Consider the following 144179-nt stretch of genomic DNA (forward strand, 5'->3'; position numbering starts at 1 on the left):
GAACTGGTTTCAGTTTTCCACCATTGAGAAAGATGTTTGCAGTGGGTTTGTCATATATGGCTTTTATTATGTTGAGGTAGGTTACCTGCCCACTTTCTGGAGACTTTTTATCATAACTGGGTGTTGAATGTTGTCAAAAGGTTTTTCTGCATCTATTGAGATGACCATGTGTTTTTTTTTCTTCAGTTTGTTAATATGGTATATCACATTGATTGATTTAAGTATATTGAAGAATCCTTGCATCCCTGAGATAAATCCCACGTTATCACAGTGTATGATCCTTTCAGTGTGTTGTTGGATTTTGTTTGCCAGTATATTGTTGAGGAATTTTGCATCTATATTCATCAGTGATACTGGTCTGTAATTTTCTTTTATTATTGTATCTTTGTCTGGTTTTGGTATCAGGGTGATGGTGGCCTCATAGAATGAGTTTGGGAGTGTTCCTTCCTCTGCAATTTTTTGGAAGAGTTTGAGAAGAATGGGTGTTAGCTCTTCTCTAAATGTTTGATAGAATTCAACTGTGAAGCCCTCTGGTCCTGGACTTTTGTTTGTTGGAAGATTTGTAATCACAGTTTCATTACTTGTGATTGGCCTGTTCATACTTTCTATTTCTTCCTGGTTCAGTCTTGGTAGGTTATACCTTTCTCAGAATTTGTCTATTTCTTCCAGCTTGTCCATTTTAATGGCATAGAGTTGCTTGTAGTAGTCTCTTAAGATGCTTTGTATTTCTGTGGTATCTGATGTAACTTCCCCTTTTTCATTTCTAATTTTATTGTTTTGAGTCCTCTCCCTCTTTTTCTTTCTTTCTTTCTTTATATATTTATTTATTTATTTTATTTTGCAGTATGCGGGCCTCTCACTGTTGTGGTCTCAACTGTTTCAGAGCACAGGCTCCGTATGCACAGGCTCAGTGGCCATGGCTCACGGGCCTAGCGGCTCCACGGCATGTGGGATCTTCCCGGACAGGGACAAAAACCCATGTCCCCTGCATCGGCAGTCAGACTCTCAACCACTGCACCACCAGGGAAACCCTCCCTCGTTTTCATGATGAGTCTTGTTAATGGTTTATCAATTTTCTTTATCTTCTCAAAGAACCAGCTTTTGGTTTTATTGATCTTTGCTATTGTTTTCTTTGTTTCTATTTCATTTATTTCTGCTCTGATCTTTATGATATCTTTCCTTCTACTGACTTTGGGTTTTGTTTGTTCTTCTTTCTCTAGTTGCTTTAGATGTAAGGTTAGATTGTTTATTTGAGATTTTTCTTGTTTCTTGAGGTAGGCTTGTATAGCTATAAACTTCCCTCTTAGAACTGCTTTTGCTGCATCCCATACGATTTGCATTGTCGTGTTTTCATTGCCATTTTTCTCTAGGTATTTTTGATTTCCTTTCTGATTTCTTCAGTGATCTCTTGGTTATTTAGTAACATATTGTTTAGCCTCTATGTGTTTGTATTTTTTTTTTCCTGTGATTCATTTCTAATCTCATAGCATTATGGTCAGAAAAGGTGCTTGATATGATTTCATTTTTTTAAATTTACTGAGGGTTGATTTGTGACCCAAGATGTGATTTATGCTGGAGAATGTTCCATGCGTACTTGAGAACAAAGTGTAATCTGTTGTTTTTGGATGGAATGTCCTATAAATATCGATTAAATCTATCTGGTCTATTGTGTCATTTAAAGCTTCTGTTTCCTTTTTTATTTTCATTTTGGATGATCTGTCCATTGGTGAAAGTGAGGTGTTAAAGTGCTCCATTATTATTGTGTTACTGTCGATTTCCTCTTTTATAGCTGTTAGCAGTTGCCTTACGTATTGAGGTGTTCCTATGTTGGGTGCATATATATTTATAATTGTTATATCTTCTTCTTGGATTGATCCCTTGATCATTATGTAGTGTCCTTCCTTATCTTGTAACAGTCTTTATTTTAAAGTCTATTTTATCTGATATGAGTATTGCTACTCCAGCTTTATTTTGATTTCCGTTCGCATGGAATATCTTTTTCAGTCTCACTTTCAGTCTGTATTCTGTATGTGTCCCTAGGTCTGAAGTGGGTCTCCTGTAGACAGCATATATATGGGTCTTGTTTTTGTATCCATTCTGCAAGCCTGTGTGTTTTGGTTGGAGCGCTTAATCCATTCACATTTAAGATAATTATCAATATGTATGTTCCTGTGACCATTTTCTTAATTGTTTTGGGTTTGTTTTTGTAGATCCTTTCCTTCTCTTGCGTTTCTCACTTAGAGAATTTCCTTTAGCATTTCTTGTAGAGCTGTTTTGGTGGTACTGAATTCTCTTAACTTTTGCTTGTCTGTAAAGCTTTTGATTTCTCCATCAAATCTGAATTAGATCAAATGGAGAAATCAAAAGATTTCATGCCAGGCAGAGTAATCTTGGTTGTAGGTTAGATCCATGCTGGGTAGAGTAATCTTGGTTGTAGGTTCTTCCCTTTCATCACTTTAAGTATATCATGCCACTCCATTCTGGTTTGTAGAGTTTCTGCTGAGAAATCAGCTGTTAACTTTATGGGAGTTCCCTTGTATGTTATTTGTTGTTTTTCCCTTGCTGCTTTCAATAATTTTTCTTTGTCTTTAATTTTTGCCAGTTTGATTATTATGTGTCTCAGCATCTTTCTCCTTGGGTTTATCCTGTATGGGACTCTCTGCACTTCCTGGACTTGGGTGCCTATTTCCTTTCCCATGTTACAGAAATTTTCAACTATAATCTCTTCAAATATTTTCTCTGGTCCTTTCTCTCTCTCTTCTCCTTCTTGGACCCCTATAATGTGAATGTTGTTGCGTTTAATGCTGTCCCAGAGGTCTCTTAGGCTGTCTTCATTTCTTTTCATTCTTTATTTTCTTTATTCTGTTCTGCAGCAGTGAATTCCACCATTCTGTCTTCCAGGTCACTTATCCGTTCTTCTGCCTCAGTTATTCTGCTATTGATTCTTTCTAGTGTTGTTTTCATTTCAGTTATTTTATTATTCATCTCTGTTTGTTTGTTCTTTAATTCTTCTAGGTCTTTGTTAAACATTTCTTGCATCTTCTGGATCTTTGCCTCCATTTATTTTCTGAGGACATGGATCATCCTCACTATCATTATTCTGAATTCTTTTTGTGGAAGGTTGTGTATCTCCACTTCATTTAGTTGTTTTTCTGGGGTTTTACCTTGTTCCTTCATCTGGTACATAGCCCTCTGCCTTTTCATCTTGTTCACATTTCTGTGAATGTAGTTTCTTTTCCACAGGCTGCAGGATTGTAGCTCTTCTTGCTTCTTCTGTGTGCCCTCTGGTGGATGAGGCTATCAAAAAGGCTTGTGCAAGTGTCTTGATGAGAGGGATTGGTGGTGGGAAAAGCTGACTGGTGCTCTGGTGGGCAGAGATCAGTAAAACTTTAATCTGCTTGACTGCTGATGGGTGGAGCTGGGTTCCCTCCCTGTTTGTAGTTTGGCCTGAGGCAACCCAACACTGGAGCCTATCTGGGCTCTTTGGTGAGGCTAATGGAGGACTCTGGGAGGGGTCATGCCAAGAAATACTTCCCAGAACTTCTGCTGCCAGTGTCCTTGTACCCACAGTGAGCCATAGCCACCCTCCACCTCGCAGGAGACCCTCCAACACTAGCAGGTAGGTCTGGTTCAATCTCCCCTGGGTCACTGCTCCTTCCCCTGGGTCCCAATGCACATATCACTTTGTTTGTGCCCTCCAAGAGTGGAGTCTTTGTTTCCCTGAAGTCCTGTTGAAGTCCTGCAGTCAAATCTCACTAGCCCTCAGAGTCTGATTCTCTAGGAGTTCCTCCTCCCATTGCCAGACCCTCAGGTTGGAAACTTGACGTGGGACTCAGAATCTTCACTCCAGTGGGTGGACTTCGGCGGTATAAGTGTTCTCCAGTCTGTGAGTCATGCACCCAGCAGTTATGGGATTTTATTTTACTGTCATTGTGCCCCTCCTACCATCTCATTTTGGCTTCTCCTTTGTCTTTGGCTGTGGGGTACAGTTTTTAGTGAGTTCCAGTGTCTTCCTGTCAATGATTGTCCAGCCACTAGTTGTGATTCTGGTGTTCTCACAAGAGGGAGTCCAAAGGACTGTTTTATATGGGCATGATAAAGTAAAATTACTTATAAAAATATTTAATAGTATAAAGAGTTCTAAATATAGACAAAAATTGTTTTTGTTTTGCTTTAAGAGATAATTTTTGGACAAGGAAAGATACTTAGTGTAGTGGTGGCCAATATTTTCTGTGTGAAAACAAAAGCAGTTTTCCAAAAATATTTTGATATAGGCAGCTTCAAAGATTTAAAGTAACTTCTTAGAGTTTGCAAAGAATTAGGGTAAAAAGACACAGATCAAAAGTAAGATATACTTTATTAGAATCTACTTTATTTTCCTTTCTATACTAATTAAGAAGAGAAAGGAGGATATATATTTGGCATTTTAAAATTCAAACTAAATTTAAAAATGAAGAATTTTATTTTTGAACAAGATTTTCATAGTTTTATTAACATTTCTATTTGTTTCAAGTTCTATGTAAAAAATATTTTTTTGGTTTTACAAGAACTTTCATATATATATATGTAGTAAAATACATAAACACTCACCTTTAAATTATATTTTGAATATTTTCTCTTTTCTGCTTTATATAATTATTTATGTTGCTTAAATAAAAATTAAAAAATATGAATTAAAGGATCCATTTTTTGACAATGTTATTTATGTACATACATTAATTTCTTAAAATATTGATAATAATATGTGTAACTAGAAAAACTTATGTAGGGTAAGATATTCAATGTTAGATGCCCAGCTTAGGTAATAATGACTATGAGTATTCATAAGGAACCTACTATGGGTTAGGAACTTCTCTAAAGCTCTTAAATTCTTTACAGGTACATACAATATATTTTCTCATTTTACAGATGGATAAATTTAGTAACAGATGGATAAAGTCAATTACCCAGCATCACACAGTTAAGAAATGCAGGAACCTTGATCTCTATATGTTCCTGGTACAACCATTCATTATTCAGCTGACTTTCATCAAATTGCAAATCGTCATTCTTTATTAGTCATCAGACAGACTTCAAATTCTTCTCAGAGTGTAAAGAGCTGGAAAGAGGGCTTCACTAGTGGCTCAGCTGTTGCGAGTCTGCCTGCTGATGCAGGGAACACGGGTTCGTGTCCCGGTCCAGGAAGATCCCGTGGAACGGCTGGACCCATGAGCCATGGCCGCTGGGCCTGTACGTCCGGAAGCTGTGCTCCACAATAGGGGAGGCCACAGTGGTGAGAGGCCCGCGTATTGAAAAAAAAAAAAAAAAATGAGCTGGAAAGAATGTTGCTCCTATCCACACAAAGAGAGAGTCTGAATGGACAGACTGCAAATTCACGACTTTTCTTGACCGTTTTCTTGACCATGACATTTCTTGACAAAAGGAAGTTACTGGGGAAAAAAGAGACTTAATATATAGGGGAAGATAAGTACTTACAAAGACGCTGTTGGCTTATGTGGGGAACACACAATAGTACATAGTTAATATAATTTAGTGAGGAGTTTTGTGGGGAGGATGAATTGATAGGAAATAAATGTATACTGACAAAAAAAGCATATAAGTCCTATGGAATACTGATATTGGAGAAGTCTATATAACTTATAGCATTTTTTTCTTAATGAATTCTACCATGTCCTAACAAAAAAGATTGACAAGTGCCCTAAGAAATCATCACTTGTGGTTCAAACATAGGGGAGGGGAGGAACAGCAACTGTGTGAGAGGTATGTTAGCTACAATTAGATTCTTTCTTTCACTACTCTGTGGATTAAAAGGCTTAATCTGTAGAGAAAGAACAGCAAATACTGTTGAAATTATGATGCTGGTGAAAAGCCATTTAAATTGAGGAAAGGGAATCAGGGAAACTCATACATACACACACACACACACACGCACACACACACACACACACACACACACAAACACACCATACCCCAGAGAAGGGGCAGGACTATATTCTGGGCTCAACACTATAGCCAGTGGAGGTGCAGAAACACTGAGAAAGCCATACCTACAAGACCCAAGAGCATGGTGCCTGCCCAACATGGAAGTTTAATCACAGCAACAACAAAAAAATCACTTTTATACTACTCCCCTTACTGGCAGAGTAATTGGCATCAAATAACAATTTTTAATAGCAAAATATTTCTGGGAAATGGATATGTATGAGAAAGAGGTCCACTCATAGACACAGCATAAGAGAAACAATCTAAAACTTAGGTTGGTGCAGACATTGAAAAATACCTGGAAAAACCAGCTTCCACCTAAACACAAGATTACAGCAAGAGAAATTTTCTCAACGGAAGGTCATTTTACCCTACTCCAGGGCATGTTTAGCAATATCTGCAGACAATTTTTTAATGACTTTCATCTAACATCTAGAAGCCAGCACTGCTTCTAAACATCCTACAATGTTCAGGAAATCTCCCCATAAAACAATATATCTAATAAAAAATGTAAATGGTGCCAAAGTTGAGAAACTTTGAAATAGAATAATTTTAAGTCTGGTGCAGTGAGGGGAACCATAGCAACAACAAACTTTAAACCCAGTGCAACTTCAAATAGTTTAACCCAAACTCCCACAGTAAAATTTTAGCATTTACATCCACTATCCATCTGCACTGATAGTTTTACTCTTTTACACAGCATGTCTGACTTTCAACAGAAACAGATTACAACACACAAAAAGGCAAGAAAAAAATATTGCCAAGAGCAAAAACAATCAGCAGAAACCGACTCAGATATTCATTCAGAATTTTGTATAACTCCAATCCATTTGTGACTCTCCTTACCATCCTCTCTTTCATATATATTGAAAGCAATAGACACTTACATTTTCTACACAGTATTATGCATTACACTTTGTATTATAATTCCAAATTAATCTATTTGGTTATTTTTTGAATAATTATCTTTGGGCCATGATAAGGATTGTATCAACTCATCACTGGTACTTTCTCATAGAAAATAACAAAATAGAACGGAGCAGATGAAAACTCCTCTTTCTTCTTTTTCCAGAACAGTACAATTCTCTTGGATAGAAGGAAAATATAAGTTAATGACCATGAAAAATTTTAAATGAAGTCCAATAAGTATTACATCCATTTAAGATGGCAATTACAAACCAATGAATTAGTATGCTATGCCATTTTCCATTCATCTGCTTACATACAAAGTATTAGTGACTAAATTTTATTTAGACTTTCGGCTGTCTCTTAGTCCATTTGGGCTGTTGTAAGAAAATATCACAGACTGAGTAGGTTATAAACAACAGAAATTTCTTCCTTATAGTTCTGAAAGCTGGGCAGTCCAGGATTATGTCACCAGCAGATTCAATGTTTGGAAAAGGGCCACTTTCTGATTTCAGACAGTACCTTCTTACTGTGTCCTCACTTGGTAGAAGGGGTTGAGTGATCCCTGTGGGGTTTCTTTTATAAGGCACTAATCCCATTCCTGAGGGCTCCACGTCCATGACCTAAGCACCTCTCAAAGGCTCCACCTCCTAATAAGTCTTTGGGATTTGTATTTCAGCATATGAATTTTGGGGAGACACAAATATTTAGACTATTATCAGTGTGAATGCTGAATTTATTTTTTCTATGAAAATAATGGATCTGGAAATAAGTATAAAGACAATTCCATGTTTATTTGGCTTTGATTTAGTACGTTTGAAAAGCTAATACTTACAAAATAATGACAATAGTTAGAATGCTTGTCATGTTTAAGAAAGGAATTGTAAATGGCTCCCACCGAGATCATCTCATGGACTTGTACACACATTGTCCTTCATACCATCAGGTTTATTACTGGCCTTGCTCTGAAAGTTATGGTGGCATATTTTTAAAGACAAATCTTCCATGAGTTAGAATGACAAAACAATTTTAAAAATGTAGAGATAAAAAGGCTTCATAAAAAGATATGGAGTTTTTGCACAGAAAACCATTTTTTAAAATAAGCATAACTATTAGATATATTTAAACATTTGTTTACTTATGTATAGACAAAATTATTTTAAATGAGTAAATTTCCTGTTCAAAGAAGTCAGAGAAATCCATAGTGAAAACTAAGATTAATTAAACAAGCAAACAAACAAACAGTCAAAAATGATTGACATTAAGGGAAAAACTCAAATTCCACAAACATTTGTTTACTATTTGCAAGAAGTTTTGTTTATCATCCAACTTATATTTAATTCTTTCTGTGTTCTGATTTTACTCTGTAGAAGTCGATCCCCCCACCAGAAAAATAAACTGTATTTGACCAAAAGAGGGCAGTGTGACTTTATGCTTGTACGGGAAAGAGTAAAAACAAGTCCACATACATTTTGAAGTTGTGAACTTCAAAGGATGTAAATATAGTATTGATAAAAGCAATAAAATTATGCTGCTTGATTCAAGTATTTGTTTACACTGGACATTATTTTTACTTAATGTGTTAACATCAAGTAAGGTTTTTAAATATGCAACTTAGAGAACTCGTTTGACACAATGCTCAAAGACTAATTACTAAGCTAATCAGATGGATTTTCAAAGTAAAATCTAGTAAATAGTAAAATATAATTAAGGAATTTTTTTTTCATATTAGAGGGTGCTTGTAACATAATTTCTTTAAGTGAACATGTGAGAACTGGAACAATTTAAGAATTCCTTAATTTGAACTCTATATACCAGCATTTAGAAGTAACTTATAGTTTCATAATTATACTTAATACTTTCAGATGATAGAAGATAGGAAGCTATTTTATTTATGAAAATAATATCATCCTTTCTTGAAAGGTGTCATCGTTTCATATGGAGGTAACTAAAGCCCTTCTTCATGGTGATTCTAATACTTCTTAAAGTTAACTAACTAACTAACTAAATAAATAAATAAATCAATAATAAATAACAGTTCAAATCTAATATTGAAACTAAGTATTCAGGTGCACAGTAAGAATCAGTGAAGATATCTGTTTATATGTAATGAGCTCAGAAACAAACTCTTTTTCTTTGAATGGTATGCTATAGTGAGTTACAAAATGACTGGAATTACATGTTTATTAATGAGTCATGTAATACCAGGAAAGGATGGCTTTAAGTGACATTAAGTGCATATATCCTTTTATTTGGCCCAATATGTGAAACATGTTTTACTATAAAGTTTACCAAAAAAAGTATATATAATGTTTATGTGCAATTTAAAGAACAACAAATAAATATCACTGCAGTGATTTCATGTTACTGAAATAAATCTAATTTGGTAATGATGTATTATTATTTCTGGCATCACTTGATATAGTTTAATATTGTTTAGCTATTTAATTTGCAAGAGACATTGCCTGTAAAAAAAAAAAAGTACACATAACACACTTATGTTACCAAAAGAAGCACCAGAAAATGTAATCAGAAAAGAGTGAGGTTGTTTACCAACAGGGTAAAAAAATGGAATGGAAAGTATACAGGAAGATTGACACTTCTCTGAGCAAACCTTTTTTAACTACTGAAAATGTGATAATGTTACACACATCACCAGAAATATAAAATTAAATCAATAAAAGTCGGAAGAAAAAAACAATAAAAAAGTCAAAAGCCAACTAAGAAAAAAACATAATTTTATTTCAAATGAATATTATAACTGCACTAAAATCTAGAGGAAGGGATTTGACCATATACTGTTAAAAAATGATTAAAGAAGACAGTTTAGGTGATACAAACAAACTTTATTTAACACTTCATGAAGAATCCAGTCTCCTTTTGGAGAACAGCAAAATGGGGTGGAAGGCAGAAGGATTTTACAGAGTGAAGAATAAAGAACAAGGAATAGAAAAACTGAAAGTATCTGAGTGACTGGGGCCACACAATCAACCTTGTTTAGGAATGAGAAAGCCCAGAATTGGCTTGGTGTTTGGAGATTGACTGACTGTGTTTCTGACCAAGCGGAGCATCCACAGGGACACAAAATTTATCTAAGTCTTAGTTTGCTGATATGGCACCCCAGACAAGAGTGGCTCCATCTTGGGTCTAAAAGTTATTTCAACAATAACTTTGGTCTTGAACAGGTTTTTAGGAGGTGGGTGAAAATAATGGTCAAAGCTGTTTTGTTTTGTTTCCTTTTTTTAATAAATTTTATTATTGTAATGGCATGAGTAAAACAATTCTGGAATTGTTTTATATGTATATTAGAGTTGTTAAAGAAATAAGTAAATGTGTTTATGTTATTGGGCACCATGGTCTCACTATGGAAGAAAAAGCATAAAAATACAGAATGGGGGAAGGAAAAGAGAATCCAATTGAGATAAAATAAAATTGAGGGTATCAATGTGAACACATACTTTCTACCAAATGTGTATATATATATATATATATATATATATATATATATTTGTATGAGTGTATGTTTTTATGTGATGAGGAAATATGAAGTAATTCTTATCTTTATCTGTAAAACATGTTACAATTTTCTCTGTGTACTTTCAACATTTTTTTAACAGTGAATGAGAGGAATTATTATTTATGCTTTAGTGTTTTTTAAATTCCTTTTCCTCCTGTTTGGGATTTTCTGAGATTATTGCCTATTTGGTTGAAAGTCTTTTATTCCTTTTGAAAAATTCTCAGCCATTATCTCTTCAAATTTTTCTCATGCTGTTTTCTTTTTCTCCTCTCCCACTTGAATGCCAACTTCAACTATGTGGGGTCATTTGATATTCTCTCAAAATTCTCAGTTGTCCTGATTAGGTTGTAGTCCTAGGTAGTATTGAGAAAGATAATTCAATTGATAATGAAGTAATACACCCATATAAGTGATGTTTTAAAAAATGAAGGGATGAAAGTCCAATTACTGTAGAGTATATGACAAAGGTTTACTACCTGGCATTTGGTGGAAATGCCAAGTTTATTGCCTTTGGAAAATCAATTTAGCAATTTCTTCTAAAACTCAAGATACACAAAGCCTTTGATCTAGCATTCACACTTTTAAGAATTTATTATTAAAAAATAAAAATCCAATACATAAAGTGTGTGTCCAAAGATATTTACTGCAGAAAAGCTTGCAATGTCATAAAAGTGGTCAACATATTGCATACTAATCACTAGAGGGAATGAATGAATAAATTATGCTCTAACCACACAGTGGGATATCATGTAGTCATTTTGAAAGGGAGCAGGATCCTATGGTTCTTCTCCCCCATGTATTCAACCAGCCTTTTGTCTGTAGAAAAGCTTTAACCAAAGAATAAGTTTAATCAAAGAAGTGAGAAAATGTAGAAACAAGGGAAAACAGTCAAACAAGACAAATAACAATACTTTAGTCATTAAACAAAGTCAAGGACCTTTTGTTTCTTTCAAGGGCTATAGATAATATTCTGAGGCATATCCTTTGAGCTGTCCTTAGATACTTAAACCCCCAGCAGGTGGAAGTTAACTCCCTGATGACCAGATTGTAGATATTGACATAAGCTGCCACAATTCTGAGCATTTACCTCAAAGAAATGAGAACAAACCAACTCTGGAACTGAAGATTAACTGTACTTAAAACAAGCAAGATGTTGCTGATCAGACCACCGCATGACCAATTTCAAGATGACTGTCAGAGCTGCCTGTGCTGTTTCTGAATGTAGCCCTCTCCCTCTGCCTATAAAAGCTCTTGCCTACAGATTGGCAGAAGGGGTAGGAGGCAGTCAGCCTTTGGACAGGAGTTCAACACCCTCACCCCTTCCCTTTGATGGCCTTGGAAATAAAGACAACTCTCTTTCCCACCAGCCTTGCCTCTTTACTGGCTTTTGAGCAGTGAGCAGCCTGACCCCCACTTTCGATAACAGTTTTTTGGCGCCCAACATGGGACTGCACTCTTGTGGCATCTGGCTCTCCTGGGTTTTCCACAGTAGAGCCGCGGCCACAGCAAGGCACCGGGATGGCTGCGATGAGCCAGCTGCTCATAGCTAGCTTGCCCTGAGAAGGAGATTCTGGGGAACTTTCCTAGCATCTGTCAAAACCATTTGTTTCAGATATCCTTCCTGATTCCCACCTCCTTGGTACTGGCTGCCAACTTATGTTTTCCCTTGGTGGAACAAGCTCCAAGACTAAGTACACCTAAATCCACCAGTGTGCAGCCGGGCAAACTTCTCTTTTGGGCATAAAGTGATTTGGGGTCATTTCGCTAATTGGTCCTGAGGTCTGTCTGCCATTGAGGACCTTTTGTGAGTACGAAGTGCTATCTGGGCATTTTTGCCAACTGGTTCTGATGTGCGGCTGCCATTGAGGACTGTTTGTGTTGGGGAAGTGTTTGCTTGGTTCCATATCGGTAATCCTCTGAGAAGATTTGTGAGAGTTCTGTCATCTAATGTGTGAGTGTGCATCCTATTTGTGTGACTGGTATTCTTGTTGCCTTTTGTAAAATGGGAAATTCAGGTTTAATTCATCAGAAAAATTTAAGCTATGAAACTATGACTAAAGAATAGTTTAGTCATTAAAACAAACTGAAGGACCTTTAGTTCCCCTTCAAGGACTATAGATAATATTCTGAGCCATATCCCTTGAGCTCTCTTGTAGATAATGAAACCGCCACCAGGTGGAAGAAGTTAACTACATGATGACCAGAGTGTAGGCAAGGCTGAAATCTCAGGTGTCAACGTTCTTGGAAATATAGCTGGTAGTTTCCATCACTCATGAGCTGATTGGCCTAGGAACAGATAAACAATAGAGAAAAAATAATAATGATACAGAAGGATGACTACCTGCTACTATTTGAAATTCTATCCATGATGTCATGGAAAAATCCAACATTATATGCAAAAGCTTCATGTGACCTATGTAGTCAAGCAAACCTACATTAAATGGCAATTAACATTAAGTCCTTCACTGGAATGTAAGCTAGGGCTGTGACTCTAATTCACCTCTGTATTTCAAGATATTTACAGCTAGCCTGGGTTACATTAATATTATTGAATGAATATCAAAATAAAAGCAAGAATATGGCAGTAAAAAAAATAAAATAATGAGATTGAAAGGTAGACTGAAGGACTCCAGTATGAGTGGTGTCCTTATAAGAGGAAGAGACACCAGGAATGCACATGCACAGAGAAAAGGTCATGTGAGAATACAATGAGAAGGCAGCCATCTGTAAAATGAGAGAGGCCCCAGGAAAAATCAAACCTGCAGACACCTTGATCTTAGACTTCCAGTCTCCAGAACCATAAGGAACAAATTCCTGTTATTTAAGCCATGCAGTCTGTGGTATTTTGTTATGGCAGCTCTAGCAGACTAATAGATAAATGTATGCATACCTATATGGAAAAGTATATATTAATAAAAATATAAATGTATAAGTACTACTTTATTAATCTGAGGTGACTCACAGTATTTTAGGGATGGGCCTCATACAGATAAGGCAAAGGGAGAAGAGTAGACATATTTAAAATATATTAACTCTGCAATAAAATGTGCATGTCAGTAATCATATTTACATAAAATGATGTGTAAATTATGTGTATTTCTGACAAATCAAATATATGTACACATGTATAGTTATTTATATATGTATGCATTCATACACACATTATATTTTCTTTATATATTGAAATATAAATAATTCTATGTATTGCACAAATCTGTATGAATCATAGAGTAGCATACCCAAAAGTGTTACTATCATATTAAACTTTAACTTTAGCCTGACTTTAAAAATCTTTCTGCAAACTCTTTACAGCAGCCACTCCAATTTATACCAGGATGTTTATGTGTAGCATAGTGTCTGGCATATAATAAGCATTCTGTACACAGTTTTTTAAACTTAGTACACAACTGAGTAAACAAATGTATACATGAATGTTAGTGATATATTAGTGATCTTTAGCACAGTCACTATATATCCATTTACTTATATACTTAACACTTATTTATTTATGAAAATATCTCTACTATTGATTAAGATTCTAATTCGAATTTCTTATCTTACAATACATGGCTCTTTAAATCTGACCTCAACATGTTGTTCTAGCTCTTTCTCACCTCATGAATGTTAATAACTAAAAATATGCTTTTAACTTATATATTACCATTATGATATCTTTTTACCCCCTATTACTGTGTCTAAGAAATATAGCAGTGTGGTTTAGAAAGCAGGTTCAGATGTTAGCCTGAGTTTGAATTCTGGATCTACACTTAATAGCTCTATGACTTAAGGCAGCCATTTAATCCCAAGCCTCCAATCCTCATTTTTAAAATGAAACAATAATAACGCATACCTTTCAAAATGTTGGAAATATTGAGGATGATAAGAAATACAAACTGCTTACAATAGCACCCGCCATATTGTACACACCTAATATATTTATTTACCTAATTTTTAGTTGCCTGTCTGTACCTTTCCTTTTCATTGTAATTTGAATTCTTATTCAAAGCCTGTTTCAGAGTAAACAGTTTCATGATGTATTTTCTTTATATATTTTAAAGTTTTCTTTGATTTTCTAAAACCTGTTCTTCTTGCTTATTCTAAAATTATTTATACATATTATAAAAATTTATCTTTTGTCTCTTTAAAATGAGTAAGTTTCTCATCTTGGTTAAGTAGTCAGGAAGTTCCCAGAGGTCAAGGACAGAAAGTGAGTCCTATCATTCACAGCATAGAACTCAGTTTCTTCTAATAAGCGTTCTACATGTAAAACTAGATGTTTTCATAAATTTGTCAATCTCCAGTGCCTTGAAGAATTTCCATTAATTGTTGTCTCAAGACATATATTTTCTTATTTTAAAAATTTTAGTTTATTTTTTATTTGATTTCAATCTTGAATTCTAAATTTATTATTATTATTATTTTTGCCTATAGCAAATCTCTTGAGATTTACTGTCAATCACTGAGAAAAATAAATGAATGCTAATGCCTGCATCTGTGTCTGCTTACCTCAGTCATAATTAACTTTAATATAGTAAAGAATCTGCAAGAGAGTCGGAGTGTTTAGTTGAACTGTTTCTAAGTCATTAATGCTGTATCTCAGAACATATCTACTTAGATAGTCATAGAGATTTTCAAATTATATTTTAAAGATACATAAAGAATTGGTACATATTTTCCTGGCCAGATCAGAGGTAATGAGAAATTATATTTATGAGTTAAGGAGTCATGTAATATTTTTTTATTTATTGTCAATTTCAATACTTTGGTAAGACCTGAGTGTTTCTGTACATTCATTTCAAAATTTTGCATTACAGTAGAAGAGGAACTACTAAAAAAGAAGTCAACATTTTTTTAATCATAAAATATTCCAAACATTTCAAGTAGAATACAGCCATACTTCTAAGATGCAACATGGCTTGTTTTCAAACATAGAGATCATCAGATTTGTCACAGTAAAAGCCATTGTGATCAATTCTATTGCATTTCATGTCTATTTGCTTCTGAAAAAAAAGAAGTAAATAGTTCCATACCAGCTAAATATAGTTTTAAATGACTTTTCTGATTTCCTCTGGAGGGGGAAGAAAAATAATCTTTCATCCAAAACAATGTCCTAGCAAGTAGAAATATTGTTTATTTGGTAAAACTTTATGAAATATTGCAACTCTCCTACTGTGAACATCAATATTTAATTTTTCTCATATGTTTTTGCTATGAGTAAGTGTCCAAGAAACACAATACATCAAGAGCCACTGTAGTAAAAAATAGAGAATTTAATGACTTAAATAGCAAAAGATGCAGAGCTTTGCTTTCATTTCCAACCACATTGATTTCAGTTATTACTTTGTAATTTGTCTGCCCCATCAATTGCAAATTCAGATGATTAAAGACATAAATTTTTAATCCACATATAATCAGAAACAGAGTATATTAAATAGCTCAATATTTGCCACAAATATTCAGTGTTTTATACCTTATATACTTTTGAAACTGAACAAAAATGGACTTGTCATACACATCAGTGGATCATTTCTGGCAATATGATACCTATTTTAAATGTTTATTCATCTACAATAAATTGTTTATTCCAGTAGTTTACCAATAGTACCACTTTTAAAAATAAACAAATGAAATAGAGAATTCATAGTTTTGTAAAATATGAGCAGGTGTATCTTTATGATATACACAGACTTAGCAATGCCTCTGTCACATAAAGATGTACAGAATATATCATGTTGATTTCTCTGTTTTAAATAGATAATCATTTGAAACTACAGACTGGTCAACAAGGACCATTCTGCATAAAGTATTTCAATCATGATGGCTTTTGTCATTGTTTGATTATGTTTATCATATTATTAGTGTATCCCCTTTGATTTTTCTCATTATTTATTCTTGGTTATTAAAACACATATTTATTTATAAAGTGATTAATCTTTATTACAGCATTACTTCAGAAAAAATTTAGAGATTAAATGAGATGTGAAGGAGATAAAGAAAAGAGAAAAAATGCCTTTTTCCTTTCTTCCTTTTAGATCACTTGAGAATTTTTTATTCCTTATTTTTTTATATTAGCTTTTTGTTTATACTATTCATTTTAATATTTCCATGCTAGTCTGAAAAATATATAGCCTTGACTCATAGCAATCAACAATAAATCGTTTGCCACTTAAGAAACAATGTGAGAACCTTATAACGATTCAACAGATTAAAATGCTTTCATCCTTTGTGCAATAAGTATTAAGACAATATTATTGTTCGCTACTTAAAATAGTATATATTGTTTTGCATTAGGCACACGTTTACTATTTTCACTCATTTTTATAAATTCCAGATTTCACATGAGATCATTTCCTTCCGATTGAAGAACACTACATGGTACTTTTTATAATGCAAAATGTTAGAAATCAATGATCTCATACTCTTTACTTCAAAAAAATATTTTTTGCTTACATTTTGGAAGAGTACTTTAACTGGTTTTAAAATTCTGGATTGGCTTTTTTTCTTTTGTTTTAGCACTTTAAATACCATTATATTGTCTCTGGTTTCTAAAATTTCTCTTTGAGAATCTTTGGTATTGCCCTTATTCTTTTTAAGGCATGTGTCTTTCTACCTGGCTATCTTTAAGGTTTTGGTTTTTGTTTCTTTGTAATTTGTTTCCTTTGCTTTCTTATGTTTGTCTGTAATGCACCTGGAGGTGATTTTCTCCTGCATGGTATTTGATGAGCTTTTTAAGTGTTTAGGTTGATTGTTTTAATCAGTTTTGGAAAATTCTTAGACATTACCCTTTCAAATATTGTTTCTGCCCCACTCTTTATACTATTCATGAGAGGCTAAAATTGTCATTTATTGTGAACTTTTACCAGTATGTGCCATTTGGATCTTACACTCTAATTTATTTGATATGGATATAGATATAGCCATAGATATAGATAAACATAACTTCTTATTTCAGATTACTTATTTTCTATTGACGTTTTCTCCATAGTAATTCTATTTTCTCTCATGTTCAGTCTACTATTAACTCATTTAATGACTTTTTGTTTTTATTGCAGTATAAACTCACCCTTTTTGTGTATAATTGCATGAATTGGGAAAAATAAACTCATGTAATCTCTAACACATCAGGATTTAGAACGTTTCTATCACCCCTAAAAGTCCTTTTATGTTCTTTAGTAGCACATACCTCCTTCTGTCCCAGTCCTTAGAAACCACCAATCTACTTTCTTTCCCTATAGCTTTGCTTTCACAGATTGTTGTTAGAGTGGAACCATACTGTGTGTATCCTCTTGAGTCTGGCTTTTCTCATTTAGCATTATGCCTTAGAGCTTTACCCACATTCTTGCCTTTGTCCATTGTCTTGCCTTTGTTTGTTCCTTTTTCTTGCCAAGTAGTATTTCATTGCATGAATGTACCACAGTTTGCTTTTACGTTCACCAAAGGCAATTTAAGTTACAGTCATTACAAATAAACACTTATACACATTTATGTACAAGTTTTGTGTGAACATAAGTTTTCATTTCTCTTTGGTAAATGGCTAGAATTCATTGTTGACTCAAATTATTATATGTGTATATTAAACTTTAGTATATGTGTATATGTGTATATTAAACTTTACTGTTAGATCAAAATAATTAAATGAACCTCAACAACCTCCATAAAAATGAAATTATTCATGGAGATATTTAATATGCTATAATGGATAATAATTCTATTTTGAAGCCATAAATATACCAATTATAATTTTTATGAGCTATATTCCAGAATATAACCTCACAAAGGCAGATATTTCTGTCTTGAATCCTAGTATTTCCTCACTACCTAGTGCTTTGCCTAGGAAACAGTAGATTTTCAGTAACTACCCACTGAATGAGTGAGTAAATTAATTTTATATAAGTATAAAATAATATATCATAAAACATATGTTAGACATGCAGTAATGAATATTTAAGGAATGAATGTAATAATATGAAATTATTAAACATTATTAATATGGGGTCATGGATAACATATACTGATAGAGAAGCAAAGGGAAAATACTCCATCTGAATAGAAGAGCATAATCAATAGAATAGAAATAGGAAAATACGACACACAAATGACTACACTTAGAGGATTTTTGTTGGGATGAGAACATAGTATTTGTAGGAAAAAAGGACCTGAAATCAGGCTTATAATCAGAGTTCTGACACTTGGTAACCCTTTGGGTTTAATTAGGTCACATGACTTAGTGCTTCAGTTTCTTTATAAGCAAATTAAGACCATGATAGTGCCAAACTCAATCAGTTCCCAAGGGTATTAAATTACTTACTTTATATAAAAAGTTTTTATGATATTGATTATCAGACAGAAAGTTTAATATAAATGTGAACAATTGTTAATATAAACCTAGTCTGACGATTTTAAGTTTAAAATGGCAAAAATTTGTATAGTGAAATTTTTGAGAACAGTTTAAAGATTAAATTATCACTGATAAAATGCTGAAGTTCATATATTGACTAAAGAGCTATAACAGTAGTAGACATTAAATAAGTGATTGAAGAAAAAATAGCACTGGAATATTTTAACTTTATCATGTTTGGTAGAATATAGGAAGAAAAATTGGCCCAACTATTTCCCATTAACAAATATTGAATCTGAAGGCTATTGCCACATTTTTGCAGTAATGAGAGAAATGGACTATAGAGAGTTAGCAATTCAGCTTTAGAGATGATACTCCTCAGACATTATGGAGAATATAAACATGTTCTTCCCCACACGTGATCATGGAATTGGATGACATCTCAAAAGTATCACTATGGTATATTTTATCACTTTTACATAACTTTAGGAATTATTCTATTTGAAATTTCTTTTAAGTGTTCAGAACAAAATTTAAGATCATTTAGATACAATATAATAATGCCTTCTAGTATCATTTTTCCACTTTCCTCCAAAGACAGAAGGAGTTACAATACTTTCTAGGTTTAACAGAATGTGTTGTCCAGATACTGCCTTTCAAATAAACAATTTCTTCCAACAAAGAAAAAGCACAGGACCAGATGGATTCACAGATGAATTCTATCAAACATTTAGAGAAGGGCTAACACCCATCCTTCTCAAACTCTTCCAAAATATAGCAGTGGGCAGAACACTCCAAAATCCATTCTACAAGCCACCATCACCCTGATACCAAAACCAGAAAAACATGTCACAAAGAAAGAAAACTACAGGCCAATATCACAGATGAACACAGAAGCAAACATCCTCAATAAAATACTAGTAAATAGAATCCAACAAAACATTAAAAGGATCATACACCATGATCAAGTGGGGTTTATCCTAGAAATGCAAGGATTCTTCAATATACATAAATCAATCAATGTGAAAAAACATATTAACACATTGAAGGAGAAAAAACATATGATTCTCTCAACAAATGCAGAGAAAAGCTTTCAAAAAAATTCAGCACCGATCTATGATAAAAACCCTCCAGAAAGTAGGCATAGAGGGAACTTACCTCAACCTAATAAAGGCCATATATGACAAACCCACAGCCAATATCATTCTCAATGGTGAAAAACTGAGACCATTTCCTCTAAGATCAGGAACAAGACAAGGTTGCCCACTCTCACCACTATTATTCAACATAGTTTTGGAAGTTTTAGCCACAGCAATCACATAAGAAAAATAAATAAAATGAATCCAAATAGAAAAAGAAGTATTTGTGGATGACGTGATACTATATAGAGAGAATCCTAAAGATGCTACCAGAAAACTACTAAAGCTAATCAATGAATTTGGTAAGGTAGCAGGATATAAAATTAATGCACAGAAATCTCTTGCATTCCTATACACTAATGAAGAAAAATCTGAAAGAGAAATTAAGGAAACACTCCCGTTTACCACTGCAACAAAAATAATAAAATACCTAGCAATAAAACTACCAGGAGACAAAAGACCTGTATGCAGAAAACTATAAGACACTGATGAAAAAAATTAAGGATGATACAAACAGATGGAGAGATATACTATGTTCTTGGATTGGAAGAATCAACATTGTGAGAATTACTATACTACCCAAAGCAATCTACAGATTCAATGCAATCCCTATCAAACCACCATCAGCATTTTTCACAGAAGTGGAACAAAAAAATTCACAATTTGTATGGAAACACAAAAGACCCTGAATAGACAAAGCAATCTTGAGAAAGAAAAACAGAGCTGGAGGAATCAGGCTCCCAGACTTGAGACTATACTACAAAACTACAGTAATCAAGACAGTATGGTACTTGAACAAAAAGAGAAATATAGATCAAAGGAATAGGATAGAAAGCCCAGGTATAAACCCACACACATATGGTCACCTTATCTTTAATAAAGGAGGCAAGAGTATACAGTGGAGAGAAGACAGCCTCTTCAATAAGTGGTGCTGGGAAAACTGGATAACTACATGTAAAATAATGAGATTAGAACACTCCCTAACACCATACACAAAAATAAACTCAAAATGGGTTAAAGACCTAAATGTAAGGCCAGGCACTATCAAACTCTTAGAGGAAAACATAGGCAGAACACTATATGACATAAATCACAGCAAGATCCTTTTTGATCCACCTCCTAGAGAAATGGAAATAAAAACAAAAATAAACAAATGGAAACTAATGAAACTTAAAAGCTTTTGCACAGCAAAGGGAACCATAAACAAGATGAAAAGACAACCCTCATAATGGGAGAAAATATTTGCAAATGAAGCAACTGACAAAGGATTTATCTCCAAAACATAGAAGCACTTCATGCAGTCAATATCAAAAAAACAAACAACCCAATCCAAAAATGGGCAGAATGGACTTGAGGATATGGGGAGTGGGAAGGGTAAGCTGTGACAAAGCAAGAGAGAGGCATGGACATATATACACTACCAAACGTAAGGTAGATAACTAATGTGAAGGAGCCGCATAGCACAGGGAGGTCAGCTCGGTGCTTTGTGACTGCCTGGAGGGGTGGGATAAGGACGGTGGGAGGGAGGGAGACGCAAGAGGGAAGAGATATGGGAACATATGTATACGTATAACTGATTCACTTTCTTGTAAAGCAGAAACTAACGCACCATTATAAAGCAATTATACTCTGATAAAGATGTTAAAAAAAAAAAAAAAAAGACGAAAAGGCAACCCTCAGAATTGGAGAAAATATTTGCAAATGAAGCAACTGACAAAGGATTAACCTCCAAAATTTACAAGCAGCTCAATATCAACAAAACAAACAACCCAATCCAAAAAATGGGTGGAAGACATAAATAGACATTTCTCCAAAGAAGATATACAGATTGCCAAGAAACACATGAAAGGATGCTCAACATCACTAATCACTAGAGAAATGCACATGAAAACTGCAATAAGGTATCACCTCACACCAGTCAGAATGGCCATCATCAAAAATCTACAAACAATAAATGCTGGAGAGGGTGTGGAGAAAACGGAACCCTCTTGCACTGTTGGTGGGAAAGTAAATTAATGCAGCCACTATGGAGAACGTATGGAGGTTCTTTAAAAAAAATGAAAAATAGAACTACCAAACAACCCAGCAATCCCATAACTGAGCATATACCCTGAGAAAACCATAATTCAACAACAGTCATGTACCACAATGTTCATTGCAGCTCTAAGGACATGGAAGCAACCTAAGTGTCCATCAGCAGATGACTGGATAAAGAAGATGTGGCACATATACACAATGGAATATTACTCAGCCATAAAATGAAATGAAATTGAGTTATTTTTAGGAAGGTGGATGGACCTAGAGACTGTCATACAGAGTGAAGTAAGTCAGAAAGATAAAAATAAATAACGTATGCTAACGTGTATATATATGGGATTAAAAAAAAAAAAAAAGGTTCTTAAGAACCTTTGGCAGGAGAACAATAAAGACACAGATGTCGAGAATGATCTTGAAGACAGAGGGAGGGGGAAGGGAGAGCTGGGACAAAGTGAGAGAGTGGCATGGACTTATATATACTACCAAATGTAAAATAGATAGGTAGTGGGGAGCAGCTGCATAGCACAGTGACATCTTCTCAGTACTTTGTATCACTTAGAAGGGTGGGATAGGGAGGGTGAGAGGGAGATAAGAGGGAGGAGATATGGAGATTTATGTATATGTATAGCTGATTCACTTTGTTATAAAGCAGAAACTAACAGAACATTGTAAAGAAAATATACCCCAGTAAAGATGTTAAAAAAAAAAAAGAAAACTATGAGTATGAGTGGACAGCCAAATTAAATAATGTGAGTGGACAGACAAGATTAAAAAATAACATAAACAATGAAAATAAATAAAATTGGAAGTGAGGGTATACAAAGCCATAATTATTAAAAGAGGAGTGAAAAATCAAAGTAATAATATCTTAAATTCCACTTTGAAATCATAAAAAAAAATACCATATTGTTGAAAAATCTAACTTGATAGAAAAATGTTAAGAGCTGTCACTAAAAGCAGAGTAATGGCAATAACACATGATCTTATGTTAACAAAGAGATCATGGTCGATGGGAAGAAAGAAAAAGAGAAAGGAGAAACAGTATAATCTATATACTGATGATAGATGATAGATAGATAGATAGATAGAGTAGATATAAAGATGTCATTATAGAAGCAGATAGAGATATACATATTATCCAGATATGCATATATAACTAGCACATTTGGGGTGAAAATCTATATCATAGCACATACCTTGTATTTCAGCAGAATTAAATATTTCTACATTATTTTTATGTAAAGAACAAATTGGCAGTGGAGTAGTGTGTGTGTGTGTGTGTGTGTGCGCACGTGTGTGCACGTGTGTATGCGTGTGTGGTGGGTGCATGTGGTTGTGTGTATGTGTATATTTTTATTTATTTATTTTTGGATTGCTACCAAAGAAAGGCATCGCAAATCAAACTCCACTTTATGACATAAATATGAATAACCTCTGCCAATTAGAAAGCAACAGAACTAAAAAATAAACAATACATTTGGAAAATGTATTTACATCATACATTAAAAAAGGTCATTATACTTGTGTATAAATAATTACAATAAGCACTTAGAAAAAGATAAGAGCATCATTATAAAACAGAATGAATATCATTACGCTAGGAGACTTCTGTTTAACTCTGAGGATCCCCACTCAGCCAACTCTACTCCATTTTTTGGGTTCTTGTCACTGTCTTCTGACTGAGAGTAGGCAATATGAACAGTGAAAGGAGATGTCAGAAAGAATGATTGACAGTCATTATTCTTCTGTCTCCTTCCTTCAGGATGATCCAGGGCCATCTTGGAATAGGACCACAGATTCCATTGGTGTGGTCCTCTCCACACAGTTCTATGTCTCTGGGTTCTGATGACAACTATCTCCTTGCCATTTCTTGCCTGGGTTGGCAAGGCTGTTCCTAGTCCCCAGGCTCTGCACTATCCCTTGTGGTTTTCCTACAAAGTACCCATACTTTTGTAAATTTCTCCTTTATTAAATTCTCTTCAAATTTCTCTTTAGGGCACATTCTACATTTTTGTTTAGAACACCAGCAAGAATTAATTGACAAATGAAGAAGAACACAAAAAAATAAAAGTTCAATCTAATTAGTAATAAAATAGTTAAATATAACAAATTAGAGTAATTTATTGTGAATTATTTCAACTTTAAGGATTATATGCATTTAAAATTTCCTATCTTGATATGTGTGATATCAAGCAGTTAAAAATATAATTGAAATAAATCTCTATTGGAATGTGAATGTATAATAAATTGTTGCAATGTGAAAAGTTAGGTTACAACATGGCACATAAACACACATATGGTATGGCAAAATTTGTCTAATAAGCATGCAAGTAGCATGGGAAAGAAGACTAAAAGACGTAGAGCTAAAAAGTATGCTTGGAAAGTGAGACTGGGTAAGTTTCCCTTTCATTGAGCTTTTCTGTGCCATTTTACTTTTGTTTTCAGCGTTGAGTATATGCTAAGTTGTTTTAAAATATTTTTAAATATTCATATATTTTAATACAGAATCCTAATATTAATAACAATGAAATTATGAAGATGAAAAACTTCATTGCATCATTTTTTTTATATAATTAACATTCAGAAATAAACTAGGTGCTCGCAAGTAGGGTTTTTAAAATACTGTATAAATAATTATAAAACGAAATACAATATAACATTTTATATTTAAATTAAGTTACATGAATTTTATATATGCAAGTTACAATATTGTATTGATCATTTAGGGGTGAGGTAGGTTTATGTATGAAGAGAACAAGAGGCACAGAAACAGATACCAACATGTATAGCAATGCTTGAATCCATGTTACAAAGACAATGGAAAATTTTGTTTTGGGCTTATCTATATATGCTAAGCTCTTTATAACTAACACATATTGATTTTTTAATAAGAAAATGCTAATTAAAATTTTACTGGTACATGAAGCGCTCAGTCTTTAGTATATCAAGAAAATAAGTAATAGAGGACTTAGTATATAAATTAGAGCTGGCAATCTAAATGTGGCATGAGACTGAGCTTCAGGCTACTGGAAAAATGGTTAAAAGAGGAGCAAAGAATTAGAAAAACTGGGCAGATGTAAGCACACACAAAAGTAGATTATACAAGGATTGAGTTTTATTTGATAGCAAGGAATTCAGGTGTGAATCAGTAGATTGGAAAGGCAAGTAGCCCCCTATTTACATCAATGGAGAGATCATCCAGGCAGAAAATCAATAAGGCAACAGTGGTCTTAAATGACATGATAGACCTGTTGGATTTAATAGATTTCTACAGAACATCTCATCCAAAAACAGCAGATTGCATATTCCTTTGAAGTGCATATGGAATGTTCTCCAGGATAGATCACAAAACCAGTCTCAATAAATTTAACAGGATATAAATCATATTTAGCATTTTTTTCAAACCACAAAGGTTTGAAACTAAATACCAATTATAGGAAGAAAAGTGGAAAAAACAAAAACAAATGGAGACTAAACAAGATGCTATAATAAAATGAATGGATCAATGAAGAAATCAAAGAAGAAATCAGAAAATACCTTGAGACAAATGAAAAGGGAAACACATCTTTCCAAAATCAATGGAATAGAGCAAAAGCAATTATAAGAGGGAAGTTTATACTGATACAGGCCATCCTTAAGAAACAAGATAACTCTCAAACAACTTAAACTTCCATCTACAAGAATTAGAAAAAGAAGAAAAAATGAAGCCTAAAGTCAGAAAAATGAAGTATATCATAAATATCTGGGATGAAATTAATAAAATAGAAAAGATCAATGAAACCAAGAGCTGTTTTTTTGAAATGACAAACAAAATTGATAAACCTTTCCTAAGGCTCATCAAGAAAAAAGAAAAAAAAAAAAAAGAGTGAGAGAGAGTATCCAAATAAGCAAACTGAGAAATTAAAGAGGAGATAACAAACAATACCACAGAGATACAGAAAATCATAAGAGAATACTACAAACAGATATATGTCAATAAATTGGACAGCTTAGAAGAAATGGACAAATTTCTAGAAACATACAAACTTCCAAAACTAAATTAGGAAAAATAAACAATCTCTACAGACCCCATTACCCTGGTAACAAAACCAGAAAAAGATACTACAAAAAGAGAAAATTACATGCCAGTATCTTTCATAAATATAGATGCAAAACTCTTCAACAAAATATTAGCAAATCAAATTTGACAATATATGAAAAAGATTATACACTAGGATCAAGTGGGATTTTTCTGAGGGATGCAAGGATAGTTCAGTAATCACAAATCAGTCAATGAGATACTCCACATTAACAAAATGAATGATAAGAATCACATGATCATCTCAACTGATGCAGAAAAAGCATTTGAGAAAATTCAACATTCATTCATGAGAAAAATTCCCATCAAAGTTGTTATAGAAGGTATGTATCTCAACATAATAAGGGCCATTTATGACAAACTCACAGCTAACATCATTCTCAACAGTGAAAACCTGAAGGTTTTTCTTCTAAAATCAGGAACAAGATAAGGATGTCCACACCCACCACTTCTATTTAACATAGTATTGGAAGACCTAGCCACAGCAATCAGACAAGAAAAAGAAATAAAAAGAAACCAAATTGTAAGGGAAAAAGTAAAACTGTCACTACTTGCAGATGAAATGATTCTATATATAGGAAATCCTAAAATCTCCACCAAAACTTTTATTAGAATCAATATATGAATTCAGTAATGTTTCAGGATACAAGATTAATATACAGAAACCTGTAGTATTTCTGTACACTAATTAAGAACTATCAGCAAAGAAATTAAGGAATCAACCCCATTTACAATCACATCAATAAGAATAAAATACCTAGAAATAAAGGTAACCAAGGTAGTGAAAGACCTATACTCCAAAAACTGTAAGATAAAGGCATTTGAAAATGATACAAATAAATGGAAATATATCCCTGTTGATGGATTAGAAGAAATTAATACAGTTAAAATACCTACACTATCCAAAGCAATCTACAGATTCAATGCAATCTCTGTCATAATAGCCATCACATTTTTCACAGAATTAGAACAAATAATCCTAAAATTTATATGGAACCACAAAAGACACTGAATTGCCAAAGCACTCTTGAGAATAAAGAACAAAGCTGAAGATATCATGCTCCATGACTTTATACTACAATCTACAGTTACCAGCACAGCATGGTACTGGCATAAAAACAGACACATAGATGAAAGGAACAGAATAGCAAGCTGAGAAATAAATCCAGACTTATATGGTTGATTAATCTATGACAAAGGAGACAAGAATATACACTGAAGAAAAGACAATCTCTTCAATAAGTGGTGCTGGGAAAACTGGAGAGCTACATGTAAAAGAATGATATTAGAACATTTCCTCACACTATATATAAAAACAAAGTCAAAACAGATTAAAACTAAAATATAAGACCTGAAACCATAAAATTCCTAAAAGAAAATATAGGTAGAACACTCTGTGACATAAATCATAGAAATATTTTCCTTGGCTCTGTCTCCTAAGGCAAAGAAAACAGAAGCAAATATAAACAAAAGGGAAATAATTAAACTTACAAGCTTTTGCATAGCAAAGGAAACAGACAAAACAAAAAGACCTTCTTACTGGGAGAAAATATTTGTAAATAGTATGACCTATAAGGGGTTAATACTCAAAATATATAAACAGCTCATACAATTCAATATCAAGAAAAACAAACTGATTTAAAAACTGGGCAGAAGACCCAAATGGACATTTTTCAGATGAAGACATACAGAGAGCCAACAGGCATATGAAAAGATGCTCAACATCTCTAATCATCAGAAAAAAAGCAAGGCAAAACCACAATGAGATATCACCTCACACCTGTCAGAATGGTTTTGTCAAAAAGTCTACAAATAACAAATGTGTCCAAGGATGTGGAGAAAAAGGAACCCTAATACTCTGTTGGTGGGGATGTAAATTGGTGTAGCCACTATGGAAAACAGTATGGAGGTTCCTCAAAAAACTAAAAATAGAACTACCATATAATCCGGCAAATCCACTCCTGGGTATGTATGTAAAGAAAATGAAAACAATAATTCAAAACAATACATGCATCCAAATGGTCATAGCAGCATTATTTACAGGAGCCAAGATATAGAAACAATCTATGTGCCAATAGACAGATTAATGGATAAAGATGTGGTATATATACAATGGAATATTACTCAACCATAAAAAAGAGTGAAATTCTGTCCTTTGCAACAACATGGATGGACCTAGAGGGTATTATGCTTAGTGAAGTAAGTCATACAGAGAAAGACAAACACTATACATTATCACTTATATGTGAAACCTAAAAATAAAACAAATGAGTGTATATAACAAAACAGAAACAGACTAATTGTTATATAGAACAAATTAGTGGTTACCAGTTGGGAAAGAGAAGTGGGGAGGGGCAAGATAGGGCAAGAGAATTAAGAGGTACAAAATACTATGTATAAAATAAATAAGCCACAAGGATATATTGTACAGCACAGGGAAATATTACCTTTATTTTATAATAACTTTAAATGGAGTAGATCTCTAAAAATATTGTAATACTATGCTATACACCAGAAACCAATACAATATTGTAAATCAAATATACTTCAATAAAAAAAGAAAAATATAATTTTTACCTCTTAAGAATCCACATGGAATGTTCTAATATTTCATCATATCCTTATTTGTTAGCCTTTGAAGTTTAGGATAAACAAAAAAAGAAAACAAAAAATTCCTTGTCATGTCTATGAATGCTTTATCACGTTATCCAAAATATAATGTCTTTTATTTGAAATTTAAAAAAAAATGTCATTTATTATTTTATGGCTTTAGTTGTTGACTTTGAAATAGAATCAAGATGTATTGTATGTATAGCAGCTGCGGGAAAATTAACATTTAGTGGATCCAAATATCAGCTAAGTGACTGGTGATAATTTATCTTCCTCCACAAATGAAAAATTTTTTAGGTCATAAACTATTTGAACACATCTGCTCAATGAGAACTTTTTTTCAAATTCATAATAATACCATCTTTAAAGGATGACATTCAGAGATTATAACCTGTGGGACTCAATTTACATAAAAATTTAGGACTGAGGTCTTTACAAAATGAGAATAAACAGAGGAAAAGACCCAGCTTCAATAGCTTAGCAAAACAACTTTTTCACTAAAGGGTTTTTCATCTATCATGCAACTAAGGGAATCAGCCTCCCTCAATCTTGCATTATTTTTTTCTCATATGTGAATTTCAAGGTCTCCATGAGAAAGAAAAAGAAATACGAAACACACTACATCTTACCAAGCTTTACCCAGAGCGATATACTTTCAGTTTGCTCAAAATCCACTGGACAGAACTGGTCTCCTGACCCTAAGCTAATTGCAAAAACATCCAAACAAAATTTATGGAATGATTAGTGAAAATGAACTGTGTCTGCAGTGAAGACTAAGAAAAATAACAATGGCAAGTCATATCTAGGGAAAATCCCAAAGCAAGTTCTTAGCACATGTACTTTTCCAAAGTAGTATGGCTTTGAATGATATGATTAGCATTTTTTGTGAGGGGAAGGAAAACACTATTATATATTTTTTCATTAATTGAAAGACTTACATTTTGCCACATTTCAACATCTCTGAAATCATAATTCATTTTATAATCACAGTTGGGTTTTGATAGACATAATGTAGATGTTATGAACTGCTTGTATATGTATAAAAACTTGTAAAATTGGTGTGAATCTTGATAAGAAACCTCGGAGACAATAAGTAAGCACTCCTTTAAGAATTTTGCAACAGCACTTTTGAAGGCACAGAGGATGATAATATGTGAAAAATGCAAATACTAATAAATCTGAGTCAAAAAAGTGCTTCAAAAGAGTTTTACTCAACATGTAGAATTTCAGGAATACCTTAACTAATTAACTTCACTCATCATTTTCTTATTTGTAGTCTATGCTAAAATATATATGCTAAAAATTTCACTAATTAAGACTGAGATAGATATGTCAACAAGTATACAATTTTTAAAATGTTATAAATATATCTATCTTGGATCATTCAGAAGCTTTTATTTTTCCTTCATTCCTGATGCGTAAAATAATGGTGAGTCTTAGAATGGCTGAAATAATAGATTTGAATAAATATGATATAAAATAATTAAATGATTTTGAATGATTAGTATTCATGCATAGAGGTTAAAAAATACTATGAAATTGATTAAACAGCTTCCTTTAAGACAGCACTTTAAATGTAGTTTTCCACAAGAAAAGCATTCACGAAGTTGAGTTAGAAGTGACCAAGATATTCTAAAGTCACTTGGATATAAAATCACTAATATTATACAATGTATGTTATCAGTAAAACTTTTTATGCTGCCATGCTTTTATAATCCCCCACCCTTTTAAACAATTTAAAAGCAAATTTCAAACTGCAGTGAAAGTGCAGTTATTTAAAGTTTTGTTACTTAAAGCATGAGCTAGTACACTGTGGCTCTACTAAATTTTGAAATATAACTTAAACTGCAAATATCCCTTGCAATATCACAGATGATACTTTTTTTTTTTTTTGCGGTACACGGGCCTCTCACTGTTGTGGCCTCTCCCGTTGTGGAACACAGGCTCTGGACGCGCAGGCCCAGCGGCCATGGTTCAGGGGCCCAGCCGCTCCGCAGCACGTGGGATCCTCCCAGACTGGGGCACGGACCCGTGTCCCCTGCATCGGCAGGCAGACTCTCAACACTGCGCCACCACAGAAGCCCCAACACAGATGATACATTTTTAAACCAATACATTTGGCTCACATCACAAGGGATTTAGTAATATTAATGCTACAAGACCTTCCAGATAAAGAATTTCAAATTCATATATATATATATTTTTGATTGATAACCATGAATTCATTCAAAGCCAAGAGAAAAGCTGAGTGATGTCAAACAGTTGGCAACCATGCAGATCAATCAAAGTAATACCTCATTGATCCTGAGACAATGACAGGACTTGATGTTGAATCTGGCAAGTCCACTGACATTAGCTCTAATGAGACCACATTCAGGGCAGTTGCATTAGGCTACAAACTGAACTGCTCCCTGCTCATAGACCTTGAGGAGGAGATGTGAGTCATGCCATCAGATACAGAACAGACAGGCAATGAGTGGTTACAGCTTAAATGTGATAGAGTATACATGGTTTATTCCCTCCATAATCTTCTTTAAATTGCATTTGTCCAAAATATACCACTATTTCAAAGGAACTAAAACAGAGCCCAAAATATGTTTTTTGCACTAAGATGGATTCTATGAAGGGAATAAGGTATGTGTACATAGTTACACTGCCCTCATGGAACTTGGGGAAATATATGTGCCTCAGTCCTCCCTCTTACTGACTCCACAGTATTGGCATTTGTACCCTCAATCTAACTTGTGAAGCAAGATACACACACAATAAATCATACATTTGAATAAATCTTGTGCGCTCAAATGAGTGATACTGACAGGAGTCACTGTAAGGAAGCTTGAGTTTGAGTTCAGCGGTAACTGATAGGATGATTAGAAGGGGATGGCGTCAAGCAGCAGGAAATGAAATTAAATTGCGAAAACATGGAAAGTCATTGTATGCTATGGTTCCAGGAGGTAACTTCTCTAAAAGTAGTTGTTTGTAACTTAGGACCACATGTCAAAAAATTAAAGAGTGATAGCGTTTGGTAAATATGTTAATAAAAACCATCACAAACCTTGAAATGCCAGTAGAAAATGCAGACCTCAGCAATGTCTCATTAAAGTCAATGAATGTTTTAAATTATAGTGTTGGCATGATAGGAAATCCTAAATCTGAGGACAGATTAATCATTTAGTGTGACAGTAAAAACCTAATTATACAGGTGTTCATTGAAAAGCCAGTGTATCAATTTACCTCTGAATAAGTGTATCAATAAGATTCTCTAATACAGTATCAATAAGATTAGACAGGAAGGAATAGATATCAAAGAATTTTCAGAGGATAAGTATGTTGTGATTATTTGTTTTCATAATGAATAGAGACAGACATGCAAAGATTAAAAATCTGCCTTCTTGTGTAATAAAGAAGAGCAGAGCTCGTGAAGTATCTTAGAGTAGAAAATATCCTGTATAGAATATAATTTTCATGAATCATAATTTTTGCCCATATTAAATAGAAATTACCAAACTAACAATAATAATAGTAATGGCCCTCATGTCAAGTACTGGAAAATATTTTTAAATGTTTACCTTTTTCTGATTTTATCTCACTGCATTATGTTCAAGATGTCAAGAATTTTATATTACAATGGTTATGGCTGGTTGATAGATGCAAAGATAGTGATTCCTCACTTGTGCTAAAAAAAATTCCAAGGAGGTAAAAGCTATTTTCAGTATTTTACAAGAACCTGCAGTGCTGTGCCACATATATTTACTAAATACCAGGTCATGTTATTTACTTGCTCCTCACTACTAGTTTTATGGATCAAACTTCCTGAAAATTACAAAAATGGAACTTTATTTTCTTGAACTTACCTACTACAGCAAACTTATCTCACTAGAAGTGGGTATGTTGTTTATGTAATTTTTGCAATCCCAATTGCTTTATAATAGTAAAACAAGAAGCACATTTTGGCTTTGGCTGGTGCTCAGGAGTACAAAATTACTTTTGTTATTCAAAAACTTCTTTTCATTCCTCCAGTCTCCGAATGTAAAATTTTTATTAAAAATTAACTTCTTCATTCATCTTTCAACATATTACTATCTTTTTTACTATCCTTTACTATCTGACTTGTTTTTAATTTTTACTGATCTATTAGATATTTGAGAATAAGAATTTTGTTAAATTAAGTTTTGGCAAGAAGAAATTATTTTTTTAATACTAGGTATTGATAAATTTTGTGTACTGTAAAGGGAAACAAATGTCATTAAAAGTAATTCATGGTCATAGTGGAAAATGCACATTCCACAGTCTTCATATGAATGGCCCCTGGCTCTTTAAGTCAGCCTACTCTGCTCATGGAAATTATGTCCCATAAAGACGTTACACACATTACTCTAACTTTAGAGTGATCAAAGATGACTTTCTTCCTTTCTTGTAAGATTACTACGGGCTACAGGCTGGCCTATGATATTCATGCATTTTCTATTTTGAATCTGATCATTGACTGGTAATCCCAACCCATCTCTCCAGCATTTGGCTGGTCGCTTTGGCTTCATATTTTTTTCCAGTGGGTGAGGATAGATACAGAAGAATGTAACTAGGGAGAAATTAAGCATCTAGAATGACATGGTATTTTTCAAGGTAGTAATTTGATGCAAAAGAGTGTATCCTTTAAAACAAAGAGCTTTGTACTAACTCCTAAAAAAGAAGAAAAGGGAAAACAATACAAGGTATTTGTTATGAATTGATTACATAAAGAAAGTTTAAAACATAATATATTTTAGAACTATGTGCTGAGACTCATTATATGAGTATAGAGGTTGAAAAATAAAAAATCATGAACACTCAAATCATGAGATAATATGATATAACTTTAGAAATCATTCTAAGTGTAAGAACAGTCTTTCAGCTTGCTATTCAAATGAAGTCATATTGAATGGTTTGTTTATTCATTCAACTCTAACACATTAAGTGGAAATCCTCTTAGTTACTCAAGCTTCTATTAGTTTGTGTTAAAGATATTAAATTATTTTTGAAAAATTTCAGTAATGATCTTGTTTTCAGAGTGTGGAATAATTGTTAATAACCTTTTCCTCTTTATATAATAATGCTGACTTCATGTGTTTCTTCTGACATTTCCAAATGGCCAGATACAGAGATTTTAGGAATCCACTACAAGTTTCTGCTTTTCACACACATTTAAAAATATGTTGAACAGCATGCATATTACATCACCAGAAAAGATTTTCACATTGAATTCCTTGTTAACAAGGACTATTTGCATCCTTTTAGTCACCTTCTAATTCTGAAATACATATCAATAGATTTTTGAGTACTTACTAGATGCAAGACACCTGTTAGGCAACATTTGCTTTTTATTAAACATTGTTAGGCAATTATGTTTGCTAAGGATCTTTTGGCTGTAACAAGAACACAACTTGAAGAGCTTAAAACATAAGAAATGTATTACGTGTCATAATAAGTATTCCCATGTATTTAGAGACTCAAGATGCTATAAAAATTCTTAGGTTGCTTTTATCTTTTACTCTAGTTTCTTCAGCTACCTCACTGCCTCATCAAAGCTTAACTATAGTAGCTCTGGGCAATCCATTCTTACACTTAACATACAGAGGTTTTAAAGTTTTTCCTAGAAATCAGTGTTCCTCATTCACAAGCAGATTTCCACTGGAATCTTAATTGACAGAAGGGAGGAAAATATTTCTTTCTAAGTCAGCCTCTGGCAAAGGAAATGTAATTCATATCATTGGAATAGCCCAAATAAGATTAACCCCTTCTGAGTCTGAATAAAGATCTTACTTCCCTGAGTATTTGGAATCATGGAAGAGAGTAAACATCCAACAGTGTATGCTACAGAGAGTTTAATTATCACAGTCTACAAAAAAGGAAACACAAATTTAAAACAACAAATATTTTCCCCAAGTTTTAACAATTTATAAGTATTGTAGCTAGAATTAAGATTATTGAACAAACAAGTCATTTTTAACTAAATACTTCCCTTTATCTTCATTCCAAAGATGTTATCATTCCAAAGATAACATCTATTCATTAAATCAACATATATTTAACAGTCACTAGATCTATAGATAGATGACAAACTTTCAAAAATTAATAAGAAACAAATATCCCATAGTCTGACACTCAGACATAAATAAGATAATTTATTAATAAGTATGTAGTAGATAAAATGAGTGAAAAGTGACCATGGTATTATGAGTTCAGAGAAGTGGAACAACTAGCAAGAGGGATTTTGTCCTTAGAAAAGAGGTAGTTGAGCTGAATAAGGGAAAATCTTCCTACAGTAATAAGTGTAAATGTCTACATTTGCAAAAATAAAATACCTAAAAATTCATCATATTTATGTATATTTGATATTACTCAAAAAAGGTAATTTGGCTTTAATTAAAATGGAAAAATCCAATTTACTCATGTAATTTCTCAGAAGCAAACAATGTAAATATCAAAATAAAATGACAAGGAAACTGAAAAAAAAAATTCTCCCAAGTATACGCTTAATTAACAACATTTCCTAGAAGTATGCGTTCATTTTAGAAGTATGTTTTTGTTTCTGGTGGTCTTTTTTTCTCTTTCTGTGAAGAGTAGCTGTTGCTTACATCAATACATAACCCCTTCTTTGAGCATACCTGAATGGAGTGAACTAGTTATTGCTGCTTTCCAGGTTTACTGGAATATCTCTAGATGTTAGGATAGGATGAGTGGTCAGTAAGGTTCAGAAAAGTAGCCAGATTATGAGACTAGAATCTTTAGAAAACATTCTAGCATTTGTAGCTTTCATTCACAACTTTTAGTCATATAATGTAGAAATGATGGGAATTATTGAAATTCTAAAGAAATAAAATATCCTTCAGCAGTGAAAACTCATAATTTTATAAACACTAAGTTTATTCTTCTGATAGCTGGGGAAAAATATATTCAGTATTATACTAGAAGTTGTAGGGAATTTAAGAAAATGAACATGCACAAAATGGAAATTCATAGATTAAAGCTATTTGGCTCTTTATTCTGCTCCCTTGATCTATTTGTTTATTCTTTTGCCATTATCATCCTGTCTTGGCGGCTGTAGCATTACAATACATCTTGAAGTCAGGTAACATTAGTTCTCCAAATTTGTTCTTCTCCTTCAATATTGTGTTGATTATTTTGAGTCTTTTGCCTCTCCATGTGAACTCTAAAATCAACTTGTTGATATCCATAAATAACTTGCTGGGATTTTGATTGGAATTGCATTGTATATATAGTTTGAGATGGGAAGAACTGATATCTTGACTATATTGAGTTTTCCTATCCATGAATAATGTAGTGTGTCTCCATTTACTTAGTTCTGCTTTGATTTCATTTATTAAAGTTTTGTACTTTTCCACGTATAGATATCGTACATAGTTTGTTAGATTTATATTAAGTATCTTGGGTTTTGTGGGTGCTAATGTAAATGGTATTGTGTTTTTAATTTCAAATTATACTTCATCATTGTTGGTATGTAAGACAACAGTTGACATTTATGTATTAACCTTGAATCTTTCATCCTTCTTATAATTGTTTACTAGTTCCAAAAATATATTTGTCTATTCTTTCAGATTTTCTACATAGACTATCATGTCATCTTCAAAGAAAGACAGTTTTGTGTCTTCCTTTCTATACATCTTTTGTTTCCTTTCCTTGACTTTTGACACTAGCAAGGACTTCTAGTATGATTTTGAAAAGTAGTAGTGAGAGGGGACATTCTTATCTTTCACCTGATCTTAGTGGGAATGATTTGAGTTTCTCACCATTAAGTGTGATGTTAGCTGTAGGTTTTTTGTAGATGTTTTTTATCAAGTTGAAGAAGTTTCCCTCTATTCCTAATTTAATGGAGTTTTTATCATAAAAGGGGGTGGGATTTTCTCAAATTCCTTTTCTAGATGTATTTATATGACCATGTGATTTCATTGATTTTTCTCTATTGATTTTCTGTTTTTCCTACAAATTATTAAATTTCTGGGAATACTGACAGAAAACTTTATATTTTTATGTTTCAGAGTGAGAGAAAGCTCAAAAATTGTTTTCAATTTGTGTAAAGAAGACTTTGAATAGAATCTAACTATGTAATAGTAGAAATTTACCTATACAGTTAACATAGTTGATAATATGTCAAATTATTCTCTCTCTTCTCAGGTGCTCTCATATTTACAACGTTTTGGAAATTCTGTGTCAGAATGTCACTTTAAAAATTAAGTGTATGGGATTATCCTGGTGGTGCAGTGGTTAAGAATCTGCCTGTCAATGCAGGGCACATGGGGTACATGGATTCGATCCCTGGTCTGGGAAGATCTCACATGCCATGGAGCAACTAAGCCCGTGCACCACAACTACTGAACCTGCACTCTAGAGCTCGTGAGCCACAACTACTGAGCCCTAGTGCCACAACTACTGAAGCTCGTACACCTAGAACCCATTTTCCACAACAAGAGAAGGCACCTCTATAAGAAGCCAATTCACCACAACAAAGAGTAGCCCCCCCTTGCTGCAACTAGAGAAAGCCTGCACACAGCAACAAAGGCCCAACACAGCCAAAAATAAATAAATAAATAAATTTATTTTTAAAAAAAGATTAAGTGCATGAGATATGAAGTTATACATCATTCAAAGTCATGTGTAGAAAATTATTTTGGAGAAAAGCTCAGCTGCATTAAGCATTCTTTTCACTGACTTACAGCTTTAGAATTGAAATACGACATCATTCCTTAGAAGCTTATGTTTTCCTTCTATAATTATTGAAGAATATGTATTTGAAATCCCACCTTCTCCCTTAACAGATTCCCTTTGAAATCAATAAAGCATTTTAACAAAAGGGAAAATTCCTATACCTGTTTAAATACCAGGGAAGATTGAAATTTAGGAAGATAAACATGAAATTTGTTACTACTGTAGATCAGATTGAATTTGAGTAAAGGAGGAGTCCACTCAAATAGAATGCTCTGCTTGAGAAAGAACAACTAGAATAAAACAAAAATAAATATACAAACAAACAAACAAATCAATAAATAAAATAGCCCTACAGGGCTAGGAAAACAAAAGAAAAATATTCTGTATTTCTGAATTATTAGGGCTGTAGTGAGGTTATATAATAGAGATACATTATAATAAGTGAGGACTGCAACTGTGACTGAGATAAAGCACTATTTTTAGGGATTCCCACTGAGCTATATACATTTGGCATGAAAGATTACACTAGGCTATAATCCTCAACAGGCGATCATTCCTAAGGAAGGTAGCCCTTTCACAACAAAATCCAAGATAAAATTCTACATTTCATTGCAAATAATAAAATAAAATTTAAATAAGTCATTTGGTCCAGGAACAATTTATCTCTGAGGGCTGTCCGAAACTGTCTTCATTCTTAGTCATTTCCTCTTTTTCCTTTTCTCCACCAATTACAATATGACTTTAAACACACACACACATATACATAAAATTAGAAATATTTTGTTATTATAAGGTACTCATACTACTCATGAAGTGATAAAATGTTATTTTAAAGTATAATTGGATTAGTTGTAAATGTATATTGCAAACTCTAAACAATCACTAGAGAAAGCAGAAAAATAAGTATAACTAGTATGCAAAGAATAAAGAGAAAATAGGGCTTCCCTGGTGGCACAGTGGTTGAGAGTCTGCCTGCCGATGCAAGGGAGGCGGGTTCATGCCCCGGTCCGGGAAGATCCCACATGCCGCGGAGCAGCTAGGCCCGTGAGCCATGGCCACTGAGCCTGCGCGTCCGGAGCCTGTGTTCCTCAACGGGAGAGGCCACAACAGTGAGAGGCCCGCATACCGCAAAAAAAGAAAAAAAAAGAAAAAAGAGAAAAATAAAATCTTATAAAAAGCTTAATTAAGACCATGAAATGCAGGAGAAAGTGGAAAACAAAAATAGGAACAAAGAACAAAAGCAATAAATACAAAAAAAGTATTGAATATGGTAGATATTAATCCAAGTATCAATAATCACTTTGAATGTCAATGGTCTAAATACACCAATTAAAAGACAGATTGTCAAAGTAGATCAAAAACAGGATCCAAATATATGTTGTCTACAATAAATATTCATTTTACATATAAAGACACAGAGAAGTTAAAAGTAAATGGATGGAGAAAAATATACTGCCCTAACACTAATCTAAAGAAAGCAAGAGTGCTATATCAATTTCAAACAGAGCTGACTTTAAAGTCAGAAAATTTATCAGGGATAAAGAAGGGCATTACAAAATTATAAAAGGCTATTCTTCAAGAAGATCTAACCATTCTTAATATGTATGTGCCTAGCAAGAGAACCTCAAACTATGTGAGGCAAAAACTGACAAAACTGAAAGGAGAAATGGGCCAATATACTATCATAGTGGAGACTTCAACACCCCTCTGTCAGAAATGATCAGACCTAGCAGGCAGAAAATCTGGAAGGACACAGTTGAACTAAGCAACACTATCAATCAATGGAATATAACTGATATCTATAGACTACTTCAACCAACTACAGCAGAATACTTTTTCTTCTCAAACTCACATGGAACATTCACCAAAATAGATCACATTCTGGACCATAAAACATATCTTAACAAATTTAAAGGAATATGAATTATACAATGTCTGCTCTCAGACCACAATGGAATTAAACTAGAAATCAATAACAGAAAGATAATTTAAAAAGCTCAAAACACGTGGAGATTAAACAACATACGTCTAAATAACATGAGTCAAAGAATACATTTCAAGAGAAAATTAAAAAAAAAAATTTGTAACTGAGTGAATATAAAAACACAATTTGTCAAAATGTGTGATATGCATTGAAAGCAGTACTTAGAGGGAAGTTTATAGCATTGAATGCATATATTAGAAGAGAAGAATGACATAAATCAATAATATAATTATTATTTGAAGGTACATACAGTTTTTTAAAGAAAGTTTTCAAGACTCACTGAATGCACTTTAGTTTCAGTGGGGTAGAGGGGGGAACAGGACTCACTGAGTGAGAGCAAAAATAAAGGAACATTCTATATATTCTGTTTTGGCTCATACAGTCTTAGTTGCTAGTGGCTAGTTGCTTTTCTCCTAATTTGTGTAAACAACTCATTATGTGAAAAAATATATGATTCCTAAGTTGTAGGTAATTTTAAGTGGATTTGTAGTACAGCCTGGGTTAATTTCATATTTTCACTTGCTTTCTACTCCATCCTGCCATTCATGGAGATTGTCTGCTGAGAGATCGTAGAGCTCAGATGCTTACGAAAGAAAAATGTACTGAAACCTTAATTAAAATACTTATCACTGATCATTGACAATCAAAGGAGAACAATATCAGGTAAGTCTTAGGAGCTTCCTCAAACTTACTTCACATAAAAATAGTTATACAATTTTACTTCTTCACAGAATAACATTATGATAGATAGTGGCTGTAACTTGCAGACATTACTTCATCCTAATCGAGATCTTTTCGTACAAACTACTTTTTGTTTTATTCCCTAGAAATGAGTACATTTCCAGCATTAGATTTTTTTTCTTTTTTGGACTCAAAGTTCTTCTTTTAACTTGCTTTATCTCTCCTAGACATAAACTGCAGAGTTGTTTTCTCTCTCTCTCTCTCTCTCTTTTTTTTTTTTCCTGTTCTGCCCTCAACGTTACTTCCTTTCCTTCATCCAATTTTTTTAATATCCCTTTTTCAAGTACCAGCATTTTACAATCAACTTCATCAACACTGGCTGGTTTAAAATCCTAGCTCTTAAATGTCAGGGCTTGTAAAACTTGCTTGGAGAAGACCTAGCTCAATAAAACTCTATCAGTGTTTAATAAATCCTACATGACAATGATAAAAATTCAAAGGGCAATTTTCCCCCTCAGTAATTTCACTGTGCTAGCAGGAGACCAGAACATACTGCACTTTATCATGAATGCTCACTTATATGTGGCTCTGGTTTGTCATGTCATAATATCATTACCGGTTAAGATACCATCCTTTCAATTTACGTAAGAACAGCAGAACAGACTTACCAATGTTTAATTAATTATTCAGCTTTGCAACAGAGAATTTGTTTTGCTTCTAGCCTGCAGGAGGCTTGCTGGCTAGATTCTCAGCATCAGAAGAGCTGTTTGCTAAGACTGATCTCTGCCTGTCAGCAGATGTTAGCAAGGGGAAGGACAGAGAGGAATATACAGAGAGATAATAAGTGTGGTTGTCAAAACATCTGTCATGTATGAAGTAACTTCAGTGAGAAAAGTGTTTTACAGTGATCTCAATGCATATCACAACCTAATTTTGTTCATGTATTATTTTTGGAAAATTTTTTGGAGAGCAGAAAATGAATTCTTCCAATTACTTAGCAAATTGGGAGAGCACAATGCATTCTTAAAATCAGATAAAAAAAACTCATTCCATTATTTTTACATGAAAAATCATGTTATGTTAATTAGTAGTAACATAGTTTAGAAATAATATTAGCCCAGGAGCATTTTGTAATATAAATGGGAATAACAACATTAGAATCCCTGGAATTTTCCTTTTCTGACCACTGCCTTCAATTTTTCCTGTTTTCCCACCCTCAGTTCTCTCGACTGTGCTCTTTGGCAACATTCAATCTCTAGAAATATGTGCTTTGTGATATTAATTATCATTATAGTAAATAACTGTATTGACTATTCCTCATTCTTGATTATGTTTTCTTTTGTCATCTTTGCTTACTTTCTAATGCTTTCTTCTGCCACTGCTATTGACTGTTCCTCCACTTTCCCACTCCAAAGCTTAGATGTGTCCTAAAGTCCTGTCTTTGTGGCTTTAATCTTCTTTTCATCCTCCCTCCATTAGTGATTCAAGCAGCTTCCCAATTCGACTATCCTAAAGTGATGGCATCAATATCTTCCTGCTTCATTTCCCACTCCAGGAGGATATAAAATCAGATGTTTCTAATAAGCTGAGACTGACTTTGTGAGGTCTCTGAACAGGACCTGAGGGTGTCTTCTGAAGGGAATGGAAATTTGGCTTTAAGTTTTCCTTCTCAGTGATATGCAGGTAGTCAAAAACCATTTCGAGGTTGATAGACAGAGTACATATCAGTAACAGAAGACATAATTTTTAATGGCTACAGCCCTATGTATACATGATGATAGTTCTTTAAAGCAGAAAGAGATTTAAGAAATTACCTAATGTGAATAGCGCAGCTGATTTCCCTGCACTATGCGGCTGCTTTGAACTAGATATCTATTTTACATTTGGTAGTGTATATATGTTCAGGCCACTCTCTCTTCATTCCAGCTTATGCTTCCTCCTACCTGTGTCCTCAAGTACATTTTCTATGTCTGTGTCTTTATTCCTGTCCTGCCCCTAGGTTCTTCATAACCAATTTCTTTTTTTTTTTTTTTTTTTTAGATTCCATATATATGTGTTAGCATACGGTATTAGTTTTTCTCTTTCTGACTTCACTCTGTATGAGAGATTCTAGGTCCATCCACCTCACTACAAATAACTCAAATTCATTTCTTTTTATGGCTGAGTAATATTCCATTGTATATATGTGCCACATCTTCTTTATCCATTCATCTGTTGATGGACCTTTAGTTTGCTTCCATGTCTTGGTTATTGTAAATAGTGCGGCAATGAACATTGTGGTACATGACTCTTTTTGAATTATAGTTTTCTCATTGTATATGCCCAGTAGTGTGATTGCTGGGTCGTATGGTAGTTCTATTTGTAGTTTTTTAAGGAACCTCCATACTGTTCTCCATAGTGGCTGTATCAATTTATATTCCCACCAACAGTGCAAGAAGGTTCCCTTTTCTCCACACCCTCTCCACCATTTATTGTTTGTAGATATTTTGATGATAGTAACTCTGACTGGTGTGAGGTGTTACCTCATTGTAGTTTTGATTTGCATTTCTCTAATGATTAGTGACGTTGAGCATCCTTTCATGTGTTTGTTGGCAATCTGTATATTTTCTTTGGAGAAATGTCTATTTAGGTATTCCACCCACTTTTGGGTTTTTTTTTTTGTTTTTTTGATATTGAGCTGTATGAGCTGCTTGTAAATTTTGGAGATTAATCCTTTGTCAGTTGCTTCATTTGCAAATACTTTCTCCCATAATGAGGGTTGTCTTTTCATCTTGTTTATGGTTTCCTTTGCTGTACAAAAGCTTTTAAGTTTCATTAGGTTCCATTTGTTTATTTTTATTTCATTTCTCTAGGAGGTGGGTCAAAAAGGATATTCCTGTGTTTTATGTCATAGAGTGTTCTCCCTAAGTTTTCCTCTAAGAGTTTTATACTGTCTGAACTTACATTTAGGTCTTTAACCAATTTGGGGTTTCTTTTTGTGTATGGTGTTAAGGAGTGTTCTAATTTCATTCTTTTATGTGTAGCTGTCCAGTTTTCCCAGCACCACTTATTGAACAGTCTTTCCTTTCTCCATTGTATATTCTTGTCTCCTTTATCAAAGATAAGGTGACCATATGTGAGTGGGTTTATCTCTGGTATTTCTATCCTGTTCCTTTGATCCATATTTCTGTTTTTGTGCCAGTATCATACTGTCTTCATTATTGCAGCTTTGTAGTATAGTCTGAAGTCAGGGAGTCTGATTCCTCCAGTTCTGTTTTTCTTTCTTAAGATTGCTTTGGCTATTCGGGTCTTTTGTATTTCCATACAAATTGTGATATTTTTTGTTCTAGTTCTGTGAAAAATGCCCTTGGTCATTTGATAGCGAGTGCCCTGAATATGTAGATTGCTTTGGGTAGTATATTCTTTCTCACAATGTTGATTCTTCCAATACATGAACATGGTATATCTCTCCATCTGTTTGTATCATCTTTAATTTCTTTCATCAGTGTCTTATATTTTTTGGCATACAGGTCTTTTGTCTCCTCAGGTAGATTTATTCCCAGGTATTTTATTCTTTTTATTGCAAGGGTAAATGAGAATGTTTCCCTAATTTTTCCTTCAGATTTTTCATCATTAGTACATAGGAATGCAAAAGATTTCTGTGCATTAATTTTGTATCTTGCTACTCTACCAAATTCATTGATTGCTCTAGTAGTTTTCTGTTAGCATCTTTAGGATTCTCTATGGATAGTATCATGTCATCTACAAACAGTGACATTTTTACTTCTTCTTTTCCAATTTGGATTCCTTTTATTTCTTTTTCTTCTTTGATTGTTGTGGCTAAAACTTCCAAAACCATGTTGAATAATAGTGGTGAGAGTGGGCAACCTTGTCTTGTTCCTGATCTTAGAGGAAATGGTTTCAGTTTTTCACCATTGAGAATGATGTTGGCTGTGGATTTGTCATATATGGCCTTTATCATGTTGAGGTAAGTCACTTCTGTGCCTACTTTCAGGAGGGTTTTTATCATAAATGGGTGTTGAATTTTGTCAAAAATCTTTTTCTGCATCTAATGAGATCACCATATGATTTTTCTCCTTCAGTTTGTTAATATGGTGTATCACATTGATTGATTTGTGTATATTGAAGAATCATTGCATTCTTGGGATAAATTCTACTTGATCTTGGTATATGATCCTTTTAAAGTTCTGCTGGATTCTGTTTGGTAGTATTTTGTTAAGGATTTTTGCATCTATGTTCATCAGTGATATTTGCCCATAGTTTTCTTGTTTTGTGACATCTTTGTCCGGTTTTGGTATCAGGGTGATGGTGGCCTCATAGAATCAGTTTTGGAGTGTTCCTCCCTCTGCTATATTTTGGAATATCTTGAGAGGATAGGTGTTAACTCTAATTTTTTGTTAGAATTACCCTGTGAAGCCATCTGGTCCTGGGCTTTTTTTTGTTGGAAGTTTTTTAATCACAGCTTTAATTTCAGTGCTTGTGATTTGTCTTCATATTTTCTATATCCTCCTGGTTCAGTTTTGGAAGGTTGTGCTTTTTAAAGAATTTTTTTTTTTCCATTTCTGCTGGTTTGTCCATTTTATTGACATATAGTTCCTTTTAGTAATCTCTCATGGTCCTTTGTATTTCTGCAGTGTCAGTTGTTACTTCTCCTTTTTCATTCCTAATTCTATTGATTTGAGTCTTCTCCCTTTGGAGAATTGCTGCTTCAGCTTTCTTTTGATTTCCATTTGCATGGAATATCTTTTTCCATCCCCTCACTTTCAGTCTGTATGTGTCCCTAGGTCTGAAGTGGGTCTCCTGTAGACAGCATATAGATGAGTCTTGTTTTTGTATCCATTTAACAAGTCTCTCTCTTTTGGTTGGAGCATTTAATCCATTTACATTTAAGGTAATTATCAATATGTATGTTCCTATTACCATTTTCATAATTGTTTTGGGTTTGTTATTGTAGGTGTTTTCCTTCTCTTGTGTTTCTTGCCTAGAGAATTTCCTTTAGCATTTGTTGTAAAGTTGGTTTGGTGGTGCTGAATTCTCTTACCTTTTGCTTGTCTTTAAAGGTTTTAATTTCTCCATTGAATCTGAAGAGATCCTTGCTGGATAGAGTAATCTTGGTTGTAGGTTTTTCCCTTTCATCCCCTTAAATATGCCCTACCCGACCCTTCTGCCTTGCAGAGTTTCTGCTGAGAAATCAGCTGTTAACCTTATGGGGATTTACTTGTATGTTATTTGTTGCTTTTCCCTTGTTGCTCTTAATATTTTTTCTTTGTATTTAATTTTTGATACTTTGATTAATATGTGTCTTGTCATGTTTCTCCTTAGATATATCCTGTATGGGACTCTCTGCACTTCCTGGACTTGATTGATTATTTCCTTTCCCATGTTAGAGAAGTGTTCAACTATAATCTCTTCAAATATTTTCTCAGTCCCTTTCTTTTTCTCTTCTTCATCTGGGACCCCTATAATTCGAATTTTGGTGCATTTAATGTTGTCCCAGAGGTCTCTGAGTCTGTCCTCAATTCTTTTCTTTTTATTCTTTTTTTCTTTATTCTTCTCTGTGGTAGTTATTTCCACTATCTTATCTTCCAGGTCATTTATCCTTTCTTCTGCCTCTGTTATTCTGCTCTTGATTCCTTCTAGATATTTTTTTTATTTCATTTAGTGTGTTGTTCATCATTGTTTGTTTGCTCTTTAGTTCTTAGAGGTCCTTGTTAAACATTTCTTGAATTTTCTCCATTCAATTTTCAAGATTTTGAATCATCTTTACTATCATTACTCTGAATTCCTTTTTAGGTAGACTATTTCTTCTTCATTTGTTTGGTCTGTTGGATTTTTACCTTTCTCCTTCATCTGCTGTGTATTTATCTGTCTTCTCATTTTGCTTAACGTACTGCATTTGGGGTCTCCTTTTTGCAGGCTGCAGGTTCATAGTTCCCATTGTATTTGGCATCTGGCCCCAGTGGGTAAGTTTGGTGCAGTGGGTTGTGTAGGCTTCCTGGTAGAGGGGACTGGTGCCTGTGTTCTGGTGGATGAAGCTAGATCTTTTCTTTCTGGTGGGCAGGACAGTGCCTGCTAGTGTGTTTTGGGGTGTCTGTGACATTATGATTCTTGGCAGCATCTCTGTTAATGGGTGGGGTTTTGTTCTTGTCTTACTAGTTGTTTGGTAGGGGGTGTCCAGCAATGTAGCTTGCTGGTCATTGAGTGGAGCTGGGTCTTAACATTGGGATGGAGATCTCTTGGAGAGCTTTTGCCGTTTGATATTATGTGGGACCTGGAGGTTTCTGGTGGTCCAATGTCCTGAACTCGGCTCTCCCACCTAAGAGGCTCAGGCACGACACCCAGCTGGAGCACCAAGACCCTGTCAGCCACACATATTTTCAGAAGTCTGAGGTCTTCTGCCAGAATTCAGTAGATGTTTTGTAGGAGTTGTTCCACATGTAGATGTATTTTTGATTTATTTGTGGGGAGGAAGGTGATCTCCACGTCTTCTCCTCTGCCATCTTGAAGGTCCCCTCCTTAGCCATTTTGATCGTTGTACCAATCTTCATTTTTTTAAAAAGTAGAAATGTAATTGATTTACAATGTTATGTTACTTTTAGGTGTACAACACAGAGATTCAGTTTTACATACATATATACATTCTTTTTCAGGTTCTTTTCCCTTATAGGTTATTATAAAATGTCAAATATAGTTCCTGTACTATACAGTAGGTCCTTGTTGGTTATCAGTTTTATACATTATAGTGTGTATATGTTAATCTCATCCTATCCCTCTCCCTTTCCCCTTAATAACCATATTTATTATATTTGTTTTCTTTTTCTCACTTTTTCTTATTTCTCATTTCAGAACACTTAAAATATATTTCTTAATTATTTATTCTCTACCACTTCTTGTTTTTTGTTTTTTTTTTCCTTCTGGAATGTGTATTCTGGATCTATTTTTATGTCTTCTATTATTAATATTTTGTTTTTAATCCTGTGTCTGTCATAATAAGCTAGACTATAATACAGATATAAATCTGAAATTTTCAGTAGTTTAAAGCTTCTATTTTTCTATTAAGTTCTAGAATCCCTTACTTAGTTTCTCTAATGGCCTGCTATAACTTTCCTGAATCCTTGAATTTCTGATTTGAATTAATTAATATATTCAATGGCAATTTCCTGATGAGTATTGCTTTGTAATTTTTTTAATAATATCTACTAAGAAGATTCTTTATTCCAAAAAATAGCTGGACTTTGATAAGAATAGGTTTTCTAGCATTGCAACTTAAACTACTCCCATTCCCAGGCTCTGTGATAGCCTTGAAAACAGCTGCCTTAAAACAGTAACTGTAAACGTCAGAAGACTTACACCACTAGAGGAAAACAGACCTGGTGTGGAGCTTTTAAAAATGCCCCATTCCAATATTATTGTCAATATTTTACTTTGTTGGGAGCTCCCCAGAAAAGCCACATTTTGCAGGGCATTGTCTCATTCTCATCTGACTCAGAACTTACTCCTTTAGAAAAGCTTGATCCACAGGGTGTTTGTTGAAAATACTTAGAAGCAATTGTTCAACACCAGATGCTGTTTAAGGATGCAATATGAATATGGACAAACAAGACATAAACAAAAAATTAAAAGGAATATTTGAGAAAGGAGATATTGTTAGAGGACTTTGAAAAGCTCTGACATATTCCTGGTGATGTAGAAGGCTGTGTGTATGCCCAGGTGGGGAAAAGGCAAACAAAAATCCTTGAGAAGGCATCAGGTAGTCAACTTTTACTAACGTTGAAGCCCTATATAAGCAGGAAGTAAGACTCTGATATATGTTTAAACTGCTTGAGTTTTTAAAGCCTACTCTATTAAGGGATTTTATATATATAATCCCTTTGATAAATTATTGAATATTTACTGGCTGAAGCCACTTAAGAAAATTATCTGAGCCATTGAACAATCATTGACTGACTATTAAAGTAGGCTGACCCAAGGGTAACCTTAAGAATCCAGGTTTAAAAGAAAGAAAGAGAAACAGAGAGACAGAGAGAGAGCATGTGCAGAGACTTCAGCAGCAAAGCATAGCAACATTAAAAATTTACAAAAAGGGATGTAAGATCTGACTACAGAGTTGCTATATTATATTATCCAAAATAATACAGTTTTCTCTGATACTCAGTATGAAGCATGTTTTCTTCACAAACACTCAATCACATTTAAAATGTGGAATTTTATTCTTTTGGCTATGTGCTTAGAAAATTTCAACACTAATTGAAATTTTAGTATTTGAATGAAGGGAGGCATGAAAGTTATATTTTCCATTAGGAAATCAGTAAATCATGGGTTCATAATGCAACATATAAGAAATCCTGCTTTCTGCATAGACATAAAAGCTGTAAAATGTGCATCTGTCTATGATCTAACATACAGGAAGAAAAAGATGCTGAGAAACAATAAACTTTAGAGCTGTGTGTAAATAAGGGTTTCAGAGTACCATATGTTTACACTGATTACATTTTATATTAAAATCAAATATCTTCCATAACTGTTAGTGTCATAAGACATTTGTCTGACTACTGAATTTAATGGCTATAATAGTTTTTTAAAGCTATGAATAAACAAAAAAATGAATAAATTTATTTGAGCTTTAAACATGTTTGAAGTCTTAAATCCTGTTCTCTACCCAATTGCTTTGTTATTACTTTTATTTTCTCCTTGAGTGAACAATTCTAGAAAGTATGCTATTTCATTGGTTATGGCATGAGGATATGAACCAATTTATGAAGTGCAGAGGCATAGACCCATTTATGGAGCATGAAAAAGTGCTATTATTTATTCTATTGTATAAATATATCATAGTGCATAAAATTTAGAAGTGGTGATAGCCCAGAAATACTTTATTCATCAATTTACTGGTCTAGAGTTCCTTTACAATAATTTCAAACTATCACCCTTTCCCCATGATCCTATTTTCAACACAACCTAAAGACATATATAATAAGGGAATAAACAAAATATTAATCTTTACTTAAATAATATATTCAACTACCTCTGTTTTTAAAAGTTATGATCATTGCACTCTTTTGTCTAAAAAATGCTTCAGTAACTCTATATTTTAAGAAAATAATACATTAAGAATAAAACAGTCTCTTGCTATATAAGGCATTGCATGTTATGCAACTTTGTTCTAATTTTAGCTCTTTATTCCCGGATATTTTATTTAGACTGAATTATTCATTCTTAATTCATCCTTTATCTCAAACACCATATTCTTGTCTACATGGATGGGTGTCTTTAGAGTTATCCTGATCTGGTTTTCAGAATGCTATGTATTCTTCATATTACAATTCAAATACAAGTTTCTACAAGAGGTTATCCTCAGCATCCTCAAACAGATACAACCTCTTTAGGATCCCATGTAATACTTTGCTTCTCTCTTACGTTGTATACTATAAAAATTATAGAAGAAACTAGATGCCTTGAAAGCAAAGCTAGATATTTTCTACTTTAAAAAAACAATTTGCAGCCTAGAGAGGTGAGATAGGGAGGGTGGGAGGGAGACACAACAGGGAGAGGATATGGAGATATATGTACACGTATAGCTGATTCACTTTGTTATACAGCAGAAACTAACACAACATTGTAAAGCAATTATACTCCTTTAAAGACGTTTAAAAATTTTTGAAAACATTAAAAAATAGATATTCAATAAATATGTCTTGATTAAATTGAATTGCATCCAACTGCGAACAAGAGAAACTATTAATGTTAACAACTATTGAACTCATTCCGTGTGTCAGTATTACACAGTATTCAGGGAATATGCTGTGACTGTTGTAATTTTTCCCTACTGTTTAGTAAATCTCCTTATATTACATTTTCCCCCAGGGTTTAACACATTTATATGTTTTACAGTTGTAAAATCCCACTATTTAAATGTCAGTAACCTTCTCTTTCTAGAGTGATCATATCACAGGCCTAAACTGAGCCTGTTTTACTTGAGCCTAAATTGTTTGTCACTGTTAATCGAAACTCTGATAATTACTGGACAATTAGTGGAATGTAGTTTGCTGAAACCCTAATCTAAGAAAGAAAAATCTTCTGAGAATTAACAAATCTTAAAAGAAAAGTGAATTAGGTAACCAACTTGGTACAATAATACTGACTCATAAAACAAAGGAGAGATGCATATTTGAACTTGCCAGTGTACCTGTCATTGGACTTATCTTCAAGATCAGCTCTGGTGGACTTGTATCTGACTGCTAGGGTGAGAAGTAGGAGTCAGTAAAATAAAACCTGAAATACCTATGAAATATTCAGCATGAAACACAAAATTGCTTTAAGAACAATGGAATATTCTAATACACATAAAGAAAATTAGGATTCTTCTTATGTAACATCGAAATCAGGGCAAATCAAAATCTACACGTGGGTGCCTTTCTGAGCCAGTTTGGGCTTCTATAACAAAAATATCAAAGACTGCGTAGATTATAAACAGAAATTTATTTCTCACAATTATGGAAACTGAGAATTTCAAGGTCAAGTCACCAGAATATTCTATTTCTGGTGAGATTTCACTGCTTTGTTCATTGCCGTCTTTTGCAGTGTCCTTACATAGTTAAAGGGGCTAGAGAGTTCTTTGGGGTCTTTTTCATAAGATAACTAATCCCATTCATGAGGGTTCCACTCTCATGAACAAATCACCTCCCAAACACCCCGCCTCCAAATACCATTACATTGGGGATAAGGTTTCAACATATGAATTTTTTGAGGAGGACACAAATATCAGTCTATAACAGAGGCTCAGTGAAATTATTCCAGTTGGTTAAAATATATTTATGGGTAGCAGTGATATCTGAGGTTACAGTATCCAAGTCTGCAGAATACAGTGTATGTAGGGAGTTCCCTGGCGGTTCAGTGGTTACAACTCCACACTTCCAATGCAGGGGGTGTGTGTTCAAACTCTCTTTGGGGAAATAAAATCCCACAAGCCACAGTGAACAGCCAAAAAATAAACAAAAACAATGTGATTAAACCAGCCAAGATGACTAAATACAGTACCACAAAAATTAAAAAATTATAATAATAATAAATAAATAAATAAATAAATACTGTGTATGTATTTACAAAGGTGCAACAATTATCAGACACAGCACTAAGAACATTATATCCAGTGACAAAAGTTTCAGCATGAGGGTGAAGCAAAGCCAGTTATGACAAGCAGGAAATGCCAGCTATTTTGATTAGAATGAGAAAAGTGAGAAGGCACATTTACAGACATTTTAACAAGTATTGGTGCTATTCACAGAGTTATCTGAAAATAGAAACAAATTATTAGTAGACTATAACCCTAAGAGACCAGATGGAACTTATCTTTCTGTTTTAACCCTAGGCTAGTTTTGCCTGGTAGATGTGCTATATGAAATAAATATATTCTATATTGATATGACATAAATATTCATCATAAAACTTGTATAAATATCCTTTGAAATGGGAACATAATTCCCCACATTTTATCAATACATTGTTCATTCTTGAAATACAACTACTTGAGTCATAATACAATTATTACAATACATTAAAATCTACAAACTTAAAAAGCTTTCTCTATAACTAAAATTTTAGTATGTTGTTTAAAATACTTTGGAATTCTATTAAAATATTATTTTATACTGGGGTCAAGATTTTTTATAAAGGTCCATTTAGAAAATATTGTAGGCTTTGCAGGCCAGCTGGTTTTGGCAGGACCACTCAACTCTGCTGTGATAGTGTGAGAGCAGCCATAACAATATATAAATTAATAGGCATAGCTCTGTTCCAATCAGAACTTATTTGAAAACAAGGACAGAACAAAACAAAAAGGGCACCAGGTTGGATTTTGCCCATAAACTGCAGTTTATTGACTCCTGCTTCAATACGTAAGGTATTAATATCTTACCTTCTCTTGATTTTTTTAGGACTATTAGATATCCTAAAACATACTAATATATGAATCATCCCAGATAATAGAAAAAATATTACAGAATGTAGAACTGGAAGCTAATGCAGATGAATTGAACCAATGATTTTTGATCTAATAATATGATGGAAGTAAACTCAGTAATTTTATCTAAATCAGATATTTTTAATTCCTTTGTTGAATCTCTTTTTGTCTAGCTGCTCTTCGTCATCCTCTGAACATATCTTTAGAATGTTTTACCCATTCTCCCCCTGTCATGGTGCTATTCCTTTGTCCCACTGGACCACTGAATCATATATTCCTCCTACATAAAGTGGGTTTCAGTGTCTTTGAAACATTAAGTTTGAATTTATAAAGGAGGAATTAGAAGTTGGGTTAAGTCAATGAAATTAAAAAGCAGAACGATGATGATTAAATAGAGTAGAAGAGAAGAGAGAAAACCAAAAAGAATTACATCATGATGATGGTCAAGAAAAGGATATGAGGTATATTATATCTTAGGTCAACACTTTAATAGTTTCAGGAGACTTTTAACTTCTAGATAGAAGGTGGCAGTCAGGGGACTGTAGATTTATCTGTAATCATTGCTTTATTTTACTCTGACTATGTATTAATTATATTTCTTGTGTAATTAAAATTTATAAAAATTAAAAAAAAATAAATTAAACACTTGTAGAGAGAAACATCCATGCCATAGGTAATTGTCCATCTGAGAAAGTTCTAGTCCAGGTGAACAGTTTGGTCTACCTCTCTGAAGACTTTGCATGGGAAAGTATCTCTTCCTAGGGGAAAAGGGTACTGTATGCTGTTCACACTGGTTTTAGAGACTTTGAAAGCATGGGCCAGAGATGTATCTCAGATAGCTGTACTTGGAAAAACTAGGTAATTTGTAGGGACAGGGATTTTTGTCCCTCCATTCATATATCCTCTTCCTGAAGAATAAGGGGCTCACATGGAATTTGATTAGTAGGCCTTTCTTTCTTTGAAAATTAGTCTAACTAGTGGAGGAATGATTATATCATTTTGGTTACTAACTCAGCTACTGCGAATTATAGTTGACTACCCAGAGATTTGTGTTTCTTAGAGACTTTTGGCTTAACAGCAGGATGAGGGGCTCCTTATTTTATTTTTATTTTTGTAATGGAACAATATCTATAGTAACCTAAATGTCTTGAAAGAAAGAATCAACTAATATGCTTGGTGGTTTCTTTCCCTCTATAAGTCAGTCTTGGAATTATTTGTCTAGTACTTCCATATTTCAATCCCAGTATTGAGCCAATAGTAGAAAGAACTCAATTATGATATGGATTATGTAATGCTCTTGTCGCAGCACATGGTATGAAATAAGAGCATTTCTTTGGCTAGATCACTGAAAATTATCTGACATCTGTATGTTAAAGCTTTGCAGCCATTCAGAAAGGATCTATGAAACTGTGTTCTTATGCATAGGGACATCCAACATTATTTCTTCCTCAAAAGAATATTTCAGAATATATCCCTGAATAATACTGATGAAGATAAAAATTTAGACTCCCTTTACTCTCATTTTCAAGATAAATTGAAGTAAGAAATGGGTATTTTTGTGCATTCTCTCTCAAAGTCTCTGAAGAGTTTCATGAGACATTAGGGATGATAGTGTTTTGTTTTGTTTTGTTTTGTTTTTTCCCTTACAGACTGGTAACTTGAAAGCTCCATATCATATGTCATGGTGCTCCACTGGTAACAAAAGTGTATAGTGTTTAACTTGGGGACCAAGGTGACAGGAATTATTCTGTTTGAAACTCATGGGCATCAATGATGCAGGAGTGTCATTACATTCAATGTTATCATTTTATAAAAAAAAGTAGAAACTCACATTGATATAAAAGCATGGAGCCATATTAAACTGTCATTGGAATAATAAAACTAGATATATGCAAAGGCTTAACTTAAGACAACATATCAAATCCTAATAAAGTTAAAATAAAACAGAATTGACACTTATATGTACATGTATATATGTGCAATAAAAATATAAATATATATATTATAGATATCAATTATTGAACCTGTCTAAATCCATTTGTGTATTTAAAAATATAAAATAAAATAAATTAGAATAAAATAAAATAAATATTGATGAGACCTATTTGACCTTGTAGAATCTGACCTTTACCAACTCCATCAAAATTGCTACATACCACTCCTTTGAAAATTATGTTCCAACCAAACTGGTCTAATTTTGTTTCATAACGTTGTTAAAGTCCAGTTCCAAAAGGCTACCTGGAAGAAAATAGTGACAAAAACAAACAAACAAACAAAAAACATTAGATTTATTTACTTGCTGTAGTGAAGTAGACAATATTAAAGGAATTGTAAATACTTCACTAAGAGGTAATTAGGAATGTCTTTCTATAGGGTTTGAGCTGTGTTAAGTGATTTTTGAGATGGCTCATGGAAGCAACAGTTTATTCTAGATTGTATGCTGCCAAGAAATAGGGAGGATTCAAGAACTGGTATTCTAAATAATTCTTATTACAAGATGAGAGAAATGAAGCAGGGCTAGAGGTGTAATTGGTAAAGAAGCAGCTGGAAAAAAAGTTTCTGGTTATATTTGCAGTGGCATAGTTCCTTGCCTTCTTCCTACCTGCAGACATGATTCAAGAGTAGTCTTGTTTTTATTTCCACAGTGAGTGAGCATAGAGTGTTTTTTGTTTGTTTGTTTGTTTCTGATGTTAAGGTTATATGGAATTGTTTACGTCAATAGGAAACACTACAGACTGGGTCTTAGCTGCCCAATTCCAAGGTCATATTTCACTTTTTTCTTCTTGCCCTCCTTATCTGATCTATAATAACTACTTGATGAATTATTGTATACAAATCTGGTCTACCATATGCCATATTTAGTAGTAAATATTTCTTGGATTATTAGCTACAATCAAATCTTTAGTTCCCAAATTTTCCCCTTCATAAACTATTTTGTATGTACTTGGAATTTTAAAATGCCAAAACCACTAGTGCTACATGAGAGTAAAAAGAAAACTGTATTTTTTTTGTCACTCAATGAGAAATATTAAAATAAAATTGAAAATATTTTTTACAATGATGTCTTTTCTCAGATATAGGTTGACATTTTCAACTATGACACATAGTACTGATGATAAATCTGTGCAATAAAATATTTCTAATCAAGATCAGGAAAAAATGATTGAGAAATCAAGACAATTTAGGAAATATTTAGATTGCCTTTTAGATCAGGCAGAATCACCATTTCCATAACAATCCAAAGACACCCACCACGCAGGTCATATTTCATTTTTTTTTTAAGTTGCAATAGATTAATATGGAAGGGAACTCTGATTCTGAGACAGTATCATGATTAATCATATGACTGTCCTATTAAATTATCTAGATTTAACTTGCCTTCACTCCATATGGGTTGCATGACATTGAGCTAGTTATTCAATACATAACCTCTCCAAACCTCATTCTTCATATCAATGAAATCTGATAACACTTGTGTATACCATATGGTATTGTTGTGCATGGTTTGTGAATGTTAATCAATGTTGTTATTGTTGTCATTTTGATAAAATTATGCTCTAGGTATAAATCTCTGCAAGTTTTGGTGTAAACATTTCACCTTGCTGACTTGACCTCTCATTCCTTGTGGTAGTAATTTTTGAGCCAAGAGCTGATGGATGAAAAGACATTACCTAGTTGAAACAGAGGTAGCATTGCTATACAGAGAGATGTAAAATGTTAAAAGACCTGAAAACTCAAAGGCCACTGAGCTAGAATTCAAAAAGTGAAGAAGAAAATAGAAAAAGATGAGTCTGAAAGATTAACCAGCACTTCAGAAGCCATGTTGGGGAAGTATGGGGATGAACTGTTTTGAAGAAGAGGTAACATGTAATCTAGTTTTTATTTAATAAAAGTACTCTGTCAGTAATGGAGATAAAGGATCAGAAGAGGATCAGAGTAAATGGAAGGAGATTATTTTGAAGAACCTTCCAGAAGTACTGTTAAGAAGTGGCAATAGTGAAGATTAAGGGCAAATCTTTAAAAAGTAGATAAATTCAAATTTAGGAAATGAAATTGAAAATATGTTAGATTGAAAGAAACCAGGGGAGAAGGGTTTTCAAGCAGAGTTAGTTTCTTGCATGAAGATGGATAGCCCTGACTAATATTGGCATCACCAAATGGGAACAGTTAGGGGAAAAGAACAATAGCTAGGCTGTATTTCATAAATGTTGAGTCTAAGGTACTGTTGAGACTTCTAAGTAGAGGGAAAATATCAAAGTAGTGATTGGATGTATGGATAAGGATAAGCACAAGTCTAAGAGGAGTACAAATTAGAGAATCATTGGCATATATTAACTGAAGTCAGAGATGTGGATGAGATTGCCTATGACAAGACTCTAAAGAGTACAGAGAAAGAGAAAGTGGGTTGTCCACCATTTAACAGCAAAATAAACGAGATCAACTCGGTGAAACAGGATAGAAACAGAAAATCTAGGAGGAATGAAAATACACATATATAAAAGACAGAATCACTTAAGACCAATATTCACCTAGTAAAGAAACTGAGAATGTAATGGAGAAAAGGGAGAGCAACTGATAGACCTGGGAAATGCTAAAACCCAGGTCTCTTACATCTTGCTCCTCTCTCAGATTTTCCATCATTATGTGTTCAATGTAATTGAGTATCTTCTAAGTAAATATTGATTCATATTATAATTCATCATTTCCCCAGCCCACTACAACAAAAGTAACCATATAATCTATTCTCTTGACATTTATGACTAGATGGTATTAAAGGCTAATTACAGTGTATGTATTTTGAACTCATAATATTACTTGGCATTGTTTTAAACAACACTGACTCAGAAAAATCTCCTTATTCTTTGCAAAAATACATCTTAGATGCCAATTTTGGTATTATAGATATTTGTCAAGTAGAAACTAAATGTTCATAAATAAGTTATGAAAAGTAAAGAGAAAATAATGAATAATAGAATACCATAAGGTAAGACAGAGAAATTAATTATCCCTATAGAAAAATGAAATAAATACATTTAATTAGATCTAGAGAAAAAAATGATTGGATCTAGAAGGACAATAACAAAAAAGGAAGATTTCAAATTGCTATGGATAAAGATTCCTCTAATAACTTATAATAAGTTTTCATTATTATCATGACAAAAGACAAATAAAGGAAGAGATTACATCACTGCAAAATGAAGTGAGATACAAGATAGCTAAAGATAGTAAAACACCAAAATATTTAAGTGAATATTTCTTTAATATATTTACAAAAAACATTAGACTGAATTGCTTCCTCTCTTACTAACTCTCCCATGGTCTGTTAAATAGATGATCCAATTTGACTTCAGTAGATTTGATGATAATAAAATTTAGAATCAATATAATTATTTTTCAATCACATTTTACTACATATTTCACCTCTTAAAAATGTAAAAGTTAAAATGCAAAGACAGACTTTGTCAAAGTTGTAGGCTCAGTCACTAAGGCTGTCAATGCAGGTAATGTGGTTTGAATAACTAATCTGTGATCTGTGGTAAGAAGACTCATGGCACCCCAAAAAGATATCTATAACTTAATCACATACTCTATTACTAGGTCACCTTACATGGTAAAAAGGGAGTTTGCAGATATGAAAATAGTTAAGGATCTTGAATTGTAAAGAAAGCCCAGATTTTCCAGGTGGGCCTAATCTCATCACATAAATCCTGAAAAGCTGAAAACTATTCCTTGCTGTAATCATAGAGAGATGTGGCAATGTAAGAAAGATACACTGTGAAAGGTCTTGCCCTGCTGTTGCTGGTTGTGAAGATGAAGGAAGGTAGCCATGAACTACAGAATGTGGCAATCTCCAGAAGCTGGAAGTAGTCCTCAGTCTACAGTCAGTGAGAAAATGAGGATCTCAGTCCTATAATTTTTGGAACTGAATTCTCCCCAAAACCCAAATGAGCAGGAAAACAGATCATCTCCTATAGTGTACAGAAAACAAAGGAAGCTAATGGCACTGGGTTTTATAATAGTGAGATGCACTTCAGAATTCTGACCTACAGAACAGTTCAATAATAAATTTGTGTTTTTTAAGTCACTAAATTTTGGTAATTTGTTACAGCAGCAATATAAAACTAATACATGACCTTAAGAAAAAGGGAACATCAAACCTTTTTGGGTTTTTCTTTCTAAAGCTTTTAATAATTTTTTTCAATAAAATGAGATATATGTGTATGATGGAAAATAAGGAACATACAGAAATGTTTAGAAAAGGATAAAAAAAAAAAATCCCTTACTCCACTACTCAGAGATAATCAGAGGTAAAAGTGTAGCCTGAAAGTGTCTCTGTCTCTGTCTCTCTCACACACACACATCCACATAGAAACAGACACAACACAAATATAAATTGTTCTTTTAACATTGTGTATATTGAGAACGAGGCAGTGGGTTTGTAACAGCTTAAGAAAGGAAAACATTTGAAAAGTAGTTATAAGTATGATAGGACATGTAGAGGAAATCATCTCCAACAATTTATTGTTTGGGAAAGATTTCAAGGGAAATTGGCCTGGTATATGTGAAGAATGTGTAAGTAAGTAGAGGAATCAGAATATGCAAAGCCTGGAGTGAGGAAGACTATAACTCAAGAAAATGGAAATAGGACATTATGGCAGTTCCAGCAAAGGAGTTGCAGGATTGTCAAAGGTGAGGCTCTGAAAAGAATGTTGAGCTTTATCCTAAGGACCATGGAGAGTCATTGACTAGTACATTGGGTTATTTCAGTGTATTTTAAATGTATAATCTATTTATAATATGTAGAATGCTGTACAGGAGCGTGAAAAGACCTGAGAAGTTTTGCAGCTCTCCAGATGAGAAGTTTGGTCACTTGTAGAAGATCATGGCAGTGGTAGGGACATTTAGTGTTTAGACTCTAGGTAAGTTGTATAGCGAAAAAAATAATAAAAAGAAGAAAGGAGTAGACAGAAAATGGAGTGATCAATGGAGGTGTAATAACTACAAAGAACAGCTCTAAGAAATCCATAACATATATTTCTTGAAAGATTTTTTGTCTTTGAAATGCCAGAATTTTATTTGCACATTAAGTAGCTTTATGTTTATGTCTATTAATTTAACCTGGTTTGCAATCACCCTTTTGATATACTGATTTAGACCTTCTGATGTCTCCTCCACAGCTCATGAGTTATTATCTTTTTGGTCTTTGTTTTCTGCTTTTGTCATTTCATTCTATGCTCTTTCTTAGGAAGAACACTCATCTGTATATTATCTGTCCTCTGTGTCTATCATCTTCCCTATCTTCATTTCAATTTTTAACTCTTACTGATGCATTCTGAAAGTTTGTACACACTTAACTGATTCAATTTTCCACAATATTAACACCATAATGTATTGCTCCTCATTAATTTATAATCTTATCATCTCAATTTCTATGCCTTTATTACCTTTTTTCTCTTTTTTTTATTTACTAGAAATAATGACTTTTGAATTATTATTGAAGTCATAAACCCCTGAATTCTGCCAAAGGTGAATATTTTCCAAAGTATTCTCTTTTTCTATCTTCACGACATTTTCTTCTTATTGAAAATATTATCAAAAGTTCCTGATTGATTTTTTTCAGAGTAAGGGCAATTAATCCATCATCTATTAATGAGGACATGTCCATCTAGTACACATTTTTTTTTTTTTTTTGACTGCATTTGGTCTTTGTTGCCGCACGCGGGCTATCTCTAGATGTGGCAAGTGGAGGCTACTCTTCATTGCAGTGTGAGGCCTTCTCATTGCAGTGGCTTCTCTTGTTATGGAGCATGGGCTCTAGGCATGCGGGCTTCAGTAGTTGTGGCACGCAGGATTAGTTGCTCCGTGGCATGTGGGATCTTCCCAGACCAGTGCTCGAACTCGTGTCCGCTGCACTGGCAGGTGGATTCTTAACCACTGTGCCACCAGGGAAGCCCTAGTACAAGTTTTTGATGAGGAGTAAAGTTTGTGGATTTCCTTTGGACCCCACAATATATGCATCCTGTGGGAATCTTCCAATCAGATCTTAATCTGGCCAGATGATAAATGTAAATTTCCATTAGCATACAGGATCAAAACAGCAGTGGAGGTGGGAAGGAAACCAGAACTATGGGCTTTCTCACCCACTTTACCACTTTTTCTCCTATTTCCATATATCTCCTTGTTATATCTGGGCAGGTTTTTTTTTTTTTTTTCCTTTCTACTTGGTTCTGCCTTTATGCATGTACAATCTGTACCTGTGGCTACTGCTGAGAGAGCTTGAGTAATACAATCATGTATTTTCAATGTTAAAGACATGCACTAGGGTCAATAAAATAATTACACGTTCAGCAGTTCTTAATATTGAGAAAGACACATACACATACTTTCTGTTGAAAATCCAAAGCAAATCTCTTGTTGCCTTCTACCACACTTGTTCTATAAATATTTATTTTTTTGACTTTTTATTTAATTTTATGTGATTTTATTCAATTATAACTATATATTTTCATGTATTATAAATTCCGTCTGATATTTATTTTACAGTATAACACATCAATTATCCCAACACTATTTATTAAATATTTCAAGTATCACTACAGTTTTAATACCATCTTTATTAAAATAGGAAAAGTCTGCCACTATGTTATTCACAATTTTTTTCTACATAATCCTTTTTGAACTATACATAAATAATACATTTCCAATCAATTTGGGGAAAAGTATAGGAGTTGTATTGGTGGGATTTCATGAATAATAGATGTCCCAAGTATAACATAATGAATTAGAAATGAATATATATTCTGGAATTTTGGTTCGTATTTTTATCTATCTATCTGTCATGGAACAAGTGCTCACATTTTAAAATTATTTCAGTATTATAAAGAAGTTCAATGTCTGGAAATGCAAAGCTTTCCCCCACCTCTGGCCAATCTCTTCTTACTGTGTGTCAGCTACTAACTTTTAAAATAATATTCATAATAATTTTCTTAATTTTGCCAAAAATAATTATGTAGTTTGATTGTGAGCTTACTATATTTATATATCAATTTTCAGAGAACCAACATATTTTAAATATTTACTACTTCCCTCAAGGGACATTCTATATCTCCCATTTATTTAGAATTTATCTTTTACATATAATTAAAGTTTTATTATTTTTAAAGGCCCTGCATTATTTGAAATTATATTTAGTAGCAAGTGTAAACTTCTACCTATACTCTATATAAAATAATATATAACAAAAGTCACATTTGAATGAAATGATTTTTAAAAGTATATTTTTCTATCATTTTACTTCTCTTACACCAATAATGAAAAAATATGCACTGTATTCCATTATGATAGGCAACTTATATATAGATATTAAAAGGAAAGCAGTTGACTTGGAAATCATATTTACTTGTTAACAACAAGTAACAATGAAAAATAATATAACTTTGAAACTCTTTTCCCCCATTAAAATAGGACAAGCTTCCATCGTGTTATAAATAAGTGTTTTCAATAGAGTCTTATTTTTTAAATAACCATAAATATTTTATTCAACAAGGGAAAAATGATTGGAGTGATTATTCATATGAATTCATAAATAAAATATTTTTCAACTATAAGAGAGTGTACCACTAATTAAAATCAAGTTGTCTTCATTAAGGACCAACTAACTAAGATAATTATTTTTCTCACACAATATGATATCAAAAGAGTATTGGCTTCAATAAGGATACAAGCTATACTTCTGAATTTTTCTCTCAGTAATTATATGAATGGATTAAGGAAAAATGTCTTGTTCCATCTAGCTTTGTATTTACAAAGTAGTACAATACTAGGCACAAATCTGCTCAATAATGGTTGAGAGAATTGATAATGTGTTCCTCATGTTTTGCTTCTCTTCTATTATAAAATATCTGAACAAGATAATTCGTCTTTAAGATCCCATTGAGTTATAAGACCAGGTATCTATTTGGCAAAATTAATATGCATTATGGTGATATTATTTTAGAATTTGTTAGAATTTCAAGAGTTTTCTTAATGGTTATTTTTAAGGAATTTTATAGCAGTTTATTTCCTATCTTCTATCCTAATAGGTAATTTTCTATCCTAGTCTCTAGCAACTGAAAATTAATGACAAGCTTATATTTAAAGGTATACAACAATATAATAATAATGGTCATAATTTGTTTAACAAATATTTTGTAGAAAAGACAGTGACAGACCCTCAAATATATTATTTAATTTCATTATGTTCATTTTACAAATGAGAAACATGAGATACAACAAAATCAAAAATCTTACCAATGGCCTCTCACCTAGTGAGCGACAGAGCCTGAATTCAAACCCTATTTCTGTTCTTCATGATGCAGTCTGTCTGTAGGGTTATATTTTTAATTACCTCTTACAGAGATATAATAAGACTACCCCTCCCAGCCAGAAGCCTTTTAAAATTTGTCAAAACAACACTTCTTAAATTTTATGTGACCTTGCTTTATAGTTTCTGATATCTATCTACATATATAAGCCTCTTTGTTATTTACCGATTTTCTGTAATAGTCCATAGCAAGAAGGGAGAGGCATGTAAAGTAAGCTTCAAAGAAGACACCCTTGTTGCAATCATTAAACCTGATATAAGTGGGGTGTTAAGGTTATTTTATAGCTCCATTTGAATTTTTTTTTGTACTTTGGAAAGTTAGAGGAACTGCAGGTGAATAGAATTCATCTTCTGCTTTCCTACTGTTAGTGTATATTTGCATAAACAGATTCTCCTCTTGCAGAGCAGAAGTGTGAAAGATCATTATTTGGGGTCTTCTCAACTTCTTTATCTTAACATAAGATGTCAGAAGAATATGTAAAGGGTGATCATCTGCAACGAATGTTTTGCATGCACATTACTGTATGTGTATATATATTGAGAGAAGCTTTGTTTTTTCCAGCAAAGGCAACAGGAAAGTTCTAAAAGCCTTGATATTATGGAATGATTTATTCTAACTCTACAAAACCCAGGTTATTACAAGAAGTCTGTTTACTAGAAGATCATTTAGGACATGCTCCTATCTTTTAATTCACACATCTCTACAGAAAAGCAGACTTTCTTTATGTGTGAATTGAGCACTGCAGAAGTAATTGCAAAGTGCACAGAAGTCAAGCCCCAGCATTAGCTTTCCTAATCAAATACATTTTTCAATAGCTGAACCTCCTAGTGATTCTGCCCTTCTTTCTCAGCCCCATCAGAGTGCTGCTCACAACCACAAATATCTCCTTTTAGTTCAGGTTCACTTGCTAGCTCTGGTCAGGGACACATGCACATAAGTTTTATTCTGCTGTTAATATACGTGGCTTAGGGAACCTTCAAGATGGTGGAAGAGTAAGACGTGGAGATCATCTTCCTCCCCACAAATACATCAGAAATACATCTACATGGGGAACAACTCCTACAGAACACCTACTGAACTCTGGCAGAAGACTTCAGACCTCCCAAAAGGCAAGAAACTCCCCATGTACCTGGGTAGGCCAAAAGAAAAAAGAAAAAACAGAGACAAAAGAATAGGGACAGGACCTGCACCTCTGGGAGGGAGCTGTGAAGGAGGATAGGTTTCCACAAACTAGGAAGGCCCTTCGCGGGCGGAGACTGTGGGTTGCAGAGGGGGGAAGCTTTGGAGTCACGGAGGAGAGCGCAGCAACAGGGGTGCGGAGGACAAAGCAAAGAGATTCCCGCACAGAGGATCGGTGCCGACCAGCACTCACCAGCCCGAGAGGCTTGTCTGCTCACCCGCCAAGGTGGGCGGGGCTGGGAGCTGAGTCTCGGGCTTCAGACGGAGCGCAGGGAGAGGACTGGGGTTGGATGCGTGACACAGCCTGAAGGGGGCTAGTGCACCACACCTAGCCGGGAGGGAGTCTGGGAAAATGTCTGGAGCTGCCTAAAAGTCAAGAGACCATTGTTTCCAGGTGCTCGAGCAGAGGGGATTCAGAACACCGCCTAAACGAGCTCCAGAGACGGGCACAGCACAGACCCCAGAGACGGGCATGAAACACTAAGGCTGCTACTGCAGCCACCAAGAAGCCTGTGTGAAAGCATGGGTCACTATCCACACCTCCTCTCCCGGGAACCTGTGCAGCCTGCCACTGTCAGGGTCACGTGATCCAGGGACAACTTCCCCAGGAGAACTCATAGCGTGCCTCAGGCTGGTGCAACGTCAAGCTGGCCTCTGCCACCGCAGGCTTGCCGGGCACTCTGTACCTCTCCCTCCCCCTGGCCTGAGTGAGCCAGAGTGCCCTAATCAGCTGCTACTTTAACCCCTTCCTGTCTGAGCAAAGAACAGATTCCCTCAGGCAACCTACATGCAGAGGCAGCGGCAAATCCAAAGCTGAACCCCAGGAGCTGTGTGAAGAAAGAAGAGAAAGGGAAATCTCTCCCAGCAGCCTCAAGAGCAGCGGATTAAATCTCCACAATCAACTTGATATGCCCTGCATCTCTGGAATACTTAACCTTAATAGACAACAATCATCCCAAATTGAGGCAGTAGATTTTTGGAGCAACTATATATATATATATATATATATATATATATAGTTGTATATATATATATATATATATATTTTTTTTCCCCTTATCTCTTTTTGTGAGTGTGTATGTGTATGCTTCTTTGTGTGACTTTTTTCAGTATAGCTTTGCTTTTACCATTTGTCCTAGCGTTCTGTCTGTCCATTTTCTTTCTTTTTTCTTTTTTTATTATAGTTTTTAGCCCTAGTTATCATTGGTGGATTTGCTTTTTGGTTTGGTTGCTCTTTTCTTTCTTTCTTTTATTTATTTATTTTTCTATTTTTGATTACTTTTTATTTTTTTTATTTTTAATAATATTTTATTTAAATAACTTTATTTTATTTCATCTTTCTTTTCTTCTTTTTTCCTCCCTTTTCTTCTGAGCCATGTGCCTGAGAGGGTATTGGTGCTCCAGCCAGGTGTCATGCTTGTGCTTCTGAGGTGGGAGAGCCGAGTTCAGGACATTGGTCCAGAGACTTCCCAGCTCCGTGTAATATCAAACAGAGAAACACTTCCAGAGATATCCATCTCAATGTTAAGACCCAGCTAAACTCAAGGACCAGCAAGCTACAGTGCTGGACACCCTATGCCAAACAACTAGCAAGACAGGAACACAATACTACCCATAAGCAGAGAGGTTGCCTAAAATCATAACGAGGTCACAAACAACCCAAAACACACCACTGGACACGGTCCTACCCACCAGAAAGACAAGATCCAGCCTCATCCACCAGAACACAGGCACTAGTCCCCTCTACCAGGAAGCCTACACAACCAACTGAACAAACCTTAGACACTGGGAGCAGACACAGAAATGAACAGGAACTACAAACCTGCAACTTGCAAAAAGGAGACCACAAACACAGTAAGTTAAGCAAAATGAGAAGACAGAGAAACACACAGCAGATGAAGGAGCAAGGTAAAAACCCACCAGACCAAACAAATGAAGAGGAAATAGGCAGTCTACCTGAAAAATAATTCAGAGTAATGATAGTAAAGATGATCCAAAATCTTGGAAATAGAATGGAGGAAATACAAGAAATGTTTAACAAGGACATAGAAGAACTAAAGAGCAAACAAACAATGATGAACAGTACAGTAAATGAAATTAAAAATTCTCTAGAAGGAATCAAGAGCAGAATAACTGAGGCAGAAGAATGGATAAGTGACCTGGAAGATAAAATGTGGAAATAAGTACTACAGAGCAGAATAAAGAAAAAACGAATGAAAAGAATTGAGGGCAGTCTCAGAGAGCACTGAGACAATATTAAACACACCAACATTTGAATTATAGGGGTCCCAGAAGAAGAAGGGAAAAAAAAGGGACTGGGAAAATATTTGAAGAGATTATAATTGAAAACTTCCCTAACATGGGAAAGGAAATAATGAATCAAGTCCAGGAAACACAGAGAGTCTCATACAGGAAAATCCAAGGAGAAACACGCCAAGACACATATTAACCAAATTATCAAAAGTTAAATAAAAAGAAAAAAAAATATTAAAAGCAGCAAGGGAAAAACAAATAACATACAAGAGAATCCCCATAAAGTTAACAGCTGATCTTTCAGCAGAAACTCTGCTAGCCAGAAGGGAGTGGCAAGAAATATTTAAAGTGAAGAAAGGGATAAAGCTACAACCTGGATTACTCTACCCAGCAAGATTCTGATTCAGATTTGAAGGAGAAATTAAATACAGACAAGCAAAAGCTAAGAGAATTCAGCACCACCAAACCAGCTTTACAACAAATGTTAAGGAACTTCTCTAGGCAGGAAACACAGGAGAAGGAAAAGACCGACAATAACAAACACAAAACAATTAAGAATATGGTAATAAGAATATAATCTCAATAATTAGCTTAAATATAAATGGATTAAATTCTCCCACCAAAACACATAGACTAGCTGAATGGTTAGAAAAATAATACCCGTATATATGTTGTCTACAAGAGACCCACTTCAGGTCTAGGGACACATACAGAGTGAAAGTGAGGGGATGGAAAAAGATATTCCATGCAAATGGAAATCAAAAGAAAGCTGGAGAAGCAATTCTCATAAGAGACAAAACAGACTTTAAAATAAAGACTTGGGCTTCCCTGATGACGCAGTGGTTGAGAGTCTGCCTGCCGATTCAGGGGACTTGGGTTCGTGCCCCAGACCAGGAGGATCCCACATGCCGTGGAGCAGCTGGGCCCATGAGCCATGTCTGCTGAGCCTGCGCATCAGGAGCCTGTGCTCCACAATGGGAGAGACGAGAACTGTGAGAGGCCCGCATACAGCAAAAAAAAAAAAAAATAATGAAAAAAATAATAAAGACTATTATAAGAGACAAAGAAGGACACTACATAGTGAACAAGGGATCAATTTAAGAAGAATATATAACTATTGTAAATATTTATGCACCCAACATAGGAGCACCACAACACATAAGGCAAATGCTAACAGCCATAACAGGGGCAATTGACAGTAACACAATCATAGTAGGTGACATTAACAGCCCACTTTCACCAATGGACAGATCATCCAAAATGAATATAAATAAAGAAACACAAGCTGTAAATGATATATTAAACAAGATGGGCTTAATATTTGGATATATGGATATATGGATATTTATAGGACATTCCATCCAAATAACAACAGAATACACTTTCTTCTCAAGTGCTCATGTAAATTTTCCAGGAGAAATCATACCTTGGGTCACAAATCAATCCTTGGTAAATTTAAGAAAACAGAAATCATAACAAGTATCTTTTCTGACCATTATGCTATGAGAGTAGATACTAATTACAGGGAAAAAAATGTAAAAAATACAAACATGGAGGCTAAACGATACACTACTAAATAACCAAGAGATCACTGAAGAAATCAAAGAGGAATTCAAAAATTACCTAGAAACAAATGACAATGAAAACACGACAACCCAAAACCTATGGGATGCAGCAAAAGCAGTTCTAAGAGGGAAGTTTATAGCAATACCATCCTACCTCAAACAAGAAACATCTCAAATAAACAACCTAACCTCACACCTAAAGCAATTAGAGAAAGAAAAACAAAAAAATCTCCAAAGTTAGCAGAAGGAAAGAAATCATAAAGATCAGAACAGAAATAAATGAAAAAGCAATGAAGAAAACAATAGCAAAGATTAATAATACTAAAAGCTGGTTCTATGAAAAGATAAACAAAATTAATAAAAAAATTAGCCAAACATCAAAAAAATAAGGGAGAAGACTCAAATCAATAGAATTAAAAATGAAGTAGCAACTGACACTGCAGAAATACAAAGGATAATGAAAGATGACCACAAGCAAGTCTATGCCAGTAAAATGGACAACGTGGAAGAAATGGACAAATTCTTAGAAAACCGCAACCTTCTGAGACTGAACCAGGAAGAAATAGAAAATATAAATGGACCAATCACAAGCACTGAAATTGAGACTGTGATTAAAACTCTTCCAACAAAAAAAAGCACAGGACCAGATGGCTTCACAGGTGAACTCTATCAAGCATTTAGAGAAGAGGCAACACCTATCCTTCTCAAACTCTTCCAAAATATAGCAGAAGGAGGAACACTCCCAAACTCATTCTACGAGGCCACAATCACCCTGATACTAAAACCAGAAAAAGATGTTACAAAGAAAGAAAACTACAGGCCAATATCACTGATGGACATAGATGCAAAAATCCTCAATAAAATACTAGCAAACAGAATCCAACAGCACATTAAAATGATCATACACCATGAGCAAGTATGGTTTATCCCAGCAATGCAAGGATTCTTCAATATTCACAAATCAAACAATGTGATACACCATATTAACAAATTGAAGGAGAAAATACATATGATTATCTCAATAGGTGCAGAGAAAGCTTTTGACAAAGTTCAACAACCATTTACAATAAAAACCCTGCAGAAAGTAGGCATAGAGGGATCTTTCCTCAACATAATAAAGGCCATATATGACAAACCCAGAGCCAACATCCTTCTCAATGGTGAAAAACTGAAAACAGTTCCAATAATATCAGGAACAAGACAAGGTTGCCCACTCTCACAACTATTATTCAACACAGTTTTGGAAGTTTTAGCCACAGCAATCAGAGAAGAAAAAGAAATTAAATGAATCCAAATCAGAAAAGAAGAGGTAAAACTGTCATTGTTTGCAGATGACATGATACTATACATAGAGAATCCTAAAGACTCTACCAGAAAACTACTAAGGTTACTCAGTGAATTTGATAAAGTAGCAGGATACAAAATTAATGCACAGAAATCTCTTGCATTCCTATACACAAATGATGAAAAAAACTGAGAGAGAATTTAAGGAAACACTCCCATTTACCATTGCAACAAAAGAATAAAATACATAGGAATAAACCTACCTAAGGGGACAAAAGACCTGTATGCAGAACACTATAAGACACTGATGAAAGAAATTAAACATGATACAAACAGATGGAGAGATATACCATGTTCTTGGACTGGAAGAATCAACATTGTGAAAATGACTATACTATACAAAGCAAACTACAGATTCAGTGCAATCCCTATCAAACTACCAGTGGCATTTTCCACAGAACTAGAACAAAAAAATTCACAATTTGTATGGAAACACAAAAGATCCCGAATAGCTAAAGCAATTCTGAGAAAGAAAAATAGAGCTGGATGAATCAGTCTCCCAGACTTCAGACTCTACTACAAAGCTACAGTAATCAAGACAGTATGGTACAGACACAAAAACAGAAATATATATCAATGGAACAGGATAGAAAACCCAGAGATAAACCCATACACATACTGTCACCTTATCTTTGACAAAGGAGGGAAGAATATACAATGGAGGAAAGACAGCCTCTTCAGTAATGGTGCTGAGAAAACTGGACAGTTACATGTAAAATAATTAAATTAGAACACTCTCTAACACCATACAGAAAAACAAACTCAGAATGGATTATAGACCTAAATATAAGACAAGACACTATAACCCTCTTAGAGTAAAACATATGGAGAACACTTTATGACATAAATCACAGCAAGATCCTTTTTGACCCACCTCCTAGAGAAATCAAAATAAAAACAAAAATAAACAAATGGTACTTAATGAAACTTCAAAGCTTTTGCACAGCTTATAAGGAAACCAGAGACAAGACGAAAAGACAACCCTCAGAACGGGAGAAAATATTTGCAAATGAAGCAACTGACAAAGGATTAATCTCCAGAATTTACAAGCAACTCATAGAGCTCAATATCAAAAAAAAACAAACAACCCAATCCGAAATGGGCAGAACACCTAAACAGACGTTTCTCCAAAGAAGATATACTGATTGCCAACAAACACATGAAAGTATGCTCAACATCACTAATCATTAGATAAATGCAAATCAAAACTACAATGAGGTATCACCTCACACCAGTCAGAATGACCATCATCAAACAACCTACAAACAGTAAATGCTGGAGAGGGTGTGGAGCAAAGGGAACACTCTTGCACTGTTGGTGGGAATGTAAATTGATACAGCCACTATGGAGAGCAGTATGGAGGTTCCTTAAAAACTACAAATAGAACTACCATATGACCCAGCAATCCCACTCCTGGGCATATACCCTGAGAATCCATAATTCAAAAAGAGCCATGTACCACAATGTTCAGTCCAGCTCTATTTACAATAGCCAGGACATGGAAGTAACCTAAGTCTCCATCGATAGATAAATGGATAAAGAAGATGTGGTTCGTGTATAGAATGGAATATTACTCAGACATGGGAGGAAGCACAATTGGGTTGTTTGTGTTGAGGTAGATGGACCTGGAGTCTGTGGTGCATAATGAGGTGTGTTGGAAGGAGAAAAACCAATACCATATGGTAACACATATATACGGAATTTAACAAAAAAAAAGAAAAAGGTTCTGTAAAGCTTAGGGGCAGGACAGGAATGGAGATGCAGATGTAGAGAATGGACTTGAGGACACAGTGAGGGGGAAGGGTAAGCTGGGAAGAAGTGAGTGAGTGACATTCACATGTATATACTACCAAATGTAAAGAAGATAGCTAGTAGAAAGCAGCCAAATAGCATAGGGAGATAAGCTTGATTCTCTGTGACCACCTAGAGGGGTGGGATAGGGAGGGTGGGAGGGAGACACAAGAGGGAGGAGATATGGGGATATATGTTTATGTATAGCTGATTCACTTTGTTATACAGCAGAAACTAACACACCATTTTAAAGCAATTATACTCCAATAAAGATGTTACAAAAATTTAAAAACCCTAAGGAAAAAAAAAAAAAAAGGAACATGATCAATCCAACGTACTTCTTTGGGTTTCAGAATATTAATTAAGATATTAAATATATTTTTAAAAAAAGTATGGTTTGAATTTCTGTTAGAGCTTCTCAAAATTGAAAATGCCTAAGCTCTTCCACTCTTCCACTGAAAAGAAATTTCTGGAAGGTGGAGCTCAGGCATACATGGAACAATAAAAATAAATAAAACCAGGCTTCCCTGGTGGCACAGTGGTTGAGAGTCCGCCTGCCGATGCAGGGGACATGGGTTCGTGCCCCGATCTGGGAAGATCCCACATGCCGCGGAGTGGCTGGGCCCGTGAGCCATGGCCGCTGAGCCTGCGCATCCCGAGCCTGTGCTCCGCAACAGGAGAGACCACAACAGTGAGAGGCCCGCTTACAGCAAAAAATAAATAAATAAATAAATAAATGAAACCCCTGTTAAATATTTATATGGGCTATTACCTATAGAGCTGGTTGAGCTTTTATCTGGAGATTTTAGTTAGCTTATAAGCTTGGACCAACTTTGCTTATATTAACTCAGTTCCACGCAGTGAGGTTACAAATATGAAGAAATATATATGGTCGGAACTAAGTAAATGTGTTTCCTCTATACTGCTTACTTACCCCCGCTTGACATGTCTGAGACATCCTTCCCTGAATGTCCTAAACGCACTGACAGTAAGTTTGTCAATGACATGCACCAGAGTCAAAAAACAATTATATCAATATCTTGGCTTTTCCAAAAATCTGTGGTTTCAGTGTAAAATAAAATGATTGTCCTAAGGAATATTTGCTGAGATATATTTTTTATTTCTTTTTTTCATGCCTCTCCCTCCTTCTACTACCTTTTTTTTTTTCCCTCTCTCTCTTTATTCCTGCACCAGAGAAGGAATGGGGAATAAAATTCTGGTAAAATAGAGAATGAGAAAGATGAGACTCAGATTCTGGTGTTAACGTCTTGACCTTGCTCTTCTCTCAAACAGGTTCTGAAATTTAGACAACAGATTTTCCAGAAAAGATACAAAATCCAAAGCAGATTCACATAGAGAGTTGAAGGCAAGTGAATATCTACTGTAGAATTAAAACTGATGTACCTTTCTTTATCCCTTTCCTGCTGGTTAGAATTGTCTCTGATGGCTGGAAGTCAAGCAAAGTTGAACTGTGAGACAGCAGACTTATTGCTAAGGATGAAGATGATAGAACACTGAAATAGGAAGTTCTTGGCTTTGGATGACTTATCCAAGCTCTTTACAACCCTGGACTAGTTGTCTTTTATAAACATAAGTCAGAACTACACTTTAATCTTCTTAAAGCCATATTATTTGAACTTTCTACTGTATGAACCTACTCCTTGCTCACCTATAACACTTTAAAATAGTGGATAGAGGAAGAAATTAGAAAAGCCTTTTTTGGAGTAGGACATTTTTTCCATATATGCATGGATCAGAGAAACAGCATTTGCCATGTGAACAAAGTTTCAAAGGTGCAGCAACACAGCAGGCATAGAAAAGCACCATGCCCATGACCCTGAGGATGCAGCAGGGCAAACACATTCTAACACAACCGTCTCCAAGTGACACTGAGTGATACTGGAGAGATACTTTTAGGTCGGGAAGAATGGGTGGAAGCACTTGAGATCTTGTAATTTTCGAAATGAAGGCTAGTAAACTAATGAAATTCTGGTATCAACACTAAATGGCATAGAATGGTAAATCTCTTTGCAATATGCATTGAATTGGGAAATAAAGACCAGACCATTGCGTCTTAATCTCAGTTCCCGAAAAGCTGAGCCTGAGACAAAAAATTATTTGGGGGACTAGAATCACTAGGAAAAGTGAGAGAAAAGACAGAGCAAGAATTACTGGCTTTTAAATATACTTTAAACTCAATGTGAGTTTTAATTTTGTTCATCAGCCTAAAATATATGCATGTATGTCACAAATGGAGACTGAGATACAGAAGTCCAGGAGACATTTTCTAGTAGGGGATAGAGATGAACACAGGGTAGCATTGCTTGATAGAGTGGTTAAATTTCAGTCAATTTGATCCCTATAGGGAGCGAAAGAAGGAGATTTTATTGGTGCAGTATACACACAGAAGAATAATACTATAGCTTAATTTTATTAGTGCATAAATTTAATTTTGTCATCTAAAACAGGTAACTTCAAACAAAATCTTAAGTGACAAAATGTACAAATCACATAATACTCTGTACATAAAACCTTTCCTCATCTCGAACAAACTGTTAAAAAACAAAATGCAACTGAGTACATTTTAAAGGTCTTACTGGCTTTATTCAAAGATTCACGAATTGGGAAGCATCCAATCTAGCAGATAGGAAGGAGCTCCAAGGAGCTGTATAAAATAAAAGACTTTTATAAGGAGCAGTGAAGTCCTGGAGGCCACAGGACTCCCCCAGGTCCAGGGGCCCAGAAACAGGGCACTCACTGGGTCAGTGGTCAGAGCTTAGCTGCCCGGAATGTGTGACCTCATTGTTAAAACTAACACTTGTGTCTTTTTTTCTTTCTTTCTTCCTTTCTTCCTTCCTTCCTTCCTTCCTTTCTTTCTTTCTTTCCTTCTCTCTCTCCCTCTCGCTCTTTTTCTTTCTTTCTAGAAAATGGTTTCACTTTAATATAATGCTATGAAGAAAAAAAATTTACTACTACTAGGCAAAAAAGTAGATTGGTTATTGTAAGGCTACTTTCCTTTAGGGGACGGCAGCAGTCTATCAGGCAGATTACCTAACTAGTACTGATGTGGTGATTCCTGTTTGACTGGTCCATTTCTGGGAGAGCTCAAACTGTAATTAAGGTAAATCTCAGTTTGGTGACTTGTGGCTGTTCACAGAAAAGAAAAAAAAAAAAGTACAACACAAGTTTTGACTTTAGTTTTATTTGGGGCCAAATGAGGACTATATCCAGGGAGACAGCCTCTCACATAGCGCTGAAGAACTGCTCCAAAGAGGTGGGGCAGTAGGTTAGTATATATGTAATTTTAATGAAGGAGGGGTACGTGCAATCAAGCACACATTTTGGCAGAAGGTTGCTGCTGGTCACAAGGGGCTGATGTCTCAGTTAATAATTTTAGTGCTTTTCTAGCTTTGAGAACATGCAAGAAATTGGGCTCATAAAATCTTCGGAAAATATTTAGCTATCTAAAGGTTTGTTCTGCCAGTTTTTCCCAGAACACAGAGTACCTCATTCCTGTTCTCCACACTGGACTCCTTTCAGGGTGTGTTGAAAGACAGTGACTGTGGTGGCTAGTGACTTAATTCTTGTAGAACCAGCTAACGAGTGGCAATATTTAGTTGGCAAGGCTTAGCATAAGTGACTCCATTTTGGGGCTGTTGTCTTATTTTCAACAAAATGCTAAACTAAATATGAAAAGTTAAATAAAAAATGTTTAGAACTATTACAGGCTTCAGATATTAACATTTTGTAAAACAACTTTAATATGAAAATCCAACTTTTAGAGAGATGAAGGACTCAATTTGAAGAAGTAAACGTGTACATGTAATATTTTGATTTAGTAACCAAACTCAGGATGAACAGAGATAGTCACTAGGATGACTGAGTTTGAATTCACAATCAGCTTGGAGTCAGGTTGGCTTTAGAGCCAAGATTCAATTGACTAACAGGAAAAAAAAAAGGACTACTTCTCACATCCCACAGTTTGTAAACTATGATTTGCACCCATTTAATGTAGGGACTGCATCTGGGTTTGCTAAGATTTCAGACCAGGGATGGTTTGCATAATGGGCCAAGTAAAACTCTTAGAATTATAGTCAGTTTATAGACAGTTTATTTTGACAGATGGTTATGGCACTGTTGGAAATGGTTTACAGAGATAAGAGTGGAATTACAAAGCACTGCCCATTTACTGAATTCCAATAGATGGTGAAAAGACCACTTTTGAAAGGTAATTTCAGGATGTTTTCAAATACTGGGTGTCCAGCAAAGGAAGGTAAGAGATTGTGAATGCAGCCAGTTATGTTCTTGTGATTATATTATAATCCTTATTACTACTAAGAGAACCCTTAGAAAGGCAAACAAGAATGATAAATCTTAAGTGCAGGTATCAGACTCTGAATAGCCTCAAGCAAAACAAAAGACAATTAACTGCCCAGAAAAAGTTATTTCAGGAGAGAAGAGTCCATATAGCCACATATGCAACTATGACCTTGGACATGCTTGTTAAGGTGTTAGCATGTCAGTGGCCTGAGGAAAGAGGTTATGCATGAAATAAAAGTGCTGACCTGCCACAAGCAAAAGATGAAATGTTATTTTTAAAGATGCAATTCCCTCTCAAGAGGAAGGGAAATTTGTATCTCAGCCAGGCCAAAATGTCTCTGATTGTTTGAGAAAATGTTGCAGCAATGTCAAGCACCTTATTTCCCAGAAGCTGAATTACCAAACGAACAGTCTAAAGAAAACCTCTGACGCTGTTTGGGCTCAAAACCAATAAGGCTTCTATGACTATGGCTGAACGTCTGTGTCTTTTGAAACAAGTTTTGGCAACGTTCCAAGTCTCTGAATATTCAGGATACATTTCTTAAATTTGCACTGGAAGATAGATGGAAGTGTGCTGGAATTTATACTAAAATTAGAGCTTTTGTTTCTCAGGACACTGACCCAAGGAGACTTACATTAAGGAGGCTTGGAAATAACTACTTAGAGCTGGCTGTTAACAGGCAGTGTCCCTCTTAGCTCCAGGCTTTATTTCTACTCCAGTTGTTTACCATCTACTGAAACTCTAAAATTTGGTGAGGGGGTGTATTAATTTCCTATAGTTGCTGTAACAAATTCCACAAATTTAGTGGCTTAAGACAGAACAAAATTATCATATTATAGTTCTGGATTTTAGCAGTCTGAAGTCGATTGGCAGGCTGAATTTCTTCTGGAGGTTCGAGGGGAGAATAAATTTCCTTGCCTTGCCAGCATCTAGAGGCCAAGAAGATAAGCCATCTTCTCTGGCTTATCTTCCCTTACTCCACCTTCAAAGGCCGCATAGCATCATCAAAGTTCATCCTCGTTTTTCTCTCTATCATATATATATATATATATATATATATATATATATACACACACACATATATACACACGCACACAAATATAGAGAGATCTATATCTATGTTTTTACCTATAGCCTCTGTTTTCATTGTCACAGCTCCTCTTGAACTCTGATTCTCCTCCCACCGGTCTTTTATGAGGACCCTTGTGATTACATTGGACCCACACAGACAATCTAGGAAAATCTTACCATCTCAAGATCCTTAATTTCATCGCATCTCCAAAGGCCTTTTTCCATATAAGGTAACAGATTAAAAGGTTTCTATGTATTAGGATGTGGAAATATTTATTCTGTCTATCACAAGGGTGATGTGAAGTTGGCCTCTATCTCAGTGAGTTAAGCAGCAAAGTATGGGCAATGAAAGTACTGTGGTTCCAGCACAAGTCTTGACAGCCATCTTACAAATCCATAATTTTGACTGGAAACTCTTATTTCCCAAATCAAGATTAGGACTTGTCACATCATATATTTATTTATTTATTTATTTATTTTGGTGAAAACATTTAAGTTCTACATTCTTAGCATTATATTAGAATTATAAAATACAGCATTATCAATTACAGTCACCATGTTATACCTTGTATCCTCAGACATTTTTCATATTATAACTGAAAATTTGTACCCTTTTACCAACTCTTTCTATTTCCTCCCCTGCCAGCCCCTGGCAGCCACTTTTCTACTCTCTGTTTCTATGAGTTTGCCTTGTTTTTGAATTCCACATTTAAGTGATAACTTGCAGGATTTTTTTTGTGTGTGGAGGCTTTTTCACTTACCATAATGCACTCCAGTTTCATCTATGTTGTAACTGACAGAATTTCCTTCTCTTTTAAGACAATCATATTTTACTGTTTGTATGTATGTATGTATATATAATATACATTTTTAATCCATTCATCCATTGATGTAAACTTAGATTGTTTCCATACCCTGTATATTGTGATCCTTTTTATTTTTATTTTTTCCTTTTGATCTCTTTTTTTTTTTCTAAACATCTTTATTGGGGTATAATTGCTTTACAATGGTGTGTTAGTTTCCACTTTATAACAAAGTGAATCAGTTATACATATACATATGTTCCCATATGTCTTCCCTCTTGCGCCTCCCTCCCTCCCACTCTCCCTATCCCACCCCTCCAGGCTGTCACAAAGCACCGAGCTAATATCCCTGTGCCTTGGGGCTGCTTCCCCCTAGCTATCTACCTTACTACATTTCTTAGTGTGTATATGTCCATGACCCTCTCTCGCCCTGTCAAAGCTCACCCTTCCCCCTCCCCATATCCTCAAGTCCGTTCTCCAGTAGGTCTGCGTCTTTATTCCTGTCTTACCCCTAGGTTCTTTATGACATTTTTTTTTCCCCTTAAATTCCATATATATGTGTTAGCATACGGTATTTGTCTTTTTCTTTCTGACTTACTTCACTCTGTATGACAGACTCTAGGTCTATCCATCTCATTACAAATAGCTCAATTTCATTTCTTTTTAAGGCTGAGTAATATTCCATTGTATATATGTGCCACATCTTCTTTATCCATTCATCCGATGATGGGCGCTTAGGTTGTTTCCATCTCCGGTCTACTGTAAATAGAGCTGCAATGAACATTTTGGTACATGACTCTTTTTGAATTTTGGGTTTCTCAGGGTATATGCCCAGTAGTGGGATTGCTGGGTCATATGGTAATTCTATTTGTAGTTTTTTAAGGAACCTCCATACTGTTCTCCATAGTGGCTGAACCAATTCACATTCCCACCAGCAGTGCAAGAGTGTTCCCTTTTCTCCACACCCTCTCCAGCATTTATTGTTTCTAGATTTTTTGATGATGGCCATTCTGACTGGTGTGAGATGATATCTCATTGTAGTTTTGATTTGCATTTCTCTAATGATTAATGATGTTGAGCATTCTTTCATGTGTTTGTTGGCATTCTGTATATCTTCTTTGGAGAAATGTCTATTTAGGTCTTCTGCCTAAATAGTTGGATTGGGTTGTTTGTTTTTTTGTTATTGAGCTGCATGAGCTGCTTGTAAATTTTGGAGATTAATCCTTTGTCAGTTGTTTCATTTGCAAATATTTTCTCCCATTCTGAGGGTTGTCTTTTGGTCTTGATTACAGTTTCCTTTGCTGTGCAAAAGCTTTGAAGTTTCATTAGGTCCCATTTGTTTATTTTTGTTTTTATTTCCATTACTCTAGGAGGTGGGTCAGAAAGGATCTTGCTGTGATTTATGTCATAGAGTGTTCTGCCTATGTTTTCCTCTAAGAGTTTGATAGTTTCTAGCCTTACATTTAGGTCTTTAATCCATTTTGAGCTTATTTTTGTGTATGGTGTTAGGGAGTGATCTAATCTCATACTTTTACATGTACCTGTCCAGTTTTCCCAGCACCATTTATTGAAGAGGCTGTGCTTTCTCCACTGTACATTCCTGCCACCTTTATCAAAGATAAGGTGTCCATATGTGCGTGGGTTTATCTCTGGGCTTTCTATCCTGTTCCATTTATCTATGTTTCTGTTTTTGTGCCAGTATCATATTGTCTTAATTACTGTAGCTTTGTAGTAGTGTCTGAAGTCAGTGAGCCTGATTTGTCCAGCTCCTTTTTTCATTCTCAAGATTGCTTTTTCTATTTGGGGTCTTTTGTGTTTCCATACAAATTATGAAATTTTTTGTTCTAGTTCTGCGAAAAATGCCGGTGGTAGTTTGATAGGGTTTGCATTGAATCTGTAGATTGCTTTGGGTAGTAGAGTCATTTTCAAAATGTTGATTCTTCCAATCCAAGAATGTGGAATATCTCTCCATCTATTTGTATCATCTTTAATTTCTTTCATCAGTGTCTTATAATTTTCTGCATACAGGTCTTTTGTCTCTTTAGGTAGGTTTATTCCTAGATATTTTATTCTTTTTGTGTCAATGGTAAATGGGAGTGTTTTCTTGATTTCACTTTCAGATTTTTCATCATTAGTGTATAGGAATGTCTGATTTCTGTGCATTAATTTTGTATCCTGCAACTTTACCAAATTCATTGATTAGCTCTAGTAGTTTTCTGGTAGCATCTTTAGGATTCTCTATGTATAGTATCATGTCATCTGTAAACAGTGACAGCTTTACTTCTTCTTTTCTGATGTGGATTCCTTTTATTTCCTTTTCTTCTCTGATTGCTGTGGCTAAAACTTCCAAAACTATGTTGAATAAGAGTGGTAAGAGTGGGCAACCTTGTCTTGTTCCTGATCTTAGTGGAAATGCTTTCAGTTTTTCACCATTGAGGATGATGTTGACTGTGGATTTGTCGTATATGACCTTTATTATGTTGAGGAAAGTTCACTCTGTGCCTACTTTCTGCAGGGTTTTTATCATTAATGGGTGTTGAATTTTGTCAAAAGCTTTCTCTGCATCTATTGAGATGATCATATGGTTTTTCTCCTTCAATTTGTTAATATGGTGTATCACATTGATTGATTTGTGTATATTGAAGAATCCTTGTATTCCTGGAATAAACCCCACTTGATCATGGTGTATGATCCTTTTAATGTGCTGTTGGATTCTGTTTGCTAGTATTTTGTTGTGGATTTTTGCATCTATGTTCATCAGTGATATTGGCGTCTAGTTTTCTTTCTTTGTGACATCCTTGTCTGGTTTTGGTATTAAGGTAATTGTGACCTCATAGAATGAATTTGGGAGTGTTCCTCCCTCTGCTATATTTTGGAAGAGTTTGAGAAGGATAGGTGTTACCTCTTCTCTAAATGTTTGATAGAATTCGCCTGTGAAGCCATCTGGTCCTGGGCTTTTGTTTGTTGGAAGATTTTTAATCACAGTTTCAATTTCAGTGCTTGTGATTGGTCTGTTCATATTTTCTATTTCTTCCTGATTCAGTCTTGGCAGGTTGTGCATTTCTAAGAATTTGTCCATTTCTTCCAGGTTGTCCATTTTATTGGCATAGAGTTGCTTGTAGTAATCTCTCATGATCTTTTGTATTTCTGCAGTGTCAGTTGTTACTTCTCCTTTTTCATTTCTAATTCTATTGATTTGAGTCTTCTCCCTTTTTTTCTTGATGAGTGTGGCTAATGGTTTATCTATTTTGTTTATCTTCTCAAAGAACCAGCTTTTAGTTTTACTGATCTTTGCTATCATTTCCTTCATTTTTTTTCATTTATTTCTGATCTGATTTTTATGATTTCTTTCCTTCTGCTAACTTTGGAGTTTTTTTTGTTCTTCTTTCTCTAATTGCTTTAGGTGCAAGGTTAGGTTGTTTATTCAAGATGTTTCCTGTTTCTTAAGGTGGGCTTGTATTGCTGTAAACTTTCCTCTTAGAACTGCTTTTGCTACATCCCATAGGTTTTGGGTTGTCGTGTCTCCATTGTCATTTGTTTTTAGGTTTTTTTAATTTCCTCTTTGACTTCATCAGTGATCACTTTGTTATTAAGTAGTGTATTGTTTAGGCTGCATGTGTCTGTATTTTTTACAGATCTTTTCCTGTAATTGATATCTAGTCTTGTAGTGTTGTGGTCGGAAAAGATACTTGATACAATTTCAATTTTCTTAAATTTATCAAGGCTTGATTTGTGATCCAAGATATGATCTATCCTGGAGAATGTTCCATGAGCACCTGAGAAAAATGTGTATTCTGTTGTTTTTGGATGGAGTGTCCTATAAATATCAATTAAGTCCATCTAGTTTAATGTATCATTTAGAGCTTGTGTTTCCTTATTTATTTTCATTTTGGATGATCTGTCCATTGGTGAAAGTGGGTTGTTAAAGTCCCCTACTATGAATGTGTTACTGTCAATTTTCCCTCTTATGGCTGTTAGTATTTGCCTTATGTATTGAGGTTCTCCTATGTTGGGTGCATAAATATTTACAATTGTTCTACAGGGTTATTGTGAATGAATATACCACATTATAAATATACCAACCTTAGCACCTATAAGAAAGACAAAGTAACAATCACTCCTCATTATTCCCATAATTCACTGACATAAATATAAAACTTAATATTTATACAAGTAAATAATTTTGGGTACACTCTTACTATTATATATCCTTTATAGGCATTTGTTCATTAATCTCACCAATTACTATATAAGATAAGTAATCTAATCTCCCACAATTCACAGATTGATGTTTATTTGTAATAGCTGTTTCATAACATAATTCATAAAGTAAGTTATTTACTACCAAATTTATAGTTTTGCTTTTTACTGAAGATTTGTATTAATGTATTCTTCATTTTCACTTACGCAGCATAAAGGCCCTGTCACAACATGGAATTAACACTATTGGTTTTAACAGTCGACTTAAAATAATGGGCCACTGTCTGGGTCAAGGTTAAAGAAGCATTTGGCATTTTTAAAAAAACTGTCTTCTAGATTCTAATTAGGTCAAGCTTACAGGAGGAGCTATCAGACTTTCTGCTTAAAAGATAACCCTCATTGTATAAACTGCAAACATAAATGACCTCAAAGGAACGAATTAATGAAGTTTATCACAGCATGTTCTCTTCTTTAAAATTACATGAAGATGGGAATCTATAACCTAGAATTATGGCTTTATCAGTAGGACACCCTTATGTAAAATAAAAATTTTGTAATATTAAAATATTCTGTTCCAGAAGGACTATTATAAGAAAATTAATGTTGAAAAAGGTTTATATTGAAAGAGTTTCTAATATATAAATATAAAAAGAGCATATAACAATGTAAATGCATTTCTGGCAATTTATCAATATAATAATTCCATATTGTAATTTCAAGAAATGGCTTATCAACTTCTCAATGTTATGGTGTATATTGTTTTAAAACATAATAAAAAATGTTATATAAATATTGGAAAAATATTGTTAAGAACTCAAGTCAGGTAGGAAATATTTTTCAGCAAGTACACACTTTATAAAAATTTTCCCAAAACTAATAGAATTAGGCTAAATTTAATTTAAAGATGACTAATTACTGTTCTATATACAAAACCATGGCCTCAGGTTCAGACCAAGTGTATACTGTATTTTATTTTATTACTTTACATATATACAAGAAGACATTATTTCATTTCCATTATGCACTAGACACTGACATAATTTTAATTAATATGTAACTCAAACAATTGGAAAATCAATTACCTTTTTCTTGCCATTTATCAATTTTTGTAATTGAAGTATAGTTGAGTTACAATGTTGTGTTAATTTCTAATGTACAACAAAGTGATTCAGTTTCATATATATATATATTCTTTTTTTAAATATTATTTTCCATACAGTTTATCACAATATCATTTATTTTTTAGATAAGGTGACTACAGCCTAGGGAGGACAATTTGTTTCTAAGAGTAAATAATATGTTAGAAATCTGCTCAGATCTGACGGATTCCAGTGTCTTATTATAGTACTTCATCTTGATAACTATTTCATTAAAGTATTAAAACCTATGGGTTGGATATTAAATTGACTTATTTTTATTTGACAAATAGTAAATTTGTATATCATAATATGTCCAAAGAGTGGAAGACCAAGCTAACATAAAGTCTGCATGCATTTTGAGACAGTTACTAAGTTTTGATATCATGGGGAATAGGTAGGATTGCAAAACTTTGAAAACCTCAGTCAAAACCAAAAATCATTTGTTTGTCATTAATTTGATTTATAAATTTAGAAAAGCTTTACATCTATCAGAAGATTTAAGGTACTATTTGGCTGAATAGCTAACAAGTCTTCCATATAAATAACAGAAAGCACAGAAATTATGAAAAAGCCTACATGCAAGTATTCCAAAAGGATTCTGAACGTATAAAATATTTACTCATGTGAATAAATAATTGCAGATTGAAGAAATACTATTTTACCTGTATGATCAATCATGGGGGAAACATACAGTGTTGTTTGTGGAGAGTAAAATTAAAATATTTCTAGAGGGTATTTTTCAATTTTAATATGTATGAAAGTCTTGCCATGAAGGATTTTCAGAAACAATGAAAAAAAAAAAAACAAAATCATGGCATTTTCTCAGGCATTGCCATCATCACATTTGTGTATCAACTTAGTTTCAACAAAATAATTGAACTATCTCATTAAAAACATATTGCAGTAGCCAGTTTGGAGACGATCACCATGTTCAATTTTGGGAAAACTTGAGCGCCAAAATAATTGAGGACCATAGTGACAATGACTTGTAAGTCTGTAGAAAATTTATGAAGCTAAGAGTCTATTCCAATAATAAGATAAATAATAAGATAAATAGAGAGGAAGGAAGCATTCTTCCTATAGTAGAAAGCTGTGACTGGAGGTGGCACCTCATCAAATATTTTTTTTTTTTTGGCCACACCACGTGGCATGTGGGATCTTAGTTTCCTGACCAGAGATTGAACCCGAGCCCCCTGCAGTGGACACATGAAGTCTTAACCTCTAGACCACCAGGAAAGTCCCCAGATCTACCATTTATATTCCAATTTTTTCAATTGAACTATTGCAATCGCCAGTAAAGACTGGGTAACAAAAACTCATAAATGAGTGCTTAACCTTAAAACATAAGATCCAGCTATTCAATGAACTACTGTGTACTTCCTAAAAAAGATAACTTCAAGAAATAGCTAATGCCAAAATAAATGTTTTCAATATACTGAAAATCCCGGTTATCAAATTATGTATGTTTCAGATAGTTAGATAAATGATAGATGATAGACAGATAGATAGATAGAGAGAGAGAGAGAGAGAGAGAGAAAGAAAGAGTTGAGAGAGAAAGAGAGTTAGTTTAGAGATAAAGAGCAAACAGGAAACAGGGAAACCATAAAAGAAAGTGATAGGCCAGTGTGCTAACCCTATTATCTCTGAGTAATGGGATGATAGATTTTACATTCTATTCTTGTATTTTTCCATATTTTCCTAATTGCATTAAAATGTATACACTAAAATATATTTTACTTTTAAAAATAACCTTAAAATTGCAATCTTACAATATCCAGATAAAATGTGAAGAGTTTTAGTTTGTTTCATTTAATATTGAAACCACAATACACTCTCAACACTGGTTCCTGCAAGCAGCTTCTCTCCAATTTATTTATTTTATCATTTACTGTTATAGGCAGAATTCTAAAGATGTACCCAAGATTCTTGTCCCCTGGTTTTTCAAAAAAAACAGTATTCTGATTATGCTGTAAAGGGACTTTGCAGATGAAATTAAGGTGAAGGACCTTAAAATAGAAAGATTATCTTGAATTATCACAGTGGATCCAATCTAATCCCTTGATCCCTTGAAAGCAGAGACATTTCTCCCACTGGAGTCAGAGAGATGTAGTGAGTGAGGAAAGCAGAGGAGAAGTGCCGCAGAAAGGGACATCAGAGAGATCAGAAGCATGAGACAAACTCAACACACAACAGATTGCCGACTTTGAAGAAAGAAGTCAGGGACTGCCAGCAGCCTCTAGAAGCTGAGAATAGCCCCTGACTAACAGCCAAGAAAGAAATAGACTTCAAGAACTGTATTTTGCCAACAAACTGAATGATCCTGAAAGCAAATATCCCCGCAAGATACTCCAGTAAGGAATGCAGTCCTGCAGACATTTTGATTTTGGCCTTTCAAGACCCTACGCAAATCCCACTAGTCTTTTTGTGAGAACCAGTCAAACCCTCTGAACTTATGAGATAATAAATGAGCATTGTTTAAAGCTGCTAAATTTTGGTACATTTTTACTGCAGCAATAATAAAACTAATAATGATACTTAGTTACTTTTATTTGCCATCCTTCATCATACAGACAATATACTAACATGTTTAATACATATTGTTGAATGTGTTGGGAAGGGGGAAATTTACTTCTCTACCCCTCTTGAGTTTCTGTGGCTAGACTAATAATAAAATTGACACAAGACCGATGAACAAGAAAAAAAAGAAACAAATTTTAATTCATGCACAGGGAAATGAGACTTAAGAAGTGGCCAAAGCAGGCAGCTTTTATACTTATTATACAGAGAAACAATAATTTTTTGAGGAATTGACAGGAAAAAGAAACTTAGGTTTTGGTTGCTCAAGTGGTGAAGAATCTAAACAGAATTTGGACTTGGGGCATAAATTAAAGAAGCCACAAGGTTTGTTTAAACAGGCTTCTTGGCTCTGAATTTCCTCTTTGGAGATAAAGGTGTTCTTCTACCTCCAGATGCAGGGAGTGTACCTTTCACATGACAGATTTATTTTTTGCTTTCAAAGAGACAGAAAGGAGCATCAGAGTGTTCCTCTTTCATTGGCCATTTCTTAAGTAATTTTAATTAAAAAATAATAAATATGCCATTGAGGCACATTTTGGGGTGGCCTACTCTGGGTCTCAACAAATAAGTAAGCATTCAGATAAATATATAGTATTTAACCTGTGCAGATAATTCAACTTATATAAATGAATTTGTGGTGCTATAGACCTTATTTTCTTTCAGGTGTTTGACAATGACCTATGTTTATCTGCATTTATAGACTATTGCATCCAAATTCTGCATAGTTCCTGTGTTCAACTACCATATTTTATGTTTTTCCACTCCCCTGTGATAGTCTTCAAGGTAGCTTCAGTTCTTTGTAAACACAAAACAATATAGAGATTAACATTCATGCTTATGACTAGTGATACACCTGTTACATACATTCATGATTTATCTAAGTTATTTGTAATTACTTTATATAGGGACTGCTCCAGCTTATACATACTGTCCTCAGATAATGAAGGCTCCTCCCTTTTCCTTTTTTCTTGTTAACATTTCACATGATCATATAATACCTTTCGTTTAATTTGGACAATCTGATCCATATAAACTTTAAACTTACAGTTGTTTTAAAATGTATTTCTTGGGTATTTAGCCATATTTAGTATATCTCCACATACTTGTTAACTATTCAGAGTTTTCTATCTGTGACCTGTCTGTTCATAATTTTTGCCTATTTTCTTTGGAGTTACATGCTTTTGTTCTTGTTGATATTTGGAAGTTTCTTGTATAATCTGTTAGTATATATCTGTTAGATCAGGAGTCCCCAAGCCCCAGGCCACAGACAGGTACCGGTCTGTGGCCTATTAGGAGCGGGGCCACACAACAGGAGGTGAGCAGTGAGCAAGTGAATGAAGCTTCATCTGCCACTCCCCATCGCTCCCCATTGCTTGCATTACCGCCTGAACCATTCCCCACACTCACACACACCCATCCGTGGAAAAATTTTCTTCCACGAAACCAGTCTCTGGTGCCAAAAAGGTTGGGGACTGCTGTGTTAGATGATTTTTTTTTTTTTTGGCATTTTTTACCATCTTTATAAAGATATAATTTAGGGCTTCTCTGGTGCTGCAGTGGTTGAGAGTCTGCCTGCCGATGCAGGGAACACGGGTTCGTGCCCCGGTCCGAGAAGATCCCACATATCGCAGAGCAGCTGGACCCGTGAGCCATGGCTGCTGAGCCTGCGCGTCTGGAGCCTGTGCTCCACAGTGGGAGAGGCCACAACAGTGAGAGGCCCGCGTACCGAAAAAAAAAAAAAAAAAAAAAAATATATATATATATATATATATATATATAATTTATACACAATAAAATTCAACAATTTTCAATATTAATATTGTAGTATTGTTGGAGGGCTTTTGTTTTGCTTTGTTTTCATTTAAGTGTGATGCCGTGGTGTTTTCTTATTAATCTGTAAATAATGTAGCAAATTACTTAGGTGTAATAATGAGTGTTGATTATAGAAATATAGTTTTATTTTTCTTCAAAAATTTGACATTTCCATCTTGAGGCAGCTGCTCTTAAGAAGAAAATGAGACACAACATGAAAATATTCTAGAATATGAATATTATGAAAATATTCATAATCTTTTAATTCTTTTTTAAGCAACTTTATTGAGGTATATTTTAAATATTATACCATTAAATATTTCTTGTGGACAATTAAGAATTTTTACTTACTTTCCTGAGTGATTGCACCGTATAAGTTAGTTTAAGCATATTTTCATTCATCTTATTTATTTACAGTCAATTCTTGCTTTCATCACACATTCATGCAACCTCTAATCTACTTTCTGTCTCTTTCTTGCGTTTTGTGGAGATTTCCTATAAACGGATTCACAGAATATATGATCACGTGTCCAGCTTCTTTTACTTGGCATCATATGTTTTGAGGTTCATCCATGACGCAGTATACGTCAGTACTTTTCTTTTAATAGTGTTCCATGCAGTGGAATACCATATTGCTTAACCATAAACCAGCTGATAGACATTAAGTTGTTTACTCCTTTTCCCTATTATGAATATTAAGACTTCTATAAACATACAAGTCTTTTTGTAGACAAATGTTTCTATTTGTCTTTGACAGATACCTAAGAATGGAGTTGTTGGATCCATACTAGTTTTATTTTTAGCTTTTGGAGAAACTGCTAAACTATTTTCCATACTGGTCACAGCATTTTATACTCCTATTATCAATGAATAAGTATTATGGTTTCTCCACATCCTTGCCAACATGTGTTATTGCTTATCTTTTTGAATTTTGGGGGTTTGTTTTTTAATTCATTATTTTTGGCCACATTGGGTCTTCATTGCTGTGTGTTGGCTTCTCGTTGCAGTGGCTTTTCTTGTTGTGGAGCACGGGCCCTAGAGTGCCCAGGCTTCAGTAGTTGTGGCGCATAGTCTTAGTTGCTCTGCGGCATGTGGTATCTTCCTGGACCAGGGATCGAATCCATGTTCCCTGCATTGGCAGGTGGATTCTTAACCGTTGTGTCACCAGAGAAGTCCCCAATAGCCATGCTAGTGGGTATGAATTAGTATCTTGTGGCTTAATTTACATTTCCTTAATGAATAATGATGTTGAATAACATTTTATTTAGAAATGTTATAATTAACTGATTGTTGTGTTTGATGCACAAAGCATACTGTTCATTCACAACCTACCTAGTTAAATGACCAGATAATTATTTTAAGCTACAGAATTTAGCTGAATAAAGCCAATATTGTCTATATTTTAATATAAATCAGTTCAAAGTGCACAGGGCATTTGTTAAAAAATGGTTTAAATTAATAAATGGTAACATGACTCTATAGTTAAATATTAATTATGGATACTCCAGAAAGTGCAATCCTAGATAAAAATGGACAAGCTACATTTATATTGAAAATGGAAAAAAAAGTGAAGCTATTTTTTTGAGAATAATATGAAGTTAAATGATGATATTAACTTACATAGGTTAGAAAGATATTCCACAGAATCTTCTTTCCTATATGCATCTAGGTTAGAATTGGTCAAAGGAGAAATTTTGCACAATACTGAGAGAGCAAAGTGAAGCATCAGCCATCACTTTTTGAAAGTTTAATTATTAAATGAAATTCTGATTTATAGAACATAGTTTGAAAAGACCATAAACCATAATCTTTTGTGATATCTGTTCTACCAGAAAGAAATTATTTGTATCTTCAGTGCTCAAAAACTTATTGATACATGTTAAACTTTACACCTACAGAGTAGTATAATAATACCCATTAAATAGAAAGTCTAGCCCAGCATTGTCCTAAATGCAAACTAATGGTCTCTTTGCCTGTTTCCCTGAAGCAACTTTTAATTCAATATCTATACCCATCAAACAAGAAAGCACACATTTTCTTTAGCACACACTCACTTTCTTCGCTTTCCACTCCCAGGCACTTGTCAATTGTCAGTATCCTCTGGAGTTTTTAATTTTATGGATAAATTTCTCCTCTTTTTTTCTCTCCTCTGATTCTTCCACTTCCTCTGATAAATCTTATTAAGGTAACCATATACTTCATTAAGAAATTTACTTTCTTTTACTTCCCATATTACATTCATTTCTTCCCGGATTGACTTCTTGTTTTGCTTAAATAACTCTAAAGTCCACTCAAAAAATAACTTTTATGTAGCTTTTCTAAATATTTCTTTTAATTTGAAATGCTATTTTTTTTACTGCCGTATTTAAATATTTTACTGCAAACATAATTTTAAGTTTAATTTTGTTGTCTGCAATATATTTTAAACTTTCTCCTAGTTTGTTTTTGCGTTTAACATTACAAAAAGAGTCTGCAAAGAAAAAGAAAGTGTAGTAGATCTACTGTTAGTAAATATTTAGTGTCTGTGTAAATAGGCTCAACAGTTTATAACTAGAACTGATTGATAGCTGTATTTACACTTCTAATGTCTGGTATACTACCGCAGTGCTTCTGACCCAGAAATGTGAGGACAGGATCTTTTTTCTGAAAAACTTTTGCCCCTAGGAAGGCTAATCAGAATTTCAAAGTTCTTTGAAATTTTTGCCTTAAGAACACTTATCTGACAGGAATATTTTACCCTAAGAACTTTTTATTGAGAAAAATCACAGTGTGTGAATTCTGGATGTCCAAATTTCAATATTCAGTGAGAAAAAAATATTAAACACTCTTATAATCAAAAGAGAAAAGGAGAACCAATTCTCACCATGCCCTCCTTCAGGGAATCAACAGTCCACTGGCAGATGGAGCCACAAGCCTCAACTAAAGTAAGTTTTCTAGAATGTCAATATTGAATAAAAATGATCCTCAAGGTTGCAATTTCACACCCCCCCCAGAAGCTATTTCAATGAATATCAAAGAAAAAAGTCATTTGGTATCCTAAAAGTAGTTCCTTGAACTTTCAGACCTGCTCAGGTACATAAGAACAGATTACATAACAAGACTGAAATAAACTAAATTTAGAGAGCGAGAGAGAGAGAAAATTCATACAAAGTCAGTCTGTAAATTTCTTCCGGAAGCAAACTGACTGATTATTCAGTGTAGGTAAAAAGTGAAAATATAGCTGTTCTCAAAATGCCTGTTTTTATGTTGAAACGACTCTTACAAAAACTACCAAAATGAGATTTCAGCATGTATGTGGTTTTCCTGTTTTAATCACAGAACACTTACAGGAAATGATTCTACACATATCAAGTCATGTGCTTTCTGAGAGAAGTCAAGGATCAATTACATACTAATTTGAGCACTGATAAAATAGAGCTTAATCTATTTTTTAATATATTGTTATAAAAAGCCTACAGTTTTACACACACGTGCATGTCATTGGTATATTTGTGGTTTTCTTAAAAATTTTTAGTCTAAACACAGATTAATAGATTTTTTATTCAAACTTTAAAATAAAATGTTATTATTCATATGATTTCAAATTGTCCCCAATTTAATCAGTGGAGGCCTCTTCAAGTTACCTTCTGTATTATTTTGACATTTCATGCCTGTATTTATTAATCATGTATAAATGAATCACATATGTATGCATATATCTGTATACTTGCATATATACATACATAATAATATACAGTTATGTATATATGCATATACTTTTGTTTCATTTTATTAAATTATGAGTTTATTTTGATACTGCTGATTTCAATCTAAACTTCTGCCATTACATATGTGTATTCCTCTTCTCCCACAATGAGAAACTTGTTTCTAGAGAATATTAATATATTTACCCATTTGCTAAAAATAGTTTCAGAAGTACTACTTCAATACCACTATAAACTAATAAGTCTAGATCAAAACATATTCAAGTTTCTTTCTTTACTGGTCTTTGGACTGATGATACATGCAATGTTACTTGTATTAATTTGTGTTTTCTTCACTCTGTATGCTATCATTTTGATACATACTTGATTCATTTATTTCTTTTTGCATTCATTTCCAAATTTTCTTTTCCATCAATTAGTTTATATTTGTTAAAATATGTAACTTGATATCAAATTAGAAACTCTTTCACCTCATTATCTTTCCATCTTCATTGTCAACAATCGCCTTTAGATTCTCAACTTTATAACTTATGGTTTATCATTCCTCTGCTTACTTTTGCTCAAGTAGTTCTTCAAAATAAAAGGCAGCACACTACATATACTACTTTGCATTATTCTCTTTGTTACTTAAAAATATATTCTTGATATTTCCTTTAAACAGTTAACAGAGACTTTTCTAACTCATTTAATATTGTTTATTATATAATTTTCAGGTGTGTAGGATTATAATTCAACATTTGTATACACTACAAAGTAATCACACCACAAGTCTAGACACTATCCATTGCCATACTGTTGACTCCCTTCACCCATTTCAACCACTCCCTAGCCCTCTTCTCCTAACCAATAATCTGCTCTGTATCTATGAGTTATTTTTATTTTGTTTATTTTTTTAGATTCCACATATGAGTGAAATCATCTGGTATTTGTCTTTCTCTGTCTAACTTATTTCACTTAGCATAATGCCTTCAAGGTCCATCCATGTTGTCACAAAGAGCAAGATTCCATGTTTGTTTTTAAATAAATGATTAAGATATATTATATATATATATGTATATATAATTTTATCTATCTATCCATCTATCTATCTACCTCACATCTTTATCCATTCAACTGTAGATGGATACTTAGGTTGCTTCCATATCTTTTTTATCATGAATAATGCTGCTGTGAACATTTTGGTACATATATTATTATGAATTAATGTTTTGTGTTCTTTGCATAAATACCCAAAAGTGGAATACGTGGGTCATATGACAATTCTATTCTTAATTTTTTGAAGAATCTCCATATTGTTTTCCATAGTGGCTGTACCAATTTACATTTCCATTAACAGTGTACTAGGGTTCCCTTTCTCCACGTCCTTGCCAAACCTTGCTATTTCTTGCCTTTTTTTTTTCTTTAGGCTGTGCCAGCTTATAATTACAGCATGCAGGATCTTTTTTAGTTGCTGTGGTATGAGGGATCTTTTATTTGCGGTATGAGGGATCTTTTATTTTTGGCATGCAAGATCTTTAGTTGCGGCATGCAAACTCTTAGTTGTGGCGTGTGGGATCTAGTTCCCTGACCAGGGATCAAACATGGACCCCTGCATTGGAGCATGAAGTCTTAGCCCCTGGACCACCAGGGAACTCCCTCTTGTCTTTCTAATGGTAGCCATTCTGACAGGTGTGAAGTAATACCTCGTTGTACTGTTGATTTGCATTTCCCTGGTGATAAGTGATGTTGAACATCTTTTCATGTGTCTTTTGGCCATCTGTGTGTCTTCTTTGGAAAAATACCTATTCAGATCCTCTGCACATTTTTAATCCAGTTGTTTATTTTTTTTGATACTGAGTTGTATTGAGTTTTTATATATTTTGGATATTAACCCATTATCAGACATATTGTTAGCAAATATCTTCTCCCATTCAGTAGGTTTCCTTTTTATTTTATTCATGCTATCCATTGCTGTACAGCTTTTCAGCTTCATGCACTAGCCCTATTTTTTTATTTTGCTTTTTTTCTTGCCTTTGGCGTCAGATCCACAAACGCATTGTTAAGACTGATGTCAGTGAGGTTATCACCAATGTTGTCTTCTAGGAATTTTATGGTTTCTGGTCTTACATTTAAGTCATTAATCCATTTTGAGTTAAGGTTTGTGTATGGTGTAAGATAGTGTTATAGCTTCATTTTTTTGAACGTGGCTGTACAGTTTTCTCAATGCCATGTAAAGAGACTATCATTTCCCTATTGTATGTTCTTTGCTGCTTTGTCATACATTAATTTAACCTATATGTATGGATTTATTTAGGGCTCTCACATCTGTTATATTGTTCTGTGTGTCAGGACCATAGTCTTTTTACTATAGGTTTTACTATAGTCTTTTTACTATAGGTTTGTAGTATAGTTTGTAGTTTGAAATCAGGGAATGTGATACCTCCAGTTTGTTCTTTCTCAAGATTATTTTGGCTATTCAGAACTTTTTGTCATTCCATAAAAATTTTAGAATTTGTTCTAGTTTTGTGAAATATGTCATTGGAATTTTGATAGGAATTGCATGTATCTGTAGATGGCTTTGGGTAGTATGGATATTTTTATAACATTAATTCTTTCACTTAATGAGCACAGAATATTTTTCTATTTATTTCTGTCTTTTTCAGTTTCTTTAATCAATATTTTATAGTTTTCAGTGCACAGGTCTTTCACCTCCCTAGTTAAATGTATTCCTAGGTTTTATCCTTCTTTTTGGAATTATAAAAGGGATTGTTTTCTTAATTTCTCTTTCTGATATTTATTTATTAGTATATAGAAATGCCATGAGTTTCTGTATAATGGCTTTGTATCCTGCAATTTTACTGAATTCAGTTATTAGTTATAACAGTTTTTCTGGTGGAGTCTTTAGGGTTTTCTATTTGTAGTAACATGTCACCTGCAAATAGTGACAGTTTTACTTCTTTCTGATTTGGATGACTTTTTTTTCTTTTTCTAAACAAATTTTTGTTGCTGAGATTTCCAATACTATGTAGAATAAAAGTGGTGGGAGTGGGCATCCTTGTCTTCTTCCTGATCTTAGAGAAAAAGCTTTCAGCTTTTCACCTTTGAGTATGTTAGCTGTGGGTTTATCATACATGGACTGTATTATGTTGAGCTTTGTTCCCTGGATACCCACTTTGTTGAGAGTTTTTATTATAAATGAATGTTGAATTTTGTCAAATGTTTTTTTTCTGCATCTATTAAGGTAATCATGTGATTTTTATCCTTCATTTTTTTAATGTGATATATCACATTGATTGATTTGCAGATGTTGAACCATTCGTGAAAATCACTGCATTGCACTAAATTGTATGAATGTACCTTGGTTATTGCTCTAATTTTTATATGTAAGCATTAAGACTATTTCCAATAGTTGGACATTATACATGGTGCTACAGTTAATAACTGATTTTTTCATGTTGCTGCAGGCGTAACTTCAACAAAGTTTCTAGAAATTAGCTTGCTGTATTAATTTTTATGGTTATTGTCATGTTCTCAGCCATAGGAATTGTACCATTTTTATTTCCATCAGAAATATATGAGTGGCTATTTGATGTAATTTCAAAAACAGAATTCTATCAAAATTTGAAATTTGGTAATTCTGAAATAGGTGAGAAATGATGTTTCATTGCAGGTTAAAATTGCACAATTGTTATATTAAACAATTTTTATAGTGAGTTTCATATTATGTTTCTATCATTTTCAAACTTTTTGAATTTGTGTTTACTTTCCATTGACAAGATGTATTAGAGATTGTTGAGATAAGTTCTTTACCCATTATATTTTTACAAGTAGTCATTTTTCTCTTGGTATGTCTTATGACTTCCTTATTTTATTATGTAAAATTAGCATTTTTTGTAATATAATTGAATTAATCCAATTTATTTTAATGGCAAAATGTATTAAACATAAAGTTTTTATTTCACATTCAGATTATGAAGGAATTTACTTAGTTTACTTCTAGTACTTTATATTTTTATTTATTTATTATTTTTTTGTTTTTGAATTTTATTTTATTTATCTTTTTATACAGCAGGTTCTTATTAGTCATCCATTTTACACACATCAGTGTATACATATCAATCCCAATCTCCAAATTCATTTCACCGCCACCCCCACCCACCACTGTTTTCCCCCCTTGGTGTCCATAGCTTTGTTCTCTACATCTGTGTCTCAATTTTTGCCCTGCAAACCGGTTCATCTCTACCATTTTTCTAGGTTCCATATATATGCGTTAATATATGATATTTGTTTTTCTCTTTCTGACTTACTTCACTTTGCATGACAGTCTCTGGATTCATCCACATCTCTGCAAATGACCCAGTTTCATTCCTTTTTATGTCTGAGTAATATTCCATTGTATATATGTACCACATCTTCTTTATCCACTGGTCTGTTGATGGGCATTTAGGTTGCTTCCATGACCTGGCTATTGTAAATAGTGTGGCAATGAACATTGGGGGGCATGTGTCTTTTTGAATTATGGTTTTCTCTGGGTATAAGCCCAGTAGTGGGATTGCTGGGTCATATGGTAATTCTATTTTTACTTTTAAAGGAAGCTTCATACTCTTCTCCATAGTGGCTGTATCAATTTACATCCCCACCAACAGTGAAAGAGGGTTCCCTTTTCTCCACACCCTCTCCAGCATTTGTTGTTTGTAGATTTTCTGATGATGCCCATTCTAACTGGTGTGAGGTGATACCTCATTGTAGTTTTGATTTTCATTTCTCTAACAATTAGTGATGTTGAGCAACTTTTCATGTGCTTCTTGGCCATGTGTATGTCCTCTTTGGAGAAGTGTCTATTTAGGTCTTCTGCCCATTTTTGGATTGGGTTGTTTGTGTTTTTAATATTGAGCTGCATGAGCTGTTTATAGATTCTGGAGATTAATCCTTTGTCCATTGAGTCATTTGCAAATATTTTCTCCCATCCTGAGGGTTGGCTTTTCGTCTTGTTTGTAGTTTCCTTTGCTTTGTAAAAGTTTTAAGTTTCATTAGGTCCCATTTGTTTATTTTTATTTCCATTTCTCTAGGAGGTGGTCAAAAAAGATCTTGCTGTTATTTATGTCAGAGTATTCTTCCTATGTTTTCCTCTAAGGGTTTTATAGTGTCCAGTCTTACATTTAGGTCTCTAATCCATTTTGAGTTTATTTTTGTGTACGGTGTTGAGGAGTGTTCTAATTTCATTCTTTTACATGTAGCTGTCCAGTTTTCCCAGCACCACTTATTGAAGAGACTGTCTTTTCTCCATTGTATATGCTTACCTCCTTTGTCATAGATTAGTTGACTATAGGTGTGTGGGTTTAACTCTGGGCTTTCTATCCTGTTCCACTGATCTATATTTCTGTTTTTGTGCCAGTACCATATTGTCTTGATTACTGTAGCTTTGTAGTATAATCTGAAGTTAGGAAGTCTGATTCCTCCAGCTCCGATTTTTTCCCTCATGAATGCTTTAGCTATTCGGGTTCTTTTGTGTCTCCATACAAATTTTAAGATTCTTTCTTCTAGTTCTGTAAAACATGCTATTGGTAATTTGATAGGGATTGCATTGAATCTGTAGATTGCTTTGGGTAGTATAGTCATTTTCACAATATTGATCTTCCAATCCAAGAACATGGTATATCTCTCCATCTGTTGGTATCATCTTTTATTTCTTTCAATAGTGTCTTATAGTTTTCTGTGTACAGGTCTTTTGTCTCCCTAGGTAGGTTTATTCCTAGGTATTTTATTCTTCTTGTTGCAGTGGTAAATGGGAGTGTTTCCTTAATTTTTCTTTCAGATTTTTTATCATTAGTGTATAGGAATGCAAGAGATTTCTGTGCATTAATTTTGTATCCTGTAACTTTACTAAATTCATTGATTAGCTCTAGTAGTTTTCTGGTGGCATCTTTAGGATTCTCTATGTATAGTATCATGTCATCTGAAACAGTGACAGTTTTACTTCTTCTTTTCCAATTTGTTTTCCTTTTATTTCTTTTTCTTTTCTGATTGCTGTGGCTAGGACTTCCAAAACTATGTAGAATAATAGTGGTGAGAGTGGACATCCTTTTCTTGTTCCTGATCTTAGAGGAAATGCTTTCAGTTTTTCACCATTGAGAATGATGTTTGCTGTGGGTTTGTCATATATGGCCTTTATTATGTTGAGGTAGGTTCCCTCTATGTCCACTTTCTGGAGAGTTTTTATAATAAATGTGTCTTGAATGTTGTCAAAAGCTTTTTCTGCATCTATTGAGATGATCATATGATTTTTATCCTTCAATTTGTTAATATGGTGTATCACATTGATTGATTTGCATGTATTGAAGAATCCTTGCATCCCTTGGATAAATCCCACTTGACCATGGTGCATGATCCTTTTAATGTGTTGTTGGATTCTGTTTGCTAGTACTTTGTTGAGGACTTTTGCATCTATGTTCATTAGTGATATTGGTCTGTAATTTTCTTTTTTTATAGTATCTTTGGTTTTGGTATCAGGGTGATGGTGGCCTCATGGAATGAACTTGGGAGTGCTCCTTCCTCCACAATTGTTTGGAAGACTTTGAGAAGGATTGATGTTAGCTCTTCTCTAAATGTTTGATAGAATTCACCTGTGAAGCCATCTGGTCCTCGACTTTTGTTTCTTAGAAGATTTTAATCACAGTTTCAAGTTCATTACTTGTGATTGGTCTCTTCATGTCTTCTGTTTCTTCCTGGTTCAGTCTTGGAAGGTTATACTTTTTAAGAATTAGTCCATTTCTTCCATGTTGTCCATTTAATTGCCGTAGAGTTTCTTGTAGTAGTCTCTTAGGATGCTTTGTATTTCTGCAGTGTCTGTTGTAACTTCTCCTTTTTCATTTCTAATTTTATTGCTTTGAGTCCTCTCCCTCTTTTTCTTGAGGAGTATGGCTAATGGTTTATCAATTTTGTTTATCTTCTCAAAGAGCAAGCTTTTAGTTTTATTGATCTTTGCTATTGTTTTCTTTGTTTGTATTTCATTTATATCTGCTCTGATCTTCATGATTTCTTTTCTTCTGCTAACTTTGGGTTTTGTTTGTTCTTCTTTCTCTAGTTCCTTTAGGTGTAAGGTTAGATTTTTTATTTGAGATTTTTCTTATTTCTTGAGGTAGGCTTGTATAGCTATAAACTTGCCTCTTAGAACTGCATCCCATAAGTTTTGGATCATCGTGTTTTCATTATCATTTGTCTCTAGGTATTTTTTGATCTCTCCTTTGATTTCTTCAGTGATCTCTTGGTTATTTAGTTACATACTGTTTAGCCTCCATGTGTTTGTGTTTTTTACTTTTTTTCCCTGTAATTGATTTCTAATCTCATAGCCTTGTGGTCAGAAAAAAAATGCTTGATATGATTTCAGTTTTCCTAAATTTACTGAGCCTTGATTTGTAACCCAAGATGTGATCTATCCTGGAGAATGTTCCATGCACACTTGAGAAGAAAGTGTATTCTGTTGTTTTGGGATGGAATGTCCTATAAATATCAATTAAAACTTCTGGTCTCTTGTGTCATTTAAAGCTTGTGTTTCCTTATTAACTTTCTGTTTGGATGATCTTTCCATTGGTGTATGTGAGCTGTTAAAGTCCCCCACTATTATTTTGTTACTGTTGATTTCCTATTTTATACCTGTTAGCAGTTGCCTTATGTATTGACGTGCTCCTATGTTGGGTGCATATATATTTATAATTGTTATATCTTCTTCTTGGATTGATCCCTTGATCATTATGTTGGGTGTATATACATTTATAATTGTTATATCTTTTTCTTGGATTGATCCCTTGATCTTTATGTAGTGTCCTTCCTTGTCTCTTGTAACGTTCTTTATTTTAATGTCTATTTTATCTAATATGAGTATTGCTACTCTAGCTTTCTTTTGATTTCCATTTGCATGGAATATCTCTTGCCATCCCCTCACTTTCAGTCTGAATGTGTTCCCAAGTCTGAAGTGGGTCTCTTGTATACAGCATATATATGGGTCTCTTTTTTGTCTCTATTCAGTGAGCCTGTGTCTTTTTGTTGGAACATTTAATCCATTCACATTTAAGGTAATTATCGATATTAATTGTTTTGTGTTTGTTTTTGTAGGTCCTTTTCTTCTCTTGTGTTTCCCACTTAGAGAAATTCCTTTAACATTTGTTGTACAGCTGGTTTGGTGGTGCTGAATTATCTTAGCTTTTGCTTGTCTGTAAAGCTTTTGATTTCTCCTTTGAATCTGAATGAGATCCTTGCCAGGTAGGGTAATATTTGTTGTAGGTTCTTCCCTTTCATCACTTTATGTATAGCATGCCACTCCCTTCCAGCTTATAGAGTTTCTGCTGAGAAATCAGCTGTTAACCTTAGGGGAGTTCCCTTATGTGTTATTTGTTGTTTTTCCCTTGCTGCTTTCAAAAACTTTCTTTATCTTTATTTTTCGCCAATTTGATTACTATGTGTCTTGGCATGTTCATCCTTGGTTTAATCCTGTGTGGGACTCTGCATTTCCTGAAGTTGGGTGACTATTTCCTTTCCCATGTTAGGGACTTTTTCAACTATAATTTTTTCAAATATTTTCTCTGGTCCTTTCTCTCTCTCTTCTCCTTCTGGGACCCCTATAATGCAAATGTTGTTGAATTTAATGTTGTCCCAGAGGTCTCTTAGGCTGTCTTCATTTCTTTTCATTCTTTTTTCTTTATTCTGTTCCACAACAGTGAATTCCACCATTGTCTTCCAGGTAACTTATCTATTCTTCTGCCTCAGTTATTCTGCTGTCGATTCCTTCTAGTGTATTTTGCATTTCAGTTATTGTGTTGTTCACCTCTGTTTGTTTGTTCTTTAATTCTTCTAGGTCTTTGTTAAACATTTCTTGCATCTTCTCGACCTTTGCCTCCATTCTTTTTCCAACGTCCTGGATCATCTTCACTATCATTATTCTGATTTCGTTTTTCTGAAAATTGCCTATCTCCACTTCATTTAGTTGTTTTTTGGGGGTTTTATCTTGTTCCGTCATCCGGTACAGAGCCCTCTGCCTTTTCATCTTGTCTATCTTTCTGTGAATGTGATTTTTGTTCCACAGGCTGCAGGGTTGTAGTTCTTGTTTCTGCTCTCTGCCCTCTGGTGGATGAAGCTATTTAAGAGGCTTGTGCAAGTTTCCTGATGGGAGGGACTGGTTGTGGTTAAAGCTGGCTGTTTCTCTGGTGGGCAGAGCTCAGTAAAACTTTAATCCACTTGTCTGCTGATGGGTGTGGCTGGGTTCCCTCCCAGTTGGTTGTTTGGCCTGAGGCGACCCAACACTGGAGCCTACCTGGGCTCTTCGGTGGGGCTAATGGCAGACTCTGGGAGGGCTCACGCCAAGGTGTACTTCCTAGAACTTCTGCTGCCAGTGTCCTTGTACTCATAGTGAGACACAGCCACCCCCCGCCTCTGCAAGATACCCTCCAACACTAGCAGGTAAGTCTGGTTCAGTCTCCTATAGGGTCACTGCTCCTTGCCCTGGGTCCTAATGCACACACTGCTTTGTGTGTGCCTTCCAAGAGTGGAGTATCTGTTTTCCCTAGTCCTGTTGAAGTTCTGCAATCAATTCCCTCTAGCCTTCAAAGTCTGATTTTCTAGGAATTCCTCCTCCCAATGCCAGACCCCTGGTTTGGGAAGCCTGACGTGGGGCTCAGAACCTTCACTTCAGTTGGTGGACTTCTGTGGTATAATTATTCTCCAGTTTGTGAGTCACCCACCCAGCAGTTATGGGGTTTGATATTTTTGTGATTGTGCCCCTCCTACCATCTCAATGTGGTTTCTTCTTTGTCCTTGGATGTGGGGTATATTTTTTGGTGAGTTCCAGTTTTTTCCTGTCGATGATTGTTCAGCAGTTAGTTGTGATTCTAGTATTCTCACAAGAGGGAATGAGAGCAAGTCCTTCTACTCCTCCATCTTGAACAAATATCCTCTAGTTTCTTTGTTTTAATAATTCTGATTCTTTTGGAATTCATTCCTGTTTGGTAGAGGCATGGATCTATTTTATGGTATTCCAAATAGCCAACATGTTGTGTCAGTGTCAGCTTCTTCCAGTTTTATTAAGATCTAATTGACATAGAGCATGATATATGTTTAAGGTGTACAGCATAATGATTTGACTTACATATTATGAAATGATTATCACAATAAGTTTAGTGAACATTCATCATCTTATATAAATGCAAAAAACAAAAAAACAGAAAAAAGTATTTTTTTCTTCTGATGAGAACTCTTAGGATTTGTCTCTTAAGAACTTTCATATATAACATATAATAATGCAAATTATATTAATCATGTTGTTATATTACAGCACTATTATTTATTTATCTTATAACTGGAAGTTTGTGTCTTTTTACTACTTTCATCCAATCTCCTCTCCCCCAAACACTCCCACCACCTATGGCAACCACAAATATGTTCTATTTTTCTATGAGTTTGTTTGTTTTTTGAAGTATAATTGACCTACAACACTGTGCTAGTTCCTAGTGCACAACATAGTGATTTGATATTTCTATACACTACTAAATGATCACCAGGAGAAGTCTAGTTACCTTCTGTCATCATACAGATATTATGTTATTATTGACTATATTTCCATAGTGTAAATTTCATCCCTGTGACTCATTTATTTTGGAACTGGAAGTTTGTATCTCTTAATTCCTCCCACCTATTTCACTCATCTCCCTCCAACCCTTTTCCTCTCTGGCAACTACCTGTTTGTTCTCTGTGTCTCTGACTCTCTTTCTCTTTTGTTCTGTTTGTTATTTTTTTTTTTTTTTATATTCCATATATTAGTGAAATCATATGATATTTGTCTTTCTCTGTTTGACATTTCCTTGAGCATAATACCCACTAGGTCCATCTGTGTTGTCACAAATGGCAAGATTTCATTCTTTTCTGTGACTGAGTAATATTCCATTGTATATGTATACTGCTTCTTCTTTATTTGTTTATCTATATCAATCTTTGCTCTAGGATTTGAGATGCTGCTTTCATATCTAAGTAAATTTCTATATATACTTGGGCCATCTAATCTTTTTATTTTATCCTATTAAGCTGATTTTCTGTTCATGTACCAGGTAGCACATTGTTATTTATAAAGCCTTTATAATAGCTTTATCTCTCATGCTCATTCTCCATTTTCAAGACTTTACTAGCCATCCTTGATTTTTATTATTTAATAAAACCTTCAACATCAACTTGCTAATTCTAGAAAATAAAACTTGATATTATTTTTATTAGGATTATGTTAAATGTGTAAGCTAACTTAGGGAGAACTGACATGATAGTAGTAAGTCATGTTTTATGAGTATTCATATGTGTTAAAAACTATTTTGGTGTTTTATAGGAGTTTTTCAAACTTTTCCTGATATGGGGATTTATAAAATCTTATTGAATGTAGCTTGAATTGTTTGTTCTTTTTTTCAGGTTTTATAAATAAGGCCATTTAATTCAATTTTCATAATATTCAAAGAATGAGTGAAATACACTTCCTCTCTGGAATCTTCTCTAATACCTCCTGTAAAGAGGACAGCTCCATTCAGGCTAGCATCAGCTTCATTATTTGATTCACTTAATAGCTTCAACTGTCCTACAGTTGAAAATACAATGTTTTTAAATCAATTTCAACTTGCCCCATATCCACCTCTTCCACTTACAAGCTTTTATTAAATTTGTGACCTAGTTCTTTTCTTTTCTCTGCAACTAGTTTATCTCCTAGAAAATAGGAGTACTAGCATCCTCCTTTAAAACTTTGTGAGAAATAAATTATATAAAAATGTAATGGACTTTCCAAAATATACAGTACTTACTACTCGAAAATATTACTTTTATTTCTTTTCCATTTTTATAAAACAAATAAAATATGTGTTATTGACCATTCAACTACACTAACTCTGATGAGTCCTCAGCATCCATGAGGATGAGGCCTTTAGTGTTCACCAGAAGATCAGGGAAATGATTCTTTAAAAATTCATTCTTGGGGCTTCCCTGGTGGCACAGAGAGTCCGCCTGCCAGCACAGGGGATGCGGGTTCGTGCCCCGGTCCGGGAGGATCCCACATGCCGCAGAGCGGCTAGGTCTGTGAACCATGGCCACTGAGCCTGCGTGTCCGGAGCCTGTGCTTCACAATGGGAGAGGCCACAACAGTGGGAGGCCCACGTACCACAAAAAAAAAAAAAAAAAAAATCATTCTTCTCTTGTGAGAAATCCAGAAAGTGAATTTCAGGGTGTGACGTTTTTAAGTTCTTAATTAAGAGGCCACGTCCCCTTAAGACACTGACTATAGAAAGCCCAGGATCAATCTCTAGACAGAAGCACCTCTCAACTCCCATTTAAGAGATGGAAGAAAGAGATTAAATACATTTCTTTACTTACTGCACACTTCATATCACTGACGAAACTAGCCCCTTTGATGGTAGTCTCAATTTTAACTCTGTCTCATCTCTGAGAAAGTGCTTCTTACTCAAGGAAACAAATGAATTATGGGAGAAGGCAAGAATGTTCACTTATTTGCAGGATGATTTTTTTCAAAAAAGTGGGAACTGTACTCTGAAATGGAAATAAAATCATTTTAAATATTGACTCTGAAATTTTCAAGTTTTAGGACTTTTCGAAAATATAAAACAGGAAATATTAAAAACCTGACCATGTTCTGATGATTATATATAAGATGAAAACCACATGATAACTAATATCTGAATACTTTTCTTCTTTCACTTGTTCCATTTCTTAACCTGAAATAACATATGACAGCTAAATACTTGAAAAACAGATTTTCCTTACATTCTCAGCTCTAAATAATATCAAGGAATATATCAAGATTCATTTTTTGCTTCTCTTATTTTCTCCACATGCCTGAAAGAATTAAACATGCCAATATCCACATTTCTCCAGCTACCTGTTCACCATAGTATCACTTGGTTGAAAAGAAATAATACCAAAGGATCCTGTCACTGCCATCCTTTTCAGCTTCTCTTTAATTTTCCTTATTAAGAAAATGTAGACCATGGACAGAAGCATTAGGCTGTCCTCCACCAGATATGAGAAAAACAATGTATCTTCAAAGAAGAGTACACCTCAACTAGTTCCTATTGAGATTTCATTTTACATATTCATCAAAGAGAGTTCTAGTAAAAACCTATGAGTTTATGATTAACATTTTGCTTGTAATCAGCTATCAGTATCATTTAGTTTGATAAGGTTAATTGACTATGAATCATCCATGATTTTAATAAAATGTATAATTTTAATCACCTGACTTTTCTGCTATACTCAGTTTTCTGAAACCTATTACCTTTCATTTGTGCTAGTTGGTGTGGTTCTAATTCTTCAAGAGTTAATTGACCATATCTAGGTAAGTTAACTTCACACATGGCAGTTAACATTATTCTAATAATATATTTATGCATTGATAAACCAAGCTTTCCACAATATATTTAGTAGGGTCTTTTTTGTTTTTTTTTGTTGTTGTTGTTTTGTTTTTGTGCAGTATGTGGGCCTCTCACTGTTGTGGCCTCTACTGTTGTGGAGCACAGGCTCCAGACACGCAGGCTCAGTGGCCATGGCTCACGGGCCCAGCTGCTCTGCGGCATGTAGGATCTTCTCGGACCAGGACACGAACCCGTGTCCCCTGCATTGACAGGTGGACTCTCAACCACTACACCACCAGGGAAGCACTCCACAATATATTTAAATACTTTAATGTATGCTTTAGTCTAATAATTATATGTCACTGTTTCTTAATGAGTTCTTATGAATAATTGAATATCTCAGTTATTTAGAATATACCTCTTTAAATATAAGAATGTTATATTAAGAATTTGTGATTTAAAAATTCTAAAATTCCCTACACATATTAAGATTTCTCAAAAATAACACAGAAAACACAACATTTTTCTTACTGAATAAGGTCTTTTCATCATGTATTTCACTGGATTACACATAGGGATTTCTTTTCTTTTTTCTCCTCATAGAAGTCTAAAATTTGACATCTAAATTTGTTAGATCACTACTTCTTTTTTGTTTTTACTGTTCTTCCCTGGAATAACTAGTGCTTATATGTGATACCTGAGACTTTATAGTAAACCCTGGATGACCAAAGCAAAGCTCCAGAATTAAAATATTAAAATATGCGTTATAGTACATAACTTATTCTCTGATATGGGATAAACATATGCAACCCTGTTAATGACTGAACTGAGAAATATTCTTGAAAAAAAAATACATGCAGAAAGGCTATTTTGAGAAATAAAGATGTCTTAATGATGAGATGAAGAAATACTTCTTTCATTAATAATCTTTATAGCTGCACACCATTTTAATGTACAGGTCAATGGATTTTGGTAAATGTACACATGTAACTATCACCCCCCAATTTATTCTTATCAGTTGAAGTCAGTCACTCCCATCCTATGCCCCACACAATAACTTATCTGCTTTTTGTTCATTTTTCTCTTTTTAGTTTTGTTCTTTTAGAATTTCATATAAATGAAATCCAGCTTCTTTCCATTTAATATAATGTTTTTGAGATTCATCTATATTGTTGAGTGTATCAGGATTTCTTCTTTTACATTGCTGAATAGTCTTTCAACAATATAAATATGTTTGAGTTTATTTTTAAAAGTTTGTATCTCAGATATGGGGACATATGTATATGTATAACTGATTCACTTTGTTATGAAGCAGAAACTAACACAATGTTGTAAAGCAATTATACTCCAATAAAGATGTTAAAAAAAAAAGTTTGTATCTCTTGCCATTTTTACTGGGTTCTTACATCTTATTAGTTTTTCATAAGATTTATTGAAACAGGATTTCTAAAAAAAAGTGTAAGTATATATAAAGAAGTTTCTAAGTTATTGAACATTTTAAGGAATCAAAATCTTTAACATTAACTAATGACATTTCAAATTTACTCTCCAACACTAAATAGTATTTGTGCTCTGACAATTGAAATATTTCCATGTTTCCTTTTTCCCATATTAAAGGAGACTATTGAATTCCATTGTGATGAATTTAAGATGCAGTAAAAAACAACTTTAATGAAACTATAGCATCTAATAGAAAAAGCTGATAGCAAAAATAGAATAGAGGATCTTAGGAATTATCAAGAGTTTTGCCCAAATCAGCACAAACGGGGCACTTTGCAAATCTTTCTAAATTTCATATTTAGCAAATTATACACAAGCTTTAGAAATATTCAAAGTAAGTATTACCACAAAGAAAAAGAAACTTTTTAAAAAATTTTGCTTTACTTTCTCTGCATTATAACTTCATGATAAATTGTGGTAAAATCATTATTTGTTTTTTATGTTCTAGACTGATTTTTAAATTAATAAAATTATTCATGTATTATTCATATGATTCTTTATTTCATGTAAATTTACCCCTCTTTTTTCCACAAAACTCAAACTCTGAATTAAAAATCTATTCAGAAAACTTTACATGCGTTTTACCACTTTCCTCTGAAGCAAGGGCAGAAATATATCACATTTTAATGTTTCATGTACTCAGCAGTTTAGTGTTTATTTACTTTTCAATTCACAGTTAGAGAAAGAGCAAAATCAGCAGCACAAAAACAAATGATTGCAAATGAAAAGTAAAAACAAAAAATATTAAGTGTTATTTAGAATAATTTTTGCACTGATCTATTTTTTAATAAGTTGTACATTTGAGTTTTGCCATCAATAATTAGAATTTGATTTTTATTGGTCTAACATATATATTACAATATTTTTCATTATCATTTAAAAAACATTTTGAATGTTCACATTTTCTATAAATCTGAGAATACCTCTCTCTTAAAGTGATAATTACTGTTTTGAAGTAAGTCAATTTGGAAACCTAAAACAAAACTGAATAAGTCATTTGTTGCTGCATAACAAGTGACCCTAAAACTTACAGCTTAAAGTAGCAAATGTTTATATTTTCCCCACAGTTTCTGACAGTCAGGAATCTAGCAGTGGCTGCGCTGAGTGGTTTTAGCTCAGAGTTTGTAACAAGGTCAAGTCAAGCTCTTAGCCGGGGTAGCAGCCATTTCAAGCCTTAACTGGCACTTTAGAATTTTCTTCCAAGCTCACCCACCTGATGGCTGGCAGACCTGATTTCCTGACAGGCTCTGCCTGGAGGCTTCAGTTTTTCAACACATAGGACTTCTCATATGTTTGCTCAAACTGACAGCCTCTTTCTGTCAGAGACAGTAATGGAAGGGAGAGATGAAAGGGAGAGATGAGGGTAGTGGGGAGGAGAAACAGGAGAGAGAAAGAGAGTTCTGTCATACGCTATTTGACACATTCACAAACCCTGGTAATACGTGGGAGGGGTCTACACAGATGTGTGAGAACAACGAACAGGGAACACTGGAGGTCATACTAGAGGCTGGCTACCACAGTCTTGCCTGGCTATCAGTAAAATTTATATTCCTCCTGTAACCAAATAAGGTAGGGGGTTCCCAGAGAAAGAGAACCAGGCACGGCTCTCTTGACATAAGAGAGGCTATTTTTGGCCTAAGCCATTTTGTGATTTAAGCCTGGCCACAGTGCTTGCCTTTGAACAGGTCTCAGTAATTAATGATCTTAAGGGAACAAAAAAATACAGAAACAAAGTATGATCAAGCAAGAGAAGTAACAATACAAAGATAATATATCACTTGTAAAGACTCCCAGTTCTGTTTCGATGGTAAAGATTAGCCTGAAGCCCTCAACCACCAGATCAGCTGGAAGCTAAGGGGTGACAATGTGGACCTTTTCTGAGCCTCGTAACTCAATCAACTAAAACTTGGACCCTGTAGACTGCCCAAGTCCCTTCATGAGTATGCATGTACCTTTAGCTTAAAACTGCTCCAATTTTGCTTCTCCAGGAGACACTGCTTTGGGCAAGATCCTCGGTATTCTCCTTACTGGCTGCAAGGAATAATAAAACCTTCCTTCTCCCAATCTTTGGCTTGGTGTGTCTTCTGGCTCCACATCCACCAAGAGGCAAACCTAGTTTTTCAGGTAATACTTCCACAATCAAAACACACTTATCTCCTCATAAGACCCCCCTAAAGTCTTATCCTATTACAAAATCAGCTCAAGTCCAGATTCCTGTATCTAAATCAGGTCCAGAGTGAATAAGGCTCCTTGGGTCTGGTTCTGTAAGTACAGTCATTTGAGTACAGTTCTTCTTGACTTAAAGTGACAAGTTATCTTCTTGACTTAAAGTGACAAGTTATCTGCCTTCTTGACTTAAAGTGACAAGTTATCTGCCTCCAATACAACCCAGTTGATGATAGTGCGATTAGCACAGATAACATCTTCATAAAAGGGAGAAAGTGGAAGGTAAATGTAGACATTGTTTCAAAACAATTCTTACATTCATCCAGGCAAGAGTTGTACATGCTATGATTAGGTCTCAAGGCCAGGGAATAATTGTTGAAGGCTCTTGGTTCCACCCTGAGTCCTGCTTCCTTTTTCATGAAAGGTAGCATGTGTTGCTTCTCAGTCTGCTTACTGTTACTAGTATTTTGTGAGCCAAAATGTCTTTTCATTTTGTACTTTCTCTGACCTTTTCTGTCAAAGTTGGTAATAGTTCTGAATACAGAATTCCTTTTAAAAGTTGTGAATCTTATTGTGTTTCCTACTGTTAGATAAAAGCCATATTTATGGTCCCTTGGAGATAAGCCTTCTCTACTTTGCATTCAATCTGGGAAGGTTGAGAGACAATGACCTTCAGTATTTCAAAAGCTCTAATGTTTGATCGAAGGCATATATGAGACACATGTTTTACTTCTTTGGAGAGTCTTTTGTCTGAAGTAGCCTTTGATCTTTCTAAGATCTTAACAAAAGATTTTCAGTCATACTTGTAGCTTAATCTTTGGTCTATTTTTCCCACAGTGTCATGGATTTGATCTTTCCTCAGAATTTTAGCATCTTTTGCCATCTGAAAAGCCTTAGAATTTTCAAAGCCATCAAGTTTTAATATTTTAACTATTCTTCCTTTGTTTTATGTCACTCACATATTACTATAAGCAGTAAGAGTAAACTAGGCAGTACTTTCAACACTGATTGAAATTTTCCTCATTGGGAGACAGTTCTCCATGGGTCTCTGGTGTTTCTTCACTCTGAAATCTTTTTAGGAATGTCTTCATAGCAAACAATTTTGGAAGACAGAGGTAGTAACTCCTTCCAGGATTTGCAGCCAAGATGTTAAAGATCACATCTCCCTCTGTGCCAGTTATGTTGTAGTTTTATGTATTAGCTTCTTATTGCTGCTGGAACAAACTTGGTTGCTTCAGTTACAAATATACATGTCTCCTTAGTTCATGGTCTCATTCATCTTCAAAGTTATAAATGGCTGGTACAGTCTTTGCTCTGCTCTATAACTCTAACATTGACTTTTCTGTCCTAGGAGCAGCTGGAGATGGTCAGAAGAGCAGGCTCAGAGATGCTTAATCCCATACCCAAGTGTCCAACAGGCCTCCAGGGCAGAGTGGCTCATAGGCCCAGGAGATCCACAGGACCTCATGTTCCTACACATGACACGACCTCAGGTTCCTACACCAGAGACCACAGGGCAGAGGCCTCCTGGGAAATGTGTTCTGGGCATGGTCAAGTGTGGGCTTCTGGCCAAGGAAGCCTGCAGTGGAGGAAGCCTAAAAGGCCTTGACCATGAGGGTGAAAGCTGCCATCTCAGAGAAAAAATACCTTTCCCATAATCCAGGATAATCATCCCATCTCAAGATTCTTATTTTAGTCACATTTACAAAGTCACTTTCACCAAGTAAGGTAACATATTCATAAATCCTAAGGATTAAGACATAGGCATCTTTACAAGGCCAATCATAGTCTATATTTTGTACCCCAAAGATTCACTTCCATCCCACATACAAAATGAAATCACACCATAGCAACATCTCCAAAAGTCTCAGCCAAGTAACGTCAACTCAAGGGCAAAATCTCATTCCTGTCTCATCAGTTCAAACACCCCAAATATCATAATTTAAATCAGTCATACATAAGACTTTGGATATAATCCTTCTTAGGGAAAAAATCCACTCCATTTGTGGGTCTGAGGAACTAGAATCCAAGTTATGTGCCTCCAAAATGCAATGGTGGGACAGTCATAGGATAGCAGTTATAGACATTCTCATGCAAAATAGGAAAATATAGAAGGAAAAAAAAAAAAAGAGTTGCCAGTTGAAACAATTTTGAAGTCCATCTAGGCAACCAGCATTAGCTTTCAAGCCATTAGCTTTCTTTGGCTCTCAGCTCTACTCCCTGGCTCATGGCTCCTCTACCCTCACAGTTAACCTTTATCTTTTAGAAGTATAGCTCATGTCTACAGCTTAGTAATTGTATCTGTCTGTTTTCTGCTACAGAATTTTGAGAGATTAACACCTTCTTTCATTCATCTTATCCTCTCTGTCCCTTTTGGTCTAAGCTAGCAGTGTTTCTACTGGTAAAAATTTGTTCTACCCTTATCAGTCCCCCATGTATGTCATGGGTTTTCACTCTATTAGACAAGAGGCTATACCACAGATCTTTCCTGAATAATCTATCTCTATTTCTGACTTCTATCTAGATGGCTGAGGTGATACATGAGTCACACACCTTCAAAGAGTCTTTTTGGGAGTGAACACTATGACCTTTAATTCCTTCCTAGGCACTAGCAAAGATTTCCAGTCATGCTCACAGCATTCTTTCTAGAGCATGTTCTGAGAGTGAACCTCCTTATTTAGCATCTTTCGCAACCTGGATATGCTGATAATTTTTCAAATCATCAAGTTATATGGCCTTTTGCATAATAGTCCTTTCCTCAATGTATCCCTTTCCTCCTGCATTTTACTATGAGCTGTAAAAGGTAACCATGTCACATTTTCAATAGTTTGCTTGGAAATTTCCTCAAATATCCAAGTTTATCATGTACAAATTTTGCTTTGTACATAACTGCAAGACACAATTCAGCCAAGCTTTCTGACACTGCATAAGAAGGATACCTCTCCTCCAGTTTCCAGTAATATGTTTCTCATTTCTTCTATCAGTCCTCACCAGCAACACCTTTAAGGTCCATATCTATCAACAGTCAGTTCACAATGATTTAAGAATTCTCTAAGGTGATATATGTTTTCTACACCATGCTCATCACTTTCTTCTGAGCCTTCATCAGCAGTCTTAAATGTCCATATTTCTAATAAAAGTCTATTCAAGGCAGTCTAAGTTGTTTCTAGAATTCTTCTTAATATTTTTTCCAGTTTCTGACCACTGCCCAATTTCAAAGTTACTTAACATTTTTAGATATTTCTTAGAGCAGCACACTACTTCAAGGCACCACAATCTATTAAATAATAATTTCTTTAGGCTGATGTAATAAATTATCATAAGTGTAGTGATTTAAAATCACATAAAAATAATATATTTCTAGAGGTCACAAGTCTGAAATAAGCCTCACTGGGCTGAAATCAAGGTATTAGCAGGGCTACACTCCTTTCTGGAGGCTCCAGGGGAGAATCTGTTTTTGTGCCATTCCTGGCTCCATGGACCTCTTCCATCTTCAAAGCCAGCAATGGCTGGTCCAGTCTTCCTCATGCTACATCACTTTGACACTGACTTTTCTGTTTCCCTCTTTCACTTACAAGGACCCTTATAATTATTTTGGGGTCATCAGTGTGTTTTCCCTATCTCAAGATTCTTAATGTAACCTCACCTGCAGAGGCCCATTATTAATGAATAATGATATATGCATTATGTTAAACGAATATATCATTTAACATAACATATTCACAGTGTCTGGAGTTTTTGGAGGAAGGACATTATTCTGCCTAACACAGTTTGAATACAGCTCTCTTGTAAACTGGTGAGTTTCTTAAGCTTGTGGTTCTTCATTTGTGACACAAATGCCATTCATGTTCAACATCACTCGAAGCCACTTTGCATTTCCTCTGGGACATGGGGAGCAAGAGAAACTGAAGCAAGAAGGAAGCTTGTGGTGTATGCAATGATTTGAGTAAAACAGTCCTTTGTCTCTGAGACATAGGAGTCCGATGTCTTCTGGAAGCATCAATGAGATTGTGGAAAACCAATTTGTTAGCTTTCAAACAAGATAAAAATCTCAAACTTTTCTCAGTACTTGACTACCTTAGCCTGATTACATGTTTCATACTTTATATCTAACTGTAGTTTATAGGGTTGCTAAGCTTTCTGCTACGACACTACAATAAACCCTTTCCCTAATTTTTAATAACATTTTCCTCACTTTCTTGTAAGTCTTCTCTTGTAGACCTATCAAAGACCATACATATTCTATTAAGTGCTTCAACAAAGCACTTTAGATTTTTACTATCGTTCTTACATTTTACTCTCTATTTTCTATTTTCAAAGCCACTCCCACATTTCAAGTTTTTTTTTTTTTTTTTTTTTTTTTTTTGCAGTATGCAGGCCTCTCACTGTAGTGGCCTCTCCCATTGTGGAGCACAGGCTCCGGACACACAGGCTCAGCGGCCGTGGCTCATGGGCCCAGCTGCTCTGTGGCATGTGGGATCCTCCTGGAATGGGGCACAAACCTGTGTCCCCTGCATTGGCAGGCGGACTCTCAACCACTGCACCACCAGGGAAGCCCTCAAGTTTGTTTCTTTAACATGCAGATCCTGATACAAAACTATGTATAAATATTATTTTGTGTTGTAATAAATTGTCTTCAAACGAGCAGCTTAAAACAATAAGCATTTATTTCTCATACATTTTCTGAGAGTCAAGATTCTGGGATTGGCTTAGCTGAGATCTTCTGGTTCTGGATCTCCTGTAAGATGATGACCATACTGTTAGCTTGTGAATCAGTCACCTCAAGACTGAGGCTTGTGAACCTCTCTCCTTCATGTGGTTGTTGGCAGGCTTCATCCTTGTTGTCTCTTGGCTAGAGGTTTTATTTCCTCATCATGTCGTTTTCTCCATAAGGCTGCTCACACGAAGAAGCTTGTTTCCCAAGAGCGACTGATGAGAGCAAGAGCAATTACAGTTTAGTCTTAGAACTGACATATTCTTAATTCTGTCATATGCTGCTTGCCATACAGACCAATCTGTTACCATATAGAGGAAACTACACCAGGGTATCAATACTAGGAGTTGAGATCATTTAGGGCTATGTTGGAGGTGCAGTACTACAAACTGTATTATTTGATATTATTGTATCAAAATTAGTTCTAACTATTCCTATAAAAAAATTTGATGATTTTGATAATATTAATGCAAAAACATCTATATAGATAGCAAATATCTTTTGTTATGTATCTGAAGTAGAAGAAATTATCTTATGCCTAGATTAGTTATTTTTTAAAATTTATTTTATTTATTTATCTACTTATTTATATTCTTGACTGCATTGGGTCTTCATTGCTACATGCAGGTTTTCTCTAGTTGCGGCGAGTGGGGCCACTCTTCATTGTAGTGCACGGGCTTCTCTTTGCGGTGGCTTCTATTGCTGCAGAGCATGGGCTCTAGGTGCGCGGGCTTCAGTAGTTGTGGCACGTGGGCTCAGTAGTTGTGGCTCATGGGCTCTAGAGTGCAGGCTCAGTAGTTGTGATGTACAGGCTTAGTTGCTCCGTGGCATGTGGGATCTTTCCAGACCAGGGCTCAAACCTGTGTCGTGTGCATTGGTAGGTGGATTCTTAAACACTGTGCCACCAGGGAAGCACTAGATTAGGTAATTTTTTAAAAAAATTTGCAATCATGAAGAAAAGAAACATGTTTTATAGAGCACTTTTCTATATGAGTATATTTGTATATGAAATTATCTGAAAATACATTCATAATATTTTTTTTAAATATTTATTTATTTGGCTGCATTGGGTCTTAGTTGTGGCACGCAGGCTTCTCTCATTGCATGGGCTCCAGATCACACAGGCTCAGTAGCTGCAGCATGCAGGCTCTCTAGTTGTGGTGCGCAGGCTCTAGAGCATGTGGGCTCAGTTGTTGTGGTGTGTGATCTTGGTTCCCTAGTGGCACGTGGGATCTTAGTTCCCCGACCAAGGATCGAACCCGCATCACCTGCATTGGAAGGTGGATTCTTAGCCACTGCACCACCAGGGAAGTCCCACATTCATGATATTAAATAGAAAAAAAAAAATTTGCTTCAGTAGCATGGTTCATGGTACCTCAGAATATTCAGAATTTGTCATTGGCTGGATGAGCATGAACACAGCTCCATGACTTGGCCGCTTGTCATCTCTCTGATCTCATATATTATCATCTCTCCTCTACCATAGATGTACTCCATTCTGGCCACTCAGGGCTTCTACTCTGATTAGTGCAGGCATACCCTGTTTTATGGTGTTTCACTGGACTGCACTCTATAGATATTACGTTTTTACAAATTGAAAGTTTGTGGCAAGCCTGTGTGGAGCAAGTATATCAGTGCCATTCTTCTAAAAGCATTATTTTTAAATTAAGGTATTACATTGATTTTTTTTCAGGCATAATGCTATTGTACACTTAATAGACTACAGTATGTGTAAATATATCTTTATATGCATTGGGAAACCAAAAAATTTGTGTGACTCTTTATTGTGATATTCACTTTATTGAGGTGGTCTGGAACTAAACTCACAATATCTCTGAGATACACCTGTACCTCTACCTGTAATGTTCTTTCACACATACCTCTATAGCTCATTCCTTTAACTCTTTCAAATACTTGATCAAATATAATCTACTTAATGAGAAATTCCTTGTTGGAATGTGAATTAACCTATGCGGTGCAACAAATTGCTAGTTCCAGATTTATTTCTTTTTAAGTGTAATTACAAGCTTTCATAATACTATATGCAGTTTGTCCTTGTTTTTCTTATTTTTCCCCAATACAAAAGTGTAGTTTCTGTGAGGCAAAGATTTTTGTGTCTTCTTCATTCAACAGTGTTGCTTCACAACCTCAGGAACTGTCCAGGTTTAATCTGAAACTGGGCCCCATAGACCGAGGGCAGGGTGAGACAGAAGGAAAAGGCAGGTCATTCCAGATTGGTAGATGGCAGGTTTAATATGCAAGGAAACTTACTTAAGAGGTTTGTCATAGGCAGCTGCAAGATAAGTAAATTTTGCACTTGTCCACCTTATCTTAAAAGTTTATATAGAATCCTTAAATGGTTTCAGTCAGTACCCAGTCCAGATAACCTCAAAATCACACTTTTATTTTGAGGTGGTATCCTTGAAGCAGGCTCTGAAAGTGGGTAAGGCAAGCAGAATGCACATTCCAAGAACAGGGTAGGAAGTGGGGTGCCTCCAATTTCCCCAATTGCCCAGGTCCAGCTGAATGGTCAATTGGCGATCATGTCTTTTTGATGGCTTCTTCCAACACTCAGGTATCCCTGGCACTTAGAATACTGACTGGAACCTTGTAGGAACTCAAAGAATATGTGCTGAATGAATGAATTGAGGAGTTTTTGAAATAGAAGGCTAACGGGTTCATCTGCAGTTGGAATAGAATATATGAGACACTTCCCTTGCTTTAATGAATAAATTGTTGTTTTGAAATATAAGAAAGTGGAATTACTTAAAGACTTACATCATCATTGGATATTTGTTTGGAAATACTGCTCATCTTCTTGGTTATTGTCACACTGGGAGCTATTAAGGGATGTAAGGATGTTTTTGATTAAATATCATTGTTGCTCCAACATTCTTCATATCTGTTAATGTTAAACGACTTGCTGAACAACACAAAACATTATTGATTATTTCAATTTTAAAAGGTTATTCCATGAATTTTTTAGCACAACTTTAAAGCACTAGGCAGAAGTTATAGTCTGCAGTGACTTGAAAGGCAGCATAATCCAGTTGATTTCTTAGTTTTCCTATAGAACTTGAATTGTTATTAAGGTTATATGATAATAAACTCTATTTTTTCTATTGAGCATCATGCCAATATATGATTTTTTTTAGTTAATGGGATTGCTATTGTATTTTATAATAACTTTTGCCAATTCGATATCTCCTTTACTCAAAGGAAGATCAAAGGACATTTTGCTCTCTGATCACTAGTTCTTCAAACATCCTTGAATGACATTTCTTATTATTTTCTGAAAATACCTAAAGTAAGGCAGAATGTCTGCAATATAATATAGAATCACTTCATGCCAAAAAGACAGAGTAGCTAAAATTATTAACTTTATGTTAGCCAGAACTGTTGTCAGCACTTCTGTTACTACTTTAAAAGAAAATCTCAGTTTATACAATATTTTGGAGGTATTCACTCTTCTCCCCTCAGAATCTGCTTAATATTAATGCAATTAACAACCCACTGGGTTTCAATCTAAGTATTTGTTCCTTTGTAGCTAAATATTTTGTATCTTCCTGCGTCTTATAACTTCTTCCTTCTCTCTTTTATCCTCTGTAAAGGCTTTCAAATTGAGGGAAAACTATGAAGGTATTGTGAGTGAGAACTTCAGATCATTAATCCTATTTCAAACAGATGAGCTTTGACCATTTCCATTTTATCATTGGTTTTTCCATATTAGCTTTCTTTTGATGAAATAATGACTCCCTTTGATGGAAAAAAAAGTCAAAAATCATTGTTATAAACTGTATTATTGTGTGGCTATTTTGCATCAAAAAGATGCAATATCAAGTGCACTGGGTTGAAGTGCCCTCTCAAAATTCATGCCCACCCAGAATCCATGTGACCTTGTCTGGAAAGATGGTCTTTGCAGATGTAATTAATTAAGATGAGGTCATACTGGATTAGAGTGGCCATAAATCTAATAACATGTAAATCATTGTCCTCATCCAATTGTCTTATACCTAATATAATATAGCGATACACTTATGGTTTATAAGAAAGCCAGGCAATACAGACAGACATAGAAGGACCACACCATATGACAGCAGAGGCAGAGATTAGAGTGATGCATCTAAAAGCCAAAGAATGCCAAGGATTGCCAGTAACCACCAGAAACTAGGACGAGGCTAGGAAACCTTCTTCCTTAAACTTTGGAGTGAACAATGCTCTGTCTGCACCTTGATTTCAGGCTTTACCCTTTAGAACTGTGAGAGAATAAATCTCTGTTGTTTTAAGCCACTCAGTTTGTGGTGCTTTGTTATATCAGGCCAAGGAAATGAATATACTAATATTGAATCTATGAGGTGTCTCTCTATAAAGACATTTCAAAATATTGTGCAAATCTATGTATTTTCCATACAGTATAAACTTCTCATCTATACATTACCTTAAGGGCCTTTCATGTTAATGTCATTATAAGATGCAATTATTCAGAAATTAGCAACTTAATAAATGTTAAAATTATTAAATATTTTTTCTTGATTTATCCTGTATGTGCATTCTAAAATGAGTTAACAGGGATGTGTTCCTTCTGGAGGCTCTGCAGGAAACTCTAAAGGAGAATCAGTTTCCTTAGCCTTTCCCAGCTTCTAAGAAGCCACACTTATTCCTTGGCTTGTGGCCGCACATTACTTTAACTCTTCCATTTTAACAGCTTCTTCTCTGACTCTCACCCTCCTGCCACCTTATTAAAAGGAACTTATAATTGCATTGCCCCACCTAGATAATCCAGGATAATTTCTACATATCTGGAGCCTTAACTTCATCACATCTCCATCTGTGAAATACTATTTTTCATGTTAAATAACATTTTCATGATTTCTGGAGATTAGGATATGGACATCTTTGGGGGGCATTACACTGTCTACCACTGATTTTAAGAAAAATAAATTTGTGTTTTGTCATTCAGACAAGAAATACAAGGGAAATAAAACCAGATTATCCTCATACTTTCCATAAGCAATACTACTGCCAGAGGAAAAGGGAAAGATAATTTAAGAGATAGCATAAAAGAAAATATGAGCCAAGGATTTGTTTTCCAATTAAATGACTTCAGATATAAAGGCCTTAGGAAAAACTGTCAACATACAATAGCTGTTGAAGATTCATAGAATGAGCTTCAGACAATTAAAATGACTAAATAGACACCAAAGTAAACACTAGTGTATGATATTAAAATACATATTTACATGTAAAAATAAGAAATGCTTGATATATGGGGTAGAAAACATAAATTATTATTTATGAAGACTACACATCTAGCAATGTACTTACAACTATAAAAAATGGATAAAGAAAGGAGAAATACATACAAAAATAATTTAAATATTCACATTATTGGTCATAGTATTGGTATTCCTATTTAGGAATATGTGCACAAAATAAAATGGGATGAAGTAAATATATAATTAAGTGGTATTTTAATTCTATCTTTCTTAATGTTCTTGAGAAAGATTTTTTTTGTTATGTTAAAAGGGTAGGAGAGATTCATATATAAATAGAAGAGATTAAGTAAACAATCTCTAGGCCTGAATTGGATAAGAAATATCAGAAATCAATTTATATTTCACCATATACTGCTCCGTCGGAAAATGCCTAAAAATAATAACTAAACCTGTAGCAATAAGTATCTCTAGTACCTAGACTATAACCTTAAAATGCCATTTCTTGAAGTATGATTTAATTCAAGTCCAGGGTAGAAAATGTCCAACATGTGCTTGAAACATACTGTCATTCCTAATAACAAGGAAGATACCACCGCCTTTCAAGGTCATGTCAGAAGGACTCAGACTCATTTGAAGAGGTTTCCACTGACCAAAGAAGAAGTAATTTGAGGATAATGAAGGAAAATTGCTGTTGTTCATTGAAACACATCACATATGTTTAATTCCAAAGCTTCTACATTACATAAAAATAAGTGTTAACATTTGGAAAATGGTACAGACTCCATTCATTATTTTGAAAATTAGTATTAAAGTGAAAAAAAGATAGAATGACTTTATTATAAGAACTAAATCACTTAATAGATGGTAGATGACACAAGTTTTCTTTTTTATGGCAGATAGTTGGAATGATAGCATTATAATATTACTATTTTCAATTCCTATTGGAAAAAAAGAGAGACTTCCAGTGGTATGAGCATTCTGCTGAAGAACCCATCTGTGAATTAGACTTGCTAAAAAAAGTGAACCTAATTCTGATTAATTCTGTCAAGTCAATTATCAATTTATAGAGTATCACGTTAAAGTTTTCAATGCAGGCAAAATCTCAGAATCTAGAATGTGAAGAACTTTATGTAGAAAAATACAATGGTTATTCAATGAGTTAATTACAAAGAAATCTAGAATTATCTATAGGTGATAAAGGATATATTAAAGGAAAAGAACAACAGAGTTAAACTCAGTGGTAATGGGTACACACTTGGGTGGTAAAACTAATAAAAAAAAAAAAGGAGGTATTTACTCTGAAATCAGATCAGTGATTGATCATAGTGGAAGCAGGCTTGTGACTGGGAAGGGCACATGGGAGGTTTCCAGGAGGCACTCAAGGCTCTATCTCCAATCCTGGATCCTCACACTATTATAGTTCATCAAATTACACATTTGTGTTATGGATTTACTTTGTTGGGATGATTCTTACCAGTAAAAAGTTTAAAATAAGAAAAATCAAGTAAATTGCTCTTCATTTTATTAAGTGACATCTGTACTATTTACCTCTTAATAAAGAGTGATAAAACAGAGAAACTTACATGTTCTGCTGGTAATAAATAAATTAAAAAACATTTTCTCTGAGTCAGGTTGGCAATACGTATCAAAGTATTAAAATGATCATATGCCTTACCCAATCATGTCACTTGAATTATTTTTTCTAATAGTGAGAAATTTATATAAACATATTTTTAAAATTATTATCCATAAAATTGTTGATTATAGACTGTTACAAACTATATTATGTATTAATATTACAGAGTATAATTGGAGACAATATAGCTAGAACTTGGAAATTTTTGAATATTTTAAATTAATTTTTATTATTTAACAAAATCTTTAAATGTGAGTTTAAAAAAATCAAATGAAATGTTAGAAATACTGTTTTAATGAAATACTCTGAAAAACACTATGTGTAGGTATTATTTTCATTTTGTAAGTGTTGAGTTCTGAAAGTATATGTGTTGAAAAGCAATTACTTAAGAGATTCAATCAAAATACACACAATGGTTGACCATGAATAAAGCATAATAGGAGATTTTGAAAGATTTCTTCCTTACCATTTCTATATGTTCTAAAGCACTCACTATGGAACCAACCACTCATCTATCCAACCACTTCCTGCCCACTTCTATCATACCTTGTTTACCTCCTTTATTTCTTTTATTTAGCTCTTATCATTACCATCTTATTGATGATCAATTTGCTCATTTCTCTCTCCTACATTCTCTTTTCAAGTTCTACAAGAGCAGGAACTTTATTTTGTCCACTGATAAATCTGCAAGGCCTCCAATAATCCCTGACACAGTAGGTCTTAGCAAATGTTTGTTGAGGTGATAAATACATGATTGAGCCTGTATTATGTTTGTCAACATGAAAATAGTAGATATTATTTCTAAATGTTTATTTAAATTCCAGAGTAATGGAAACTTACAGACATTACAAATACACTTAAACTGGCATTAAACATTACTAAGTTGATCATAGGAATGATTGTATTTTGCTCTTCTCTCAACTTTTTAAAGTCTTCACTTTTTTCTTATTACAAGTTAAAAAGGTTCGAGTGAGGTCTGTGCCTATGTATTATCTTTTCCTAGCCTAATTTAATTTCTCAAATGAACTTTACTTTCTGGCCACATGATTTGCAAACATTATCCTCATATGGTAAAATTGCCATTGATATATGCTTTGCGTGGATTTTCAACTGGAGCTGAATTTTATCAAAACCAAAAAGGCCTCTTGTTTCTTGTTTATGGCAGCATTGTAATAGACTAAATATCATTTGTCTAAAATGCTCTCTGGTTGTGTTGTCCCACTAAATACACTTAAGTTGAAATCACAGCAGTTTTTAACACAGAAAATGAGAACTGTGCACTTTGTATTATTTGACAAGGGTATGGCGTTATGTGATCAGAGTAAATTTGTGAACTGTATATTCTAAAATGGGTGCATTTTATAATGATTAAGTTTTCCTCTCAAGTATATCTTTGCTGCTTGAATAATGTAACTACTAATAGAGGAAATGACAGTTAATTCAGTAATGAAAACGCAGCTATTGTCCAAGTATAGAGAAGCACACGCCATTAACCTTTCTGTCCTTGGAAATCACACTGACTCATTGTGCAATTTCAATTAGCTTGTCAAATAAATGCACTGCCACTCCAATTCTTTTCTTTAGTTCAGTTTTAGGAAACAGGGTGTGCAGAAAACTGAAAAAGTGTTATAATTTTCTTCTGTGGGAAAAGTATCAGGCAATGCATATTGAAGTAATATTTAAAACTGAGTATAGTTTTTAATGAACACAACAAGCATGATAATAGGCATGGCTCCTGGTTTCATGTTTTATTCTATTTTTCTTTTAATAATGGAGACCATGCAGCCCACTTACAGTTGAATATTGGCTATATGTAAAGTAAAAAAGTGACTGGCTTTTTTTTTCATGTTGCTAAATCACATGTATTATTGGCCATGTGTACATAGCACATGGCTCACCTTTAAGGATATATTTGACAGAGTTAGGAAGAAAAAACAAAATTGTTTTAATAAATATTTTTCAAAATATATTACTTTCCTTAAGCCATAAACCACTTGCTCCCAAATTGTTCCTCATTTGTATTCCAATACCCAGATATGATGGCAAAAATCATGTAATTTAATTGAAAATGTGTGCGAATAAGCAATACCTTTTAAAATATGGTGGCAAAGTGCATATTTTAATAAACAAAGATTGTGCAAGGTGAGATTTTAAGACACAGCCACCAACTCTACATTTTTTCTTTGTTCTAAATGAACACATCTTTTCAAATTCAGAGAAATAGGTCTCTTCAACTGATAGAATTAAGCAAAGTTTATTTTCTAAAATTCCTTAATATATCATAATTTAAGTTGGTTTTTGACCTTTATTCTTTTCAACATTACACTCTACGCTATTTCTTTTGACCAGTACTTTGGCATAGTTCTCAACTTTTAGTTTAATCTAATCTTATATAAAGCTTTTATGGTTCACTTTTTTAATCTGCAGAGCCAAAAGAAATATTCAAATTGAAACTGAAATCAATCTGTAACGTATTAGGAAAAATAAATTCCGTATGTAGAATTAATATCTACAATTAATTGAAATTAATATCTGTAGATATTAATTTATCACATTGGTAAGGTTATATCTATATTTTGATATTTTTAACATTTCTGCTCACTCTTCTTTTGTTTACAAGTATAAATAGGGACCTTTCTGTGATTAGATACATCTTTGCCAAAAGATTGTGACTCTATCATAGAAATAGATGTATTTATCGTAAATTTCTCAATTCATTTGAGAAAATCTGGACAATGGGCAGAAAATAAAAACAAAACTAAACAAACTCAACTTTCCTTTGATTTCACTTCTGAAAACACTGTCAGAAAAAAAAAAGCAAATTATGTTTTTAACTTAGTAATTTATGTTTGAACAAATAGGGTCATAGCCTGTGTTATCCAGAAAGCAGAGCCTCAGGCAGTGGCTCATAAGCTATTATGTTAATACGGAGTATAATTTCCAAGCCAGCAGTGAGGGACAAGCAGATAAAGCAGGAAAAGTGGGACAGTTATTGTCATTCTGGAATCCTGATCACTAATACTGAGTGCACGGTCCCCGAAGACAATCCAAGAAACCAAACAAACCAAATATCTAAAATGTCCAAGGGTGAGGAAAGGAGGAGGATTTTATATCTTGGCTAAAATCTTCCATCAGTCAAAGGTTTACATTAATTCCCCCACATTTACAAATTGTGCATGTGGCACTGAGGGGGTTCCTGTCATGGTATCAAAAGGGCACAAGGTACATGCACAAGGGGGAAACTATCAAGTTGTGCTCCCATGAAGCCAGTTGGAGCCCATGCACTGTGGTAGCCAGGACAAGAGAAAGATGAGGTCAAGAGACCTGTAGTAGTGAGGGACTGTCTGATATAGGAAGTTATGGTAGCTCAACCCATAATATTCAATCATTGTCCGTGTAGTACTATCATTTTCCATAAGCAGGGGTTAAAGAAAATAATTCCTGTAATTAAGATTATGGATAGTTCTTTTGTTCATACAAGACCTAGACCATGTTTGAAAATGTCTAAGAGAAAAAAATTAAGAAGTTTTTATATATAGATTTGACTTTATTTTGAATATCAAACATGAAGAGACACAAGAGCAGCAGTGCTACTCTGTGTTGTTTAAATTGTGTTTTCAATCCTTATTTTCTGTTTGTTCTGCAGAGGGACCAGAAACATTTTAACTAAATGTCAGAATAAAATCCACTTTTAGAATTATATGAAAATATCTGGTCACGTCAGTGGAAGTGGGATGGTGATGGTGTTCAAAGGATGAAAGGAAGAAAACTGACTTAATTGTTGATATATTAAAAAACTATAGAAAAGGAATAACAGTTGCCTATATTCATTCTGAAAATGCATCAGAGTGCATATTTCTTTGGCCAAGTTCAGATGTAAATGCTATCACTACCAGAATGTAGTTTTGCTCTAACACAATGAACTTGTATTGAAGCATCTCACCACGTTGTGTTTTACATTGTCAAGTGCATGATAAGAGACATCTTAGTGAAACATGTTTGAAAACTACCAAGTCTTCAATATTTTAAAAGAGGGAAACTTCCTTCTCAAGCAAAGTGTTAACTGTAAAGAAAGCATGCGTTCTTGATGAACAAACATAGCATGTTCTATGCTTGGCAATGCAACTGTCTCTCCCACTTCAGTAAAGGATATACTTCTCATTGTTTTTCTGTGTCTTCTATATTTTATTGCCAACAAGTACTCTACAAACAATATTTAAAAAAAAGAAAAAACATTGCCTATTCTCATGAAAATCATCACATTTAATAAATCTGGGGCTTAAATAAATTGTCAAACATTTAGAAGCTTAAAGATTTGTAACAATATAGAGCAAATAGGAAGTTGTTTTATTTCTTTACACAGAAATAGTGAGTTTCTGGAAGACATACTCAGAAGCATTTGACTAAAAATGAATTCTCGTTCATGAAAAAAATTCTAGAAGATTTGTTAGTGCAATGATTATTGTGCAGGTATTTTTAATAATATAATTAAGTAAATATTTTACTTAGAGATTCACAGTTACCATTATGTATGTTGCTGAAAAATGCTTTTGTGAAACTATGGCTCTAAAAATAGGACTTGATCAAAGGATCAACTTTTTTTCAATTTTGAGAGAAATACTTTACTAGACATATCAGAAAACTTTTTTTTTCTTTTTCACATTAAACAGAAATCACAAAATGCTGGAAATTTTTCTTCATTAATTAAATACTTTTGTGAAAAGAGCATTACACTCAAAATATGAATTTGTAATACTTTTTTCTTACACTTATTCATAATAATAATAAAGTATATATTGTTGAAGATAATCTTATTTACTTAAAGGCAAAGAAAATGGGCAATGTGAATTAAAAGACACAAGTTTTGAAATAGCCTGGTGGTACAAAGCATAGTTCTTTTCTTATGTGGTAAAGCAACCTGATACTTGTTACTTAGGGTTCCAAGCACTTTTAATATTTTTGTCTAGCAAATGTTTATTTTTCCACTTTTTATAGACTTTTTTGACCAGTTTTAGGTTCAAAGGAAAATTGAGCTGAGCATACAGAGATTTCCCATATAATCCAAGCTCATAGCCTCCCCCATTACCATCTCCAACCACAGCAGCACATATGTTACAGTAGATGAACCTACATTGACACATCATTATCAGCCAAAGTTCATACTTTGTATTAGGGTTCACCTTTTCTGTTGTACATTTCATGGGTTTGGACACATTTATAATGCCACGTATCCATCATTACAGTATCATATAGAAGAGTTTCACTGGTCTGTAAATATGTGTTCCATTTATTTACCTGTCCCTCCCTCCCAACCCCTAGCAACCACTAATGTTTTACTCTTTCCATGGTTTTGCCTTTCCCAGAATATTGTATATGTGGAATTAGACAGTATGTAACCTTTTCAGATTGGCTTCTTTCACTCACTAACAATGTATTTAGTTTTCCTCCATGTCTTTTCTTGGATTGATAGCTCATTTTTTTTTAGTGCTGATTAATAGTCCATTGTCTGGATGTACCACAATTTATCCATTCACCTACTAAAGGCCATCTTGGTTTCTTCCATATTTGGACAATTATGAATAAGGCTGCCATAAACACCCATGTGCAAGTTTTTGTGTGGACAGAAGTTTTCACCTCTGTGAGTAAATACCAAGGAGACTGATTGCTGAATCATATGGTGAGAGTATGTTTAGTTTTGTAAGAAATTGCTAAACTGCCTTCCAAAGTGGCTGTATCATTTAGCACTTACACCAGCAATGAATGAGAATTCTTATTGTTCTGTATCCTCACTAGCATTTAGTATTGTCAGTGTTCTGGATTTTGGCCATTCTAATGGGTTTGTAGTGGTATCTCATTTTGTTTTAATTTGCATATCCCAAATGGCACATGACGTAGAGCCTATATTCATATGCTTATTTGCCACCTGTATATCTTTTTTGGTGAAGTATTTATTAATCAGATTATTTCCTTATTGTTGACTTTTAAGAGTTCATTGTATATTTTAGAAAATAGTCTTTTATCAGATATATCTTTTGTAACTATTTTCTCTTGGTCTGTGACTTATCTTCTCATTCTCTTGACCCAGAACATTTTTTTTATTTTTCTTTTTGACATGAGCATAAAGATTCAAAATATATTGGATGCCAATGATAACATTAATTCTTCTATTAAAGACCATTTTGGGAGCTCCCTGGTGGTCCAGTGGTTAGTATTTTCACTGCAATGGCAGGGTTCAATCCCTGGTTGGGAACTAAGATCCCACAAGCCACACAGCAAGGTCAAAAAAACAAAAACAGATCATTTCAAACTTTGGCATTTAAAATGAGAGAAAAATTACACTCATTAAACATTTTTCAAGAGTATACAATGGAGAAAAGACAGTCTCTTCAATGAGTGGTGCTGGGAAAACTAGACAGCTACATGTAAAAAATGAGATTAGAACATTCCCTAACACCATACACAAAAATAAACTCAAAATGGATTGAAGACATAAATGTAAGGCTGGACACTATAAAAGTCTTAGAGGGGAACAAGCAGAACACTCTTTGACATAAATTGCAGCAAGATCTTTTCTGATCCACCTTCTAGAGTAATGAAAATAAAAACAAAAATAAACAAATGGGATCTAATTAAACATAAAAGCTTTTGCACAGCAAAGGAAACCATAAACAAAAAGATAACCCTCAGAATGGAAGAAAATATTTGCAAATGGAACAACCAATGAGGGGATTAATCTCCAAAATATACAAACAGCTCATGCAGCTCAATATCAAAAAAACAAATAACCCAATTAAAATATGGGCAGAAGATCTAAATAGACATTTCACAAGAGGAGACATACAGATGGCCAAAAAGCACATGAAAAAATGCTCAACATCACTAATTATTAGTGAAATGCAAATCAAAACTACAATGAGGTATCATCTCACACTGGTCAGAATGGCCATCATCAAAAAATTCACAAACAATAAATGCTGGAGAGGGTGTGGAGAAAGAGAACCCTCCTACACTGCTGGTGGGAATGTAAATTGGTACAGCCACTATGGAGAACAGTATGGAGATTTCTTAAAAAACTAAAAATAGAATTTTCATATGTCCCAGCAATCCCACTCCTGGGCATATACCCAGAGAAAACCATGATTCAAAAAGATACATGAACCCCAATGTTCATTTCAGCACTATTTGCAATAGCCAGGACATGGAAGCAACCTGAATGTTCATCAACAGAGGAATGGATAAAGAAGATGTGGTACATGAATACAATGGAATATTACTTAGCCATAAAAAAGAACAAAATAATGCCATTTGCAGCAACATGGATGGACCTAGAGATTGTCATACTGAGTAAAATAAGTCAGACACAGAAAGACAAATATCATATGATATCGCTTATATGTGGAATCTAAAAAAATGGTACAGATGAACCTGTTAACAAAACAGAAGTAGAGTCATGGATGTAGAAAACAAACTTATGGATACCAGGAGGTGTGGGGGAGGGATAAATGGGGAGATTGGGACTGACATATACACACTACAATATATAAAATAGACAACTAATAAGAACCTGTTGTACAACACAGGGAACTCTACTCAGTACTCTGTAATGGCCTATATGGGAAAAGAATATTAAAAAAAAAGAGTGGATATATGTATATGTATAACTGATTCACTTTGTGATACACCTGAAACTAGCACAACATTGTAAATCAACTATACTCCAAGAAAAATTAAAAAGGAAAAATTCCCTTGAAAAACATTAAGGGGATTAGTTAGGACTAGTTTTATTTTTTCCTAAATTTTCTATAATATTTTGATGCATACTGTAGTAAAAGCACATATTTGTTTTTATATTTGATAATAAGTAAGACTAAATGTGAATACCATGGAATATGTTTCATGAAAAACATGCTTACCTGAGTTCGCATCAACTTTGTTAGGTCGATCATTATTGGATTTTCAAAAGGATACATATAAGATGAAGAATATATATATATATAAATAATATAACATAATATAACATATACATGGTAAGCATGCAACTTGTCTCTGTATGGAGTTTTGGAAAGACAAAAGCTTGGCAGCTGTTGACTGTGGAACTGTCAGTGCCAATGATCACCAGGCATTAGGAGTTAAGTAGCATGGACTTTCCCACTGTTAGAAGATTTGTTTTCTATTTTTCTGACTTTGAAATGTGAAATATGTCTATGTTATTGTAGTGCTGTTTAGCCATGGCCTTAGCTGCAGCTACAGCACACAATGAGGACAGAAGAGAACCCTCCCACAGTTTCTGTCTATATGGCAAATGTCAGAAATGAATATTCCAACAATATATATGTGGTTCTCAGTTATGATATTTGTAATTGTTATTCGATTTTACCCTACATTATTTTTTAACTGGGTAAAACCATAAACTTACCAACTTTTAATAATAGTGTTAAATATGAACCATCTATATTTAACTATATCTGTTTATCCATTTATAACTACCAACTATTTATTTCTATATCTCACTATCTGACATATCCTTCATCTGTGGCTCATATTTCCCCAGTCATAAGCAGTATTTCAAGATCACTTCTTCCAACCTGTAAAATAAGATAACACCAGTCACTTTTCATTATAACACTTGCTTTTTAAAATATTGTTGTAATATGTTCTGAACCAATTGAAAAGAATGCATTACTCAGCATTTTAATATTTAGCATGAATATTATATAACTCTAGAAGTAAATCAAGCCCAGAACAGAATGGGCTTTATAAATAAAAATGTATTAAGTAAATACTAATTATTATTTAATCAAAAGCAAATCAAAGATGTGTATGTTCTACAATGGTCAATGACATATTTTACACAAAATATAGTGCTGATTCTTTTAATTTCCTTTCTTTAGCTTTGTTATTATTCCAAGGCAATATCTATTTCATAGAATATTGTGACTTTTTAATTGAACAGATTAATCTTACACTAAATATACATAATATGGTTATCATAATGTTTGTTTTACAATATTTTGTATTATTTGAAAAATATTCTGAACAATATGTACCCTCTCATGCACACCAAGTGTATTTCTACCTCTGGGCCTTTCCATTTCTGTTAGTTGGATGTGGAAGACTTTTTCTCCAGATATGTTAGAGCTCATTTTCATACTTCATTCTAATCTTTTGAAATACTGCCTTCTTATATCAAACTGAAGCATCTAGAAACTTGAATATTCCGAAGTCTGACTTGCCCTGACCACCTATTTGAAACTGTAGCCCCCATAACTTTCTGTTTTTCCTGATTTATTTTTCATAGCACGTATAAACACCTGACAATACATTACATATCTATTTGTTTGTTTCTCTTGTATTCTCAGGGTTTTAATTGTAGCCAAAGGCAGTGACTCTGCAAATTAAGGAAAAACAAACAAACAAAAAATAAAAATAAAACAAGAGCAGCTCACAGAACTGTTTATGAGGCCAGAGAACCAGCCCCAAGCTCAACACGATGGATAAGAAAATTGCCCAGGAAGGAATCGTCATGATTGCCACACCTCACTGAGCACTAGAGGCAGCCACAGCAATGGGTGATGCTGCGGGCTTCATTGATGCCTCTTTTATGCCCCAAACTCGAACCAGAGACGCTCCTGAAATTTAGATGCCTCTTGAATAAGCCAAAAATTAATTCTCTTCCCCCGCAGAGCTTTCTTCCTCAATTTGCTCACTTCCAAAGCAAAGTTTCATATAAACAAGTCTGAATGAAGGACGTTTGGCTCATTATAGGGGTTCGCCTCAATAAAAGTTGAATGCGTTTACAGGTTGTGAGGTTTTGGAGTAACCTTATTTGAGAAAGAAGCTATTTTGATGATTTCATATTTTTAAATGTTTTAAACTGAATTTTATTGAATGATCTTTATCTTTAAACCATTCAAACTAATCACTGCTAAAATTATGTCCAACTCCACGTTTTTATTTTCAAAAGGAAGAATCGAACCTCAATCTTTAAAATAATTGATTCAAGTCTCCAAATAATTTCTTTATGTATGTCCAGAATATATATGTGTATAACGTTTATAATTTATACACATTTATACATTGTATGTGGATAATGTTTGTAATTTAATTTTTGTATATTATAATTTACATTTATAAAATGCTTATCTGTAGTAACATAAACATACATGTTATTACAATGGTAAACATTTTCTCTCTCATACATATGCAGTTTATATATATATATGTATATTCAATATAAAATGATGGAGAGAGAATATTTATTTTTGTACTAACATTACAATAATGTTTCACTGGAATGTGTGATATTAAAAACTCTACCTCACAGGTTGAATCAATCTGTGATTTAAAAGTGTGTACTTTTTGTTACAGTGGGTAACAGACAGATGTTTGTAGATAACGAAACAGATGCTAAATAATTCTCTTTTTACAAGACATTTATAAAAGAGAAACAAAATTAAATGTCAAAATGATAGAACTACTCTCAGTTCAGAGATATAAACCTCCCCAAACTCATTAAAGTGGAAACAACATCCAGAACAGGTGTTTATGTAAGTGGGAACTTATAACTTACATGTGGAAAAAATATATTCTTACCAAAATAAGATATACTGAAATATGCCAATTTTCGTTTCATATTTAAAATACATTACAGGGATATTTTAACAGAGGCTACTTTATGATTTCTTTAGGTCGGTGAATTTCAATGAATAAAATTTCAGCATCACACATAGTAAAACTAAAGAAAAGATGTGCTTATGCATATAACAAACATAAAAAAAAAATAGTTGTCAAAAGAGAAAAGAAATGCATTATCATCTAAAAAAGTAACAATGCTTTCCTCAAAATAGAAAAACACATAATTTAACCATGACATTTAGAAACCAGGTTAGAGGAAACTACATACACACACATAATTTTGTGCCACTGATATTAATATATAATCACCATAAATGTCTGTGTCTAGTTCTGTATCTGTTTCTTTCTCTCTCTGGAAATCCTCAAATTCTTTAACTAAGTTGGCAGCGGATTGACTTTTTCCTATGTGTATGGAATGAAGCATAAAGAGAGAAATGAATTCTGTTTTGGATGAATAGATGTAAAGCCTGTCTGATAACCATCTGATTCATGATCATTGCTATATTTTACCTGTTGAATTGATGTGGCTTCTAATCAGGGATCAGGCAATAAAATAAGTGTATATTTTAAGATGTTTAGAATATGATGCTTAATTACAGTCTAGCTTGCATGATATAAATTATGCTGATTGTCCCTTAGGCCAATTGTTTCTGTCCAAAGAAGTTAGCTGCATAAAAAGACATAAATATATATTGCATTGATCATATACCTATAACTTATATTCATTTAAATTTAATAATAATTATTCTATAAGGAAAATTTTATAAGAAAAACAGTTTTCTATTAGCCATGTTAAGCTTGAATATTTGTATAAATGGCAAAAAGAACTATCTCAAGTACTTGATTTAAAAGTTTCTATATATGTTTCCAAAAGAATCACTAACCTTTGGGCTGAATTTTGCATTAGTGTCAACCTGTTCGGTTTTTTGATGAATTAACCTGTTCAGTTTTAGTAAAATGTGTATCTCACTTATTGTCATTTATCACAAATTCATATTGAATACTGAGAGTTATGGAACTATTATTTTAATAACTCTACTAGTCAGTAAATTGGAGTCCTCAATATATAAAAGGCTGACTACAGATAAACTAAGTAAAATGTGGTTTTCTTGATTTTCGATCAGTGTTCTTGATTAGGAGATTGGAGATAGGCAATACTACTTTAGTATGCTAATTGAATTAGTTAATTCATTAAATGTTTATTAAATGATGAATATGTGTAAGGCATTGCCCAGGAGCTAGGGATACACTGGACAGCAGGGTAAACATTGTTCCTAGATACCTAGAATTTAGAGTAAGGTAGCGATAAAATATATGAAACCAGTATTGACAGAAAGGACACTACAGATGCTTGTTCAACAATGTTCTAAATTATATCTTCTTAGAAAATGTTTTATTTTCTTTTAATGATTTATGTCACATACAAAGTAATTGTGAAAACATTCTGAACAAAAAAAAATTAGGACATTGTTTATATGTTTGTAACAAAGAGACTTCAGAGGTGAACAAGTTTTCCCTGAAGATATGACACTAAACCAAATACGTATAATGAGACCTGAACAATGAGTATAAAGGATGCAAAGGGAAATAATAGCTCTTCTCGTTATGAAAACAGCATGATAAGAATCTGGACACATAGAAGTGAGTCAAGTTCACAAGTCTTAAGGGTCAGTCAGTGAAGCTGGTTTAGCAAACAATCACAGGAGGTTTCTGAACATATTATCCAGGGACTTGTAAGTTATATAAAGACATTTAGAGTTTAGCCTTGGAATAATGGAAAAATCATTGAAAGGAAGCAATGTTTTTTGGTTCATTTGTTTACATGATCGAAATTCTCTATTTGTTTATAATTTGAAATTGTCTCATTACACACAGTTTAATTCAGTTGACATTAGACTGTTGAGAAAATAATTTCCCATAGCACAATGTGAGGTATATTATTATGAGATAGGGTGATTATTAGGGCATTTAAACCCTAAAAGGAAAGACTTTTCTCAGCTGCAACAATTAGGCTAGGTTGAGAAAAATTACTGCAGTTGCATCTGCAAGTTGCATTCTATAAAGCTAAATTTCTTCACTCACTTTTCCACTGAGTCACTATGTTACAGGAAAGTCTAGTGACTTGAGTGTCATAGCTTCTTTAACAAATGTCAATAAAATTAAAATATTTTTAAAGAAACCACAGTGGGTTTAGGCTCCACGTACACTCCTTGTAGACAAACTCTTGCTCAGGATCAATCCTATTCACCATCAAGTCACCATTGTAAATCAATTATACTCCAATAAAGATGTTTAAAAAAATTATCCATGTTCTAGTGATGAGAATTAATACCTTTGAGCCTCAAAGAAGTTAATCTGTTTCAGTTGACTCTATGGGGGGCTGGGTAGGAGCATAGCAATGTACTGATGCCTCACCAGTCTGCAAGGTGTGCTCATTTATAAATGACGTCCATACTTATATCAGTTGATTCTCAAAGATCCTGTAAAATAAACAGAGATCAAGTGACTAGCAGAGGTTATAGACCCACGGAAACAGGACTTTATATATCTTCTACAATATTTTCATGTTTTTCACATTACTTCCACATTTTTCACAGTCTCTATAATCCTTTTGACCCCAAGCACATTACTTTTAGGGTGACATAATACCTTATTATTGGCGAGATGGATTTAGTCAATGGTTTTATAACTCAAGCAATAGGGGAGAGATTAATTTTTATTCCTAAACCCTAAAACTTAGAAATCTCTTGCTCACTTTCCTGACATAATGACAAGCAATGAAGCATTTGCTTCTTAACCTAGCCTACGAATTAGACATATTTTTGGTGGTCTAGCACTTATAGATGATGAAAAGTTACTCAGCATAACCCATATAATTGCTCTGACTTAAACACGACACTCTAGGTAGAAAATAAATTCAAAATGCAATAATTGAGGCTCAGTATCCATAGCAACCTTGTAAAGGAAAAGCCTTTAAGTAAATAAATCAATAGCAGCATTTAAAATAAGGAATGTTAGGGGGAAATTGACTTTCTGATTCACCTCATTATAGTAGAAACACTGCCTGTCTACACACATACATTCACTGGAGTGTAGGTGCAGGTCAATCTGACTTTAAAATGTAAGGTATAGCACAAAAGTACTCAGATACATGATAAATGACATGAATATAAAGTATAAAAGTATGTTATACCTGTTGGATATCAACAAACCATTAAACATTCAAAAAAGTTTAGGATACAAAATCAACTTTACTTTAAGGCAAATGATAGGAAACTGTTATCTGATAACACAAATTTAATATTAAGATTGTACAAGCAAGGATAGTACTTATTCTAAAAAAAATAGTGAAATTAAGGGAGAATTCTATGTATAAATTAAACTTAGAAATATTATAATCTCAAACAAACCTCCAAATGAGTTATCTCAAACCAAAACATGGGCAGCAAATTAAAACATTAAAAAAAATACTCCATAAGCAAAAAGGGATGTTTCTAGTTTTCTCAAGCAAAATTCTATAAAAAATTAGCCTTTCATGGGAAGTTAACATTTCCCTCATTTAACTGGATGTTTAGAAATGCCCAAATGGGCACTGGCAGGCCCTTCATGCAGTGATCCTAGCCTTTGTGCAAACTAAGTCCTGAAAGCCATCTCTAGTCTCATATCTGGAGGCATGGTGGCTGGAGAATAAGCCACCATCCCCAAACTCTGATGGAACAGAATCCACTGACATTGTCCTGCAGTATCCCAACACCTTGAGATGATTTCTTTCTTAAATATTCACAGGGATGTACTGTTCTCTACTCACATGTAAGTAAAGGTGAAGGACAGCAAGCAATATGTAAAGTCCCCACCCTCTATTCAACTTTTTTCTGAGTTCTTTTCAAACTCCCCATTCACCATAGACAGGTGTGTGTATGTGTGTGTGTGTGTGTGTGTGTGTGTGTAAAACTTCTTGTTGAAGAAAAGCTGTCAACCTCCATACTGTTTTCCAGATCTACTATATATACCAAGTCCTGGACCCACCAGACAATATAAATTTACCTCTCTGTTGTCTCCTTCCCTTGTAGTTGGCAGTAGTCTGCCTTTCTTTGTGACACTGTAAGCTAAGGTTGGAGAAGGAAGGTTGTAAATGGAGAGGTTGTTAAGAGGAAAGAAAATAACATACACACGCATATCAAGTAACCTTTAATATCTTCACACCACATGTTAAATATAAAACTGGATATTAACCCCTCATGTTTAGAAGTCTTATTTAATAACATGAATAAATTAATATTAAAATTCTACAAATCAGTAAGGCCATTCTAAACACATTTAAGAACATATGGATTATGTCTCATTGGTAAAAACAGATCAGCTATGTTTTGCTTTAATAACTGTTTTCTATTTCATGTATTCTTTACTTCTTTTGAGCATAATGGATTATTTTTGAGAAATTATTATTATTATTTTCATTTACTTCTCCTGGGGAAAATAAATTGATTTGAAGCAGAGATTTATTTTTGGATCAATGACTTTGGGGGTAATCAATATAACTGTGCATAAAAAATTCTATTAAAAAAGTCTGCTTCACAACAAAAGTGGTATCATAATTATCCCTAAATATATTCACCATTATATTAAAATCAAACTTTCATTTTAATGATTATTTGGCACACACATGTGATGTTGTGTACACACGAATGAAAATATGAAAACAGTATTAATTATACAGTAGTTATATAAACGTGCATAAACATAATACACATTCACACATACATATATGTCCAACATATGAAAACACAGTATATTTTGTGTGATGAAATTATTGATTGCCCAAACTGCTAATTCTTATTTGCTTTGCTGATATTGTACTGTATTGACATAATATATTGAAAGAAACCCTGAATTTTTGTAAAGATATGACTATCCAGGAGTGAGCTTATAACTTATTCTCAGAAATATTGCTTATGTTTACTCAACTGATTTTTTTCTTACCTGAACAATAGGTGTTTACTAGGTGTTTCCTTCCTTCCTTCCTTCCTTGCTTCCTTCTTACAAAGTACCTATTGACTCTTATTACAGAAATTATATATATATATATATATATATATATATTTATATAAAGAGGGGGTGGTGGAGGAGGGATAAATGATATGTTTAGTTTTGTCTCCAAGCCTGATACCTGAAGATATGTATATAGCTGTCTTCTTTTTAGTCTGCTGTGATCCTTGATCTTTGACTATCACATGCTTGCTCTTCGTATATGAGAATTGGGTCTGTGCACTACAGAAGCTCTACTTTTCAACCCAGGCCCAGCTCCACTTTGCTTAGGTTAAATTTTTTCAAGTCTTAGCAAACAGTTGCCTTAATTTTGTAGTTACTCATGAATTTGTATATTTCCATCACTTTTGTGGTAATGACCTCAGGGAAGGAACTGTCCTTAGATTATCGGCTACTTGAGAAAATGCTCACTTCTCTGGAATTTTAGTTCATCAACTTTTGTTTCTTTCATGGTTCTTTGGTGCATTAAAATTATGATACTGGTAACTTATCTATCTTTCTTAGCAAGGATGGAAGTTCCCTGATAATCAGTAAGGAATTAATTGTGTGTAAATATTAGAGTTATGTATGGACATGAACTGCTTTTATGAAGAAATCTATTCAATACTGGTCAATTCTTTTTTTTTTTTTTTTTTTGCGGTACGAGGGCCTCTCACTGCTGTGGCCTCTCCCGTTGTGGAGCACAGGCCCCGGACGCGCAGGCTCAGCGGCCACGGCTCACGGACCCAGCCGCTCCGTGGCATATGGGATCTTCCCGGACCAGGGCACGAACCCATGTCCCCTGTCCCCTGCGTCGGCAGGCGGACTCTCAACCACTGCGCCACCAGCGAAGCCCCTGGTCAATTCTTAAGAGTCGAAGAGTAGAATTAGGGGGAATGGAGAATCTATCTAGATGACCCTCAATATTTCATGACTAAGGGGAGCATAAGAAGCATGCAATTAAAGCAACATAATGCCACTTCAAAGACCTCCTTTGGGTCATTTTCACCAGTTGCCTATTTGTAAAGCTTTCTGGTCTAAGGAAAAACATGTCTCTGTACTCAAATCCCCATTCTATTAAAAACTAGTTCTATGCTATTGAGAAAATGATTGAATATATCAGACTCTCAATTTAGTCATCTGAAAACTCGGAATGATCAGCTCTTTCCTACCTGGACTGGTTAATAAGTTACCTAAACATATACTGTTTAAGACAATAAATCAAAACGATATTTCAGAGCTTCTATGGGCAGAAATTAGGATGCAGTTTAGCTGGGTGGTTTTGAATCGAGGTTTCTCCTGGGACTGCAGACTAGATTTTTTTTTCTTAACATGTTTATTGGAGTATAATTGCTTTACAATGGTGTGTTCGTTTCTGCTTTATAACGAAGTGAATCAGCTATACATATATCCCCTATCTCTTCCCTCTTGCGTCTCCCTCCTACCCTCCCTATCCCACCCCTCTAGGTGGTCACAAAGCACCAAGCTTATCTCCCTGTGCTATGCGGCTGCTTCCCACTAGCTATCTATTTTACACTTGGTAGTATATATAAATCCATGAAAGAGAAAAACAAATACCATATGCTAACACATATATATGGAATCTAAAAAAAAAATAGTTCTGAAGAACCTAGGGGCAGGACAGGAATAAAGACACGGACGTAGAGATGGACTTGAGGACACGGAGAGGGGGAAGGGTAAACTGAGACGAAGTGAGAGTTGCAGACTAGATTTTGAGTGGGGCTTCTATCATCTGAATGCTTATCTAGGGCCAGCATATTCACTACCAAGACTGCTCAATCACATGCTTGACAAGCTGATTCTGGTTGGTGCCAGGAGGACTCACTTATTGACTAGTAATCTGGATTTCTTCACAGGGCTGCATAAATGTCCTCATAACATTGTAGATCACTTCCCCCAGAGCAAGTGTTCCAACGAAATTTAAAGCAGAAGCCTCAATATCTTTTACGCCTTAGCCTTGGTAGTCACACGACATCATTTCCAATGTATCCCACTGCTTATACGGGCCAAGCCCAATCCTTAGGGGATTACCTAAAATTGAGAATACCCAGAGTCAAGGATCATTCAGTACTACACTGTCCAACTCAGGTAATGGTTGTGAGATCCAAATGTGTTGAGAAATATGAAATACCCTGAATCGGTAAATTTTCCATGCCAATAATGACTAGGGTACAAGAGAAGAAAGTATATATATATATATATGAATATATATAATATAAAGTACTGTATATAGTGGTATATCCACATATATATTAATATTATTATGATAAAATAAATGCCATTCTTAAACCATCCCCTCACATTTTTAAAATACAGAAAATAATTAAAATACAGACTGAGGTGAAATGAAACTATCTGGATATGAAAGTCTGAGGTAAGCATGAATCAAAACAATTAGAATAGAATGCACCTTAAAAGCAATTCTCCAGAGAAACTTACTTTTGGTTCAATCATTGACCTTCATTTTAAGTTTTCCAATTCATTTCCGCTATATAAAAGTTGTGGTACTTGATACACATTTTACTTTTTCCAGAAGTACACATATAAAACATGTGCATATTATATAAATATAGCTATATGAATAGACTCACATGAATATTCTGTTACTTATAAAATATCACAGGGCAGTTGATCTTGTGCAACATAACAAAACAACCCCTTTACTGATGCAAGTCAATACATAAACAAACAAGACTTAGAAAGTTAATATATCATTTGATCAAAAGTACACATCATTAAAACTACAATTGCAACAATAACAATAGTTACTTAAAGTCGTTGAATGTTGCATAAAAGAAAACTTGCTTTGAGTTTTATTTTAAAACTCATAAATTTATTTTATTAATACTCATAAATCTAAGAGACAGGCTATAACTCTTCATTCTTAAAGGGGATATAATTTTCTTTAGGAAATTGAAATTATTTGCCTATGGGCTCATGACTATTTAATAGAAATTAAACAGTAGAAATTAATGTATTGGTATCATAACACAAAGCCATCTCCTTTTTTAACTTTATTTTTTATTCCAAGGCTTTGTTCTCAGTTGTTGAAAAAAATTACTTATTCTGGTAAATAGACTATTGAAAATATTAATTGTTTATTGGCACTTAAGTAATGTACTTGAATTTTAATTTCTAAAATGTTGTGAGCTACTTGTAGTAAGAGAAACTCTAAATACTAGGAGCAGAGAGAGGTCCATTGAGAAATTATCACCTTCAATAAAACATGATGAAGTCCTACTTAGAACAGTGAGATAGGGTTAACAATAATAGGAATACTTATATATTACTTGCTATATTATAGGACCTGTTCTAAGTACTTTGGCATATTATTTTATCTATTCTCATAATAATACAATAACATGGATATTATTACTCTGATTTTTTTTCTTGTAAGGAAATGGAAGCACAGAGTGGTTGAGTGACTTGACCAAATTCCACAGGCATGGATTCAAGCTGTCCCAGCTGTAGACTATAAAATCTAAACAAATACACAAAAGTAGCTTTCCAGATGCAAGAAAAGAGGAAAGATCAAGACACTCTGAATATAAAAACAGTCTGGTAGTAACATGAGGCCTGTTATCAAAATTTTCTAAAAGGATTTATTGCCCCTAAAATAAGAAACATCTGGAGTAGAAGAGTAGACTGCTATTTTGACATGGGTACAAACCTGAATTCATCTGTAAGATACATCTATCTTGCATATGCTGAAACTCTGGATTTCCACAAATCATATTTTCCTTGATTCAATTAAAAATTCAAACTCTAGGGAATCAAGATACTGATTGAAATTTTTATACTTTGAAAGATTTAATTGATAATGTGATATTAATTACCCACAAAATAAGTAGGCTATGAAAATTTGGCAGTAATATTCAAACATATCCTACTAACATATTACAGATGCTTACAAATTCAACAAAAGCAATACAAATATTTTTGTGACATTTTTATCTTTATAAAATATTTTTACCAATGTACCAAAAGTATGCTATATGAATCACTCTTTAAACAAATATATAGTTAACTAAATATTGAGATTTTATTTTAAAATTTGCAAAAATCAGATACAAGAAAACAAATGAATTTTCAGGAAAAAAAAAAAAACCTCCCATTAAATAGTTTCCTATCTTATACATGAAACACCCAAACCATTATCATAAATATAAGTTCAATCAATCCAAGCCAATTTGATTTGATTCAACACATATTTATCCTGCTGATAGAGTGTATGCTTCACTATAATATGTTTGTCTGATTTAAATGAAGAGAGTACTTATAGGATAAAACACTGAAGCTTTAATTGTGGGAATCTAGAAGAATAGTCTAAGATCTTAAAAATATCACTTAAAAAAAGGAAATAGGGCTTCCCTGGTGGTGCAGTGGTTGAGAGTCCGGCTGCTAATGCAAGGGACACGGGTTCGTGCCCCGGTCTGGGAAAATCTCACATGCGTGGAGCGGCTAAGCCCGTGAGCCATGGCCGCTGAGCCTGCGCATCCAGAGCCTGTGCTCTGCAATGGGAGAGGCCACAACAGTGAGAGGCCTGCGTGCCACAAAAATAAAAAAAAAATTTAAAAAAAAGGAAATAAAAGCAGTCTCAATGTTTGCAAAAATTTTTTTTATACATTGACTTATTTCTTCCTTTTATAATTATTACTCTTTCACTCATTCATTCACTTATTTACAGCTCTTTTTTGAGTGCCAGTTATGTTTCTGAAATGTGTCTGATGCTGGTAATTTAGTGTAATCAAAGAGAATTTGTCCAGGCCTCCATAATGTTTAATGTCCAAGAGTCATTCAATATTATGCGCTGGTGATTTATAAATGGTTACTTTTGAGTTATAAACTCTCTTTAAATCAACAGATGCCATGTATTCATAATATATATATATATATAAAACATTGTATATTATATAATAAAGGCAAACAGATGCCCTTACTGTTTGGTGAATAAATTGGTATTATCCTGCAAAATAAGTAAGGTAGGGGCTTTTACTGATGGGCTAAAATTCCCAAAGAACCTAGATACCAATCAAATAATTTCCTTAATGAAGTAGATAAGACAAAAATCATTGGTATTGGAGGAATAAAAAAAAACATAAAGGTTTTATACCTCTCCCCTTGCTAAATCCTTAAGTATGAGTGATAGATTTCCAAACAATTTAGAAGCTGTCACATGGTAAGGCTTCTTGTCCTTGAGCCTCAGAGAATACTCAGAGACCAGCAAGAGAGTGTTCACGCCATTCAAGCCAAAGTGATGGGGAAAAGCAGATCCAGGTTGAGTGTTTGAGAAAGGGAATTGTTATTTTCATATGCTACATATTTAAAACTTCCTTTTTTGAATACATTTATATTTTGAATCTTTGCATTAAAAGAAGTAACAAAAAGATTAGGATGATCTAATCTGTTCCATTGTTTAGACATCCTCAGGGGTAATGGGAGAAGAGGTAATTCCAATGGAGACAATAGTCTACAACATCTATTACTTGGAACATGTATGTGGATGCAATGAAATGAGTATTATACCAAAAAAACTTTTTGAAAGTAATTTTTCTTAATGGGAAAATTATAAGGAAAATAAAAACAGAATTTGAGAAACAGAAATGAGACTTTTTTAGTTTCTTATCTCTTGGAAACCTATAATTCCAAATGGTTTTCAAACAGATGTAAATTATGTTTTCATCTGTTTCATCTGTTTCCATCTGTTTGAAAGCATTTGTTTATTTTTTCAGAAGGTAAGAAAGAAAAACAAAACATTCCGTAAGCATATCTGAAATATATACTAGAATGCAAAGCCCAGAAACTGTGCTTTTAGTTCTGAAAATTTATCCAGTTCTGAAGTTTTTTAATGATTTCCATTTTCTAATAACCCCTTTAATTACAAAATGTCATTAATTTTAGATATAGTTTGGAAAATTCCATTCAGCTGGTACTTCTGTTTACCATTAATATATTATTCATTGCAGATATCACCATTTATGAAGTATATATTAATTAATTCTCTATTTTAATTAATCAATTTAAATTAATTCTCCACAGCAATTCTCTAGTTTAACCATATAACTTAAAATAATTTAAAATTTGTATGCATCATTTCAAGTTTGATAAAATTATGTTCGCTATTTTTAAATAGCATTATTTTATTCTAGTTATAAATTAAATATATGAGCAATGTTGAAAATTTGCAAATACAGAAAACCAAATGAATAAAAATCTCTTATATGACCGTTACTCTTCATATATTAGTGTACCTGATTTCTGTTGAAGTAACCCATTATGGGATTCAAATGAAATTGGCTCTAACTCCATCACTATCCTTTGTTGTTTCTCCTCTTCAGCTCCAAAACCAAGAGTAAGTATTATCTGTACAATGCATCCCATTGTGACGCAAGGTTTTTTGAAAGCCTTTGCCAATGACAGCTTACATCGTGGTTCCACGCAGAAAACAACAAAAATTGAATACTACACCCGATTACTTGAGATATTTTGTGTATTCAAAACAACACTAATTCTCCTTTTAAAAGACGGACCACTTTCCCATACTTTGTGCTTTTGCAAGAATACATAGTTGACAGAGATATTGATATTCAAGTCTTTTCCTATTTTTTTCATACCCTTTAGCATTGAGAGTGGAAAGTGACAGATTAGCTAGTTATTATATCACAATGTAATTTACTATATCATTAATAAGACATATTTGCAGAATTTTTATTTCTGGGCTTGCTATTCTGTTCCACTGATCTCTGTGTCTGTTTTTATGCCAATACCATAATATTTTATTATCATAGCTTCGTAATATGTCTTGAAATCAGGAAGTGTGAAACCTCCAGCTTTGTTCTTCTTTTTAAAGATTAATTTAGGTAATCGGGGTCTTTTGTAGTTCCATAAAAATTTTAGGATTGTTTGTTCTATTTCTGTAAAAAATGCTGTTTGAATTCTGATAGGGATCGCATTGAGTTTGTACATTGCTTTGGGTATTATGTACATTTTAACAATATTAATTCATCTAATCCATGAGCATGGAATATATTTCCATTCATTTGTGTCTTCTCAAATTTCTTTCATAAACATCAGTCTTATAATTTTCATTGTACAGGTCTTTCACCTTCTTGGTTAAATTTATTTATTTATTTCAATATTTTTAGTGGTGTATTTAAACATACAGAATCATTTTGATAAGTTTTACTATAGAATATATCATTTTAAAAACTTTTGCTATTTTTCCTTGGTTTCCTGCTTATAAAATAATTCTGTATTTGGGGGGTCAGATAATTAAGTACTTAATGATTTATCCTTCTTTGCTTAATATCTTACTCTATTTGAAATAATTTACTACATGTTATAAAAATAATGAATGTCAAGCAGGGTTAAGGACAAACACCATAAATGATATTCTGTAGTTTCAGAAAAGGAAAGAAAGGAAGATAAATAAATATAACAAAACATAAAAAGACTCTCAGATACATAGAACAAACTAGTGGTTGCCAGAAAGGAGGGGGAGTAGGGGGATGAGTAAAATATGTGAAGAGGATTAAAAGGTACAAACTACCAGACATGTGTGTGTGTATATATATATATATATATATATATATATATATATATGTCACAGGGTGTAATGTACAGCACAGGGAATATAGTCAATAATAACAACTTTGTGTGGTACATGATCTATAAAAATATTGAATCCCTATATTGTATATGTGAAACTAATATTATATGTCAACTATATTTCTAGTAGAAAAAATAAAAGGGAAAGAAAAGAAATGCAAAGATGTAAAGAAAAAAAGATTAAAATTTACAGGCATAGGTCTATGAGGATTCTAGAATCTTGGTTATTCCCAAGACTCTTGACTTCTCATAACATGGTAGACATGGACCAGGGAGACTGATTCGGTTATGCTCTAGGAGAAGGACATTAAATACAATTGCATAGGGAGGGGAAGTAGAAAAATAGACTAAGCCAGAAGACACTGAGCTTTGCAGTCAAGGTTACAGTCTTGGTGTGAAAATCATGCAGTGTTCATTTAGATGCTAAATACTTGGCTAGTTTGCACATCAGCATTGGGTTCAGCCAAAGGTCAAGGAGCATTAGCTGGTGAGGCACTTCATTCCTAGGTTACTTGAAGGGAAACAGCCAGAGATATCCCAGGCAAATGTTTTTTTTCATGACAGTTGTTCTAATGTGATGTTCCTTCCAACTCTTAACTGATTTCTCCAGACAATTTACTTATTTTTAAAATCAGTTCCTTTTCTTGAAATGTGATTTAAAGTCATTCACAAAATGTGTATATGCCCATACTTGTGTGTATTAAAATATTTGGGAGAACAGGAGAAGATTTCTAATCTATTCTATCTGATCTATACCATTGTAACATGGTCTTAAGCAGTGTATATTCATAACGAGTGTCATTATCTGATGGGACATGCTTTCCCTTTATCTCTTTCATTATATAGAATTTCTGAAATTATTGATAGTTCTTTATTTTATCAGATGGAGTTACTTCTTGAAAGAGTATTCTAATTCACTTGAGAATATTTTACCAGTAAAAGTTATATGCTCAGGACCAATTTGGGCATCAAAATGCTAATTGAGAACAATGTACTGAAGTTCTGTTATTACAAGTAATGCTCCTTTCACACTATATCTAGGGCTTTACATCCCGAGACATTGTGGCAGTTCAACAAGATTTGTTGAGAAAAAAATAAAATATGTAATTTTGGCCTACAGGTTAAAACATAGGAGAGGGTAGTTTAAAGGATGAGTGAATTCAGAAGAGAACTAAAATCCCCAAATCATAGGGAACACAGTTCAGGATGACAGACTATATTAATGTGCTTATGTTAGTTCCCTTGAAGAACCTCACTGAAATTCTAAAAACAGGGAATGGTATTAATAGTAGACCAAAAAAAAAAAAAAAAAAAGAATGAAAAAGAAAGCTAACATTTTTTATTATGAATGAAAAACAAGATTGATAGAAAAAGTTGATGTCAAACTAATGTAGACTGAAGAGGGGCTGTTATAGAATTGATGATGATGATAATGATGCCATTTCAAGTTGAATCCTGGAAAAATCATAGACTCATTGAGCAGACTGATATGAGAAAGACCATGTTTATATTAATAGGATTATTTATGCAAGGATAAAATGATGTGTTTCATTGCCTTAATTAGTGCACAAGGAGTGATTAAAAGAAGAATCTGGCCTGCAGATACGCTTATGGGCTCAGGTGGGAGATTATCTCCTCATATGAAGAATGTGCTATGGGAGAATCCTAAAAATGATACAGGGAGACTAGCCTTCTCCCCTATGATGTAGAAAGCTACATGCTCCCAACCAAACAATGACAAAGAGCCAGACTAATGACAAATTCACAAATTTGTTTTGAACCCTTTGGAAAGTAGACTGTAATCAAGTAGCTCAAAATCAAAGGAGAGTTGGTGTCTGCAGGAAGAAAGAAGACACAAGTACATGCTCACCTGGGGTGAATATAACTGAACACCTATAAAAAGGGTTTATTTTGAATATCTGAAAAGTTAGTGTGGTCCGGTGCAAATGGATAAGACAGTGTGAAACCCCCAGGGGCTGCAGAGATTAGAAATGTACAGAGGAATTCCACAAAGCACTCATGAGATGAGAAAGAATCCCGAAGTATCCATTCTAGTGAAGAATTTAAGGGAGGGAGGGAAATAGCAGCCGTTCAGGAGAGCTAAGAAACCATGGCTAGATCCTTCTTTCAGTTTTCCACTACAGAATAAATGCACTGTTTCCCTTAAGGCATTGGTGAAAATGTGCTGGAGCTGGAAGAAGACAGCAGGGAAGCTTGGGAGGGGGGGCAAAATTAGT

Source organism: Delphinapterus leucas, chromosome 4 (assembly GCF_059928025.1).
Source record: "Delphinapterus leucas isolate spDelLeu-1000000601 "Yukka" chromosome 4, BTC_Dleu_Yukka2, whole genome shotgun sequence".
In the NCBI taxonomy this organism is placed as follows: domain Eukaryota; kingdom Metazoa; phylum Chordata; class Mammalia; order Artiodactyla; family Monodontidae; genus Delphinapterus; species Delphinapterus leucas.